At 40.5% G+C, this 144,179-nt stretch overlaps 6 protein-coding genes across 14 annotated transcripts in view; all 6 read left to right on the top strand.

The window, feature by feature from the left end:
- The window catches only part of rut (adenylate cyclase rutabaga), a 186,456-nt gene extending 167,922 nt beyond the window's left edge, over positions 1-18,534 (top strand). For 6 of the 9 annotated variants that reach the window (XM_089264722.1, XM_089264721.1, XM_089264720.1 and 3 more), the window contains exons 3-17: positions 3,016-3,280; positions 4,984-5,718; positions 6,224-6,351; positions 6,464-6,767; positions 6,905-7,156; positions 8,602-8,796; positions 9,510-9,983; positions 10,041-10,231; positions 10,299-10,409; positions 10,501-10,741; positions 10,842-11,208; positions 11,279-12,504; positions 13,669-14,828; positions 15,390-16,090; positions 16,169-18,534. In XM_089264722.1, the coding sequence (XP_089120848.1) occupies positions 3,080-3,280; positions 4,984-5,718; positions 6,224-6,351; positions 6,464-6,767; positions 6,905-7,156; positions 8,602-8,796; positions 9,510-9,983; positions 10,041-10,231; positions 10,299-10,409; positions 10,501-10,741; positions 10,842-11,208; positions 11,279-12,504; positions 13,669-14,828; positions 15,390-16,090; positions 16,169-16,596 (6,714 nt within the window). In that variant the 5' untranslated portion in view covers positions 3,016-3,079 and the 3' untranslated portion in view covers positions 16,597-18,534. The remainder of the gene's footprint in view (positions 1-3,015; positions 3,281-4,983; positions 5,719-6,223; positions 6,352-6,463; positions 6,768-6,904; positions 7,157-8,601; positions 8,797-9,509; positions 9,984-10,040; positions 10,232-10,298; positions 10,410-10,500; positions 10,742-10,841; positions 11,209-11,278; positions 12,505-13,668; positions 14,829-15,389; positions 16,091-16,168) is intronic. The other 3 variants (XM_089264724.1, XM_089264725.1, XM_089264723.1) reach the window with 3 other exon arrangements.
- Positions 18,535-19,677: 1,143 nt separating this feature from the next.
- LOC108655873 (venom allergen-1) lies at positions 19,678-20,645 on the top strand. Its single transcript, XM_018107698.3, has 3 exons — positions 19,678-19,832; positions 19,894-20,303; positions 20,385-20,645. Exons 1-3 carry the CDS (start codon positions 19,707-19,709, stop codon positions 20,617-20,619), a joined length of 771 nt encoding a protein of 256 aa, XP_017963187.3. The 5' UTR covers positions 19,678-19,706; the 3' UTR covers positions 20,620-20,645.
- Positions 20,646-20,833: 188 nt separating this feature from the next.
- Positions 20,834-21,697, top strand: LOC108656553 (antigen 5 like allergen Cul n 1). The gene is made up of 2 exons (XM_030389422.2): positions 20,834-20,959; positions 21,023-21,697. The coding sequence occupies exons 1-2, from the start codon at positions 20,846-20,848 to the stop codon at positions 21,680-21,682; spliced, it is 774 nt and encodes a 257-aa protein (XP_030245282.1). The 5' UTR covers positions 20,834-20,845; the 3' UTR covers positions 21,683-21,697.
- Positions 21,698-22,568: 871 nt separating this feature from the next.
- LOC108656545 (venom allergen-1) lies at positions 22,569-23,488 on the top strand. Its single transcript, XM_018108677.3, has 2 exons — positions 22,569-22,729; positions 22,789-23,488. The coding sequence occupies exons 1-2, from the start codon at positions 22,613-22,615 to the stop codon at positions 23,440-23,442; spliced, it is 771 nt and encodes a 256-aa protein (XP_017964166.1). The 5' UTR covers positions 22,569-22,612; the 3' UTR covers positions 23,443-23,488.
- A 12,693-nt stretch (positions 23,489-36,181) lies between these two features.
- Positions 36,182-48,054, top strand: LOC115564789 (putative peptidoglycan muropeptide transporter SLC46). The gene is made up of 5 exons (XM_030389488.2): positions 36,182-36,634; positions 45,634-45,982; positions 46,051-46,452; positions 46,527-47,267; positions 47,333-48,054. Exons 2-5 carry the CDS (start codon positions 45,642-45,644, stop codon positions 47,634-47,636), a joined length of 1,788 nt encoding a protein of 595 aa, XP_030245348.1. The 5' UTR covers positions 36,182-36,634; positions 45,634-45,641; the 3' UTR covers positions 47,637-48,054.
- Positions 48,055-59,360: 11,306 nt separating this feature from the next.
- On the top strand, positions 59,361-138,615 carry NetB (Netrin-B). Its single transcript, XM_089264726.1, has 7 exons — positions 59,361-61,810; positions 132,352-132,540; positions 132,661-132,810; positions 132,911-133,018; positions 133,994-134,059; positions 134,124-134,355; positions 134,453-138,615. The coding sequence occupies exons 1-7, from the start codon at positions 60,316-60,318 to the stop codon at positions 134,592-134,594; spliced, it is 2,382 nt and encodes a 793-aa protein (XP_089120852.1). The 5' UTR covers positions 59,361-60,315; the 3' UTR covers positions 134,595-138,615.
- The last annotated feature ends 5,564 nt before the right edge of the window (positions 138,616-144,179 follow it).

Raw genomic sequence — 144,179 nt, 5'->3', positions numbered from 1 at the left:
TTTTTTATTTTTTATTTCTATTTTCTTTCGAGCTTCGCTTTTCACATTTGACTTCTAAATTGCTTCTATGGCTGCCTTCACCTTGAACCATGGTTCTCGCTTGAGTTTTGGTTTTCTCTTTAGTTGATTTCTTGAATACTGACCTGCTTCTCGCTTTGCCTTTCCACCATGCCTCTCTCTGCAGCTTTTTGTGCGCTTCTCTGGCCAAGTGCGTTTGCTTTGGTTCTCTGCTGTCTGCACTAATTAATCAATATTTGAGCTTGTCTGCAGCTCAATTCAGTTCAACAATTCGTTGAACTTCGCCAGAGAATTCGCTAGGTATTATCTATATATCAGCATGGCTCATATGTTATTTTATATATCGCCCTATCGCAACATTTGCGAGCAGCGACTATTTGAACAGTTGCCTCGATCTTGGGTTGGCGCAGGGGCTTGAGCTGTGCGACTGTGGCGCTGTGGGGTTGTGGGGTGTGCAATGTACTACTACTCGTACTGTAACGTCTGACTCTGACTATTTGCCAGTTGCGTTCGTGTTTGTTTGTTTGTTGTCTATCTTTTCCGCTCGCTCGACGATTTCTTACCTATTTGGCAGCTTTAATAATTTCGATGTGCGCGCATTTTGCAATTTCTCGGCATTTATGATTATGATTTTAGGACGTGAATATTTTTAATTTATATTCACTTATATATTTGTTTGTTTTTTTTTTTTTTTTTTTTTTTTTTTTTTGTGGCCCCGCCTTTCCCTGCACCAACCAGCCAAGCGCCTCTAAAGCAAGTCCAAAACTTTTCCACCCATTCTATAATGCTTGTGAATGTAGCTGTGTGTGTGCGTGTGTGTGGCTGTGCGTGTGGGCTTGTCCAATAATTCTATTTGCGGCACGGCAAGTGCCCGACTTGTTTCAAAATTTATTTTATTTATTTGTATTTGTATTTGTATTTTTTTGAGTTATGCAATTGTAAATATTTCACACCGCATTTTATAAATTTGCGTCAAATGAAATTCGTGTGGTTTTGTGAAATATTTTCTTTGTTTATTATTAATATTAACCTGCATATTTATGTGTCTAATAAATTGCCGAGGTGCTTCAGTCCATTTAATTGCTGTCGTCAATGAACTCATTTCAATTGTACAATTCGATTCTCTTAATTGCCAGCGAAGCGCCTCAAAGAGATTATGAAGTATTAAAAGACTAAATGCGAATTTCGGCATTGGCAAAGTAATCGGTGTGGGTATTATGCCAGTAATATATACATAGATGTCTATACACTCTATAATGCATAATAATTATCATCGCATTGCTTCTTGCTGGAATTTGAGCCCTGATCTCTCAGTCGTTTGAATTACTTTGCGCATCTCTTGAAATCTCTTTGCATGCCCCAGGCTCGTTGAGAATGTGTGAGAAGTGTGTAATTATCTTGTGCGATTGTGTGCAACAGGCAGAAGTAGGCGTGACCGTAAATAGTATATACCGTGTATACTAGAACTGTCTGTTTGCCTATCTGTCGATTCATCTGTTTGCTACGGGTATACGAGTACATAGTAAAGCTATAGAATAATCATTTTAATATGTGTTTTTTAGTTGTACCCATATTCCAGTTGATTACTTAACTATCTATACATATAGATAAATATTGAGATTTCAGCTGGTATTTGAACCAGAACTTGAAAATCCCAAAGGTCTTGGAGCACATTGAGTTGGGATTTTTAATTAGATTGTAAAAATTGTTGATTTTTCCCCGTTTTACATTTATATAGTTAGGTCAGGGTATCTTCATACTTATATATGCTTTTCCAATCTCAGCTCAGTTGGCTCTAATATTTACCAACTGGCTTCAGCTAGTTCCGTAATGGCTAGCTGATCCTTAAAGTATCGTATCTTTCATAAAATATCTGTACAGTTAGTTCATATCATTTCTAGAAGTTCCGTAATAGGTATCTCTTACGAGATGTTCTCTTTCATAAAATACAATATGTCCAGTCAGTTCAGCTTCAATTAGTTCTGCAATGGGTATCTTGTAGTCAAGCACTTCCTCTTAGCTCACTCTTACAAGATCTTCTCCTACATATGCAAGCTCTAATACGATATATTTGCCTAGTAAGCTTAGCTTCAATAATTGCCAATATATCACTTCCAGTTAGTTCTGCAATGGGTATCTTGTAGTCAAGCACTCCCTCTCTTTTACAAGATCTTCTCCTACATATGCAAGCTCTACTACAGTATATTTGCTTCAATATTTGCTGAAATATCACTTGCAGTTAGCTCTGCAATGGGTATCTTCTAGTCGGGCTTGCTGCTCCCGTGCACATCTCTGGTATTCCATGCTGTTTACGCTGGCCTGTCGGATACTTTATGTGCGAGTACTTTTGAGCATTCGCTAAATGAATTTGTGCATAATATTTTAATGAATTTAACGGATTGCCGCATACAAATCATCATTTATCTTCTGTCGCCGCAGCAGTGGGCATAAGTATGTGGCCCGCCAGGGCTCTTGTGTCATGGGCGTGGGCGTGGCACGCAAATATCCATAGACATATATGTATGTATGCATGTGTATAAAAGAATATGTAGACGAAACGAAAACGAGAAATGAGAAAAGCTGACCGAACGGACATGAACATTGATTGATTTCACGCCAGAAAGCAGCCACAGAGCTGCTGAGCTGCTTATTTTTAGCGGTTATTTTCAGCTGGCGTGAAGTTAGCGGGGGGGCCACTGGCGAAGGGTTTTTCAAATGAAAATGTTATTTTAAGTGGTGCGACAGCGGGAGGGCGGGCGGTCGGTCGGGCGGTGTGTGCCGGCTAGCAGGCGGCACATTTTCCTACCCAGTGATTGCGTGCCACGGAAAATGCCAAAACATTTCACACAGCGAACGAACGTGCAACATTTCAAGGTCGAAGCGCGCAGCAATTAAAAGAATGAGAGCGAGAGGGAGAGAGAGTGAGGGGGCCTTAAAACCAATGCAAATAAACGAATTCACGCAACTAATTTTCACCTGCTTTCTGCCCACTTGCAGCCCTTGAACTTGGCAGACCGTTGGAGAGCAGCCGCTCAACGGCGGCGGCGGCGACGGCAGCCGCATGGATCATGCCGTCAAGGCGACGCGCGGCCGCCCGCTCAACACGCTGCGCTTCGAGAACGATGAACTGGAATGCCTCTATCAGCGCTACACCCTCAAGCTGCAGCGCTTCTCCGTGCTGGGCGTCGTCGCCCTGGTCCTGGTCCTCTGCGGTGTGATGGCCGCCCTGTCCCTGGCCTTCAACAACGCGGCCACCTTTCATGTGAGTACTCTGCGTCCTGCTCATGCAAAACTTTTCGTTTGCATTAACTAGTTCCGGTTTGTTGAGCCGGCTATTTGAGGTCTTTGCATTTACCAACTATAAATAGGAGGAAGTCGAGTGCAAGTTCAATTGGCTTAACGTACTGAGAGGGATTTCCAGAGTAGTTGATATGAATTGAAATAGCTGTGAAGGATTATATATACTGATAATATATAATCTACTTACACTATTTATAGCTATATATTCATAGTAGTCGAAATGCTCTAGATATGTTGATCAGCTAATGCGAAATTACCACAAATATTCTGAGAGGGTATTGAAGACAAATTAGATAATATTATTCTATAAAATACATAGAATATTAAACATATAATCATCAAGCATTTCGATTAAATTTTGAGAATATATGTATGTAGGAGCTAAATAGACTAGAACTTTCTTCTCGGTTTTAGAACTCAGAATTATTACCAGCTCTTAACTAGTGTCTTTGAAACTTAAATCGAGATTCAATTTATACACATTGAATATATATATATAATGTAAAATTTAAAACCCCCATTTACTGGATTTAATAGTTACAATAGGATTTTCTAACTGCCTTAACTTTAAAGAGCTCGCAATTGTATTGAAAGACACGTTATAATTAATAAATAATATATGCAGCATATAGTAAACAATTTATTTCTCTCTCTCTCTTTAGCTCCTAAACTTAATTTCTTCACTTAAACATGACTTAGGCTTTAAATTCACATTTTTAGTTTAATGGGCTATTAACTAGCTCAAAAAGTGTGCTCGCTTCTTAGTGACTCTTACTTGTCCTGTGTAGGGCCCAAAGTACAGGGAGAGAGAGCATAGGGAGTACAGTGCACTATAGGAAAAAAGCCCGAAATTTTGGCATCAATTCTGAAAACAGAGCTAGGAGCTTGAAATTTTGCATACCCCTAAAGCAGACTAAGTTAGAATTTCTAGGTCAGCTGACTTTCAACCCTACCTTATATATGTAGTAGGGACAGTCCATACATACGCTCGTACAGAATATGAACTAATTTATATACTAAAAGCTATATTAATTTTAATACAGGATTCTTATGTGTGTATGTATTATGACAGAAAAGATGTTTAGGGGGTATTATTAGGCTCATTATGTGCAATGTGGAGTTGTCGAGATCCAGAGCCGATCCAGCAGGTCTTGAGTGTGGTGGCGTATGAGTATTATCTTAATACAAGTACGGGAGTTGAGTGAATTTAGTGCCTGGCCAAGCTATTTGGATGAGAATTCAATCTTTCAAGGGCCACCAACTGGATTTTGTCTCCCATTTTGGTAATGTGGAGGTCGCTTTCGATATACCTGGCTCTCATGTACCAAGAAGCCTCAGTGATCTTCCTTAGAGTTCATTCAAGGGCGATTTGGCCGCGATACCATATACTTGAATGGCGTAGAACAAGCCAGGAGCTTATAGGGTTTACGTGCAGCCAGCAGCCAAGACAGTTTAGTTAGTTTAGTCATGAACGAGTGCTGCAGCGATGTAACATGGCTTTTGAATGTAAGGCTTCTGTCCTTGTGACCCCATTCCTGAGCCCATTCCTGGAATGCATTGAGATATTGCTGTAGTGCATTCCTGGTCTCTCACTATATATAAAATAGTTGCTGATTTACGAATGAATTTACATTTAATTACATTTTCTAATCACTTTCGTTACAGAACATCTTCAACTCGATTTTGTGTGTGCTCTTCGCCGTTGTGCTGGTGCTGCTGCAATGCTCGGTCATCAAGGATCACCACTTGCCCACGCTGTGCTATGGCATCCTGCTGTTCACGGCCAGCATTTGCATAGTCTCGATGCCGACGGTGGGCCGCGCCTTTCCGGTGGACACCAGGGAGGTGATGGCCGAGGGCGTCTGGCAGATAGTGTTTGTCGTCTTTCTGGCGTATGCGATGATGCCGCTGCAGATCTGGGAGGCGGTCGCCTTTGGCATTTCGCTGCCGTCGGTGCACATCAGCATCACGGTCTATATGATCTTTACGGGCGCGCTGCGAGGCCTGGAGTACACGCAGCTGATTGCCAACATTGTCATCTTCATTGGCGTGAACGTCGCTGGCCTCGTGGTGAACATCATGATGGAGCGCGCCCAGCGACGGGCGTTCCTCGACACGCGCAACTGCATCGCGGCACGTCTGGAGATTCAGGACGAAAATGAGAAACTGGAGCGATTGCTGCTCTCGGTGCTGCCCCAGCACGTGGCCATGCAGATGAAGAACGACATTCTGTCGCCAGTGGCGGGCCAATTCCATCGCATCTACATACAGAAGCACGAGAACGTGAGCATCCTCTTTGCGGACATAGTCGGCTTCACCGTGCTCTCCTCTCAGTGCAGCGCCCAGGAGCTGGTGCGGCTGCTCAACGAGCTCTTCGGTCGCTTCGATCAGCTGGCGCATGTGAGTTGAAAAACACTTTGTTAAATATAGCATAGATTTCTTTTTCATTAAAAGGGAAGTTGAAGAAATAGAAAATTTGTTCTTGATTAAAAAAAATGGAACAAATTTTCTCTTTTTTGCTCTCCCTCTCTCTTTCTTATAGGATATAGGGCCTTATAAACAATTGTTGAGCGAAGCAAAGATTATTCAGGTTAAAAAATACAGAAAAAAATATAAAAAATACAGCTGAAGACTTTATTATAGGAGCATTGAAACAATATGTAAAAACAAAGATTTTTTAAATTAAAAAAAAAAAAGGGACAGACTTTTATCTCTCTAAATAAACAATCTATTAAAAGAAAACTTGATTAATTTCTTTTCTTACTTATGTGAAATAATTTCTTTAAATTTGTTGAATCTAAAATCTTTATATATTTTTTAATAAAAAAAGAAAAAAAAAAATAAATAAAATAAAATAAATAAATATAATATAATATACATATATCTTTATCTCCCTCTCTTATAGGATAATCACTGCTTGCGCATCAAAATATTGGGCGATTGCTATTACTGTGTCTCCGGCCTGCCGGAGCCCCGCAAGGATCACGCCAAATGCGCCGTGGAAATGGGACTCGATATGATCGATGCCATTGCGTGAGTATAGCTCAGTTTTCTTATGAATGCTGTGAGAGTGAATTGTTGATCTCGGATCATGATCTGCCTTGGAGTCCATTCTTTAATCAATTTTCGCTTTGACACTTCACAGCACCGTTGTGGAGGCTACCGATGTCATCCTGAACATGCGCGTGGGCATCCATACGGGCCGTGTGCTCTGCGGCGTCCTGGGGCTGCGCAAGTGGCAGTTCGATGTGTGGTCCAATGACGTCACGCTGGCCAATCACATGGAGTCCGGCGGCGAGCCGGGCCGAGTGCATGTGACGCGCGCCACCCTCGACTCGCTGTCGGGCGAGTACGAGGTGGAGGCGGGTCATGGCGACGAGCGCTCCTCGTATCTGCGGGATCACGGCGTGGATACGTTCTTCATTGTGCCGCCGCCGCATCGGCGCAAGGTGAGTCGATTGAGCTTAGCCAGCCCAGTTAGATGCAGTCGCTTTGTAGCGTTCGCTCTCATGCCCATCTCTCTCTCTCTCTCTCTCTTTGTCTCTTTCACGCACGCCGTGTTTGTGTATTGGTGTCCATGCTGCAGCCCCTAATGCTAAACACGCTTGGTGTACGCTCGGCGATCGGTAGTCGGCGCAAGCTATCATTTAGAAACGTTTCGAACGTGGTCATGCAGCTGCTGCACACCATCAAGTTCTCGGAGCCGGTGCCGTTCTCCAACATTGCCACCGGTTCGTTCCCATCGGCGGCTGCCGCCCTGGGCGGCGGCGCGGCACGTGGCAGCAGCACCGATGCGACCGCTGCCAGTGTCCAGGTGTCGGAGAAGGGTTCGCGCAAGGTAAGTGACCAATGCCCCCTATTAATAGTCTACCCCCATCATTATTATACAGTATATAGTATATATAGCCTATAGTCTATAGTTGAGAGGCCGTAGTCCAGTGTTTTTAGAGTTTACAGACTCGCTGTAGTAGCTCCGTAGTCGTAGCTCAGTTCTGTGCATGTCCGGATATACTTATTATATATATACAAATATACATATATGTATATACATATATATACTTATACTTAGATGTATATACAGTCTTTGGTTCTATGCGGCGCTTAATTGTGTGGGTCAGTTGCGTTCGCATTTTGTCGCTTTTGTCGTTTTCTCGATTCGTATCCCTTGGATACACTCGAATTTCCATAATCTCCGCCGTCGGCTTGATGTAAACTGCGACAATTCTTTATGATTTCTTTCGTTGATTCCTTTCTTTTCGTTTACTTTCAGGATGCGGTAAGTTCGCCTTACTTATAAGTATAGTATGAAATGTACCCATATTCCCAGCCCAAAAACTCGGTCCCTTCGATTATTGTTTCCCAATTTTGTTTTTCTTTTGTGGGCTCTATTGTTTCGTAGTCTTATTTATATTTTTTTCTTATGCGTAGATCAGTTGATTCAGCAGTAAACATTATCTTTTGATTCGTAATCTGTGATTTGTAATCCGTACCGTTGTATCTACTAACATCTGTATTCTACTGGCCAAAAACTATATATCTAAAAAAAAAAAAACCAATTGTATTAATTATCGTGTATAAATTAAAATGAAAACCTTCGTCTATTGTGTTTGTGTCGATGTTGTGCGTACTTTGTGTGTAAAGAGTAGCAGAAGTGAATTGAATTGTACCTATTGGACTTATTGGTAATACCCACTAACAGCAAATGATTAAATACACACACACTAACACGCCCACACATACAATCGGGCAATAAAGATCAGTTAAGTGCATTAAACCAAAAGCTTTAGGCACACTAAAACCGAAATGATTTGAATAATAATTGCAGCAAATTAAACGATATGGATATACTTATCAAAATTAGTATTCATAACAACACTTAAACGCTAAACTGACACTCTAAACCAATTTTTTGCTATCGGCTATCCAAGTTTCAGTTCAAGTTCCCGGTTTCCTATTTCCGGTTTCCAGTTTAGTTGCGCGTTCGTTAAGTTCGTTTTGTCCCGTTTAATTTGCCCTTTGTTTTAAGCTAATTATACCCCTTATCTCTCTTTCTCTAAGCCTTTTTCTATATTTATACTTAACTTAATCCTTAAACACGTTTAACTATCGTTATCGTTGCCGTTATTCGATTACTCTTTTATTTTTCCATCTTTTAAATACATAAGTAAATATACATACATACGTTTACATACTATCTATATTCATAGATATATATACATAAAGAAAAAAACATATATTTATATATATACAATATGAAATACTGTGTATACTTCTCTGATCTAGGTAATACGTCTACAGAAAATCTTGCATGCTACCCCGCCACCGCACGGCATCGGCTATGGCAGCGTCGTCGGCAGCGGCGGCAGCGGCGACGGCGGCGGCGGGGCGGGCAGTGTTCAAGTGACCGTAGGCACAAGTCCCAATTCAACAGCGAGTACGATTAGTCGCATACATAGGCACAATCACAAGAACAATAAAGTGAGCAGAGCAGCAAGCAAACAAATGTTGAATTTTCTTTCGTTCAGTTTTGTGTTTCGTTAAGTATTATTGTGCTGTCTGTGTCTTGTACTGTACACGTTCGTTCATGTTCAAGCGTTGCGTGCCGTTTTGCTAACTCATTAGTGTGCGATTCGTTAAGTTGCATTTTCGTTAAGTTTCGTTAAGTTTTCGTTTCTATTAACTTTAACTTTAATATTTAGTTTGTATGTTATAATAAGTGTTATTGCTTTCTAGTCTCTCTTGGGGCGGGCTTTCCACATATGTATGTATGTATGTAGTATGCGTTAAGCGTTCATAATAAGTTTCGTTAAGTCTCGCCAAGCATCGTTAAGTCGTTCACATCAATTCAAATCTGCGATCGGCCTCCATTTACACACATTTACCGCATGTCCAGTCGTGACGCACTCATGTTCCGTCATGTTTCGCGGTAGTTTCGTCAAATCTCACACAGCATGCCGCTACACAGCTCTGCTCTCGACTGCATGCCCTAGACCCATTTAGTGTGTACAACATTCTGTACTCGGTACGGTACCAGATCTCTTCGATCTAGCCAACTAGCCATCACTCCAGCCACCAGCCACCAGCCACCAGCTACCAGTTACCAGTTGCCAGTTACCAGCCCCGAGCCAACCGAGAACAACAATTAGCACTAACTGAACCCATTTTGTCTTACCTGCATTATTCCCCTACAGTCACAGTCGAAGGTCGCGGACAAGTTCAAGCGACCATTCCGCAAACGTCACTCGGTGGCCGCCCATCATCAGCCGACGAATCGGGTGAATCGCTTCCTCTCCCAGGCCATAAATGCCCGATCCGTGGACTGTGATAAGTCGGAGCATGTGGATCGATTGACGTTGCGCTTCCGGCAGAGCGACAAGGAGCGCGAATATCACAAGGACTTCGATCTGGGCTTCACCACGGCCATGGGCTGCTCCCTGCTGTTGCTAATACTGGGCGCCGCCTTGCAGGTGACCGCATTGCCGCGCACCCTAATCCTGCTGCTGTTGTTCCTCACGGCCTTCATTTGGGTCAGCGCCATACTGATGCTGCTGCTGGCCGTTCGGCTAAAGTGGATCATCTGGGACATATCCGAGAGCTTCTCGCTGCGCATGGCCATCACAATATTCACGATTATACTCATCTATTCCGTGGGCCAGGTGAATGTGGTAAGTGCAGATCGGGCCGAAACCCCAATGCTAGATATTCAAGCTGTTTATCTGCAGTTCACCTGCGTGTCGGATCATCCCTGCTGGGATAATGGCACCTATATGGACGTCCATCCCCTGGACTCGCAAGGACTTGACATGTCACCGCTGATCAGCAAACATAGCGATTCCCATCGCAAGTGCTCCTTGCCGCAATACGTCTCACTGTCGGCGGCTTTTGCTTTCCTCTCCGTGTCCGTGTTTCTCAGGTGAGTCCAGCTACCGTCTGGTACTGCCTCCGAGCTCTTCTTAACACTCTGGCCTTGCTCCTTGCAGATTGCCGATTATATTCAAGTCGCTGCTCGTGCTGGGCATGGGCACCATCTATGGCCTGTTCATTGAGCTGTCGCACCAGAACATCTTTGATTGCTACGACAGTCGTGTCAAGTAGGTGGTCAAGGGTCATTCGATTGACCCACAAATATATAAATACATACACCATCTAATCGACTCATATACATATACATATATATTTTAGAGCAACTATTCCGCTTCATTTGATCTCATTGGCGCGCATTGTCATCTTTATGATTGCGATACTGGTGCACGGACGGCTGGTGGAGGGCACCGCCCGGCTGGACTTTCTCTGGCAGCTGCAGGCCTCGCAGGAGAAGAAGGAAATGGATGTGCTGCAGGAGTCGAATAAGCGCATTTTGCACAATTTGCTGCCCGCTCATGTGGCTGCACATTTTCTCGATGCGCAATTTCGTAATAATATGGTAAGAGAATAGAGAACGCCTCCGCTCACCCTCCCCCTGCTCTACACAGACCCCGCTGACTGACCCGCTGACACACAAATCGTCGTTCGCTTTATTTTAGGAGCTCTATCATCAGAGCTACGCCAAGGTGGGCGTCATATTCGCCAGCGTGCCGAACTTCAATGAGTTCTATACTGAGATGGATGGCTCGGATCAGGGGCTGGAGTGCTTGCGCCTGCTCAACGAGATAATTGCGGACTTTGACGAGCTGCTCAAGGAGGATCGCTTTCGGGGCATCGACAAGATCAAGACCGTGGGCAGCACCTACATGGCCGTGGTCGGCCTCATACCCGAGTACAAGATTCAGCCCAACGATCCCAACTCGGTGCGGCGTCACATGACGGCGCTGGTCGAATACGTCAAGGCCATGCGGCTCTCCCTGCAGGAGATCAACAGTCACTCCTACAATAACTTTATGCTGCGCGTGGGTGAGTACTCCATCTCCAGTACCAACTCTACGGGAGCTCTCTCTCTAATCGTATGCCCATTCCCGCACAGGCATCAACATTGGTCCCGTTGTGGCGGGCGTGATTGGAGCCCGGAAGCCGCAGTACGATATCTGGGGCAACACGGTGAATGTGGCCAGTCGCATGGACTCGACCGGAGTGCCCGGCTACTCGCAGGTCACCCAGGAGGTGGTGGACAGCTTGGTTGGCTCGCACTTTGAGTTCCGCTGCCGCGGCACCATCAAGGTGAAGGGCAAGGGCGACATGGTCACCTATTTCCTCTGCGACAGCAGCAGCAATGCCCTAAATGGCGAAGTGCGCAACGCCATGATCAGCAACCGGACGTCGGCAGCGAACGATGCGCAGTCGCTGTCACATGCTGGCGGCGGCGGCGGCGGCGGCCTGCATCCTGCCGAATACTATCAGAAGGCCTCACAGTTCCAGGAGAATCGCCTCAACACGGACACCTACAGCAAGAAGGACAATGGCCATCTGTATAATGTGTGTGGCGGCGAGGAGCAGCAGCTGCTGCTGCAGCATCAGCACCAACAGCCGCTGCCCGCACCACCCACACAGCACCACCATCTGCACCAGCAGCAGCAGCAGCGCCTCAACAGCAAGCTGCAGAAGCAGCCCAATTTCATGACCAATGGGGGATTGCCCAATATTCGGGAGAATGGGCACAATGGCGAGATGCACTATATGACCACTAATTTGGCGCCAGCAACACTCACTGTTGCAGTGCAGCAGCAACAGCAGCAGCAACAGCAGCAGCAGCTACAGCAGCAGCAGCAGCAACAACAGCTCCAACTCCAGCACCAGCTCCAGATCCAGCACCAGCACCAGATCCAGCACCAGCACCAGCTCCAGAACCAGTCCATTCCTTCGGTAATGTTGCGCGAATTCAATATAATTGAGAATCCGAATACCGGTGGCAGGCATCAGCAGCTGCAGCAGCATCAGCAGCAGCAACAGCAGCTGGAGCAGTTGCCGCCAGCGCAGCGGCCACATCATGCCAATAGCCTTGATGGCGCTGCTGTGGTCGGTGTGCTCGGCGGCGATTGCTTTATGGTGCCGCGGCGCGAACAGCTGCGCAGCTATGCGCCGCCGCCGGCGCTGCCCTTTAACCAGCATGGCCAGCATCACCCACTGCATCATCTGTATCACCAGCATCAGCATATGAATCAGCTTCAGCCATCGTCCTCCAGCCTGGGCTATGGCCACTGCCGTGAGAGCGAGCCGCTATTGCATGCCAGCAGCGTCGCGCCGGTAGCCAAGGTGAGTGAAGACGTTGACCTCATGATCTGGAGCAAAGAGATACTGCTCTGAATGAGGCTCGCTCCCATCCCCAGCCGTTGTCTAATGTGCCAATCCGACAGCCAGCCAGCCGACCAAACCACCCATTTGTAACTAACACCAAAGCATGCATAGAGTGACGGTACAATTTGCCTGTTCAAGCGGCATGTGTCTGTGTGTGTGCGTGCGAGAGAGAGAGAAAGCGAGGCAGAAAGCGACAGTGAATGAGTAAAAAGTTTGCTAGAAAGTGTGCAATTTCGAAAGGTACAGAAAGTGTAGGAACAAATATATATACAAATATATATACAGGGCTTAAAAAAGTTAGAATATTTTGATATTGAATGTATTTTGTTAATAAGCACTTAAATTTAGTGGAATTTCTTTTGATGTTGATGTGAATCTTGAGATTGAATTTCCATTGAAAAGAGTTACCTTTTGTTTATCGTTAAAATATGTTAGAAAATCTATGTAAATATTTTGTAAGAAACTATGTAGTTCCAGCCTATAATCATTGGTATATATGGAAATTCAATTACCTTTAAAGCATTTACATTTTTTATTAGATGTCAAACCCTGGCAAGGGGTTAAGTCTATTTATATATATGTATATCAATTACTGGACTTACAGAGTTTAGTAAAATTCTAAACAGTTTTCTAGGAAACTATATAAGTATCCAGATATGTGAAATATTAAAGGGCCTATTTATAGCCATTCATGAAAGTGAAATGAGTATATCGGGCTTTTTAAATTGAACTAAATGTGAGCATTTAAATTTTCTCATAAGGCTACCATATAGCGAACCCAGTAAGGAGTCAGGAGAGTATATAATATGCTCTCTATGGCATTAAGTTCTCAGTATATCTATAAATACTTTTATATTCCATAATCAGACATAAGTTTTCTCTCAGAGCCGACACACACACGCACACACACACACACACACATGCGCAAAGAAAACCCATTCATTATAATGGAAACTCTATTGCCGCCTCTTGTGTATGCTGATCCATAATTGATAGCTTCAATGTCTGTTATATATACATGTATATCTATCTATATAAGTTTTTGAATATTTGTGTGTCTCTAACTCTGTTCCACTTTTTGCATGCTATCGCACCACGCCCACACTCACGACTAACACCTAGATCATGCCCATGCAGCATGCGCCAAAGTACGAGCCACCACGTTACACCTGTCCCAACTCCGTGTTGTCAATGCAGCAACAACAGCAACAACAGCAGCAACAGCAGCAACAGCAACTGCAGCAGCAACAACAACAACAACAGTCGGATCGCCAATATGCGCTCTATTCGCAGCAACCACCGCTGCCGCAGCTGCCACCGAAGCCGGCATTGAGAAGCTATTTGAAGCCGCTGCCCAAGCTGCCAAACGATATGGAGGAGAGTCGCGAGATGTCGTCGACCGATGATCTCAGCTCACGGCCGCACTCGCCCTCGATGAGCAGCTCGGACGAGAGCTACTCGAAGACCACCGAGGGCGAGGGCGACGAGGACTCGCCGCGCATCAATGGCGGCCATCTGCAGCGCAACGGCATCGGCATGGGCATCGGCTACAATGTGGGCCGCGTCAATCCGCTGCAATGGCTCTATCCCTGCGACATACAAGTGGATCCCACATCGCCCGTGGTGGACATGACGCAGCTGCGCGACTTTGAGCTCAGCTCGACGACCGAAAGCCAGGGCCAGCAGACCACCAGCAACACGACGAGCAACACACAGCCCAAGGGCGACAGCTGCAACAGCTTCGACTACCAGAAGAAGGCGGGCGTGGGCGGGACGGTCTCGCTGTCGCTGTCGGCAGCGGGTGCAGCGGGCAACGCTGCAGCGACAGCCACCAAGTCGCCCTTTGAGAGGGAACTGCAAAGACTGCTCAACGAATCGACGCGAGCGCGTTGCCTGGCCGCAGTCTCGGCCTCGACGGCGGCAACGATCAATACCGATCAAACCACCAGCAATTGCAGTGGTCGCCCCACTGGCGATCTGAGCTACTCGGCGAGCAACAGCAAGCTGAGCTCCATCAATGGGCATGCGACGGGGCAGGGCCAGGGAATGACCGAAGGCGGGTCGAGCAGCAATGGGAATCTCAGCGGTGGCAGCAACTCGAACAGCGGCAACAACAACTATCACAAGGAGCTGCAACAGGATCAGGAACTGATCGCCATGGCGATGCAGGCGAACGGCAAGCTGCCCATGAGCAGCAGCTTCATGATATCGAAGCATCCCGTCGGCCTTGAGGCCATCAAGGAAATAACGCGCCACAAGAACCCCTCCGAGTCCAGTCAAATGTGAGTAAAGCCATAGCAGCAATGCATCCCAGCCTAACCCAAAATCCATTGGCCCATGCAACTGCCAACTGCCAAACGTTTCTAATACCAAGCAGCAGCCACTCTCATCCCCATTGCCCATTGCCCATTGTCCATTGTCCATAGCCCATGCTCGCTCTCAAGCTCTAAATACACTATTTATATATACAATTTTGTCTATGAGGCGAAGTATCCATTGGTGGGTTTGTGGAATCGATCTAACTTCAGATACGCACACACACACACACACACATATGAGGCGCAAGACATACTTGACTTTGTTCCAGGATACACGAATGAATCCACAGCTCCCACATGCAGCAAGCGCATTGATTCCTTTCTATCTACTTCTAATCCTAAAAAGTACTTGTACTCGTTTGATCTTAGTTAAGAGCTCAAATCAGCTAGATGATAGTGCTTGGGATTATGATTATGAAATGGGTTTAATTTTGTAACCTTTTGCTTACAGCAAAGAAATTTGTAAGGAAATTAACTGGAGTTGACTGAATAAGCCAGAAATGAATAAGTTTTACCATTTTGCAGGCAAACCTCGGACACGGAATCCTGCGAGATATTGCACGAGACTCGCAGTCAGATGCAGGCGCTGGCCATGCTCGAGCTGCATGCGGCCAAGGAGCAGTTGCAGCAACAGCAACAGCAGCAGCAACAGCAACAACAGCAGCAGCAGCAGAGATCGTACCGACAGCGCCCGCGTTCCAAGGAACTACAGAACAGCTACGAGAGTCTCGACCGGCTGGATGGCTCGATGCAGCAGCCGCAGCAGCAACAATCGCAACGGCAGCGGCATCACCATCACCATCACCACCATCAGCAGCGACAGCAACAGCAGCGCTCCAATCATGTGGAGCAGGAGGAACGCGATGATACGGAGGACAACCTGGCTGATGAGGAGTTCGAGGATGATGAGGTTGGGCGTGATGTGCGACAGAAGCGCCTGTTGCAGAGCGAGCACAATAAGCTAAAGAACGACAAGCAGCAGCAGCAGCAGCAGCAGCAGGCGCACAACGACGAACTGGAGCAGCAGCAACAGGAAGAGCTGGAACAGGAACAGCTGAGGGGGGAGACAGCGCCGCTGACTAATGGCAGCCTGCGCTCGGAGCAGAATGTGATAAACGACGAGTTGAAGTATGGTGCGGCGCATCATAACCACCAGTCCATGGACTCCAATCCGCTTGAGAGCCAGTCGGAATGGTCGGACGATGATTGTCGCGAAGAGGCCACAGGTAACAAGTCGAACGAAGATCCTCGATAGCAGTGCTTAACTAATCCCCTCTCTCTCTCTCTCTCTCTCTGCATCTCAGGTGGCGCGGAGTCAACAGGCTATATAACCGATGAGCCTGGCCTGGAGAATATTTCGCTGTTGAACGAGGCAGGCCTGACCGATGCCGAGGGAGCTCTGTCCGATGTCAATTCGCTGTATAATGCGCCCGATGTGGATGACACCTCGGTGTCGAGTCGGGCCAGCTCGCGCCTGCTCAGCCTGGACTCGCTCAGCGGTCTTTACGATTGTGATTTGGACTCCAAGCATGAGCTGGCTATTGTCAATGCCTCGCACAAGATAACTAGCAAGTTTGGACCACCGCCATCGCCGGCACAACAACAGCAGCCATCAGCAGCTGCCGCTACAGCAACAGCAACGGCAGGAGGAGGAGCAGGAGCCGGAGCAGGAGCTGGAGCAGTAGCATCAGTGGCTGCAGTACAGTCGCCGGAGCAGCAGCAACAAAGTTAAGGGGATTTGTACTTAAGATGCAAAGAATGAATGAAATTAATGAGCACACAATGAGGAAACCAGAAAGCGAACACTCAAAACGTTGTTAATGCTAAATGCAAATGGTGTCTATTAATTTACAATACTATAACTACCATGTTAGTTACTAGGGATATACACTATTTAAAGATATATATATATACATGTATTGTATTGTACAGGATGGAAAACAGAAGCGAGATACTTTGCGTTCGTACAAGTTCTCATTGGTTGCTTTCCATTTCTTACTTATACTTGATGATAACTAACGGCACTCTCTTTATATATGTAAGATTGTATGTTTACTTTTTTTTAGCCCACGTGGTCTATGTTTAGGTATTATATACATAGTATAAACAAAAAACAGAAACAATACATATATATACAATAGTCATTGGTTATATTACGTGAATTGGCCCAGTTAAACGTTCCAGTTAAAGCCCACAAAAAGTAAAAAGTAAACGTCAAAGTAATTACGTTTCAAATTCTATAAACTTATCCATACGGATATTATATATGCTTCGCAGTATATAAGCAAAATCATCACAATTATTATTAAAAAAAAAAATACGATTTGTGGATATTTCATTTGTGCGCTTAGCCCATATAAGATATAATTTGCTCATTTGTTATGCTACACTATATAAGTACATTATACTACATCAATTGATATACATATGTTTAACTACCTGTATGCCTATATTATTTAATAATCGAATAGTTACAACTACAACAAATGCATGACAAGTTGTAAATAAAGCGAAATATATATTATATATGTAGATCTATATATTTTTGATCTTGAAAGGTACGACAACTTCCAAATAAATCCTGCACACTTCGAGGAAAGCAAAGATATTTTGCAAGGAGCAAGTCGATTGTGTGTTCCATTAGTTTAGCGATATTATTGAAAATCCGCAGACTCTGTATTAGTTTAGATATGTCTAACGCCAAGCGTCTTGTGCCATTTATCGCAGTCTGCTTTTAGCTGCTGCGCTAAAGCGTTGCCTATTTTGAGGCCTGGCTCGCACACACACTTTCTTGTACATACTCACACACACACACACACGCATGTATGCATACGATACGTACTTAAAATATAATTATTTGATATGTATAAGCAAAGTTTTTTCAAAAACAATTAAATATATTTATACAAATATATGTACATGTATTTAGTCGAAAAGGCTTAAAGTCAATTTTTTGTTGGCTGTTGCACAATTCTCGAATTTCGTTCATGCAAGGCTTTTCTCATTTGCTATAGAGCTATGAAATCTGTTTAATCTGTAGCTATGTATATAAGTGCATATTATCTCAGTATAGAGCATATATAACCGTATATAAAATGTTTTCAAATATAAACTTTGAATGAATGTATTGTAACTCAACTCACACCAACTATGGGAAACTCAAAGATATTGTTGATAGCTGTTCTGACAGACAACTAAGACAGATATTAAAAAAAAAAAATAAAAATAAAAACAAAAAACAAAAAAATTAAGAACAACAAGCAAACAAAGATTAGAATACAAATAAAGCCCATATTTTGTGTGTACAATTTATGACGACGCCAGTGAGCGCAAATATTATTATACATATTACGTAATTATGTAACAACAAATGAAAACTTAACCTAGAGAAGCAAATAGCTACGAAAACAAAAACACAGCCCACAGATCAACTTATGCAGACCACTAAATTATATAGAATCAAAGAGAAATTACGCAAAAATATATACACAATAAATACCTAATATATATATATATACAGAGAACCACAGAGATGCAATAAGCTAAGAGAGAATTAGAGACAGACAGAGAAAACAAGTAGAGACAAGAGATGCAACACTGGATGCATGATATTTATTTTTCTGTACCGATTAATGATATCCATGTAATCTACACAAATAAAAGAGGAAAATATATATGAAGAACAAATAAATTTTAAATATTATATACACGCATATACGAATCCTATGTGCGAAGAGAGACAAAAGTAAACTACTTATAGCTGAGTACGGCAACAATTAAAGACCCATAATAAAAACATACAAGTACATATAACTAAATGCCAGCATATCAAATATGTTACAAATCTCAAGTATTTTTATTGCCAAGCGGGAAGGTTTTTCTTTTTCCCAATTGTGAGCAGAGGGTACGTTCGCAGTTCCAATTTTTATTAGTCTATGCATAGTATATGCATTTCTTATGAAATATCAACTTGCTCTAATTGGACCTCACCTCTGTGATTGTTTAGATATTTTGCTGAATATTGGCTAAAATCTGTGGCCTATTAACTTCTACCGAAAGATCTTGAATTGCCATATGTATAATTTCAGTTTATAATTTCAGTTATTCAGGTTACATAAGATACTTCCGTATTATAAACACCTCCTCCGTATTATTATTATTTTTTATTTGCGCGAGGCAAACAAAAAGATATTGCGTACATAGCAACGAGAGACTTTTAATAATGTTAACAAGCACCTTGTGCAGGTCTATAAAATGAGCTATACGATAATCATCGATGAAATCTCTACACTTTCAGCTTAAGCACTGATTGCCTATATATTTATTTAGCTATCAGAAATCTCCGCAATCTATCTATCTATATGATAAAATATCCGTTATATCCAAATATTCCTAGTTATAGGATATCTAACTTAGCTTATCTGTGAGATTTATAGATATATTAGCTGGCAAATTTACATCATACCCATACGACTAAGGAGGACTATTCCCGTTCTTTATATATCTGGAGTGATGCAAGTGCATTTCGTACTTGTTTCTTGTAAAGTGTTTATTGTAGTCAAAACTGAATTGAATTGTTTTTGGGAGTGTGTGGAAAAATTGCTTTCCCATTGTGCTTGAAGTCATCCAGCTATGAAATCCAGATGTGTGGTAAACACAGTTGGAGGCATTTCTTACGCATGTTCCGGACAGACGTTTGGTTTGTTGACTTAACTTTTTAGTAACTATTTGCATAGCAAACAATATATGCTTTACCACATTTTTTTTTGGCAATAAATTGCTTCTTCAGCGATTTGTATATAAGCCCCGAGTCGCGATCCATTGACAGTTATCTGTTTTGCAATGTTGCGAATTGTTCTGGCCATTATTTTAGTGAGCGCTGGCGCGTCTGGAGTCCTCGGACAGACAGACTACTGCGCCGCCGGCCTGTGTGGAGGCAGCAGACACATTGCGTGCAACAACAATGGGGTAGGTCAATTCGAGTCCTGTCGGCATGCGATGGCAGATAATTAATAAGCGATTTTTCTAGGCCTGGGGTGCCAAGTGTCCGACCAGTCCGGCACCCGAGCTCATCGAACTGAACTTGGCACAGAGGCAACATGTGGTGCGTTTGCACAACGTAAGGCGCAACAATCTGGCCCTGGGCAAGCTGCCCAGGTACCAGCCAGCCAGAAGAATGGCCACCATGCGCTGGAGTCCCGAGCTGGCTAAGCTGGCCGCCTTCAATGTGCGCCAGTGCGAGATGAAGCACGACGCCTGCCACAACACGAACAAGTTTAAGGCCAGTGGCCAGAACTTGGCTGTGATTGGCTACACTGGCAGTGGATCGGCTCGCAGCACCCAGGAGCTGCTGACCTCCTCCATCAACTCGTGGTGGAATGAGCGCAAGGATGCCAACATGAATGTCATCAGACGCTATCCAAATAACTGGTCTGGACCGTAAGTGGCCAACAATCGATGCAATTTCCGCTTCCATTTCATATGCATACGGCATATATCACGAATTTTAACTCTTTGCAGTGCTATTGGTCACTTCACTGCCATGGCGCGGGATTACAACATTGCCGTTGGCTGTGCAGCTGCCAGGTACAAAAACGGCATATGGAACAACTTCCTCTTGGCCTGCAACTACGCCGCGACCAACTGGATCGGCGAAGCCGTCTATGCAAGCGGCCCAACCGCATCTGGCTGCACCACGGGCAGGAATGTCAACTATGCGGGTCTCTGCAAGGTGGCTGAAGTCTATAATGTGTAAGCTGCGTTTTTGGTAGTCCAAATAAAGTAAAATAAATCAATGCAAATCAAGAATTTAGTACTTTTCGTATGGTGTGTATGTCAGTCCGCTTTTCTTTGAGCTACCGTCACCTCTGGAACTAAATCTGTGATGAATCACGTCACGGACATTAGCCAATCCGTCACATTTGCCACTCCTAAAGCAAAGGTAGCGAGCGATCAGTCGGCAACTGGGCTGTGTCATTGAAATGCTAAAAATTCTACCTATTCTTGTTGGGCTTTGCCTGGGCGTCAACTGTGCAACGAACTACTGCCAGTACGGCTGCAACAGACTCCAGAACATTGGCTGCAATCACAGCGGGGTGAGTGCGAATCGCATGGCGCAATCACCTTTGGGTCCATGCATAATTCCATTTTGCTTACAGCACTGGGCAGCGTCATGCCCAAGGGACAGTGCTTTGGTCGCCTTTTCGCCGGCCGAGAAGCAAGCGATTTTGAACTATCATAATCAGGACCGGAACATCATTGCCAGCGGCAGTGACAATAGACTGCCACCGGCTTGTCGGATGGCCACCATGAAGTGGGACGACGAGCTAGCCTATCTGGCGTCCCTGAACGTCCGGAGCTGTAAAATGGCCCATGACAAATGCCACAACACGCCAGCCTTTCAGCACTCCGGCCAGAACTTGGCCTGGGTCAGCTATAACAGAGTGCTGAATGTAACGGACAGAGTTTCAGCGTGCTTAAAAATGTGGTACAAAGAACTGTCCAGGGTCAACAAGGGCATCATTACGTCCTTTCCCTCTAATTACAAAGGACCGGCCATTGGCCATGTCACTCTCATGGCCGCCGATCGCAATACGCACGTTGGCTGCGCCGCCGCCACCTATTCGTCCACAGGTAACCACCACTACAAGGTCTTCCTCATGGCTTGCAACTATGCCACCAACAATCTTCATAATGTCAAGGTATACGACGCCTGCCCTAAGCCGGCAAGCAAATGCACCACCGGAGTCAATCCCGAGTATAAATTCTTATGCAGCCCCAAAGAAGCCTACGAAGTAAACAATATTAAGTTTGGTTAATTGTATACAACTTCATTTCAAGCACTTAACGCATATTCAGATATATATCCCAGTAAACACGACCCCCCCCATGCGATTCTCAGTAGCTTATGAACGACATTGGCCGAAACAATACCATGGGATTTTCACTATAGTTGCAACAAATTTGTATTTTACTTCATTTATTTTTTATATTTATTTTTATATATGGTATTTTGTTTTATTTTACATGTTTTCTTACTGTTAAGATTCCTTTATATTTATTTTCAATATAACGCCTCTATGTGATTCTCTATTTAATAAAGAGCTTTGGCCTATAAGACCTTCAATATTATTATCAATCGGATAATCTCACATATTTTTTAAATAAGTTTATAGAAAATCATAATACTTTTTTTTTTTTTTTTATTATTTTTTAAATCAGATTTCTTCACCTTTGAGATTCTCAATAGTTCATTTATCTTTTTTTTTTTTTTAATTTTATTACATTTTTCTTAGTGTTACGGCTTTTTAGGCGTTCCGATATGGTCAACATTTGCGCTGGCCAAGCAAACGTGGCGGTGGCACGTGTCCGCCGTACTCTCTCCTCGCCGTCTCTTTGCAATCACGCCCTGCATCGCGGGCTAAAGCCAGCAGTTTCTGCACAAAGCGTCTGCTCCATTCTTCTGCGGGGGGGGAATTTGTTTAATTATCAGAGTACATTATCTGCGGCTGCTAATGACGTCTTTAATTGTATGTCCGCCGTACGTTCCATTTAGCAATTAGACTTTACACATCTTGGCGAGAACGGAGAGCTGAGTCAACGCTGTGATAAATATTTGATCAATTGTTACGCCAGCCATATATGAGTGTGTGTGTGTGTAGATGGAGATAAAGAGCTTGAGAGCGCGCAGTGGGCATAAAAGCAATGAGCCCTCCCAGTACCGCCAACAGTTGAGATTCACGCCAGACATGCGGAATATCCTGCCGATAACAGTTGTGGCCCTGCTGCTGGGCGTCGCCTGTGGCACGGACTATTGCAAGAAGAGTTGCGGCAACAGCAAGAACATTGGCTGCAACAACAGTGGGGTGAGTGTGGGAATGGGATTGGGAAGTTTGTGGCTCTATTTACAAGTATTTATCGCCAGGCCTGGGGCTCGGCCTGTCCCAGCGACAGAGCGTTGCTCACTCTCTCGGCTGCCGAGAGGAACGCGATCGTGGACAAGCACAATGAGTATCGCAATTTGATTGCCGGCGGCGGGGCCAGCCAGCTGAGTGCCGCCTGCCGCATGGCCACCATGCAGTGGAATGACGAGCTGGCCCATTTGGCCTCTCTCAATGTGAGAAGCTGTGAGATGCGCCACGACGCCTGCCGCAAGACCGACAGCTTCGACTGGGCTGGCCAGAATCTGGCTTGGATCGGCTACTTCGATCCGCTGAACACAACCGCCAGTGCCATCAGCGGTGTGGACATGTGGTACAACGAGGTCTCCAATGCGAAGCAGTCCCACATCGATGCCTTCCCAGCCAACTACAAAGGCCCCACCATTGGCCACTTCACCGTCTTGGTCGCCGATCGCAACACGCACGTTGGCTGCGCCGTCTCCACCTACTCGGTGAAGGGCCAGTCCTACAATGCCTTCCTCATGGCCTGCAACTATGCCACAACCAATATTATTGACGTCAAGATCTACAACTCCTGCTCCGCGCCGGCCAGCAAGTGCACCACCGGAGTAAATCCCCAACATAAATTCCTGTGCAGCACCAAGGAAGTCTATGACGTTAACAATTTGAAATACTGAGCAAAGCGAATGAATCACTGAAAGTCAATATAAATGGTATAACTTACGATCACTAGAGTTTAAAATGCTTGAAAGTTGATTAGATTTGCTAGAGTTTGTGTCGAAGTTAGATAGATATAATATAGTAGTTGCATAGAATAGCTATATACATATATATGATATTTATTGTTAAGATGAATAGCTATAGATATGATGTTGATTCCCAACTTGATATAGGTAGCTATAGATATGATATGTACTGTTAAGGGGAATAGCCATAGATAGCTTTAGATAGGTATAAGAAAATTGGGATGTCTGCATACAGAATGTATCTATGTTTGAAATTTACAGGCAGCAGTAGAGCTGCGATTCTAAACATATTTTGAAAATTGTTAGTTGATTGAGCACATTTGTACGTTGTACTAGGTAGAGCTACTTTATAGGCATATTTTTAAAAAGAAAGCTCTCGGAGCTTCTTTTCACTCGATTAACGACCTTGTATCTCAGATTAATTACTATGTAGTAAAATAAGTGCATTGAATATCAACTACATTATTTATCATTCATTCAATGATGTACTATTCTAAAAAATAAACCTATTCAGCTGCAAGATAGTTTCAAGTGAGACACTCCCCACTATTAAGCTGTGCTACTACCCTACACCTATCTAAATAGACAATTTGAGTTGTCTATATGTAACTATTATTATTATTATTAATATTTTCTCAATTTAAGATATAATTTTTGATCAAATTCGTGGAGTTGTAGTGGAAACAAGTGTTTCTGATGATTGTATATGAATGTTAGATAATGTTGAACAAGCTAACACACAAACATCAATAGAAAAATGAAACGCAAAAATAATAGATAAGAGCTGGACTGACAAGAGTTCGAGGACAGTCGAAATATGCTGAGAGTGCTGTAGCATACAGATTGTGAATTTTAGAGATAAAAACCTATATTTTCAGAAATAAAATATTAAATTTCTGTATATTTATTATTTATTAATTAGGCTAATATAATTAAAACTTGAGGTTATGCATTGTGTACTCGGGCTTTCGGCTTATTTTTATTAAAAAAAAAAAAATCGTAAAACTTGCATTGGCAGCACTTTACCATTTTTTATTTCGATCCGAAAATGTTCCATACTTTTAGGTGCTGGAATTTAATACAATATATGCATATGTGTGCATGTATAGATATTATATATACAATAAGAGTAGCTATACAATAGTAATATATATCAAAATACAATAAAATATATTCATAGGATAGTCACCTGATTATAATATATGAAAATGTATATATTTAACTTTATATTTTGTACTTTTTTACATGTTGAAGACGTACATGCAAGCATGCATGTCTGTAGGTATGCTTGCATGCGTGTTGCAGTCATGTAAAGACGTATGTGGCCATAGTCATGTATATATGTATATAAATACATAATATATATAAGCATGTATAGTGCATGCATGTGTATATGTTGCTCAGTATGCATGCATGTGTACATGTTGCTCAGTATGCATGCATGTACATGTATATTGGTAGTATAAATGCATGCATATGTACGAATATTTGGTCACATATGTCATACATACACACATACATGTAATTATCTATCTATGGATGTAAGAATATATGAATATTTGTTGATAAGAACTTATCTGTATGCACGCATGTCATCTTTTAGAATCGATGTAGCTTATATGTAATATATATGATATGATATGATATTGAAGCAAAATGCATACATGTAAGCATGTATTTGTATTATATTCCATTTCATTCCATGTATGTATGTAAGGTATATATCTGCCTGAATGTACATATGTATAAATGTAACTATGTATTTATTCAAGTACATATGCATGTACATATATATTTATTTATTTATGTATATTATGACAAATAACTACATAGCTATATATGTATGTGTGTATGTATGCATATTTGTATTTACGCCAGCCGCCAGCTTGTTGTCGCATTCCGTGCCCCATTGACTGCCTCTTTGATTTGGATTCCAGCATGCGTATGCGAATTGCTGCCGGCAACTGTTGTCAATTGTCAATTGCAATTGCCGTGATAAGCGCGTGGCAGCGCCATCTCAGTCCATAGCTCCAAGCCAAAAACCCAAATAGCGCACAGCCACCCACGGCCCTCCGCTCCCCCGCTCCACCATCTCCAGTCCACGTAGCGGCGTCAGTTGTGCTCTGTCATTGTTGTTACATGCCGAATTTGTCGTGGAATGTTTTGGTAATCAATTTATATGTTCCGTGGCTTCCCCAGCCCCAGCTCGAGCCCCAGCTACAGCAGCATCTCCAGCCTCAACATTATTTCGAAATGCGCGCCCCGACTCCTGCTGCCATTAGTTTTGTGGTCCAACAACGGCGCCAGCGACTGGCAGCTGTCTACAGCCAAGTTAGCTGGCGAAATTCACCTGTAAAAGTTCTCAGCTCGCCTAGCTAACTGATATTCCGCTCTGTTATTTTACGTTACAGTTGCCTGCAGGCCCCCTCAGCAGCAGCAGGAGCAGCAGCAGCAGCAGCAACAGCTCCAGATCCATCTTCCACAGTTGATGCGGCTTCTGCTTCAGCTTCAGCTTCAGCTTTTTGTACGTGAAAATGAAGCGTTTTCCATTTGATTATAAGAAAACATGTTTGGCATATTGATGAATGCCTCCAGAGAATTGTTGTCTCCAGTTGGCGCACGGTCGGTGCTGGTACGGCACATCCACAACTTGCAGCAAGGATTGGAATTAGGTGGTGACGGCCACCGCGCCCGATTTTAATGATGTGACTGACGGGCGAAAGCGCTTACCAAAAATGTACTCTGCCCTCCCTTTTGTTTTGATATTTTTTCATATTTCCTTGACAGCCAACCGCCAGCACCCGCAGCATCACCACCCACACCCCCCGCAGCTACCGCACACCCGATTGTCTGTTTATTTATGCGTGCGCCGGAGTTTGTTTGCTTTGTGAATACGTGATGCGCCCACGGGTAATGGCAGGCAGCATCGAAGATGATGTCGAGCTTGAGGACGATGGGGAGGATGAGGCTGTGCTTTACACATTTGCTTATGCCAGCAAAATATTTTTAGTTGCCAGCTTTCGAAATAATAATAATAATAATAATAATTTCTCACTTCATTTGTTGCGCAAATCGAAAATGAGCTTCGTCTGTGGATCTGGAAACTGGGGCAGGGGATGCCTGTGCGCCGCCTTGGCTTCTCGCCTGATGGCCGTTGATGGGTTTTCTCTGGGCTCCCCTTCAACTGTTTGAAGCGTTGAATTTCAATGAGCTGGCAACGCTGCGTATGCGCAATTTGTGCAGCCAACGGTAATCAGCAGGGATGCAGAATCTGAGTCCGAATCAGTGGACTGCGGCAAGCGTGCAGCCCGAGCATGTATATACCCTAGCCGCGGGTATTTTAGCATACAAGACAGCTCTATAAATATATGTCTTATAAGCCAACTATATGCATATACGATTATGGCAATGCCTGAAGTAGGTTAACTTCTTAATACCTGTACTTCCAAACAACTTTTTATAGCTATACTAAGTCGTATTCTATAAAATATATACATATATCTTTTATAAATATATATCTCTTCTTTCCATTAAAGATTAAATTTATTTATCAATATATATTGATATTCCACCATATATACATTTTTATTTTTTATTTCTGAATAAAGTTGAAAGCTGAAATTCGAGAAAATTTTTATGCTACAAATCGTTAAAATTCAATTACAGAAAATTACAGAACGCAACAGTCGAGGCAAGGGCGGCAGCGGCAGGAGGAGGCGACGGCGGCAGCAGCAGCAGCAGCAGGAGATGGCAGTAGAAGCAGCCACAATTTAAATTATCGAAAAGGTGTGCGCTGTGTGTCTGTGTGTGTGTGCGTGTGTGTGCGAGTATCTATTTAAGCGCTGCGCAGGAAGCCATAAAAATTGTTGCTAGCAGGAAGCAGAAGCGGCGCCAACTTTTGCACAAGATACGAGCACGAGCCAAGCGAGAGTTTTTGCCAGCCATCACTCTCTCCCTTTCCCTCTCTCTCTCTCTCTGTGTCTCTGTTTCTCTCTTGGCATTTCGTTCGGCTGCCGCTGTAACGCTGCATGCGCTAAAATCGTTTAAAGTCGGCGATGTATTAGCATTTCACTTGAGAAAAGTTTATCGAAAGGCAATCATAAGGCAATTTATAAACGGACATGCAAAACTTTTGTGGCTCAAGTTAACTCAGCAGGGAACAGCAGCAGCACCACCACCACCACCACCACCAGTCCGGAAAGCAGTTAACAAATTGGAAAGCCACTTAAACTCATCACTGATAGCGGCGTCGACCAGGTCGAAAGTGCAAGTTGAGCTAAAGTTTTTAAGCCGATGGATGCCAGCGACAAAGATTTTACCAAATTGAATTGAGCTGCTTCGGATCTGGGCTATAAAAACAACAGAGCGCCGCCGATAAGCTAGTCTGCAAATGAATGCAGCTGCCTGCGCCTGTGGCTAGCAGCAGTGGCATTTACTCATTTTACTGCTTCTTCCTCAGCTCCTTTGACTTCAGCTTGAACATCTTCTTCTGCTTGTTCGCTTTCCTCTGCTTTAATCATATTAGATTAGCTGCCAAGTTGTGAGCCAATTTCAATTTGTGTGCGCTGGCAACATTTTTATTTTATTTTTTATATTTTTCTGCTCCAGCAGCCTGAGACTGAGAGAGAGAGAGGGAGTTTATTTGTGCTGTACTTAAAGTGCTAACGGTGTCAATGGAATCCGCCAGATTCTCGACTTTGCCTTAACTAATACCCAGACACTTGAGGCTCTCTATGATTTCTAATTTATATTGTCGCTGGGCCAAAGAGAGGCGTTTGGTGTGCAGCGGCTTAGCTCACTTATTTTTTATGTTACCACCTCATGCTACTCATGGCTCAGCTCCTTCTGCGTGTCGTTGACATGTCGAGTGTGCCAGTGTGTGCATGTGTGTGTGCGTGTGTGTGTGCCCTGCATGCCGTAGCATACTTTTCAGCGTTGCCATTCATTAATCAAGTTCAGGGCACTTTAAAGTGGAGATGGCTCTGGCTCTGGCTCTGGCGCGACAATGTCAGCACCTCACACAGACGCAGACACACACACACACGCGCACACATGCCCACACATTTATAAGCATAATACATAAAGCATGTTATAATGATGCAATAACAAAGCCGCAGCAGTTGGCAGCGGCCTCATAGTTAGGCAAATCCTGTGGGAGGCCTTGTTGCCACGTCTACGCCAGCCACGCCCCCCCCCTGCCCAGCACTCATCGGTCGGGCCATAAACGTTGATAAAGTCATAAAAAAAAAAAGTAAAGAAACCAAACATACCCAAGAAAGAATATAATAATAACCCAGCAGCAGCAGCAGCATCTTGACTGCCCGAACAAACAAAGGCTTAGCCAGGGGCCAGGGGACGGGCCGAGCCATTCGGCATATGTTGCCTAACAGCAGCAGCAGATTCTATAGCTGTAGCAACTGTATCAGTAGCAGTAACAATAACACATTGCGGTTCTTATCAGGAATGGCCAAAAAAAAAAAAAAAAAAAACTAAGCAAGCCCCTCCCTGGCTTATCCCAGGGGCCTCGCTCATTGCCGTCCGGTCTGCGAGTTAAATTGAGTGAACGCATGCAACTTGGGGCCATATAAGATAATAAATATGTGGATAAAAATACAAGCACACACACACACACAGACAGTGGCACACATATTGTATATATATATATAAATGTATAGCCATATATAAGTATTTGGCTAAGTAGCATACATAAAACGCACGTCCCAAGGGCGCAGTTGACACGCCAAGTACTGAACGGAAGGTGCATGCAACATTGCTACGTTGCCACGTTCCCGAAATGAGCAGCAAAGTACTGGTGTGCGTGTGTGTGTGTGTAGCGTCTCATTACGGCGACAGTCAATCAATCAATTGGACAGATCGCCAGCCAAAATGCAAAGGAACAACTTAATTTATGAGCAAAAGTTTGCAAAGGGAATGATTAAACAGCGCTTTAGCAGCTCAATGGCCATACACATGTGTGTGTGTGTGCGTGTGTGTAAGTTTTCAAAGCTCCATTGCCATCTAAACTCTGCTCTGCGTGCACGTCTGTCCGCTATCATGCATGCAATCGTCCTTCGACCAGACCTGTTGCTGCGGTTTTCCAATCAACATCCAAAACTTCACAGCAGGCGACCAAAAAGCTAATCATTATCATCAGAGGAATACCGAGCAGCGCCAGTGTGGTTTTGCCATGAATAAACGGACAATAGCTGCGGCAGACACAGTTCAAATTCGACTGTGTAGTGTATGGGCAATAATGAGAATATACAATACAGACAAATTATTTTAATTTCGTTTTATTTGCAATCTTACTACTAAATCGTACGCCGAACAATAACAAAATAAAAAGCTCAGTCTATACAATTAAATATTTAAATTAATCACTAAATCTACTCTCCGATTGGCAAGTCCAGAGCGTGAAATCCAGTAGAAAATCTTTGGGGCATCTTTAATCATCCGAACTGAGAGCAATTTGCTAATTAACAATTAAACATCCAAGTACTTTTAAGCCTGATTAATTCAATACTTTTCAAATGGCTTTTACAATTTGCATCGGATTTTGAGTTTGTTCTTTATTAATAAATGAAAAAAAAAGAAGTAGCAAGTTTTTAATACAATATAAATAACAGCTTTTTATTTTCCGAATCAAATTTCAATCAAATGTTTTTCAGTGTATTTCAAGCAGTTGCCACTTTTGTTATATTATTTTCAAGAATATTTCAACGATAGTTTTTGAGACAGTTTAAATACCTAACCTATTAAATACTTCTCCCACTCAAGTCGACACCAACTAATATAGAGTCGTTTCGTATCAGAGCCGAATTTGACTTTTGCCTTCCATACTAGGACTAAATTGTTGATTTGGTTGAACCCTCAGCCTCCCACCAGAGGTCTATTTCCTTCAACCCGCCTACATCAATTGCTGCTTAGAAGCCTTCAAACTCTGGCCTTTCCGTTAGCTGGCTGCTTCCGACGTTCCGTCAACCATTGACTTTACAATGTCATCTCATGGAGAGCCCTCGAAGCAGGATAAGGAAATCTTATACTATTCTTGCTCTTATCCCAACGATTGCTTGAACACCTTCACCTCCCACAAGAGGACCGCTCTTCACTTTCCAATATTCGATTCGAGCCAATAGAGTATTGATTTGGTAAAAGAATTTATGTAAATTGTAATATAGAAAATTTAAATTTAATAAAGTCTTCGCAGCCCCAAACTAATATGGAGAAACAAGCAGCTAATACATAGAATGCTTGAACACCTTGACCTTCTACAAGAGGACCGCTCTTCACTACAAAGAAATGTGAATAGACTTTTCTTAAAAAGTATCGCTGGTGACTCAAATCGAACGCAATATCAGTGAAAGCTCAGCATACTGCAAGAGAGTCGATCAAGAGCGCAAAGCGATTAATATTAAACGAAACTGCCACATAGTAAAAAAAAAACAAAAAAAAACTTCGAAGCCACCGACTAAATTGTTGATTTGCTTGAACACCTTCACCTTCCACAAAAGGACCGCTCTTCACTTTTTCACTATACAAACAAATGTGAATAGACTTTTCTTAAAAAGTATCGCTGGTGCTATGTCTTTAGTGACACAAACCGCACGCAATAGCAATGACAGCTCAGCATACTGCAGGAGAGTCGATCAAGAGCGCAAAGCGATTAATATTAAACGAAACTGCCACATAGTTAAAAAAAACAAAAAAACTTCGAAGCCCCCGACTAAATTGTTGATTTGGTTGAGCCCTCAGCCTCCCACCAGAGGTCTATTTCCTTCAACCCGCCGACATCAATTGCTGCTTAGAAAGCCTTCAAACTTTGGCCTTTCCGTTAGCTGGCTGCTTCCGACGTTCCGTCAGACATTGACTCTACAATGTAATCTCATGGAGAGCCCTCGAAGCAGGAGAAGCAAATCTTATACTTCACTTTCAAATATTCGATTCGAGCCAATAGAGTATTGATTTGGTAAAAGAATTGATGTAAATTGTAATATAGAAAATTTAAAGTCTTCGCAACCCCAAACTAATATGGAGAAACAAGCAGCTAATACATAGAATGCTTGAACACCTTGACCTCCCACAAGAGGACCGCTCTTTACTACAAAGAAATTTGAATAGACTTTTCTTAAAAAGTACCGCTATGTCTTCAGCGAGTAAAATCGAACGCAGTAACAATGACAGCTCAGCATACTGCAAGAGATTCGACCAAGAATATTAAACGAAACTGCCACATAGGTAAATACTTCGAACCCCCAACTAAATTGTTTATTTGGTTGAAACCTTAGCCTCCCACAAGAGGACTGTTTCCTTCAACCCGCCAACATCAATTGCTGCTGGCTGCTTCCGACGTTCCGTCAGACATTGACTCTACAATGTAATCTCATGGAGAGCCATCGAAGCAGGATAAGAAAATCTTGGTTTTGTAAAATAATAAAAAATTTAAATTTAATAAAGTCTTCGCAGCCCCCAACTAATATTGAGAAACAAACAGCTAATACATAGAATGCTTGAACACCTTGACCTCCTACAAGAGGATCGCTCTTTACTACAAAGAAATTTGAATAGACTTTTCTTAAAAAGTACCGCTGGTGCTATGTCTTCAGCGAGTAAAATCGAACGCAGTAACAATGACAGCTCAGCATACTGCAAGAGATTCCACCAAGAATATTAAACGAAACTGCCACATAGGTAGGTAAATACTTCGAACCCCCAACTAAATTGTTTATTTGGTTGAAACCTTAGCTTCCCACAAGAGGACTGTTTCCTTCAATCCGCCAACATCAATTGCTGCTGGCCGCTTCCGACGTTCCGTCAGACATTGACTCTAAAATGTCGTGGAAGCGCGCTATCTCTCTCCCTGAACCAATCATTAGGAGGAGAATAGTCACACCAATTAACGCTCCAAAATAGCGCTAATCAAGAGAGTAGCGTCGCTACTCCCGGGTTGTTGGACAGCTTCCACTACAGTTGCACACACGTACACAAAAGCGTATTCTATTTTCCAATGGATAAATTTATACAAGTTTCAAAAACTGCAGTCTCTTGGAAATTTATGAATACCTTCAGGGTGGTGCAACGCCAAAAAAAGTTATCATTATTGTTATAATAATGAATAACAAAGAGTAGAGAAGCTGTCACAACAACCCAATAGGATGGTAAACCTGGCTAAATATTAACCATCTCATGGCTTGAAGCCATTCAAGGGGCGAGATCTCGACGACTCTTTGGTCGGAGATACTTTTAACAAAACACGCTTATTTCAAAATAAATAAGCAAATCGCCCGCCAAAAAAAAAAAAAAAACAAAAATATGGGACGGCCTCGACGCTATGGTCGGCAATTAAACATACTTGTTTATAATAAATAAACAAGCAAACCGCCAACACAGTCGCAAGACTGTATGTGGCGGACCTCGACTCGAAAGTCGACTATAATAGTATTTATATAATGAATGTAATTATATGTTAAGCCGCCCAAATAAGCAAGATTTTTTCCGCGTTACCATGCGCCGTGAACTAAAACCTTTTGGGAATTTTTAGTGCCGGCACTTGAAAATCCACAGTGCGCTGCGTGTTGCCTACTTTTGTGCGACGAATGTAGAAAAATCTAGATTTAGTTGCTCAGCTGTTTTTTTTTCTATTGTTGACATCAATGGAAAAGAAAAACAAAACATAGTAAAATAATAATAATAATCATTATATTATTATTTATTAATAATTAATTGATATTAATTTTATTAATAAGCATAAATATATAAATATTAAAAAAATATATTTTTTTGTTGCTGTAAAAGTGCTTCATAGACTGCTGCACATGCGCTGTACGAATGTCTCTACTTTGACTTCACTCACAGTTTTCGCCAGGTTTGTTTCTTCCAACCACCTTTTGCAGTTGAAGAAAGTGTGTTTCGTAGCATCCATTGCATTTTCGCAATAAATACAGTTCGATTTGGCCATTTTTACCCATCTTAATTGGGTACTTTCGAAAGTATCCATGATCGGAGAGCAGTAGAAAGAGGTGCCGCCGTGCTTTCTATTTATCCACTGCTTAAGTTCGGAGATTATTTTTGTTGTTTGCTCATGGTTATCTGTGCCGAGAATTCTCCACTTTGCCGCATATTCCACATCTTCTTACGCTCTTGGGCAATCAAGTGACGGTAACGGCAGCGCCAGAGACTGTGCGATACGCCGATGTTACCCTTAAGACTGCTCGCACCTCTATCATTAATATTAATTAATAATCTTAAGTTACTATTTTGAATTTGCACTCACACACACATACCTACGCATTGGCAGTAGTGCTGGGACGTGTATAAAATAGATGAGGTTTTTAATCCATAACGATACTCTCATAAGAACAGATAGATGGATAGACTGACAGGACTAATCCGACTCAGCTCGTTGCCCTGATCATGAATATATATTCACTTTACGGGGCCTACCACGCCCACCTCTACTTATTATATATCCATATATATATATATATATATATATATATCTATACGTGCTCGCCACTGTAGGCAAGATCTGTTATTGACCCGGGTCTGTTGGAGTAATTATGTGTGATTCGGCACTTCGAGCACAAACATTATTTATTATGTAATAATATTTGTTAATTCAATGTTTTGCCAATAAAAAAACAATAAAAATAGAAAATAAATATACTTAATTTCAATTATAATAAGCTCATCATTATTATACTATTATGTTTCTTGATACCAAGCTAACTGGTTGCAGCTGCAGCAGTAGCAACAGCTGGCTGGTGTTGGATCGAGGGCTGGAGGGGAGCCGCGTTACAGCTCAGCGCCTCTGCTTGGCTGCGGCATCAGTCAATGGACTCCGCTGAGCTGCGGTCTTTGCGGCGCGGTGGCTTTGTCAGTCAAGGTCAAGTGGGCGTGGCCCGTAGTCACCCGTGGCCAGGCATCGTCAAAACATCTACAGATCAAGTGTCATAATTAAGGCCCCGGGGGAGGGGTTGGCAGAAACACGTGAATTAATGCAGCAATTGATTGGGCTAAAAGCAGTCAGCCTGAAGGCTGAGGGAGCAATTGGTCAGCTAAAAGCTGTACACGAAACACCGAACGGCGTGCTAAACAAATACCTACACTGACACACACACACACACACACACACACTCACACACCTTGTCTTGGCATATTGGGATTCCCTCGATCGATTAGATCGAAAAAGTCAATTATCAAAGTTAATTAAAATGAATTTTTGTATTCGTTATTTATATCATTTCGATTTGATTTCTAGAGAATCGCATGTTAATCCAAGACCAGAGAAAATATTGCCATATGTTAGTTACTTAGCGACTAGCAGCAACACGTTTCGAGCCCCACTCGCGATAGCGAGGTAAATCAAACCGTCGGCCACTTGAAGCTGCTGTAGCCCCTGCCCGACCCCAACGCCCCTTGACGCGCCTCTGGCACCTCTTAGCCTCATTTGCGTTAGACCCCAAAATAGTAAACAAAAAGTGTTAACGATGTGAATGCCGCTCATATGCAAAAACTTACCAAAAGCGACCAAAAATAATTGGAAACTTCAATAGCAACAGACATTGACGTGCTGACAATTAATATAAAACGACAACAATTTGCACAATAGATATATATATATATAAATATTTGACATATATACATATACATATGTATGTGTATATACATCTACGGATGAACATTTATTTGTATAGACTCAGTCAAGCGGGTTTCTGCGTATGCATCTTAAAACTCGTGCCAATAGACTCGGCAAATTTGAGCACGGGTATGTGACTGATATGAAAAGAAAGCAGATAAAACTGCTGCCAAGGGGAAAAAAGATTGCCAATTGCGGATACGAAAAATCAAGGTTTACATAAGAAATGCTCAAAAATATATATTAAACTAATATTAATTTTTTTAAATATTCGCGTAGTTGAAATTTATATATATGTATATATAAAATATATATTTATAATATTTTTTTTGTTAAATTAATATATATTTTTGCAGCATTATTTATATAAAAGACAGTAAAATTGTATTTAGAGTAATTAAATATATGTAAATAATTTGCATTAGATTTAATGTAAATTTTTTGTATCGTTGCTTATATAAAATAAAGATGTAGCCGAGTCCCGTGAAAAAAAAAATCGTATTCGATAATTCTTTATAATTTGAATTTGTGTGTAAATAAAAAAAAAAAAATTAAAATAAATAAATAAATTAAAAAAAAAATAATAATAATAATCCATTTCGTATATATATGTATAAATATATAATATATATAATATATACGAATTTAACATATTTATATATATTTATTTTTAATGTTTACCATTTTATTTATGCCAAAGTACAAATTTAATTCACAAGCATTTTACCGGCTAATTGCTAGCTGAGCCCATGCCTTTGTCTGTGGGAATTATCTTTTCGCAATAGACCCAGAGAAATTAAGGTCTATATGAAGTTTATGGCTCGACTTATATAGATTTTATATAGGTGTTTACTCTTTATGCATATTTATATATTTATTTTTTGTTTTTGAGAGACAATTGCAGAAGCTACCGCTGCTGCTGCTGCTGCTGCTGCTGTTGCTGCCGCCGCCGCTGCTGGTATTGTTGTTGCTGCAGTCGCAGCTCTCTCGCTCGCTTTATCGCTCTCGCTGCCGTCGTTGTCGCTGGCAAGCTTGGATCTGAGTGATCGACGCTTCGCTTTCCGCGGCATGCCGCATACCGCATGCCGCCCCCGTAGCGTCGTTGCGTCGCTGTCGCTGCGACGTCGCGTCGCTGGCAGCGCTTACCGTGTGCCGCCTAGCCGACGGCACTCACTAAATTCAATACAAAATTCAGTCGCTGATTTCAGCTCAACACCGCTGGTCTACGTTTACAGTACAGCTCGTTAACAAAGCCCTGCAGAAAGAAAATAAACCCAACAATAGACAATAATACACTGTCACGTCTGTCATGCTGTAGTTGTTTGTTGCATGCAAAAATACAAAAAAAAAAACAAAACAAAAAAATTAATAAAGAAAATAAAAGAAAAACTCTGAGCAGAAATCAAAACAAAGACAAAAACGCATCCTAGCTGTGATCATTGATCGAGGAATTGAAATACTACTTATTCAAGAGATAGTTGACTAAAAGTGAGTTTACCATGAGTGTGTGTGTGTGTGTGAATCTCTATGTGTGTGTGTGTGTGTGTATGCCTTTTACTACTACTAATTTCATTAGAGACATATAAATTAAATCAAATTCGCGTTTGTCGTGAAATTTGTTTGCGCTCGTTTATACAACGCTGACGCTCAATGTGTGTGTGTGTGTGTGAGTGTGCGTGTGTGTTTGACAATACAAAATGTAGCATATTGTTATTGTTGTCATTCATAGTTGATGTGCTTGCGTGCCCGTGGCATGCAACAAAATTACTAACTACAAATTGTTCACATTCATAATATTTATGTTACGCGCAGTTATTTTTTTTTTTTTTTACCTCCGCCTCGATCTCTCTCTCTCTCTCTATCTATCTTCTTCTTTTTACTATTTATGTATATTTGTATTTTTTTTTGTTTTTTTTTTTTTTTTTGTGTTTTTGTTTTGTTTGCTTTTTTAGCCTGTCATTGCCTAGATTAATGATATATAAATTTATATATGTGAAGATCATAAGTTTGGCTTTTAGTTTTGTGTGTCATTAAGTTTTTGTTGATTTCCTTTTAGTTTTTATTTTGATTAGCTTAAATTCGGTGCTCATTTGGAATTCATTTTTCTCTTCTCCTCTTTTTTTTCTCTACTGGGTTGGGGATTTTTGTTTTCAGCTTTGATTGCCAAATTAGTGTTTAGATTTACAATGCCACGTCCAGCTCAAGCTCTCATTTCAGTGAGGCTTTTTTTGCCTTTATTTATTTATTTTTATTTCTTTTATTATTTTTTTCTGATTCTGCATTTTGTTATTGTTTACGTGGAGTCGCCGCACACGTCGCTTGTCGGAACTGCCGCAATTTTCGACTGTTTAAGCCCCATAAATAAAACATTGTCTATTCAAAACTCGCTCACACAAGTCTCTGGCCCGACCCCAACGCCCACTCTCCCTTTTCTCCCTTTGTGTGTGTGTGCAACTATATTTAGCTCTTTATTTTATCATTGAATTGCGCTTGACAAAGTAAAACGTTCTTTTCTTTTCTCTTTCCTTTTTTTTTTTTTTGTCAACTAATTGTGTTTATTTTCAATTCAGACTTAGACTAAAGCCCCGTTTAATTTCATATGGTCTCGTAGGCCGCCCCCAATCAATAACCTAACGGACTATTCCGAGCGTCGATGAGCGTGTCACTCTCCCACTCTCTCTTTCTCTTTCTCTGTGTGCATCTGTCCGTGCGTGTGTGTGTGTGTGTGGGGGTGTGTGAAAAGTTTTGTCAGCAGCCGGAAATGGGTAAAAATATGATTAGAGAGACAACAACCCGGCAAAAATTTCCAGCAAATTTCCCGCAAATTGAATTTGTTTCATTAACTGGCAAAGGGTTTTTTTTTTTTTTTATTATTATTATTATTATTTTCACAGCAGCCGCGTCGCATCGTGCTGGCAAATCTAAATAATTTAATTGCCATTTGTAATATTGTTAATTATAATAATGTCCGTTATTTTGTTAATATTGAAAGCATCGCATGAGCTAAGCAATTTGTTGGCACAAGACCATCATCAAATGCAGAAAACAATAAAACAGAGCTGGCGAGAAAGATATGGCAAAGAGATAAACGACAAAGATCCATGGGAATAATTATGGCTAAAGTTCCAAGCCAACAACAGAATCATGATCTATAGCCCCATTTAGTTCAAGCTGAGATCAAGAAAGTTCCACACATATATATATATTATATAAACTTATTTATAAACTTCAATCTGGTGTGCTGGTATTTTTTTTTCCAGATTTGCGATAAGCTGGCTGGCTCGCTCAGTCAAGCATAACAATATATATACGATTCTTGGCTCTAGCTCCAATCTCGGTGATTATGCATAAAGAATAAAGAAAAAATTCAAATAAACTAGAAATTTCGTCGAACTTGGCTAAATTAATATAGCTGGCTAGCTAGCTATTCATGCATGCCCATTAGCCAAGTGACAATTGTCTATCCGCTGGCTAGTTAATATGCTAGCTCACGACACTTCCTGGTAGTGTGACACTCAGTTAAGGTCATCACACACACACACACACACACATCCCCACCCCATCCCATTAAGAGACCCAAAAGAGCAGCGCATCGATCGACGTGCGCTGTAATAGCTTTGTACTCGTTTTTTATTTACTTTTCGTTTGGGGTTCAATGCACGTTTGCTTAGAGTCGGCTCATTGGCATTGATGGCACCACTGTTCGGCTGGCTGGCTGGCTGGCTGGCTGGCTGGATGGGTAAAAGTAACTGTAGAGTTAGCCCCTACTAGGCATGCCAGTATTATGCATATCAAATCTGGTAAAACATGCCAATTACTCAATGACTTTGGAGCCAAAGACAGCTCCACTCGTTGGGTAATTTAAATAAATACGAATTTTTACGTGAATTGGTATAAAAAAGAAGCGAATATTTCAGGGCTGCCAACCGGTTAGCATTAATTGCATTCGTTGAATGAATTGCATATACTTAATAATTGATTAATGGTTCGCAGCCTAAGGCTTTGTCTAATTCGAATCAATCGGATAAATTAATCATTCTTGGTTATTGCATTTTTGACATCAAGTAGATGACGATCGCAGAGAGTTCAACTTCGTTCAAAGCCCTTCTTTGCGATTCTCATTAAAATTACTTTGCATTGTAATTGTTGGTATTGAGTTGAGTTTTAGATGGCTCCACAAAATTCCTAATATATAAATTAATAAATATCAATTATAAATCAAATTGAAGGCTGTTCATATTTAATACTTGTTAAAAAAAAAACAAAAATATTTAAAATATAATTGACTGATAATTGATCTACATATATTTATTTTCCATATTTCCAACTGATTATAATAATACAAAAAGAGACATAAATAAATAAATAACAGTCATTAGAACAGTGTAATTAAATGGGTTGCTGGGATGCTAATTGTGGGCAAGTTTAGAAGTTGTGACAAAGTTGTAAGCCACTGGGCTTGGAGTATATATTTATTTAATGTGCAAATTTGAATAGAGAGAAATTACTCTCGGCACCAAATTGAGTTTCACTTTAACGCCCTTAATTTTTATTATAAATACCACTGAAGATCATATCTCTAACTACAGTTGCAGCAATTACTAGACTACTTAACGGAGCTCAGCCAATCAGTTGCGATCAACAGATTTGATTTAAATGCAAAATGAAAAAAATAAATAAAACAAAAATTCGGCTAGTCAACTAAAAGAAAAAAACTGTATATATACCTATATAAACAGCTTAGCTGCAATTAAGCCAATTTAAACGACGACACTTTTAGGAGCGGGACAATGCATGATAATGAACTTTGTCATCCATACACACACATTTTTTGTATACCCTGAATCCATTGAAAATGGAAAATTAGGGTATAATAATTTTGGGAAAAGCTGTGTAGCCGGCAGGAGGCGTGGCAGACACGATAAGGTACTGTGGACCTACTGTGTAACTATACCTTGGGACGAATAGGAATAAAAAATTTGTAATTTACAGATTTGCAATTTCGCTCAAAATTCGGACAAAAATACCTATCTTAAGTACTAGAATTTAGTTCTTTGGAATATATGCAAACAATTATTATTAAATTATGAAAGCTTAATGGGGACGAATAGGAATAAAATGTTTGTAATTTACAGATTTTGGATACAACGTGCCCTTCGCCCAAAATTCGAGAAAAAAACCTATCTTAAGTACTATACAAACATTATTAATTAATTATTATTATTAAATTTTATTCAACAAATAAGTTCCCATAGTTTTGCCCAAGCTCATTCGCTGCCAACTCAGCTCAGTCAGCTCTTTCTGCAGGGCTCAGGGGATCTTCTAGTCGAGCAGTCTCGGCTCTTACTTGTTATATACAAATGTATTTATATACGGCGAAAATGCTCACGCATAGGTATATGCATGCATGTGTGTATGTGTGTGTGTGCCCACATGCTAGTCCCACAAATAGTACGGCTATAATTAACCCAAGCTCGACTTTAGTTGTCTTTGGGCGGCAGTGGCGTCAGCTACGGAAGTTGAAGATTAAAACAGCCAGCGATGCACTTTGTGGGTCGCTAAAGCTCTCTCCCTCTCTGCGCGTGTGTATGCATGTGCGTGTGTGTATGTATGTGCGTGTGTGTTTGTGTGTGTGTGTGTGTGTACGACTGTCAAGGTCAATTAGCTTTGTTATTTTTATTTTTTTAATTTCTGTCACTTTTAATGGATGCTAATACAAAGAGTCGTGGCTAAGCAAAGGTTTTAAATACATACATATGTATAACAAATAGTATATGAAATAAATCGCATACATGGATCGTGGATCTCATACTCATATGCCACATATACCCCATGATACTTAGCAAAGCTTGGCTAAAAATCAGAAATTTCAATTTTGTTTGTTCATGAATTTTTGCGTTATGAATTAAAAAAAAAATGGAATTATAAAAATCCCCAATAAAAATCGCTGAAAAAATATATGAGTTATTTTTTCGGCAATAAAAATATTAAAATTAGTTGATATGATAAAAATAAAAAATTCTTTATTACTCATTAATCAAATAATAATTTCTATACAAATTTTATACAAATCACAGAAATTATTTTTTTGTTCTACAATAATTATACTCGTAACGGTTTCTGATTATAACGCTATAACGTGAATATCATATGAAACATCATAGATTATAATAAAACACACGTAAAGCAATAAAGTAAACAAAAACTTTCCATTTCCACATTATTTATGCCAACATAAGCCAACAAACAAAAAACAAGTAAGAAAGTTGCAGTTGGGCAACTGCATAATAATACTCTTTCACCGTTTTAAAATCGCTTAAAGTATTCATAAATCAAATTTACGGACTTCCCGCATATACATATGTACATACATATACATATCTATGTATATTTGCTCGGATCGGATGGATGTCTTTGGGCGACAAATCTTGCTGCAATTGCACATTCCTTTGCGTATTGCTTCAATTAGTACTATGAATCTAAAAAAAATAGTGTTTAGTATGGCAAAAGTTCTGTTTAAGCTGGGCTTGGAATATAATTGATGATAATTGCTGTCTCTTGGAGGGACTACGAAATAAATATGTGTATAAATAAAATGTATATATGAATATAAATACACAAGTATACATATATACATTTCCCAAAGCCAGTTTTAAAATGTTAAGCAAAAAATATTTCAAGATGAGCTAAAGAAATGTTGATTTTTTTTATTATGTCGAATAATTTGTGTAGACCCATTTTGAAGCGTTCCCAAATTAATCGCATTAGATTTAACTTTGTTACGTTCAAATAAATAAATAAATTAAGTTAATTGAGGTGCTCAGCCGATATAAATTGCGTCCGATTACAATTGAAACTTTTTGTGCAACTTGTAAATGTAAATAATAATATATGTGTGTGTGTGTACATATATAAAGTGCGATAAGGCAGATTATTATTAAATAAATATATTCATTTTATGGAGTCGCATTAAATTCTTGAAGTTTTTACCTATCATGTGATTGCCCGAATTTACTCCAAAATACCCGAACTAATTGAAGTAAAAATTGCGTTTGGCAGTGTGAACCGAGTGAAAGAGGGGCACGAAAATCGGGTGGAAAACCCCGCTTGTTTCCGCCAATGTCTTTAACTGCGAAATGAGATGGTAAACACGCGCCCAGATAACAATGCAGACAATCAAGTGACACAAATGTAATTAGGTTTCAATTACTTTGTCATTTGATGGGAATTCTCGGAGTGCACATCGCCGCGAGAAGAAAAGAAGGGAGAGCACTTTATCGACTGCCGGAGCAGGTGCACAGCGGTACAGACAGTAATTGACAATGATAATTGTTACTGATAAAGCCGAGTGCACAGCAGCCAGTCGGCCGCCTGCCAACGACAACAACCAGTCGAGGAAGAAGAAGTGCGTGGTACAGCCTCCAGCTGAACATGGTATTCAATGCTGAAGTCGACGCCGACGCCGACGCTGATGCTGATGCTGACGTCGACATTGACATAGACGTTAGCTTTGACGTTGATGTCAGCGTGCCGCTTGATTGACACTCGGCGTACTACCAGGAAGAGCGGAAAACAAAGGCCGTACAACATGCAACGGGGCAAAGCCGTAAGATGAAAGCCGCGAGCCCAAAATCAAAATCAAAATCAAAATAGAAATAAATCAAATACAAACGAAAAAAAAAAATACTTTCGCTAACGATCTCTCACAGGCAAATAATCCAATCAGAACAAGTGGGAGATGCGCACAAAAATAGAATGACAGCAAAATGTGACAGCGGCAGCGGCGGCGGCGGCGACAAGTGAAGCTTGAGTGCCCCCGCTGGGCACCATTAATACTTATGTAGTTAAGTGGAAATTAGAGAACAGCCTCAACTAGCGATCACAACAGACGGCTTGCTGAATGATCGATTACAGTATGCCCTGATGCGATTGTGGATTCTGTGGAATGTGTGCGTGAGCCGTATTCAGCGGCAGATCTTAAAGAGAAACAGCCTAAGAGAGAGAGAGAGCTGCATATCAAATATCAGCAATGTGCATATATCGTGCATATATTGGCGAATTCGAGCCTGATTTCCATTTGAATATTGAAAGCAAGTTATAAGACTTATAAGAACTTTGCATTTTTAACTCGTTCACGATGTGAAACAGGTCTATAAAATTTAAGCAATATTTGCATTACGTGCCGTCCGACTGTCTCACTCTCTTGGGGATTGACATTTAGCATATTTACTCGTCTGTAAAGTGTCTAGATTTTTTCTTGCTTTTTTTTTTTTGATAGGGCTCTCTGGGGGCGTAACAAGTCGGGAATTACTTTTTGTCATGCAAGCTTAGGCCCCATTATTTGGGGTGCTATTAAATCTAAAAATTCACCTTTAAATATATAGCAAGCTTTTTATGCATTCTAATGACTTTTTAAGTTGTTTTAATTTATGATTTATGAACAAAAAGTAACCAAATTAAATAAAAATCATATTAACCGAATAAATTAGGCTTACAACAATTTTTGTTTTTAAATTGAAACATGGAAGTAAATAAAGTTTAATGATTTAATTTCAATAGATTAAAATGCTAACAAAAAAATGTGTATATAATTTTGAATCTAAAAAATAAATAAATAGAATAGGTTATTTATAAAATGCAACAAAATAACTTTTTTTAAAGCCCAAAGATTTAATTAAATCAAAGTTAATGATTTAATTTCATAAAACAAAATTGTTGGCACATTTGTTGGCCACAAAAAAAAAATAAATAATAATTAAATACAGAAAAATTAACTAAATAGATTAGGGTACTTACCAAAATCAAAACAACTATTAAATATCATTAAATAAAATAATTGGCAAAAAAAAAAAATTATAAAAAAAATAATAATAAAATATATGAAATAATAAATATAACAAAAAAGTGAGTAAAAACTATAATTTAAATGTTGTATGAAATCCTTTAGAGGCTAATAAGCGGCCTGGCATAATGTTCATTTACCTCTTCCCGAAATATCTGCCCCTCTACAGTGAGAGCTTTCCTTAAGGCGATTATTTTACTATTATAGGAAGAATTTCATAGGTACACTGCAGTAGAACCTAATGATTTAGCAAGAGAATTACTGTCGACCATTTTAACTATACTGACTTCAAATTACCCATTCCTGGCTTTGTAGCGTCGGCACATCTATGCATGATCAGCTATAAAGCTATTGCAGCATAACATATAAATTAAAGTAAATTAGTTGTTAAATTACATACATACACCAAGAGACAAAAAGTATTAATTAAATTAAAGTGCACAATGAGCATTTTGAGACATGTTTCTACGTGATTCGTTCGACTATTTCTGTGTCGATCGGTTTATATGGTTATCTGTGTTATTTCTTTCAATTTTATGGCCTTTGCTACAATCGCTTCTTTTTGCAGCTGGCAGCAAAACAGTTTCAATAGCTTTTTCAGAACAAAGACAAGTAAGAATGTTGCAGTCGAACGTGATCGTTAGCCACATGCTTGCTCATGATCTCAAAATCAAAATTCATATATGCAGATTTCCCATACCCCCATTTTTGGAGCAGGTAATCTTCCAGAAATTTGTCAAATTTAGGTTAAGGACTCTGTTTTATTTATTTATTTATTTTTTTAATTTTTTTAATTTTTTTATTTGACGGGATTGTACTTTGCTCCTACTCACTTTAACTTCAAGAACTACAGAGTCAAACGGAGCAAAAGGCCAGCAAGCCAATATGCTCCCTTCACTTGGTGAATGTGTATAAAGAAATAAACAATTTATATTTATAAATGTCACGATCACTTGTCTTATGTACACTTAATTAGCTATAAAGGCACAATTCAGTTGCTTTGTACACAATAATACAATAATGCATATGTCTATATATAAGAATGTATATACACATATATTATATTCACATAATATATATACTTTCATATAATGTCTTGATTAAATGCCCCAGACAATCTGTTTCAATGGAAAAAGCAAGAAAATAGCAGAAGCAAATGCAAAACTGTTTTCTGTTTTATTGTTGATATAAGGTTGATAATTGATTCGATTTACGATATTGAATGGCTTATTAATCAGTAAGCAGATTTTGATGAACTGCGATATGGTTAGTTTTAATTTACCGTTTATACACAATAAGCTGTTGTCTCTACTAAAAACAAAGCCCTGCTCTAGCTGCTCGCATCAAATGTTATTAATAGATTCGAATTACCATAGCAAATGACTATCTATATATTTTATATGATATTTATTTAGTTTATTTTAATTAGATATTTTTTTATTTCACATTATCTGCCTTCCACATTCAAATAAAGCTCTTCTATGTGCTTCTCATATTTAAATTATTACACAAATTCATCTTAAATTTCCAGTTTCTCTTGTAGAATATTTATTGCATTTTTCTCTTAAAAATTGCCCTTCTATGCAATTCTCAAGCATACCAATTCTTAATTACTTTATTTACATTCTCAATTTCGCCCCTTTAGACTTGAAGATGTCACCCAAGGACGGCGGCGCCATTGACCCGCCGAAGCACACCAATAAATATACGATTAGCCATCCCGCAATGAGTACGGCCACGCAGTTGGGCCAGGAGAAGGCTGCCGATGGGAAGACAGAAACGCCCAAAGCTGAGCGCACCTGGCGCGAAAAGCTGCGCCTGGTGGCCAACAATATCACCGTGGAGCCCATACTAGCCGCATACATAATGCCCAGCGTGCTCTCGAATCTGGCCACACAGAATCTGAACTTGGAGAAGGCGTGCCGCGTGAACATGGCCTACGGGGATGAGATCTGCGATGCGCTAACTCGCCGTCAGACGGCCAACTATACGCTGTGAGTGCAACTGATGCGAGTATTGGATAATTTCAATTGATAACTCTCTCTCTCTCTCTAATTGACAGCGAGGAGGAGACAGTGCAACAGATGGTCGCCCGTATGGCTGCATGGAAGACGGTGATTCAGTCGCTCTTCCCCTGCCTGCTGATCCTGTTCTGGGGCTCCTGGAGCGATCGCCATCGCCGTCGCAAGCCCTGCATCCTCATACCGGTGGTGGGGGAATTTCTCGGCGTTGTCGGCCTCATGCTCTGTGTCTACTTCGAGAACGCACCCATGGAGGCAGCCGCACTCACCGAGGCCATCTTTCCCTCGCTCAGCGGCGGCTGGTTCACCATGCTGATGGGCGTCTTCAGCTACATTGCGGACATAACCACCGAGGAGGAGCGCACTCTGCGCATTGGCATCCTCAACGTCTGCTTCTCGGTGGGCGTGCCCATTGGCATGGCCTTCAGTGGTGTGCTGCTCAAGTAAGTGCTCGACCCGAGCAGAGCCACTCCCCAGCATTGACTAATTATGCTCTCAATGATCATTCGATCTCCAGGCAAATTGGCTTCTATGGCGTGTTTTCCATTTCGGCGGCCTTCTATGTGCTGGCCTTTGTCTATGGCATGTTCTTCCTGGAGGAGCCGGTGGCGCGGCCGGAGAAGTCGGCGCAACAGAAGAGTCTGCTGGCGGACTTCTTTGACAAGGAGCACGTGGTGCAGACGTTCCGCGTGGCCTTCAAGAAGGGCGAAAACCAGCGGCGCCAGCGCGTCATCCTCCTGATGATCGTGGTGATGGTGATCATTGGCCCACTGCATGGCGAGATGGCGGTCACATATCTGTTCACCCGCTTTCGTTTCAACTGGTCGGAGGTGGAGTTCAGCTTCTTCTCGACCTATGCCATGTTCACGGGCCTCATCGGCGTCATCTTCTGTGTGGGCGTGCTGTCACACAAGCTGGAGATCGATGATGCTCTGGTCGGCGTGCTCTCTAGCACCTCCAAGATTCTGTCGTCGTTCGTCTACGCCTTCGCCACCCTGCCCTGGCACATGTATCTGGGCGGCCTGGTGGAGATCTTCAATGGAACGGCCTTCATAGCCATGCGCTCGATAGCCACCAAGCTGGTGTCCAAGGATGAGCTGGGCAAGGTCAATTCGCTGTTTGGCGTCGCCGAGGCCCTCATGCCCATGGTATTTGCGCCCATGTATACGACGCTGTACGCCGCCACGCTCCGGGTGCTGCCGGGCGCCTTCTTTCTGCTCGGCGGCGGTCTAACCATGTTCTCCGTGGGCATCTTTCTGTGAGTATTCCCCTCGCTTTCCCACTGCTCTTCATCTCTAATTTTGTCTATCTCTTCTCGCTCAGCTGGATGTATCGCTTCCAGGTGCGGCAACGTCGCAAGGGCAATGCCACGGACACGGAGCACGGCTCCGTGAAGGAAGCCAATGGCAACATAAATGCGATCGAGGCGCTGGCGCTGGCCAGCGAGGCCAAGGGCCAGTTGAATGGCATCATTGCCAATGTGATACACGAGTCCCTGGAGCACGCAGACTCTGCTCCCGCGGCAGCGACGGCGGCAGCGGCGATCCCGGCAGCGACGCGGCAGAATGGCATCGAGAATCACGCCTTTGTCCAGGATGCCCTGGATGCCAAGGCCAAGGATGCTTAGAGCGGCACTGCGGCATCGGGCCATCCAATTCTCCCGTCTGTTATATACATGCATACGTGTATATATGTATTTGTTGTATAATTATTCTGTACCTATATTTATTATGCTGGCCTGTAAGTTGAACTGTGAACGCCCCATGGAGATTATCTCCACGCGGCTTCAGATAGGTGAAGCAGGTCGCGTATTATCTGTACCTACGTATCGTACGATCTGTAAATGTTTTAGCTCTAAGTACCCAAAAAAAAACTTTTTTTTATTATTATCAATTGAATTTTCTATGCTATGGTTTTTTTTTTGTGCAATTTTTTTTTTTTTTTTTTTGTTAGATTTAAGTATTGTAAAAGTATTGAATAAATTTAATAACGTCCAATCGGAGGCTGACCTTTGATGGCGGAAGTGGCCGCAGGACATGTCCGAATACGGCCCGCCTATTTGACTATTGAACACTGTAATCAGTTTTTGTGGCTCCTGCACCACGGCAATTACACACACAAATAACATCGCCCAAAACCACCGAGTCCACCTGCACTGACACGGCTCTCCGAAATGTCCGGGCTGGGCTGGGCTGGCTGGCTGGGTGAGTGGGTGGGTGGGTGGGTGGTTAGACTGGATGACTGGATGACTGGATGACTGCATGGCCTATCGCACACTTCCTGCACGCAGAACAGCGAGCAACGGCCGCACAATTGGTTTGCTCATGTCGCTGATAATTGTCGTTTGTGTTGCATAAAACGGATGCGTGATATTTACATTGTCTGGGCATAGTCGCTATAGAGAGAGGTTTGTATCGAACAGGTAGTTGCAGCAGGTCTAAATCTAAAATAGCTGTAATTATTACCCTTAAACATCGATAGCCAGACTTTGTTTGTTTGTCTCATGTTTCAATATTTGTGTGCCACAGAAAGTGAGTAATTTCCTAGAAAAATAGTAAAGTATTTGAATATAGACAAAAATATATTATTTAGTTAGATATATTTTAAGTTTTGTTACTCATGATACTAGATTTTTGAGACATTTAACTATTTTCGCTCAAGTTGGTTATTGTTAATATTTTTGAAAATTTTACTTTGTTTTTTTTTTTTTATTTATTTATTTTTTTATAATTCAATAATATGAGAATATAATATAAATAATATTTTTTTGTCATTGATTTGTTTCCAAAATTTCGATTGTCAACGCTGTTTTTTTTTTCTAAATAGACCCTTTGCCATATCTCGGTTTATCTTTGGAGATACTTTTTGTTTTAAGTATTGGGATAAGTATTTACAGTTGAACTATATGTAATAATACTTGAAAAAAAAAAAAAATAAATAAATAAAAGAAAATAACAAAAACTTAGTTTTAATATTAAGCAAGGAATGGATTGCTGTTTCTCTTATATAGATTTCATCTAGATTAAATTTCCAGAGGCTAAGGTTAAGTTTATTGAATAATTTTTTTTTTCTGAAAACAATTTAAAGCTTGTGTATAAGAACTATAAACTGCTCTCGAATATGCAGTAAGAGCATTAAGTATTCGCATATCTGCTTGCTTGCTGTGATGTTGCTATCGCAATTGCCATTTGGCGACCGCATGCGACACACACTGCACTTGACAGTCTCGTGGGCTGCAGGATGAGGGCGACTGATAGGCGTGGCGGGCGCCCAATGTTGCCCCAACGGCGCTCGCTGCCTTTAATTACTTTTTCGATATCGACGACTATGGCCGTTGGATGCGTACGCCCACCTGGGCACGCCCACATGCAGCTGGCGCCACCTCGATCAGATCGGCGCAATGGGCAAAGGCAACGACAGCAACAACGGCAAAGGCGAAGGTAAAGGCAGGCGAGAAACTCACCAAACAGCATCCACAAACATGTTGCCCGCAACAATGCTGACAGCAGCATGTTGCTAGGGCATCGATGTTGCGAGGCGCTGAAATTTGATAGCTGCGTCGGTTGCTTTTCTGACCCATAAATAATTGGAGTAAACAATGCGCAAAGCGACAGGGAAAACGAATTGGAATTGGAATTGGAATCGGTGTTCGGGCAACCAGAATCGGAGATGGAGATGGCGATGGAGCCGTAATCGTAGCCAGAGCCGTAGCCAGAGCTTCACTAACTGGGCCATAAATCTATGGCGAGCTGCATTTAATCTGGCTTAAACACGCATTTTCTTGACAATTTCACAGTAAAACTCTCCCAGTCCAAACATGGCCCGAAATGAATTGAGCCTGCAGCGAACTGACAGGCCGACAACGAGCCGAGCATAATTAATATGCGATTTTCGTCTGGCCAACGACGACTAGGCCAACTATAAATTCACAAATGATAACAGTAAATCAAATTCAAATGCAAACGCTGGGCAAACAAGGCCCTCGCTCCTCGCTCCACGCTCCTGCCAGCTGGCCTTATAAATGAAGTGCCCGGCTCAGGGCGATTCAATGCGTGGCATCAAACGAGTTAATGAAGCGTAAGTTGGGGAGCTCACAAAAAATATTTATATAAAAAAAATTTGAAAAATAAAATGAAAAAAAAAAGAAAATTGTAGCCGACAACCACAAAGCAAAAGCCCGAGCCTGGGGCTTGGGGCTTCTTGAGCTGCTCAATCTTCTAGGGAATGGCATGTCGAACGTGGCGGAAAAGTCAAGCGATTTGACCGTTAAATTCCGTTATGCTACAAAGGGTGGCTGCAGGTTGGATGGAGAGATGCTCGACAGAGTTGAGAGCTGAAAGCTGTGGGCTCTGCGGGCTGTGAGCTGTGAGCTCTGAGCTGCCCCTTGGCAGCAGGAAGCAACTCAACTGGCTGGCTAAGTAGTGGGCGGGGGCTCTACGCACACACCCCCCCACACATACACCCACTCACAAACACACACACACACATATGCTGCCACCGGCGGAAGCTTATTTTGTCTCTTGACCTCATTCCTGGCTTTCTGTTCTGCCACTTCCTCTTCCTCTTCCTCTTCCACTTCCGCTTTCGCCCGCTGCCAAATGGCAAATGCCAAATGCTAAGTAGTTTCGCTTTTAGTGCCAAATACTCTATTTGCCATTGTTGTTGCTGTTGTTGTTGGTGTCCTCTTACATATTTGCTTGACTTTGATATTTGCTGGAAGGCCACTTGGACCACTCATTTTGTGTTTGTATTTTGAAAGGAGAAAAAAAGTGAAGACAAGAAAGCAAATTTGCCATACTTCTGTGTGAAGTTTTCGTCAAACTCTGCCACACGATAATAGAGAAGTTTATTATAGCTATTTATTATTTTGATGCTTGTTTAATTTTTATTTTTGTTTTTTATAAATATAATATATAAGTATATATTATGTATATAATATGTTATATTTGTTTTTTCTTTTGGACAATAATTTTATTTTTTATAGGCAAATCTAGTCGAAATTACTTGTTTTAAATGTATTTTAAATTATTAAAATTAATTTACTAGATAAAAATAATAATCCACTATTAATCATCAATTGATTATTGATTATTTGATGGTTTTTATATGAATATAAATAAATTTGAATAATTCAATAATGCTTACATTTAGATTTTTTATTAATATCCTATATTTTTTACGGTATATTATAATATTATTATATGTATATGTGATATATAAATATTTTCTTAAATGCCTTAGAATTAAAAGAAAAATAAATTAAAAGAAAAATAAAATCAAATAAAAAAATAAAATAAAATAAAATAAAATAAAATACACAAAAGAAAAGAAAATAATATATAATAAAATAAAATATAACAAAATAAAATAAAATAAAATAAAATAAAATACACCAAAAAACTTAAAACAATTTTCATTTCAATAAAAAATTTTAAAGCCTCAAAGACACGCCTCTGTGGAAGAAAGTGAAATAGAAAGTAATTAAGATATTAGATCTAGTTAATGCAGTATTCAAATAGTCAGACATAGCTAGATCTCTTTATTGCGCTTGCCACGCCTACCTCATGTCTGTTACAAACACTTTCCCAAAGGAAAAGAAAAATACAAACCAAAAACAAAAAAAAACAAGAAATCCGAAATGAAATTGAGCTGTAAATGCTGAGCGCTTAAAAAAGAGGAATATTGATTTCCCCATCTGAAAGCGTCTGGTCAAGGTGCACAGTCATCGCCGGATTTTAGCCAAGTTCTTGTGTATTGAATACGAATTTGTACTAAAATCATATTTCAGTCCGAGTTGTCTGGCAAAAAGTAACCGAAATCATATTTCAGCTGAGCTTGCAAAATTGCAAACTTAAATTAACAAATTAGTCAATTAGTTTGGCCACAACTAAACAGGCCCCGTGGGCCCAGGGAATCCGATGCGAATTTATATATATTATATTTATATATATATGTGTGTGTGTGTCTGCGTGTCTATGAATTTATGTGCATTTCCCAGTTTATTATGGCTCAGCATTTCTGTGTGTGCTTGGTCTGCCTTTTGGGCTTATTTATTTGCCGTGTTTGCATTTTTAGTTTCAATTAATTTTGCGAAAAATTGTTTTCTCTCGCCTTGGCCAACAGCATTTTTTGGTCGAAAATATTATTTTTTGGTTTAATGCAGCTTGCAGCAGCCGTCTCCTGCTGCCGTTGCTGCTCCTGCTGCTGCTGCTGCTGCTGCTGCTGTGAATGTTTGGTTGTGTTATGTATTTCTAATGAGCCCTGTGGCTGCCACAAAGCCCCTACACACACATACACATAAATACACATGTATTGTAGTGTGTGCGTGTGTGTAATTTATTTCATTTAAATGATTTATTTATTTTGTTCATTGCCTTTTGCAACTGCTCTCGCTGGCCGTGGCTGCCTTGGCCCCGGCTCACGCCCACGCCCACGCCCACGCCCCAAGCCCCCTTTGCATACACGATGCTGACGCTGGCATCCTTGGCCAGGACTCGTCTCCGTTTTGGGCGCATTGTTGTGGTTGTTGCTGCTGCTGCTGCTGCTGCTGTTGTTGTTGTTAAATTGCTTCTGGCATTTGATTTGTACATCATTTTTAACGAAGCATAAAGTTTTATATGGCAACAGCAACAGGATAGCAGTGGCAGCCACATCCTTGTTGTTGTAGCTCTTGACTTTGGCCTCTGCGGTTAAGCTATGCGTATGCATGTGTGTGTGTGTGTGTGTGTGTGTGTGTATGGGCGTCTCTTAATGAACAAAAAAGTGGCATGCAGATATTTTCTCGTTTATTTCATTTGCCAGAACAAAAAGAGCGAGAGGGCGGGCGGGGCGAGTTTTGGGGCCCCCCAAGAACTGTTGAGCTGCCATTCTGCTCCTGACAGGATATCAAATAGGCATTTTCATTTGCAGGAAATATGAAATCAACAAATTACAAAATTACTAAACGACACAGACCCCACACAACTCCTTGGCTGCTCGACTCGTTGACTCCTCGTTGCAAACAGTCAACAACAAAACATGCCAACTTTTCTATGAATAGAAAAGGTTATAATAGTTTTTCAGCTCGCTAATTTAAATGCCTTTGGCTGGCAGAATGCTCTCATATCCGCATGAAGAGAAACATTTTCAATTATTGTTGGGCATGCTCAAGAGCTGTTTATATCCGGAATCCACTGAGAGTGGGTGCGCGGGGTATGCAGCATAATGGGCGACAGGAAGCGGGATCCTGAGAATACACTATTTATATAAGGTATTAAAGTAAAATAAAGGATTACATTTAACCTAAGTCATATCATTTATACACATAAGTTCATAACTAAATATAAAACCAACATCTAGAGTCTGTTGAATATTTTACTTATATATTAAATCAGAGTGGAGACATTTACAGAGATCACTTTGCTTTGTTAAGAGAAGTGTCCTAATATTTTACAAAATGCTGTGCATTCAGAACCGATACGACACCAATATCTTATTAAAGTCTAATGAGAAAGGCAGGCTCCTATCATATTGATGATATTATTCTGTTAAATTTTCTCCCTATAGATATGGGCAATACAATATCTGCTTTACTTTAATGTTCTATGAGAATAAAACTTATTGTTGTTAACCTATCTTTTAGCTCCGAGGCTGTTGTTGCACTCTCGATTCATATGCCCGTCTTTATTAATAGAGTTCATTATAGAACTTCTGTTATTATTACAGATTTTTCACAGTTCTTAAAATTAAAATGTAATGCTCTCTGGAATTTGATGCATATGCCACATGCCGGATCTTTAGCTTTATTATGCAGCTCTTAAGTTGAAATGTGTTATTCTCTTTAAGCTGCTCAGCTCATAAACAAATGATGTGATTTGGGAAGACATGGATGGCATTTGATTAATTCAGATGAATTTAACAGAAAATCTGCTCACATATATCTAAAACTCTGCCCAGCTAATGCAGAAGGCTATGGATAACCGAAGTACAACTTTTTGCTGTCAATTATGTTCATAGTAGAATTTAACTACAACTTTAGCCTCTAGTTATGCTATATATGTGGAAGTAATTACTCAGCTAAACCCCTTTACTTACTTAATTAAACTCTATCATATTATATTATATATCATATCATATACTATATCATATCGTATCGTGCCACGGCATATCATATCATATAATATCATATAATAAATTGTAATATAATAATAATATCATATATATCATATCACATCAAATCACTAGCTTAGTTTTTCTATAATCAACGCACTTTTTTTTCAGTGTAGCTTTAGTCCAACTGCGTAATTAGTTTTCTGGCTTTTACTACTACCTTTGAGCTGCAATCGGTTCCTGTGATGCTGCTGCTGCTGCTGCTGCTTCTGTCTGATACCTATCCCAACAACAACAACAACAACAACATGAAACTCCGCGGGGTGCATTGCAACAAAAATCAAACGAAAATCGACAGGCGACCAAAACTGAAGCCACAAACCTGAGTCCCTGTGTTTGTGTATGCCTGCCGAAAGTCAAAGTCAATGTCGACTACTGTTTACAGTCGAGTTGCAGTTGCAGCAGCAGCAGCAGCAGCAGTTGCAGTTGCAGTCGCTGCGGCAATTAAGTCAAACAATTGCAGCAGGAAGTTGTCGCCCCATTGCCTTTGGCTCTCGCTTTCGCTTGCAGCTCCCACTCCTATTTCTCAGATGCTCAATCCTGCTCCTCGTCGCTTGTCAAGTCAATTGGTTTGCCACCACAGCATTAATACAGCTTACTCTTGCCACCGCCTCACCCTTAGAGCCGCGCCCCAGCCCTCGCCTCGCCATATTTGCCTTCACGCAGCGTTGCCCGCTTTGGTCTTAAGTAAATATTTGGCCTACGTGCCCATTACGTGATTTTCCGATAGTCTCGTCGATGATGTTGATGATGCTGATGCACTTGAGATGCAGCGTCAATGATGAGCATGATGATGCTGCCGCTACCTCACCCACTTGACATGGCCGGCAAGCGGAACGAGGGAGAGACCGGTGCTGGATGGGCTACACATATGTATGTGTAGATCTACTCGAGTTCTCTCTCTCTCTCTCTCTCTCTCTCTCTCTCTCTCTCTCTCTCCCTCTCTCTCTCCCTGAGTGCATCCAAATGCAGCGCCTACAATTACATTCGACTTTCTCGCTCGCTTCTCACAGTAGTCGCCCGGAAATTTAAACTGTCATAAATTAGTATCGTCTTTATCAATTCACAAAATGTCTAGAACTCAGTTCTTTCTTTTATTTTTTTTTTAAGTTGAAGAAGAAGTTGAATAACCCTTTTACTTTGGAGATGGATTTCTATTCGTTTATGGAATTCCATTTTGTGTTCTTGGTATGAACTGAAACTTAAACGCACTCTGTTGTGTGTGGTCTATGGTAAAAATATATTTAAAAAAAAATATATATATATAAGATATAAAATTTTCAATACAAATATAAACAACAGAGAGAAGGAGGAGTGGCAGAACCCATAAAGAACATGTATATTTGCAAAAAAGAAAGTTATTATATATATTATAGAATTCTATTTTTCTACTGTATGCATAAGAGGAGCGTTGAGTGCTTGAAGAAGGATGTTCAGGGGATAACTCTTACTTCTTCTGCAATTCTTTGCTCTTGGCTCATATGAATGCCTCATTTCTAATTCTTCTTTTTGTTCTAGAAGACTCTACTCTGCTTTTTATACTAAAATCTTGGCTCAAATTAAAATGCATAGATGTGAGAGTCCAACATGAATCAGAACAGCTAATTGGGGCAATCCTAAATTAGTAAGAAATTGTTGAAGCAACATTTCAATGACGGTCTTATTTCCATTAAATTATTCTTTTTCTTTATTAATTAATTTGAAAATTTTAAAATAAATTAGCTTGTCTTATTTTCATATTATTTCAATTATTTTTGTGTACATTAATTTTATATATTTATGTACATTTATTTAAAAAATTATAAATAAATTGACGTTTCTTATTTCAATTTTATTTTAATTATTTTGTGTGTATATTTATTGTATGTTTTTGTACATTTATTTAAAAAAAAAGTATAGCATATATTTTTTTATTTTTATTATTTTCAGTTTACATTTATTTTATATATTTTGTACATATATTTAAATAATTAAAAATAAATGGACTGGTTTTATTCTAATTTTTTTTACATTTATTTATTTAAATAATTGAAAATAAATATATTTGTCTTTTTTTTTTAATTTATTATAATATTTTTTTGTGGCCAATTATTAAAATTTTTATTTTAAATATTTATTTAAGGAAATTTGAGTGCTCTTAACTCAAAACCTTTTCATGTTTGGCCACACTCAAATTTTCTATGGCTTACTTAAGCGCAAAATTGTTTCTGGCCCATGAGAATCGCATGGAGAGGCGTTCGTCGTATTACTTTTAATGGGGCTGGCGTACCCAGTGTACAGTTAGCTGCACTCTTTTGCTACATTTTTATTTTGTAGATTTCAAATGGCTCAAAATGCCGACCACGCCCCCAAGCGAGAAATAGTGAATTTCACTTAAGTTGCAGCTGGTGCGGTGGTTGCGTTGGCTTTGACCGCGAATATCAACAAGCCCCAATCATCAGTCCGTCAAGTGGCAGAGCCACGCCCACCGCCACAATGCCCCACAGCTGGGGTGGCAGCAAATTGCAGCGGCCGCATCGAGGCTGCCTGGCTGGCGTCATAATTAGACGTTTTGGCAACGACTCGCTCCCGTTGCAAGTGGCAAGTGGCAAGTGGCATGTGGCACGTTAGAGTGGAAGCCAAAGGCAAGCCATTTCGGCCAGCTGATAAAGTGAAGTTAAGGCGAGTGAAACTGAAACTGAAAGCTTCAGCTATAGCCCAACCAGATATGAACTGGATTCCGCTGAAATTCCATGGCGAACCCAGCCCAAGCAGTCGGTGGGCCAGGTCGAATGGGCATCATATTTGGGCCGGAGGACGCTGATGTGCCCTGACAGCTGTAGCTGGTCGCTTCACCGAGTTTACCGCTAACTGCTTTTTCCAGCTTACACACACGCAGTTAGGGCCATGGCCATGGCCAGGGCGTATAAATATTTATAAACAAAAAGCCAAGACAAAGCGAAACGCAGGCAGCTACAAATCCGTTATAAATAAAACATAACGAGTCGAATTGTTGGGAACCACTTGAAACGCAACTGAAACCGAGAAATAAGCACACAAAATGTCAAAAACAATAAATCAAAAGGCAGCCAAAAAAAAAAGAGTGGGAGAGAGAGAGAATGGGAGAGGAAGGGAGGGAGCGTGGGTGAGGGGTGGCAGCGGCTGGTGCGTTTGCCAGCCGCTCAGCGAAACGGAAGCATCTCGACGGCCGACGCAGCTTGGGCACGTTCCCAGCTTTTGGGTCTGCGCCCCAAAGGTAACAAGCGATAAATAAATGCGTACGAGGCGGTGCGTCAACTGTGGGCGAGGAGGAGGGTCAGGGCAGGGCAGGGCAGGGCAGGTAGGGACTTCGTAATGCGGCCTTACAAATTGCAGATGACACTACAGAGACAAAGAGCAACAAAGAAAATAAAAAAGGGCAGCCCGTGTGCATGTGTGTGCGTGTGTGTGTGTGTGGGTCAGGGAGCTGGCAGGCGAGTTCCAAGTGGAGCATGCCTTTTGGCTTGCTGGCGGCATTAACGAAGGCAATACAGAAATTGTTGCTGCTGCTGCGCAGGCGTCGCGGCGTCGCGGCGTCTGCGTCTGACGCGGCATATTTGTCGGCGTTTTGCATTGTGAACGAAATTGAATTGAATTGAATTGAATTCGTGACAGCGGAAGTTTTGAAAGCGCTGCGTGAATTGGGGTTAAGGCAAAGACGAGCGCATAAATCGACTAGCCCTATACACAGGCAACTAAACACACACACACACACACACACACACACACAGAGAGAGACATACACCTATGTAATTGCATTCACTTATGAGCCAAAGATTTCACAAAGATTTCCTGTGTCACACTCACACTCAACAAATTCAAATTGCTTGGAGCTCAAATTTAGGCAAGCTGCCAACGAAAACCAAAGCAACAGCAAATGTTGCTGGCAGCATGTTGCTGGCAAATGTTGCTAAGCAGCAGCAGCAGCAGCATCCACAAAAACCTACATCCACATGGCGCACAGTGGTTGAAAATACGGAAACAACAGAGCAAATTGTTACATGATAATGATCTTCTAACGATGTGCAGTGAAAAATTAATATTAAAATATTATATATATGACGTAACGACTTGTTTTTTTTTTTTTTATGTATAGTAACGCAAGTACAGAAAAGAATTGATATGGGTATTTCTCCAGAACTGCCAAGTTTTTGTTTATTTTTAATCTAGCTCCCAATCTAGTGCTTAATATATTCCAAAAGAATGTTTTATTTTTGAATAATTACAATTTGAATACCTTTTGACTAACATTGAAATAGGTGCGCTTCAAGCTAATTACAAAGAACCAAAGCCTTCGCAGCTACCAAAATAAAAGAGCTGAATAAATAATAAAATAACTTTCTGAAGAAATCGCCATATATCCATTTATCAATGGCCGCAATCATTATATCAAGAATGCAATATTTAAATTTACATATCTGTAACAAAATAATTTTTGTAATAATTTTCCATGCATCTATGTATACACAGATATTTATATTGATATTCATATAATAAAAAAATTAGTAGGAATTTGGATATAAATATAAAATTCTTGAGAGCTGAGTTTTACTACATATATAGAAATTATTGATGTTAAGCTTTGGGTAAATGTTGTTTATAATAATATTGAGAATATACATGTATATACGAATAATATTGAGAATATACATGTATATACGAATATATGTATGTGTAAACAAATTATTATTTTAAGAGTGAAACATTGTAAAATGCATATTTTGCATGTTTCATATTGACATTTATATTGATATTAATAGAACTTGAAAAACATGTATGCATAAATATTTGTAATGTTTATATTTATTTGTTTTAATATTGTCATATAATAATGACGCATATTTTTTTTTGTAAGCCATTTTGTCTTGTCTTAATATCAGTGTTCATTCATAAATAAAAATATTTTTTATAACATGCATTAAATCATTTCAATTAAAGAAACGAAAGTTCTAATAAGATTCACTGTGCACGCATGAAAGCAACGCCAACATTAAACTAAGCCGGAGAGAGAGTGAGTGCGAGCGAGAGGGTGACAAAGAGAGCGCGCGTGTTGCGGCCCACAACGAGCGAGCAGCAACATCAGCAGCAGCAGCAGCAGCAGCAGCAACAGCAACAGCAACAGCAGCCGGCAAGCGAACGGCCCGAGATGCTGCGAACGTTCAGTAACGGACAAACGTTTGCCAGGTGAACAACGAAGCCGACGCAAGGCGAACGAAGAGCGAACGAACTCGAGTCGTGTTTATTGTCTGTGTATTTGTCGTCGTGTTGTTGTTTTGGCAGTGGCAGTGGCAGTGCTCGTGCCTTGGCGCTCAGCCCACGCGCGTATGTGTGTCGTATAAATTTTGTTGGTATTTTTTTTTTGTTTTGGTTTCGCTATTGGTGTAGCAACATTTTGCGGCCAGCAGCAGCAGCAGCAGCCGCAACAGCCTCCGCAACATGCAGTGGTGAAATTGGCCGAGACCAAATAACGAAACGAAACGAAGCGAAGCTGAAGCTGAAGCAGAAGCTGAAGCAGCAGACGAAACTCAACACGAGCAACAAATCATTTGGCTTGTTGTCGTCTGTTTGTCGCCTCGCCTGCAGGATACGCGACGAGGACGTGAACAAAACAGAACAACGCTGGCCGTTGACCGAGTTGCATCGCAATCGCATCGGTCTCTTCCCTCAGCAGAGGAACGCTGCTGAAAGCCATAGCTGAACAAGTGCCAGAAAGAGATACAGATACAGTGAGAGAGCAAGAGAGAGAGAGAGGGAGTGTGTTTGTGTATGTGAGTGGGAATCAAGCAGCAGACAGTGGCAACTGAAACCGAAATTGAAATCGTAAATCGGAGCGGCAGCTGTTGCATGCGGCCGCCGTGCCAGACTCAGTGACGCCGCCGCTCAGCGTCCGCGTGCCGCGTGCTGCGTGTCTTTGCGTGTTTTTGTTGTTTTTTTGTTTTGTGCTTACCACGTTCGCCCATTGATCCTCGCGAGTGACAGAGACACATACACTGCAAGAAGATTACAACAACAAAGAGTGTGCAACAGCCAAAGAAGAGTGAACCAGTGAGTAAGAGAGTTAAAGAGAAATATATATAAAGTGAGCAAAAGAGAGAGAGGGAGCATTGGAATCTGCAATTGGTTTAGCTAAAGACCTCAAGATGTTGTTGTTGCTGCAATTGGCCGCGCTGCTCGCCTGCCTGGCCCATGCCGCCGCCGGCGTCAGCATCAACGCCAACGATCCATGCTACTTCGAGGGCAAGCCGCGCAAGTGCCTGCCGAGCTTTGTGAACGCCGCCTACGGCAATCCGGTGCAGGCGTCCAGCGTCTGCGGCGCCCAGCAGCCGGAGCGCTTCTGTGAGCTGCAGCGCGACGGCAGCGCGGGCGAGTGCCGCGTCTGCGACAAGTCCGAGCATCGCTATGGTCCTGCCGCCCTGACAGACCTCAACAATCCGAGCAACGTGACCTGCTGGCGTTCGGGCAGCGTCAATGTGCCCCACGATCCGGACACGGCGCCGCCGGACAATGTCACCCTGACCCTGTCGCTGGGCAAGAAATACGAGCTCACCTACATTTCGCTGTCGTTCTGCCCCAAATCGCCGCGCCCCGACTCCTTGGCCATCTACAAGAGCTCCGACTTTGGCCAGACCTGGCAGCCCTTCCAGTTCTACAGCTCGCAGTGCCAGAAGTTTTACGGACGTGCGGATCGCGCTAAGATCAGCAAGTTCAATGAGCAGGAGGCGCGCTGCATGAACTCGCAGCACGATGCAGCCAGCGGTGGGGCCGCACAGCGTTTCGCCTTCAACACCCTGGAGGGTCGTCCGTCGGCCAACGACTTGGACTCGTCGCTGGTGCTGCAGGATTGGGTAACGGCTACCGATATACGTGTGGTCTTCCATCGCCTGGAGCTCCCGCCGCAGCTGCTGCTAAGCCGCGAACGGGCCAAGGGCAATGCGAACAGCTTCAGTGACGAGATGACCGCCAGCCAGGAGGACGAGCTGGATGGCCATGAGCTGGATGAGCAGGACGAGTACGATTACAATCTGCATGACAACGACAGTGCCGGCTACGATCAGGAGGAGTACGAAGAGCCCAAGAAGCATCTCGAGCTCGACGACGAACTGCATCTGGACTATGCCAACGATGGCGAGAGCAAGCGCCAGTCCAAGCACAAGAGCAGCCTCTACGAGAAGCACTTCCAGGGCAAATTGTCGGTCAGCACTCCGATGCCAGCATCGGCCAAGACCACGCCCCCAACCAAGTCGTCAACATCCACAACATCGGCCTCTGGAGTCGCTGGTGCCGCTGCCATGCAACAGATGCTGTCTGTGTCGCAGCATTACGCCGTCTCCGATTTCGCTGTGGGCGGTCGCTGCAAGTGCAATGGCCACGCCTCCGAGTGCATTGCCACCAGCAGTGGGTCGAGCAGCGCCCTGCATGCCGACGCTGACGATGGCCAGGACGACGACAATATTCCCACGTCCCTGCACAGCCACTTCGGACGCACTCCGTCCGGCCTGCAGCTGAGCGCCAAGCTGGCCATGACCTGCGCCTGCAAGCACAACACCGCCGGACCCGAGTGCGAGCGCTGCAAGCCCTTCTACTTCGATCGGCCCTGGGGACGGGCCACCGACAACGATGCCAACGAATGCAAAAGTGAGTCAAGCAATCTATCTAAACGACATACATACCTATATATACATATACATATACATACATATATCTATCTAGTGATAAATATAAAAGATTCCCCAACAGTTCCATAAAAAAAAAATGCTTTTGCAACGTTATACTACTTGCCATAAAAGCAAATACATCCTCACTCTGCCATATGCTGCGTGACATATATACATCCATCCATATGCCAGTATATATGCACATTACGTATTCCCCAATGCTGCATAAAAAATATGCTGCTGCTAATATCAATAAAAGCATACCCCAAGGTGTATATATGCAATGCGACCATATAATCTATATATACATGTATCTGTATACTATGCTATAAAGCTCAGATATTCTCATATATAGAGTTTTTGTATTATTCTATATAATATATCATAATGATATGATATCCATGTGAAATTTAAGGCTGTCTCTCTTTCTCGTTTTATTGAAAACCTAGGCTTTCTTTGAATCATTTTAATCAGTGCATTTTAGTCTGATGAAATGTCAATGAAATGAAAAAAAAATAAAAATAAAAAATAAAAATAAAAATAAAATAAAATAAATAATAATAATATTAATAATAATAATAATAATAATAATAATAATAATAATAATAATAATAATAATAATAATAATAATAATAATAATAATAATAATAATAATAATATTAATAATAATAATAATAATAATAATAATAATAATAATGATAATAAAAATAATAATAATAAATAAATAATAAGAAAAATAATAAAGTAAAATTTTTGTATCACTATTTGATAAAAAAAAAAAATCAAGGATGAGGCTTCTGAAAAAAAACAAAAAAAAAATTGTAATTGTTTATAAAAAGTTGAAAATGAACTAGTTATAGTGCTCTCGTCAAGACTGCTCAAACACGAGATCCCCAGAAATTTTTCGAGGAGCTAATACATCAATCATTCTTCATCTTCAGCAATCTCACCCTCAGTCAAAAATGTTTATATTTTCATAATTAGAATTCAAAACCTAATTAAGAGATATATTATTCTTCTTTGTAAATAATTGGAATTTATGTTTGGTAAATTTAAACCCAACTAGGCTAGGAAAATACCAAAACTCAAAGAGCTGCATTTGATGAAATATTTCATTTGTTATGGTTAAAAATATTGTGAATATGAAATGTGCATAAGCTGCTAAGTGGGTCAATATGATTCTACGATATTTGTGTATTTATTTGCGCGAATGATGCGTAAAATGCGTAAAAATGTGTAAAATATTTCTCCATGTGAACATGTATCAAAATTCAATTAAATGCAATTAGTTGCTATTTATGCATTTTTTTACAAATATTTTGTGGATGGCAGCACTCGAAAACAAATTAAGAGAAATATAAATATTGATAACAAACATTGCACGAAATTCGAGAGAAACAAAAAAAAAACATTTACGTATGCCAAATGTAATTAAAATCGAATGCGAATTAATGAAATACATTTGCTCAAAATATTTAATAGCAAAAAAAAAATCAATTGGGTTTGTTTAAGCAATGTCAAAGTTTCAAGTTCGAGAATATCTATATATACATATATTTCTTTTTGCTCTAAGTAGATTGACACACACACGCACATGCACACACGTTAAAGCTGAAAATTCTTTATAGCTGGCATTCACTGTCGCCTGTCGGTGGGACAGTCGTGTGCTCTGTTGTTGGCCCGAGTCGAGTGGCGTTTTCAATTGCGTCCATTGTGCGGCCGGGTCCACTCCTGAAGCGCAATGAACTCAATTCAATGCATTGCCATGGAGCGCATTCGATTGCCCAATGGCCTCCGATAGCCTCCGATTGCCAATGCCAGTCGCCAGGGCTCGACGACGTCATCGGCATTCTTCTCTTTGCATTTTTGGTGCTTAATTCAACACTTGGACGGCGCATTTGAATGCCTCGACGTGCCACTCCAGCTGCTCCAACTTCACCAACTTCACCAGCTCCTCCAGCTCCTCCAGCATTCAGTTCGTTTACCAATCGAATCGATTCCAATCGAATCGTAGCAATGTGCAACGATCTCCCTCAGCTACGTTGGCATATTTGTTGTCAAAGTCAGCGGGTCATTTATGCCATCGTCGTTCTCGTCGTCGTCATCATCATCATCATCATTATTATCATCATTATCATTATCATTATCTTGATTTCGAGCAGCCGGCGAGCTGTGTCCACATTGGTTCAAACCAATTATTTGTGTTCTCTTGCTTTTGGCTCAGCATTGTCCGCACCTTGCGCAGAGTGGAAGACGTTTTGAGAGGGGGAGTGGCAGAGGCAGAGACAGAGGAAGACTGACAGCGAACGACACCCCCAATGCACACCCTATACACCTTCTCCGTGGCTATTTGGCTGTCTGCCGCTCGCCTCCACAGAGAGTCATAAATTACTAACGATTAACTTTTTGTGGGCCGTCGACGTCGTCGTCGTCGTCGTCGTCGTCATCGTCTCCATCCAGAATTAATCAAGGAAACAAATGCTCAGCGTGCGACGTCAAGTTAGGGCGACGCTCGCTGACATTACATTGCGGGTCAACCCCATAACGGCTAGCGCAGTCAAAGGTCAGCATCGTCGTCTCTGCTAATTTATGGTCCTATATACCAAAATCTCCTGGGCAATTGACATTGGCCGTGAGCCACACAGATTTGACCAGCTGAATATATTTAGTGCAAAATATAAGCAATCGATAGACATAAATCAAATTAATATATAGTATATCTAACGGGCAAGGGCAGCTATGGGTGGCTCCATGAGTCCAAATTCCATATTCCAGATTTAGACGAACTTGCGATGTTTTATATGTAATATAAAAGTCTCTATTCGACACCCTGAAGAGCGAAAGACGTATTCCAAGGATTTCTTAAGCATTATCGATCCATTTTCATAAAATCGATTAATATCGATATATAAATTTGTTCTTTATATCACCTTTCATGAACTTGAGTTACGGAATCCGATAGAATTTTACAAAGTACTTTTTTTAAAGTTTAAAGAGTTAAAATATTAATGTCTTAAGCCATATAAACCTTCTTAGATATCTTCCAGTCGTGCATACCCAATCGTTTGTATACTCAATCATTTTCATTTACTTGCCTTTCCAACAGACCAACAAAACTTTCCTCGACCCAAACTTTTTGCCATGCATAAAACAAATCTTGAAAATTGCTAAACATCTTCCACTTGAAGATTATGAGACAATTAAAAATTATCTCTGATTAGAAATCATTAATTAGCAAAGCAATTAATATAATCGAATGTGTGTGCCATCCGAGAATTTAGTATATATTTGCAGCTTTTATGGGCAGGATTCGGTGACTTGGCCAAACAATTATCCATGCAAATTTATTGCAGTTGATGTTTTTCGTTAACGTTCCATTTAACTGACGCTCGGTAGCCGTTTGATTAGCATAGAAATCTAGCGGCTCTCACTGCTAAAAGGAGAACATAAAATTAATTTAACGCGCAAGTCGCTGCGATTTGATTGCGAGATTAAAGGCTTTAATATGAATTTGCTTTCTTTTTTCTTCTTCTTCTTTCATAGCCACTGCGCCTAGAGGGCAGCTTAGCTTGCTTAGGAAAGTCGCACTCGCATTCGCATTCCCATCCGCATTCTCATTCCTTTCCCATTCGTTTGCCGACAAGAAACAAAAAATGACAACAAAAAAACAAAAAAAAAAAAAATGAAATAACGGAAACAAACAAACTCGAAGCGCCGGCAAAGGCAAGTGATAAAAATATTTATGTCGAGCGAAGTTAACAGCGACGTCTGTTTTGGTCCGGGCCATCCATTATTTGAAGTACCAGGACCCAGACCCTGTCATCCAGCTCCTCCTGCCCTGCCATTCTCTACTCCTCCTCCTCCTCCTCAGCTGACCAGCTGCCCATGAAAGCTTCGGCAAGATTTACGCGAAGCAGAGCTGAGCAAATATTGAAAGAGGAATCGCTCTACGATTGCTACCTGCAATCGTGCGGCTTATCTCGAGGCCTACCCCAAAACGAAATAAAGAAAAACACAAAAAACCCAACCTGAACCGAAACTTATAGCCAGAGCCAGAGCCAAAGCCAAACCAAAGTCTCGGCCAGCGAGTGCCATGCGATGCGACCCGCTTCCGACTCATTGAGTCGCACATTAATATTTAGATTTGCTTTATTCGCCAGCAATTTGTTTCGATTTCGTTATGAAAGCGGTGCACTGCCCGCGCACAGTGGCACAAAATAGCTGAAAATGTATGGCATACACACTGATTGAGATTATTTATAGATACAAAAATTATTTATATATAGATAGATAGATATGTGAAATAATTTATAAAATACTTATAAGTTGTGTGGCTTGTATAAACATGTATTTAACGATCGAAATAGTATTTTTATTAAATTCTTATGAGATTTAAATAATATACAGAATACCTAAGATTTGTTTTAATATATTTTTATATATTTTTTATATATATTTATATATATACATATTTATATATATATATATATTTTTCTTGTTTATAATTGGCAATCTATAAGTTTGATGAGATCTCAGACATCATTGAGTCCCATTAGATATCCCAGTAGAAAAATATACAAGTATGGTAATTCTTGTTCTACGAGCATATAAGAGAGCTAGAATCATATAAGCTCGACTAAAATATACCTGCACCAATAAATAAATATATAGAGAAACTCCTATTTAGTATTTAATTTCGTATTATATATTTCTTTAATTGTTATTCATTCTAGATAACAATTTAATTTCAAATATATATATATATATATATATATATATATATATATATATATATATATATATATATATATATATATATATATATATATTTTCCCTTGACTAGCTGAATCTATTACCTAGAGTAAATCTACAAAATATGAAAATGTCAAAATTGATTGCGCTTTGAAATTAATTTTTCGTAATGCGCCCAGTCTATACAAATAAAAGAATTAATTTGGAATATATTTTTAGACAAATTGATATCAACATTTGGTCGTTTACAAATATAATTAAAAGCAAATAGTTTCTTAAAATATGTTTGATATCGCCTTTTGTACAGTTTATTTGCTGCTGCTCCTGCTGCTCCTGCTGCTGTATTTACCTGTATATTTGGGCAGGGCTAAATCAAATTGTGGTCCACTGCTACAATCGGGTTGTTTGGGCTGCTGGACTGGTGGACTGGTGGGCGTGGGCATGTCGCGCGATACTACTTTTGGTCTCTGGGGCCGAGTGAAGCGCATCTAATGCGCGCCATCTGTTAAATTTTCAGTTTTTCAAAGTTTTTGGCAGCGGCTGCTGCAATCGAAGTGGGAAATGCCAAATGGGAAATGGGAAACAGTGAGCGCAGGCCAAACATAGGCCAAGGGGCATTGTTTGTCGCCCCCATAGAGAATTTTATTTCTTTATTACATTTATTTGTGTGTAAGTACATAAGTGTGCCTGTGTGTGTGCCTGTGTGTGTGTGTGTGCCGTTTACGGGGGTGGTTGAGGCGAGGCTAGAGGGGTGCGGCTTGAACTAATTCGCGGCATTTACATTGCAATCTCATGCCACGCTCTCATCCCGGTTAATCCCGACAGCTGTGCGCATTTTGCATGCCCACAAATGGACAATGGGCAACGGGCAACGGGCGACGGGCGACGGGATGGCGGGACAATGGAATGAGCCAAGCGTTTATAGCTGAAAACGTTTTTAGTTTGGCCAATTTCTGTTTATTTTCTTTTTCCCTTTTTATTCTTATGATTTCCTTTGGCTCTCCTGACTCGCAACAAATCGAGCGATTGCTCAGAGCCATCGAAGCTGGCAGAGCTGGCAGAGCGAGCAGAGCGAGCAGCTGGCAGTTAAGTTGTTGCACATATGCAACAAGAATCATTGCGGCTCATATGTCTGGGGCAGGATGCGCGAGCAGGAGACGGCGAACGAGTTGGCTGGAGCTGCGCGAATGAATCGCTTGGCATATAAAAACAAAATGCAACACTTTATTTTGCGACCGCAACAATGTGGCTCTGTTGTGGGCGGGGCTGGGGGGGTGGCAATGCAAAAAAAAACAAAAATGCTGGCAGCTTTGCTGTGGTTACATTTTGTTGCTGTTTGTTGGCGTCGCGCCTGAAAGTATGCTGAAAAAGCGTTATATAAAAAATAGCATAGCGCAAAAAACTAGACAGAAGCACAGAGCGATAAGCGACACAGAGATAGAGAAAGACACAGAGAAAGAGAGTGGGAGGGGGGGGGGGGGGGAGAGGCAGGGCGAGTGTGAGAGTTAGTGGGTAGTTGATGATATCCTTGCATTCAGTTTGGGCATGCATAATGAGTGTCCTTTGTGCGCGACTCGACTTAATTCAACTACAATCGACTCCAACCCCAAAGTGCAGACTGTACTTTATTTGTGTTGTGCTAGGGAATGTGTGTGTGTGTCTCTCTCTCTCTCTCTCTCTCTCTCTCTCTCCCTATCTCTCCCTCTCTGTGTTAAGGGACACTATTATGAACGTGATTTGTTGTTTTTGTGTAAAGCATGAAAGGAATTCCAGCTCAAAGGCTACAAAAAAATGCCACAGCTAAACTATAAAAGGAATTTTAATTAGTCCAACGCCGTTGCATATATTAAATAATGCACAACTCTACAAATATTTGAATGGAATTCTATTTTAAAATGTTGATAGCACATGTAAATAAAGTATTTACAATCATGTACTTTGTCTCAGTTGATACATTTGTTTATTTTGAATATAGAAAAGTTGGTGGGGAGTGCTCTTATTTGGACTGAAATATACTTAATAAATAGCTGGAGTGTGTGGCCAATGCCATAGAGAAAGTCAGGGCAATTGCTAACCAAATTTCTCCATCCATCTGGTATAACTGAAGAGCTGGACATTTCATATAATATTTATGTATATATTATATTATATTATATTATAGCTTGTATATATAGAGAGGTATAGAGATAGTGAGTGAGAGAGAGAGAGAGAGAGAGAGGGAGCTAGAATTGGCTCAAGTTTTGTTCAGATTCTGCTAAAGTACCTACCCCAAAATTTTAGTATTTTCTACACACAACTGGAGTACTCTTAAGACCAGTAAGAGTATTCCAGTTGTTTATTCCAGTTTTTATTAATTAATATTAATTAGAATAAGCGCAGAACTAGTTGGTTATGTTTAGGTTATCTGAATAGTTTGTATTTATTTATTTATTTATTTTCTTTGTATATCGTCTCATTGTGGATTATAAATTTGATTTTCTAATAAAAACAACGAACTCAGTTTCCGGCTTTAGCATGTCATATGTGATACCTTACTCCTAGGTGGACTGACTTTAGAGTCAGTATACCAGAGCTGATGCCTTCTACTAAGTAGTTCTATTTAATCTTCTTAAATCTCTCCAAGAGATAAATTCATATACCAAGTATCTCCTAGTCAAGCATAGCCTAACCTTGTCAATCTATATACAACTTATCTTATACTGCTTTGAATATTTCTTCAGCTCTATCAAAGTTCTACATTATTTATATTCTACACAACTTTATGCAATCTTTCCACAAAGAAGTAGACTCCTGCAAATAAAAAACAAGTAAGAAAGCTCTAGTCGAGACTGCTCGACTACGAGATCCCCTGAACCCTACAAGGAACTGATATTTCAATAATAATTAGCACACACACACTTACACACACACACACACACACACACACACATACAAAAAAATACACGCCCACACATACACATACAAACAAACACACGCACACACACACGCATATACAGGCATTGCGCTTGGGTTGCGCTGCTGTGTGGCAATATTATGAGAACTTACGTGTTGAATAATTTGATTTCTAGACGTACGATCGTAATGAAACTTTCAAAACATAATTATAATGTTTAAATGTATGTGTATGCCGAAGGACAAGTCTCTAGTATTTGATATACGACTTTTACAAATATGAGGGTGAGGGGATGGATTTAGGAGTGGGGGGTAAATTTTAACAAAAACCGAAATTGTCTAAAATGTATCTTAATATACATTTTAAATTTGGAGACTCTAGCTTGAAAGATGTAGGAGATATAATTTTTTAACTGATCTTCGATAAGGTTTTTTATCGATAAAAAAGTATCGGAATGAGTTATCGTTTTTTAGTGATAAACTCGATCTGCGCGTGATATATACGGACATTTTAAAAAAAAGTTGAAGTCTCTAGCTCTTATATCTTCTGAAATCGACGCGTTCATACATACGGACGGACGGACGGACGGACGGACGGACGGACGGACGGACGGACGGACGGACGGACGGACAGACAGACGGACAGGGCTAAATCAACTCAGCTCGTCGCCCTGATCAAGAATATATATACTTTGTGGGGTCTGCCACGCCTCCTTCTGCCTGTTACATACTTTTAACAAAACCATTATACCCTGATTTCCCATTTTCAATGGGTTCAGGGTATAATAAAAATGCAAATAATGCCCTCTTTTCTAGTCAAATTTTTCCTGATCAAAGGCCTCCTGCTGACAATCTCCACCGGCTTCTCCGGCACAGAGACTCTTTTAAACTAAATCAAATGAGGAATCTAATCGTGCTGGAAGTACTTCCTAGTTGAACATATCCTTGGCTCCTTGTCACCTGCTCCCTGCTTCTTTTTGTGAACTCTGGCCAACAAATGCTGTTGGTTTACTTTGCCCAAGCGTGCTTGAGACTCACATTTGTTCACTTGACTCTTATATATGTATGTATATCGTTTAGGTGTGCGCTCTTTCAATATATGTATTTACAGTATATCCATTTGAGTGGATTTCTGATCTGGCGGCTGCTGCGGGCTGGGCACTCATGTTCCCACGTTGCTTTTAGCCAACGTCACTGGATGCAGCGCCGTGGCATCAAAACCACGCAATTTGCAACACTTTTAACACTTGCACGGCTCAATGAAGTGCAACGGCAACCGAACACCCAGCCGACAGTAACCAGCGCCCAAATCCGCAGCTTCCTGCCACTGCCGCAAGCCCACCTCTTTGTACATGCCACAGCAAAGCCCAAGTCAAAGCAAAGCGTAAAAACCCCAGAGCGTAGAAAAAAAAAAACTAAATAAAACGAAAACGAAAAGGAATTAAACGTAAAAAGTAAAATACAAAAAAATAAAAGTAGAAACGGAAACGGAATCTGAAAATGCTTTGGAAGCTAGAGCTGCTGCTGCTGCTGCTGCTGCTGCTACTGTTGCTACTGTTGCTGTTGCAGCTGCAGCTACTGTTGCATATTGTTGTTGCATTCAAGCTAACGTAGCCGCATGATTTTGCGGTCTATGCTCCAACACCTACCGGCAGCGCCCAGCCGCCCAACCGCACGCCCCGCTCCATTATACCTGCTCCAGCTACTGCTGCTCTCTCTCTCTCTTTGTCTATATATGCTCTCTGCGTAATCGAATCTCTGCTTTGGCCCTTTTTGCTGGTTGGCTTTATTTGCCTGGCTTTTCATTCATTCGCAGTCAGTGCAACGCTTTCGCGCGCCCATTGCCACTGGCTACGTGCCGCAGTTTTTAACTGCCTTTTAGCAACGGCAATCTAGCGTCGGGTCGGACTTGGCCGGGTCGGGCTGGGTCTGGCCTGGCTTACTGACCCTGCTGACCACACGTAATTCAAATGGCTTCAAATTGCTGAGCGCTCATTGCAATCGGTGCCCTCTACAGCGCCATGCAGCGCAGCTCAGCAGAGAACCGCCCCGCCCCGCCCCGCCTCCTGCCTAATGGCCTAACGCCTTAATCCTCGAGCATAAAGTGGTTTTGTTAAGAGAGGCCATCAATTTGTCGCCCATTAAAAATGGGCATAGCAAATTATAAACTAACCAAAATTCCAATTGGAAGTAATTAACGCCTTGTGCACATGTGTGTGTTGGGGTCGAGCAGTTCAGACAGGGGACAAATCGCTGCAACTTATTTACAAACAACAATCAACAAAGGCGAGACTTCAATGTGACGAAGAATGAATACTCTAACATAAATAAAAAAAAAATAAATAAATAAATAAAAATATTATCTATTTAAAGATATATATAAAGATAGTGCAAAATGGTCAGGGAATTACATTGATCTTTGATTTATATAAAAAAATAAAAAATAAAAAATCAAATTAAAAAAATTTAAATTAAATAACAAAATATATTAATAAAGTTGAAATTTTTTCTAATTTGGAAAAAAAAAAATAAAATAAAATAAATAATATATTAATAAATTTGGAATTAGTTTTCAATTCGGAAAATATATAAAAAAAAAATAAAATTAAAAAAAAAAATAAAATAAAATAAATAAATATATCAATAAAGTTGAAATTTTTTTCTAATATGGAAAAAAATAAAATAATATATCAATAAATTTGGAATTTGTTTCCATTTGGAGAATATTAAAAAAAATAATAATAAATAAATATTAAAAAAAAAAAACATAAATCAATGGATTTGCAATTTTTTTTCTAATATGGAAAAAAGTTAAAAATAAAATAAAATAAAAGATAAAAGTAAATAAGAAATTAAACAATAATTTACGTAATAATAATTTGGAATTAAACGAGGTTTTCTGTATTTAAATATGTAATCTCTATATAATTTTAAATATTTAAATATATTGCATGCTTCTTATTTATATGAATATACTCTTCTCTCTGATAAAAAAAAAATATTGCAGACTATTTTAGAGGCATTTTAACTGCTCTTTTTAACTGGCAACAAATTTGGATTTCGTAAATTTAATTTCAATATCGAAAAAAATATTACGAAATATAATTAATGCGTTTTTAAGCATTAATAAGTTGTTGCAAGGAATTAGCAGATTATATATTTTTACTAAAAAAAAATTACTGCATTACTATATTTTTTATGAATATTAAAATTTAAAAATCGAACGCGACTCGGCTGCATATGTATAGATATTTTGATATATGTGTTTAATTAAAACAAACAAAAGCAACTAAAATCTAGCCATAGAGATACATATGTGTTGCAAATGACTTGATAGATCTGATATACCCCTCAGCAAGTGCATGCCGAAAGACTACCAAGTGCTGACAGCGCGGCCCCAAATGAATTTGTTGTTGGAACCCTGCTGCTTAGAACTGTGCGCTGAAGTGTGTGGCGATTGGAGTGTGGGGGCATGGGGTAGAAGTAGCGCTATACAGTAGCAAACAAACATATAAACACACGCACACATAGTTAGATAGACAGGCGCACATACCAGAGAGATGAAAAGACATAAAATGTTAAGCACATTTCGGCTGCTATTTTACAGTCTGTGGCAGCGAGCGCCGTCTCGCACACCTCAGCCACCAGTGCTCATCTATTTTTCTTCATTAACTAACTCACACACACACACACACACACAGAGATACTCACACAAACATGCACGACAAATGCTTTAATAGTTTTTCCGTGCCTTAAATTTATGTGAATTTAAAAACATTTTGTGGCCAAATGCAACGAAGTGTTAGCTGCTGATAGCTCAGAGCGTTAAAGTGCTAGCACTAGATGGGGCTGGGGGTGCTGCTGGTGGGTGGGTGAGGGGGTCCCCGGTGGGTGGGGGAGGGGGGCCCCGGTGGGTGGTGCTGGCGGAGTTAGCTGTAGGGGCAGTTCTATATGCTAAACAACGACATAGAGCTGCGCCTCGCCCTCGTTCGATTACTATGAAAATTACTTTTAAATGAAGTTTTTTCCCGGCCCCAAACAGCATAGCTCTGCCAGAGCAGAGATAATGGAGCATATTGGCTTGTAATGAGATAAATTGTGGAGTTAGTAAAGTTATATTTGACTCAAGCTTAAATTCATTGCTTTACGGAGAAGTTTTCAATATTTAACTGAATTTTCCATGAATTTCTGGCTTCTTTTGGCAGCATATTTTTCAGTTTTAGCTTTTTTTTAAGAGGTTCTAGAGCTGCTTGCTGAAATAAAACCATTGTACGATAAATTATTATATGGTCAAAAGTCTTTAAAAATATATATTTTCTCTATTTCTCCTATATAAATGCTTACTGTAAAAATTTTGTTGTTTTCTATTTCTTCTATAAGCCTTATAAAAACGAAATTGTTTTTATATATTTTCTATTTATCCTACATCTATTTATCCTATATGAATTTATAACTCTTTAAGCAGTATATTTTTAAGTGTTAGCCTTTTTTCTTAGAGGTTTTTGATATGCTTGTCGAAATAAAACCCAATAATTTTATACAGTCTATACAACAAATATTGCTGTTATTTTTTTCTCAATTTTTCTCGTATTTCTCTGTTCTTTTTTTTTATATCAATGAGTGCACTAAAAAAATATTTTAAAAATATTTACTCTATGAATTTTTAGCTTTTTTGCGGCTTACACTTCCAATATTTTCTTATATTTTCCCCATTTCTCCCACATCATTGCCTTTTGAAGGAGGCCTGTTAGCTGATATATAAATCTCACGCATCTCTATATATCTTTTGCTAATGTCTTGAACTTTACTTGCTTTCTATACAAAGAAAACTCATGAAGTGCTTACCGTTTCTTTGTTATATAGTTCCCTATTGGTCCTACATAAATAATTGCTTGAGGTATCTTGGTCATCATAGGGTTGCCACGCCTACTTGTGGGGTGCACAAAATGGCATAGAGTCAAAACTGAGAGATTTGCAGCAATTTTTAAGCTGCTTTGGTTATGGCCTTAATCGCATACATACATATGTATGCAGTTGTTGTAGTTGTTGTTGTTGTTGTTGTGGCAGTGCCTTGTTGTTGTAATTGTTGTTGTTGGGCTTACAGTTAGTGGCACAAAGTAACACAGTAACATTGTCAATGGGAAGCACGGTCTATCTCCATCACAAATGAGCGTCGTGCACAGGAGAGGGAGGATACGGGGGCTGGGGGTCGAGTCCAAAGGGTAGCAGCAGCTTGAGGGCTGCTTGTCTGGACCACATTACTGAAAAATTGATAAATCTCGCATTTGGCTGTGGCCAACTGGCCAGTGAGTTGGTCAACTGCATTTGGCTATAGCCACAGCTCCAGCCAGACGCCAGTCCAAATGTGTGCCCCACGCATACCGAGGCGACGGCGTCGAAAAGCAACAACAACAACAACAAGAAGAGCAAGAGCAAGAGCAAGAGCAGAGAGTGCAGCAATTACAACAAGAGATCAACGACGAGAGGCACCCAAAAGGAAGGAAGAAAGCGAATGGCATGACGCAAAGGGAGGCGTGGGTAGTGCAGAGGGAGGGGTGGGGGGGTAAGGGAAGAGAAACTGGTGCACGATATGACTTCAACATAAGTCAACACTAATTGCAATTTGCTGCTAAGCACACACTCACACACACACACACTCACACACAGAGAGAGAGAGATATGTAAGCACACACACACGCACACACACTTATGCACAATTGTGGTTGTATGGAAGAGGGCAAAACGCAAGTAAGTAAAAGGCTGGCGCACAATAAAACAAAAGCAACACAAAAACAAATGCAATCTGTGTGCGCCGCATATGGATGTATGTTTGTGTGTGTGTGCATAGTTAGTTGTTCTTGTTAACGTTGTTGTTGTTGTTGTTGTTGGTTCTTAGTTGTTGCTGCGGCGGCATCGGCGCTCGCGCTTGCATAGATTTGAGATGCCATGAATGAAACGAGTGAATGCAACAAACAGTGTATGTGCATGTGTGTATGTATGTGTGTGTGTGTGTGTGTGTGTGCATAAGTAAGACACATTTGCAATTTAATTTGCATAGCTCAATGCAAACAGCGCAGAAAATGACTGCAAAGTGCAAATACCCTAACAAATCTGTCATCAAATTAAAATGAATCCTTGGCGAAAGACTTATTATTAAAAGCAGGGAATATACGTCGTATTATCATCCAAAACTAGGATCTCTCTATGAGAGAGTTTAAGATTTATAAAATTATTCGTGGCCTGAAGTAGCATATTAATTTGCAGTTGATTCATCCATAAGTCAGCTGCATATGGGGCGGTTCTCCCTCAGTGAGCCATGACTCTATCAGTCAATCAGTATCAATCAGAACTCAATCTATTAATCATCGATGAGTCAGTTAGTCAAGCAGTCATCAATTAATCCCTTATTCCCTCAATGATTCAGGTAGTGCAATCAATCAATCATCAGTTAGTCAATGACTTAGTCGGTCAATCTTCAGTTTGTCAATCACCCATCCAACAATCATTTATGAGTCAATCACTCTATCAATCATCAATCATTCAATCTACCTAGTATGCCAATATCTTGTCATTACATCAGTCTATCAATATTCTGATCAGTCAGTCAGTCAATTGATCACTCGCTCAGGCAAATCTGACTTTTCACAGACTTTTCTCATAGAGCATTCAGGAGTCGATCTCTTGCCACATCACCTGTACTTGCAACGGGCCAAGCGCTCCTTTGGGCCATTCTGGCAAAGACACAAAACAAAAGCAGTGAAAATAAGAAACCAGCAAAATAAATGCAAGAAATAAATAAAAACAGGGAAAAGCATGTAAAACAAAACGTCGAGAATGATGCGAAACAAAGCAAACAAAATGTTTGGCCAGCAACAGAGAGAGGGGGAAAGAGTGAGAGACAGACAGAGAGAGAGAGAGAGAGAGAGAGAGAGAGAGAGAGAGAGAGAGAGAAATATATTAAAGCGAAAGACTTGGAAGATAAACAAAAACCAAGAAAATAAAATTCAAGTTGAGTGTAGAGCCGAAAGGAAATAAGTAAATAAATAACATTTAAATACGTAAACTGACAACGACGACTGAATACGCTATTAATCATAGCAAGTATAAGTAGAAGAACGAGTATAAGAGTGAGTATAAGCTGGAGTTTATGTAGAGGTATGAGTATGATGCGAGCATAAGTGAAAGTATAAGAATGAATATGAATGAATATGAGTATGAGTAGAAGCTAAAGTATAAGTGTAATATGAGTATAAGTAGAAGTTTGAGTATAAGTATAGTATGAGCAAGAGTAGATGTTAAAGTATGCGTATGGACATGAGTATCAGTATGAGTATAAGTATGAGTAGGAGTATAAGTAAGTAAGTATAAGTATGCGTATGAGTTTAAGTATAAGTATGGGTATGGGTATGAGTAGGAATAGTAGTATGAGTGTGAATATAAGTATAAGTATGAGTATAAGTATATGTATAAGTATGAGTATAAGTATGGATATGAGTGTGAGTATAAGTATATGTATAAGTATGAGTATAAGTATGGGTATGAGTGTGAGTATAAGTATAAGTATAAGTAGGAGTATAAGTATGAGTATAAGTATGAGTAAGAGTATAAGTATGAATATGGGTAAGAGTGTGGATATAAGTATAAGTAAAAGTATAAGTATAAGTATGAATAATAGTTTAAATATCAGTATGGGTATGAGTATAAGTTTAAGTATAAGAATGACTTTGAATATGAACATAATATAATATATATAAGTGCATAATTATAAACGTGCGTATAAGTAAAAGTATATGTATAAGTATGAGTTTTAATATAAGTGTGCCCAGAAGTGTAAGTGGAATTATAAGTATGACTCTGAGTGTGAGTTGAGGCATAATAAGTAAACGTAGAAATATACCATAAATATAAAATATGAGTATGAATTCAAATATGAATATGAATATTACTAGCATTATAAAAGTACAAGTGTATGGATTAGTATAAGTATAAACATAAATACAAGTATAAGAAACAAGCCTAGCATATGTATATGAGTATAGTTTGTATTCAAAGCTAATATACCCTACCGATTGCCCGAGTGGCTCTGAGATATTCCAAACTATTTATGCAGAAGCAAAACAAAGCAAAATGGGGCGTGTCATCTGCCAGATTATGGAGCATGAGTGTATGCAAATTCGTATATGTAAATTGATGTGTGTTAAATCTAATTTGGCCACCAAAGCGAGACTAATAAATTATACGAATAAAGCCAAGTTATATTGTTGTTGTTGTTGTTGCTTTGACCAAAAGCATAAAATTACAATTTGAATTTAATAAGAAAACATTTGGCAACTAATTGGAGCAGCCTCGAAAAAAAAACACAACCCAGCCCAAAACCAAAAGAAAAAAAAACGGAAAACAGAAAAGTGTCCAAAAAAGGCGAAATTGCTTTGAAGTCTGCTGTCTGTGCCCATAAGCTGCGAACTAGTCCAGGGGCATGCTATATAGAGGGTGTACCACAAGGAGGTGGGGCAGCACGGAATTTGGGGGCGACGGAGGCGGAGGAGGTGCAGAAGGGGAGAGAAGTGTTTCGCCGTCTTTCTTGTGCCGCAGCTGTTGTCGGACAAATTATAAAACCAAAAGAGCCATAAAACATGACTAAAGTAGATGACTACGGCGGCGACTTACCCCACACACCAACACAAACACACACACACCAACACACACACTAACACACACACATGCACATACAGCATAAACGGAATCGGAGACCAAAGCAACGCGTGAATGTCCAGCCACAAATTCGCGCGTGCGAGGGGGCGGGAATGCGGCGAGACGAGGCGCCCACCTTCAGACAGATTTCTCATATTGTTGTTGTTGTTGTTGTTGCTTGTTGCCTTTGCTGTTAAGCGGCTTGCGGTCAACAACGTAGACAAGATCGAAACTGCCAAAAAGAAACCGAAAACGCGCAAAAAGTAACAAATTGGAAGGCTTAAATGCCAAGTAATTGACATGCTAATACCCTGTAATCTCTTAGAGATGTGCCAAATAGGCAAAGCAGAAATGCGAAATACTATAAAACAATAAAAATTTGATGTTATATTAAATATATATATATATATATATATAGAGAGCAAATTACATACATATACATACATACATATTTATATGAACTGGCATACCCACTTTGCTGGGCTAACATTTGAATAGGGTATAAAAACAACAACTGCAAAAAGAACGCACAAAACAAAAGTCAAGAGCGGCAAACATGAAGTAGTCGACGAAGAAGAAGAAGCAAAACATGACCAACTCTACGTCTGAGCCCTCAGCGTAAGAGGAGTAGCTGCCGAAAGGGGCGTGCCCAGTGCCAGTGCCAAACGATGCTGTCGTGATGCGCCGCAGTTGGCGCAAAATGCTTGCGCAAATTAAATAGTAATTGCTTGAGAAAGTCAGCAACAGCAGCAGCACCAAGTGTGCGTGTGTGTGTGTGTGCGTGTGTATGGGTGTGGGGTATCCAGTATTGTAAGCTTGTTAGCTGTAAGTCAAAAAGTCATCAGTGTGTTAAACAAGTGCTGGGGAGCAGTTCAAATGGTAAATACATAGTGAAAATGTCAAGCTTAAAGCTGGGAAAATTGAAAATGAAAGAATAAAAAAATGAAAAAAATTAATGAAATTATGTATCAGCGCGTCAGACAATGACTAACTAATTGACGAGTTCATTAACTTCCAAATGAATATGTTAACACACACACACACACACACAGAACAAAAGGCGGGCAATTTAATTTTAAACTGTCGCTAATAACTTTTACCAGGCGCTTGGCCGATAAACTAATGAAGGCTTAAATGATGTATGGTTCGGCCGTTTATTGAGTGCTTGACAACTAATGAGTGCCATTGCCGTGAACGGTGCTGGTAGTGCGGGAGCAGCAGCGGGCGGTGCAGCTGCCTGCTGCCTGGCAATAAAATGCAGCTAATTAAAATATGTGTAAAAAAAAAATACACACAAAAAACAACAACTCACACACACACACACGCACACATGCACGCCTGCACTCTGGGCAAGTGTTAAATATTTAACACAATATGTAAATGCAATTTTCCAACGTTTCGGTATTGGCTCTCTGGCCTCTGGTTCATAATCATTTTTCCAACATAATTTATGATTACAAAAGGCAGCAGCCAAAGAAAAGAAGTGAAAAAAAAAAAAACAAAAAATACAGCCATACAAAAAAAAAAAAAAAACAATATAATTTATAAATAGTTAAGCGGATCTTGTGGCTAGACGACGCGCTGTATACTCTTTCATTTTCATTTATATATATATATTTATTTTTTTTTTTGGCGAACTTAGTTTACCAGCTAAAAGTCAGCTTTGTGCTTTATATAAGATTTAAAATTCATATGTAAAATTCTAGACTTTCTAGGGTATATAGAAATATTTAAATATATAAGGATATAGTTAAAGAAGATTTATTGAATTATCGGTATAGCTACAAGGAAACAATTGACTTGGATAAATCATATGTTACAAAAATATTTTATATTTTCTATATTTATATTTTTTTTTTAATATTTTTTACCATAAATTAAAATTGCATATAATTATTGCATTGAGGCACATACATACATATACATATCAATAGATATATACTCAAAAGAATTGAAGCTATATAGTAAGAATATTCCCTTGCAGCGCCATGTACACAACTCTGCTAATTTTTTGGGATTGATACTATATAAGACACAAAAATAATCACAAAATCAAAAATTAAATATTATTTGATTTAAAAATTTAGTTTTTAAATTCTCGTATAGCTTTCAAAGTTTCAATTCTAGCCAAATCTTATGCAGCAAATACATAAACATTAATACAAATTGATATGTAATGAATATATTTTTATATTCAATTTATAAACACATATAAATTTGTTAGTGCATTGAAAAGTAAACAAAAAAAAAAAAAAAATAAATAAATAAACTAATTTTTCAGCAGATTGTTTTTTAATACAAAAAAAATTAATAGATAAAAAAATTATTTTTATATTTGTTTGCTCAATGCATATTTTTAAATATTAAAAAAAAAAAATCTGCAAAATAAATTTTTAAATAATAAATATTTATTTTTAATGTATATATATTATAATTCAATATATACATATATAGTTATCTAGCTATATGTCGAGCTTTTCGTATTAACTCAATAGTTAGCACATTGAATGTCGGTATATCTGTATGTACATATATACACCCTATACAGTTAGCGCACACCGCTGGCCGCTGGGTATGCTAATGAGCAAGAGCCATAAACAATAAAATGCACTAATAAAATCTCTCACGCATTTTGGACTTCATTGAAAATGCTTAACAGCTGATTTGCTGCTGTTTTTGTTGTTATAGCTGCAACAAATTATGCAATATTTAAAACTCATGCGCGCACACAAACACACACACACACAGCAAACACAGACGGATTTACCACAGGCAAAAAAAAAAAAAAACAACAAAAATGTTGAAAAACATTTATTTGAAATACTTAATGAAATGCAAATGTTGCGTGCTGCTTTTAATTGTACATTTATTGAGCCTGCCCCAATCTCCGCTTTAATTTATTTATTATTTTTAACACAGATACTCGCGCACAGAGCGTGCAAGAGCATATTGGTTTTTGTTTACTTACATATATACTGTGATATTGACTTGGAACTTAATATAGAAGGGCGTAGAGTCTGGGCTTAAATTTATTAAGTAAGCCCACATGGAGGCGTGGCAGAACGGGTAAAACAAAAACGGTTGAGATAAAAACTCTCTAATATATATTTAATATATATACTCCTGTGTTAATAAATCAAGTTTATAGAGATTAAACTAGAGTCTAGCTAGAAACCCGCTAAGAATTTGTAGGCTGGTTCAGTTAGCTGTTTTTTTACTGTATGAAAAATTTGAAATATGTATGATCTTTATGACATTCTCCCATTATTAAATATATTAAATATTTTTCTATTCCTTAAACGAGCATTGAGCAGTCGCTGAAACTCGTCTGCACTTGTATTTAATTGAGCTTTTATTTTTCTCTCTCTCTCTTTGGTTTTTTCTGCCAATTTTATTTATTTTTTTTTTCGCAACCATTTCGCATGCATTGTGCACATTTGTTGGCCAATAATTATTGGCTAGCCTCTAATTGTCAACTTTTTGTTTTCGAATTTTCCATCAGCTTCGAAATTGACGGCGCCGCGAAATGTTGACAGAGGAGCCTAAAACGTGATACGATTTCCATTTTAGTATGCCAATGGCCACAGACATCAGATCTAAAAATAGATGCGTACATCATGCGCACAACTGACTAAAACTAATGCAAATATAGTACTAATACTTATGCTAAATTTGCTACTATTGACATATTTATTCGTATGCAAAATTTAGCTTGAGTTTGGCTTGGTTTGATGAGAGTTGATTAAGGCAATATATGTATATATATATATTTAATGTACTATAGTTCTTTTTGAGGTATCTTCTAGTCGAGCACATGCTCCCCTAGCACTTTAACATATATCAAAAAAATTTCTTTATACATGTGACGCCTTTGCTTTGAAGTCTCTTGAAATTAAGTCCAACACGATAAAATTCTCACATTTGCGCATATAATAATTCCAATTAAACTTAATTTCTGAAATGATGATTAGCATGGCATGCACGACTACTTAAAAGCGAATAGCTACTAACTACTTAAATAACAGTGGCCTTCAGCCAAGCTAATATGGGCATGTGAATCCCTAACTAATTTTATATAATGGGTAATAATATAATGTAATTAAATATATATAATTAAGAGTAGATGTGTGAATAAGTTTTGGCATTCTCTTAACTTTACAACACTGTTGAGCAGTATAGAAAATATAAGTATATATATATAAAGAGAGAGAGAGAGAGAGATAGATATAATAGCCTAGCCTATGTCATTGACTGCCATAATGGAATCTTTTACGCTTACAGCTCATCAATTTCTCTTGTTGTCGCATATTCGAGTGTTTTGCAACACTTAACCAATCAGATATTAACATTCATTCATTTCATATTTAGAGCCAATAACTAAATTCTTGGCCATTCAAGTGAATTGAGCCGAAAGCCAAACAAAAAGCTAATTTCAATTCAATAATTTTAAATTACTATTATGCAGTGTTGTGTAATGCATTCCCATGTTTAGCAAACACTTCATTGCAATTGCAACAACAACCATCACAATGTGAATGTGCTTACTGCAGTGCAATAACTTCGATTCGATCCTTGGCCGTTGGTCCTTGAAACGAATCTATCAATTGACGCACTGATGCCATTAAAATTAATGCGCTTAACATTCGCTTTGATGAGCATTACATTTCAGTTTCCTCTTTACCGTATATAAACCATAATACAACAGTTGCTGCTGCTGCTGCTGCTGCTCCTGCTGATTGGCAGCTCTGGCGCGTGGCTCGTGGCTCTTGGCTCCTGGACTGCAATTTATGTTCGATAATTAAATCGAATGCAGTTTTAAGCTCTGCACGAAATATGTGTGTGCAATCAATTTAAGCGTCAACTTAATTATCTACATTTTTTATACCATTTCTCTCTCTCTCTCTCACTCTCTCTTTCACTCTTTACTTGTTTTTCAATGCGGCGTATACGTATTATTTGTTTTAACTGCAAGCAACAAAACCGAAAACAAATGCGGGCACACATTGCAATGCATTGTTGATATATCAAGAAACGATATATGTATACAAAAGAAATATATACATACATGCTCACACTCACATTCTCCACCCACTTTGCAGTCGCATCTCAACTCCCTCTTCAACTTTCCTCCAACTCCATCTCCTACAAATCTCTGTTTTGAGGCGGTTCCCTAACAAAGCTATAAAACGTCTAATTATAAATGATTAAAATATTCAAATGGTTGGCTCAAAACACTTTAGCTGCTGCGACCTTCATTTAATAGCTCGGCTAATGAGTGCGGGCGGCGACTTTTAAGTGGATATAAAACTTTCATTACAATTGACTTGGCTTAAAGGCCCAAAGCATTTGGCTGTCAAGTATTATATACATAGATTATGGGAATATATATGAGGCTGGGTTAGTTTGAATAAGAGGCTGTTCAAAATAAATTTTTAGATAATCGATAAGTTTACATGCTAAATAAAAATCGATATTAAACTGCTCTTGAAAATATAAAGGCCCAAAGCATTTCGCTGCCAAGTATTACATATATATGAGGCTGGCTTAGTTTAAACAAGAGACTGATCAAAATAACTTTTTAAATAATCGATAAATGTTCATACTAAATAGAAATCGATATTAAACAACTCTTGAAATTTAAATATTGTTTGCTTTATATTAAAGTGACATAAACTCTGTGACTATATAACAGACTAGAAAATATTTCTATAACAACTTTTAACAAGAAATCGATATACATATTTACAATCGGTTTTGAATTAAAGGACTCAACAGAACTCGGGCTACAAAGGAGACTAGATATGCATTCGTAGGGCTCATATATATATCTACAGATCAAATTTGCTTAAGGCAATCGATAATTGTATGCACTAACAGAAAAAAAATCGATAACAGTGGATAATCAGCTTATGCTAATTCAGAAATCAAGTTTAGTTATAAATAATCTATAGATATTCCTATTATAATCTCTTTTATATACCATATTTGAGAGTAAAAATATAAAGTTTAGATTTTAGATAATTCTGGCCGGTTCTAAATATGTCAGAGATCTGTAAACCTTGACCTTACCCATTCAAACTCTATGCAAATTCTCTTTAAACACACCTTTGCCTCTCTGTTCGATGGTGCCGTCAAAGTCGATTCGAAAAGTTGCTTACTTTCTCCAATAAGTTGGCGCAGTGAGAGTATTTGTCAATATAATACTATTGTAATAACTATTAAGGACTGTCGCTTGGCATTCCGTAATGCCACAATCTCCACCCGCAATCTCCGCCAGCTTTATTCACCGAGCTGACAATTGAAATTCATATTGTCAATGGGAATGCGTCCGATGAATTGATGCAGAAATTCATTTACATTTGAGCTGGCAGTCGACAGCCGGCAGCAGAGTCGCAGCAGCGGTAGCAGCAGAGGCAGAGGCAGCGGCAGCGGCAGCGGCAGCAGATGACATCAATAGCCGCGCTTTGATTACAGTTCAGTTTCAATTTCCACCCGCTGGCCAAAACAAAGCAAATCAACTTTGCGGTGGGGCATAATGTAAAAAGCAGAAAAATAAAAAATAAAAAAATAAAAATGAATTTCAAGAAGAGCGCAAAAAAAGAGAGAGAAAAAAAAAAAACAAAAAGGAAATCATCAACACAGGGCGACGCGTGACGGCGTTGTCCGCGAGTCCGCCGGAAATGAATAAATTATTTTTCAAAATTAAATATTTGAAATGGCAAAGTTAACATAAAAAGCGAATTATGCGAGCGAACGGACAGACGCAGGGGACGGGGGGACGAACGGCGCCCAGCGGCGGAAGTGCCGACCGTTAAAACACTCGCAATGAACTGTCGGAAACATGAAGCAGATGATGAGTCCAGGGGCAGGAGCAGGAGCAGGAGCAGGGGACGCTGAATTGGTAGGCTGAAGTGAAGCCATTGGCTTGATATTAATTTTATGCAAAGTTCTGCGCGAAGGCAAAGACGTTCAGCGAGCTGAACATAATGCAAAGCCGCGCTCCGGTCAAGCTTAAGAGATAGATAAAAAGAGAGAGAGATGGGCAGAGAGGGAGAGAGATGAGCAGAGAGAGAGAGAGAGAGAGAGAGAGAGAGATAGAGATAGAGAGTGAGATGTAGTGACAAGCAGCAGCTGTAGCTCTGGCCTAGACATGAGCATAAGCTGCAGGCGCAACGCGAGGCAATGTTAACAAGCAGCTTGCAACAGAGACGGCAACAACAACAATAACAACAACAACTACTTGAGGCCGTGTGACAAGTACGTGCAAATGATACTAGAGCGCACAATGTACTTGACTTTGTTGCTGCTGGCGGTGCCCATGTTGCAGCAGCAACAGCAGCAACAGCAGCAGCAGACATCAAGGATGAGCTCATTGGGGTTGAGCTTAAAGCTGTTTAGCAAAGCCAAAGGCTAAGCCAAGCAGCAACAACCGACAGCGGACAACCGAAACAACGCAACAACTAAGCAACCGGGGCAACCCAGGCAACCCAGGCGGGCAACCTTCGCTGTGGCCAAAGTTCTCGGGCACGCGCGTTTTGTATTTTGTCTCTGCGCATTTCCGGCTGTGGTTGCAGAGGCTGAGACAGCTGTAACTGAAGCTGAAGCTGAAGTTGCAGCTGAAGAGCCAGCAGTCAGTCGTCTGTATCGGCATGCAGAGACATCAGCAACAACAACAACAACAACAACAGCAACAATAACAATGGCAACTCGCACAGATTGTGTTTTTTTTATGTTGATGCGCTTTAATGAAAATCCTCTTATGCCTGCCTGGCGGCCTGCCTTCTGCCCTCTACCCTCTGCCCGCTGCCCTCTGCCTGCTGCCTCGCAATACAACAAATAGTGAATTAAGCTGGGCAAATGTGACTGAATGCGAATTTGTCACGTAGACAGCACAGGAAACTGTGACTTAGCCGCCGCGCATTGCCAACTTTCTAACACTGCCTACGTGTTGCACATGTCGCGCACGAGCTTTATGCAACACTGGCCAAAGCCTGAGCTCTACAAGTTCTATAGCTCAAAATGAAGAAATACTCAAGGCGGGCGACGATCCGTCTCAAAGCTGGAACTAGAGACAAATCTGTAAAGACAGCTACGGATAAATGTTGCCCAAAATTTGACTATAAATATATTGATATATGAAATATATAAGTATATATGCATATTATTTGCGTCTGCTTTACTGAATTTATATTTAAAGAATTTAATTAATCCATGCTCAAAGGAGCAACATAAAAAATATTTTAAGAGCATTTAAGAGATATGCATTGAAAGCGAGTGTTGTAAAATATATATAATAAATGAATAAAATAATATAACATAAAATAAAACGAGTATATTTTTATGAAAATTAAAAAATAAGTAAAAAAAAAACAAAAAAAAATTAAATTATATAAAATGAGTTTAAAAAAAAAAAAAAAAAACTAAATACAATAAAAAATAATAAATAGAAAATCAAAAATTGGATAAATATTTACAATATATAACATAAAATTAAATAGATAAAAAAGAGTTAAATAAACAAATTAAATAATAAAAATATACAAAAAAATATATTAAAACAAAGTAAATAAACAAATTAAATAATTAAAATATATGAAAATACAATATATCAAAACAAAAAAAAACAAAAAAAACTAAGTACAATAAAACATGATAAATAGCAACAGATAAATAAAATAGATAGATGTAAAAATGATGTACAATAAAAAAAAAAAATAATAATAAAAAATACGAAAAATAATAATATAAATAAACTTAATAAAATCAATAAAATATAATAAAATGAAATTAAAATAATAATAGAAATTAAAATTAATTAAAATAAAAACAGAAAAATAAAGTAAAATAATATAGAAAAATTAAAATAAATTGAAATAAATAAGATTATATTTAGTAACAATATTTATAAAACAAAAAGATTAAAATGAAAAGAAAAAATATAATAATTTAAATAATAAGTTTATTTATATTTTATTTATAAAAAACAATTAAATTAAACGGAAAGTAAAATTAAATTATAACAATGGAATTTAAAAAATTAAAAAATTAAAATAAATGGGTTAATATAAAAAATAATAATTCACATAAAAAATCGAGAAGACAAAGAAACAAAATATTACACTTGTTAAAAATTCGTCCCACTTTATGCTAAGAATAAAAATAAAAAAAATACAAATAAAAAATATTTCAAATAACAAATGGAAATAACTACATACAGCGTATACATAAATGTATTTGTTTTTTTATATTTTGTCTAGGTCTTTTTTGCATAGTCTTTTGGTTAGTTACATCTTCACTTGTACAACGTGCTAACTGTGACCGTGTTCACATGTCGTGAACCTGTCACAGTTTAGCACGGGCCATGCTCAGCTCTGTTGGCCATAGAGACGGCAGCAGCTTTGTGCCAAGTTTTGTTTAAAGTTTACTTTGGTTTGCATGTGGCAAACGGGGCAAACGTCAAGCATCAAAGCATCAACGGCATCAGACAGCAGTAGCAGTAGCAACAACAACAACAACAACAGCAACAACTGCAACAGCAAATACAACAATAGATGAGACAACTGAAGAGTTGTCGACGCTTGACGACGTCGTTGCGGCTGAGATGCTGTGACGCGACGTCGACAGCGACAGCGGCAGCGAAGTCGATGTCAGCAGAGATGTTGTCTATTTACCTTTGAGTTAGTTAAGCCCAACGCCGACCGTCTGCGCTGTGGCTGCGTGTATATTTTACTAATTTAGATTAACCTGCAGCTAAAAAAAATGTACATAGACATGCACACACACACACACACACACACACGCACACAGAAAGTGAAAAAGAAGAAGCGAAAAAATTCTATCGCATTGCACACATGAGCACGTACGTCGGCACCCGTTCCTCAGCTCTGGCTGGCGATGGGAAGAGGCAGAGGCAATGCCAACCAGTTGGCTGGCAATTTAAGATTATGAACCACACACAGACAACGATAGAGAGAGAGAGAGAGAGAGAGAGGCAATGAGAGGGGGGGCTCGCGCATAGGTCTGGGAGGTCTCGCCTAGAGTCCAGATTCAAGTCTAGGCCTGGCCATATGCTCAGCTGGCAGCTGCCAACTGGCGATTGCTGACAGTTGTTGGGTTTTTGGTTACCTTCTGGCCTGGCAGTTGGCCAGCGCATTCGCTCCGCCGGTAACCGAAGCCAGTCTGGACGACGGCTGCCGTTGCTGCCGTTGCTGCTGCTGCTGCTGCAGTTGCAGGTGCTTTTTGCCAGTTTTGCGATTTTGTGCCTGGGAGGTCTGTGGACGCGTCTCGGGTATCTCGCTCTTGATTGCTTGCCAGCAAATTTGTAATTGTGGGAATTAGCAGTCCGGGCAGTCGCCTGGTCGGCATGCCGTTCCGTTCCATTCCATTCCGTTTGGTTCCGCTGCGGACCGCCCTTGCCAACGCCCCCTTGAAAGACTTGTCGCTGAGCGACTTCATTGCATATTGTAATTGAAAAGTTTAATCAAATTATAAGCTAAAGTTTCATGTAATTGCAATTGAGTTTGCCAGCCAGCAGAAGAGAGAGAGAGAGAGAGAGGGCGAGACGAGGGGTGAGTCGCAACTGGCAACACCCACCAGACGTGCCTGGGTCGCAGCAGTGGCAGCGATGGGCGTGGCCACGTCGCCTCAATGTGTGTGGTCAATAAATATGCATGAAGCAGTTGGAAGCAACGCTGCGACCATTCGCACTGGGCGCGCCTTGGCTGCGCCACTCATTAGCTATGTGCTTCGATATGTTATCGATAGTTAAATGGGGGGGCACTCTGTGCTGCCACATACTTTGATGCATAGCCAAGTTGACATTGATGGGATTCGAGGAATTTTAATGAGCTACTTATAGATGTATACAGTAGAGTTGACTTCATGTGAATTTCGATATGTTATCGGTAGTTGAATGTGTGCGGTTAGCTTAATGCATAACGCATAGTTGAGGGAAATGAATAGCAATAGCTTATATATTATTTATATACCTATATTTATATATATCGATAAGCTATTCTATGTAGGTGTAAAGATATGTTATCGATAGTTGTGCAGGTTTATTGAGTTAAGCTCTATATTTTTCAATTAACATGCGAAAGTGCATTAACAATGTTTTCGATATATTCACAAAGTATTTCCTAACAGTCTATCGATATTTATCGATATGTGGATAATCCATATGCGCATGTCATGGCGTACAACTTCATGTTAACATTAAAGAACACTTGTTGCATAAGCTATATCTTTACTACTTATCGATATTAGTCGATTTATTATTGATTGTTTATCGATCGTAATAGCAATCGAACACATATATATGAAAACATTAATTATGCATGAATTCTTCAATTCTATGATATGTTATCGATTGTCTACTGATTAATATAGATTAGAGCTTAGCTAGGTGCTCTGATATGTTATCGATAAGCCTATGTACATTTGCTGCAATTAATCAATATCAAAGCTCGATATGTTCTCGCTCTTGGCTCATTAGTACAGAAACAAGTTGCAGCCCACGACGACAATGTTGCCACACACACACACACACGCACACACACACAGTTGCCCCCATCTCTGCTCAGAGCTGAATGCTTTGACAATTTATGCGCTCCACATATGCAGCTCCTGACTATTCCGTCCATCTGTCCGTTCGTCCGTCTGTGGCTGACAAACTGAAAGTGAGATTGCAGTTGTACACCTGCCCAGTTGCCCTCCCTGCCCACGTCTCCTGCTCCTGCTGCTGCTGCTGCAAGTTGACTTTGTGCGCCTCGTCATGTTCTGTGTGTGTTCTCTGATCTGTTCTGTTCTGTTTTGTTGCGAGCTCTCAGCTGAGTTCGCTCAGTGTTCAGTTATGAAACATTAAACACTTTGCATGCCTGCACCAAAGGGGGGCGTGGCTGGCGAGGGCAGAATGCCGGCACAAATCATTAGCAGACATTAATTTTGCTGCGCGCATGTGGCTGATAGAGGGAGAGGGAATGGTGGAGTGTGTGCAGGGGGAGAGGGGCGGGGGTGGGGTGTGCCAAGAGTTGCCCGTCTCGTAGTTTTTGCCTCTAGGGCGTATTGTTATCGCTGGCACACATCAGACTCGACTGCCGCTGTTGCTGTTGTTGCTGTTGTTGCTGCTGCTGTTGTTGCTGCTGCTGTTGTTGCTGTTGCTGTAGCTGCTGCTGTTGCGGCAGCAACGTCAACACGCACACAAAATGTTTGCCGACATCTAAGATTGCCAAAACGTAGCCAACGGGCTACAGAGTCGCTTCGAGTCGCAGCTGTGGGCGGCAAGTGGGTGGGCGTGGGGGCGGCACTGGGAAAATGCTGTTAATTGTTATCTATGTAACTGCCGTTGTTGTCCTTCGCCTGTGTGTTTGTGTGCGCGCATTGTTTCAACGCCCACACAACACCAACAGCAGCGGCAGCAACAATTCTGGCACAGTGGTAGCAAAACAATATGATTGAGTCAAAACATACATACATACATATGGATGTATATGGGCATATGTAGGTAGTTATTACATAGTAGTTGGGTGTGTCTTTTGCCCTATTGAACCAGCCAATGCTATCGATAACTTTACTTAGCACTAGCTTGGCTATTAATATGCATCGGTAATGCTTATCGATATACATATCGATTGTTATTTTGCACTTCACTTCTATGTAATTATATTTTGGCAATATCCAAAGCAAGGACGCAGGTTTCTTGCCTTAACTGAGCTGGATTAGAATTCTTTTATAGGCGAGCACTTATCGATAACTTGTAGTCTACTCGATAAAGATACAAATAGATCAAATTAAATGAATAATTTATTCTATGTTATTTCATTTTTATACATTTTCAACTAAGATTTGTCAAATTGTTTACCTTTTATACCTACAGGCTAAGAGCTTCAATACCCTATCAACTTTAATATCAACCACCTGAGGGGTACTATATACATATATTAAGTATTTCTTTGATGGCTGTGGAAACTTTTCGATTGTATATGAAAAATATAATATGTATTATACAAAAATTAGAATTAATTTTTTTTTTTATGAATATATGTATAAATATATGATTTATGTATCTCAAATCATATTTTGTATATTCGATAATTATTTAAGCTCTAGACATTATGCGAGCACAGGCCCTCATACCAAATATATACCAGATATATACATCTTTTGTCAAAGTCCTTTCCAGTAAACAGGATATTAACAAGAGTTGGCCCTTTTATATGTTTGCCTTTTATTCTTAAGTGAGGCATGCTGAAGCCTTAGCCAATGTCAGCTCGGCAGGGTATTCGCTAGTCGGTCACTCTTACAACATAACGCTCAACTTCCTTCAAAAATTTCCACCAGCTCACGCTGCGTATACGTTATGCGACGTTTGCCCCTGCTCAGAGCCAAGCACTGCTTCCATTTTTCTACAGGGTATACGCTAGTCGTTCACTTGTCAGCACACTCTCCTAATAACTGTAATGTTCATTTTTCTAACGCTACAGGACGACAGCCAAATCACAGTTCAGCCGCCAACGTTGCGTATACGTAACGATGTGTGCGTGTGTGTGTGTGTGTGTGTGTGTGTGTGTGTGTGTGTGTGTGTGTGTGTGTGTGTGTGTGTGTGTGTGTGTGTGCGTGTGTGTGTGTGTGTGTGTGTGCCTCTCAGCTTGTGGCAACAGCGCGCGAATCACCCCGCATCTATCCATGGTCATGTCTGGCGCTCTGCCAGTCAACGTCTGCCCCGCTCCTCCCCCCCCCCCCCCCCCCCCCACCTCCTCCCCCTGCTTCTCCAACTCTGCGCTGTCCCGCTCTGTGCGCCTTTTGAGTTAATTGCGTTTTGCTCAATTTAATATTGAATTTAATTAGGGGCGCATTTTTGCTACGTAAGCAGGCAGCGCGCTAGGTAGAGCCAGAGAGCCAAAGAGCACATGCTCCAGACAACGCTACCCGCACCCGCTCCCCAACACCCTCTCCCTATGCCCTATGGGGTGTGTGTGTCTGGGGGCGTGGCAATGGCCACCCAAGACACAGTAAAAGCTTTTAGGGCAAATGAGCAAATTAAATTTGATATGCGATGCGCCCAACTCCGTTGTCATCCGGCAGTACCGTTAGCATCTCACCTGAAGCCGCCTCTAACGCATAATCGCATAAAATTAATGCGTTTAATTGAAAGTGTTAAGCATTTTAGCCATTGGCAACAGCAAGAGCAACAGCAGCGCCAGCATTTGTCTAATTGCAGATTCATTGAGAACTTTGGCGAGATCAAGTCGCTGAACAATTGACAAACTAATTGACAAAGTGACAAAGTGACAAATTGACAAATTGGGGAAGCTGTAAAGTAGGCAAAGCGCGATAAGGCCAAAAAGGCAGCAGCAGCAATCAATTGTTCATTAAAATGCGGTGGATAAAGAGAGAGAGAGAGAGAGTGTGAGAGAGATAGAAAGATAGGGAGAGACATAGAAAGAGAGAGAGGGAGAGCTAAAAACCAAGAGAGAGTGAGAGAAAGAGAAGAGGGACACTCCTCTGCAGCCGAGTCTGCCCCTCTCTCTCTCTCTCTCTCCCTCTCGCTCACTCTGGGCTGTTGCTAGCCTCGCTGCAGCTAGCTGGCAGGACTCGTACGCCATGTTGCATGCCACAAAATCATCAACACGTTAATTGAATTGTTGACTGACACACACACACACACACACACACACACATGCAGACATACGCACGGCCAACGTGCGAATGCGGTGCACCGCCTCGCTTGGGAAGCGCAACACGGGTGGGGCAGGCACTTTGCTTAGTTGATGGCTATGCGTTTGCTTTCATGCTTCGCTTGGCTGCCGGCATGCAATGGCCAACAGCAGCAGCAGCAGCAGCAGCAGCAGGAGTGGGAGCAGCAGCAGCAGCAGCAGCACGAGCAGGAGCAGGAGGAGCCGGTTGGCTGTAGTCATGTCAGCGCCAGTTTCAAAGCCTCTATTGCAAAATGGCTGAAAGTGGCAGCAGCAATGACTGACCAAGTGTGTCTGTCTCAGTGTATGTGTGTGTGTGTGTGTGTGTGTGTGTCTGGTAATTAATGAAATTGCAACGCATTTGAATTTTAATTAAAACAAAGCGCGCAAATTACGCACACAAAGCGTTAAAAGAGATAAAGAAGGAGAAGGGCAGATAGAGCAAAGCAGAGAGGGTAAGAGAGAGATGGCTAGTAAATAGTGTGTGCCTGCAATTGAAAGAGCTTAACATAATTTATACATTCATCCATAAAATAGAGAAGTCAGTGCAAGTGGAGAAGCTCCTTTGGGCCAGGAGTCGGATGGTGCAGCAGGATGCGCGCAGTGAGCGCTTATTCCCCTAACAATGAGCAATTATCGAAAGTCCCATTTATCGATTAGTTTAGCGCAGACAGTTATGCATACCAATGCATATCCATATCTAGCACACACTTCGATAGTCAAGCTAAATACATATTATTGATAGTCCTTTATCAATTATTAGCTATTATGTTATCGACAATTATCGATTTCTGTAATGATAGACTTCTCTTAATTCTTTGAGTTTGCTTTGCAATATATCCTTGATAAATATTTAAAGTAACTTCTGCAAATTCCTTTTCTAAGGTAATACGCCGCACAATATTCATAATTATGGAATGTTATCGATAACTCTATATGTCAATCAACCTATCAATTTCGCTAGACTATCATAGATGTAATAGCGTTAAAGCAAATTTCGTGGACATCGACAAATAGCTAAATGGTAATCCCTGTTATCGATAATTCCATTTATCGAGCAACGCTTTTGAGTTCAATATTCAAACTCCTGTCAAATCTGATCGATAGACACATCTATCGGGCCCTAATTGATTTACCTTTGCAAGGGCTCATCATCCGGAATCGCCTTTGTGGGCCGTTCGCCGTTCGCCGTTGTTGCCCATGGATTTTCAATCGCTGTCTGCTGGCCAGCTGATTGCCCACTGGGAGCTCATTGGCGAGTCTTTTTAGCAACTAAATTGCTCGCTTCCGTTAAGTTGCCCAGCGGGCGACCCCAGCTCCAACTGGGGGAAAACTTTTGCTACCTGTAAACAGTTGAGAGACAAAGCTTCGTTCGGACCAAGTGGCTGCCTATTATTAGTTAGTCTCTGCTGCAAAACCTCTGTCAGTGTGTGTGTGTGTGTGTGTGTATTGAATATGCCACAATGACCATGCCCCATGGGGGCAACTGGAGTCGTCTGCTGGATGTTTGGCATGCAGTCTGGGCCCGGCTGTTGCTCCTGTGACCGCTCCTGGCCTGACTCAATGGGCAATTGCTTTTGTTGTGCTAGAACAAAAAACACACATCTACCGTTTCGTGGCTGACCAGTCAGTGTGCTCACTCTGCCCTGCGTTGCTTGGCTACCCCTCTGTCTATCCCTCTCGCTCTCTCACTCACTCTCCCTTGGGCTGGCAGCCCATGTAATTGCGTTTGTGATATTAGCCTGAAGAACACTTGCAGATTTTTTTTTCTCTCTCCCGCTCCCACTCCCTTTGGCTCTCTCACTCACACACTCACACACACACTTTGTGTGTGATTTTTTTGTTCGCTTTTGTTTTCATTTTTGTTTTGTATATTGGGCCCATTGAAGTTCTTGGGCATGTTGCAGTATTCAAGCACCTGCAGCTGGGCATCCGCCCTCCCCACCCCCTTTGGCTGGCGCTGACCAAGTTTAATTTGAATTGTTTTCATTTACAGTTGCCATTTATTCATTCATTGACTGAACGAGCAGCAGCAGTTGATTGGCAAAAAGGCGAACGTCGAACGTTCGTTGCGATTGCCAATGCTGATGGAAATTCAGATAGATGTGCGTGTGTGCCTTGGGTATTGCGCATGTGAAAATGCTTTTTAATATGGTTTTTAGACTGCTTTTTGATATAGTACATAAATTGATTGTGTGTGTGCGTGTGTGTGTGCGTGAGATAAAGGATAAATTGACATGTCGCAATTGGGTATTGTCGCATTGACCAGCAATAATCGAGTCGATTGAGTCAATGGTCTTAAACGCTTTGATAATCACATTAGATACGCGTGGGACGTGAACGCAATGTCTGCTCCCATTAAATTAAATTCTCTTCTCCTTTTCTTTGAGTCTTATACTCTCCAAGCATACGCATGCATATGTACATATGTATGTATGTATGCAGAGTCAAGGTTATTTAAAGAGCAGTTTGACTTTTTTGCATCGCGCTCCCTTTTACTCTCTTTATTGCTGTCATAAATTTGCTTATGCTTTAAACATGCTCGCTGTACGTTTGTCTCGCTTTCGCATATGATCGAGTGTCAGAAGAGAGCAGGCATAATTGAGAGTGATTGCGTTTTCATTGGTGTGACATATTTTGTCTAATACAACCTTAAGGAGCTGCGCTTGCAATATAAGAGCGGGAGGGCATATTCAAACATTAATGCAAACGTACATATGTGTGTGTGAGGTATGTCGGTATAAACATAAATACGAATGTATGCATATGTGTGCATTGCTTGACTAGCATACGAAGAGAGAGTTAGAGCACGCTTAAACACATATGCATACATACATATACAAACATGCATGATAGATTATGCTTATTAATGTGTATGTATGCATGTTATATGCATTAGTGTGATGCCGTATAACAGCAGATAGACCTCGCATAATTCATTCCATTATCTACATAGTTAAGTATACTAAGAATGCCTGATAAAGCGACAAATGCATTGGGAACTTACCTGTGCTGGCAGTTAGAAATATTTATCATCATTTAAGTTAATCAGGCGCATTCATGCGCGTGAGTCACGCGTGTCACGGCGCCCAGGGGCGCTCTAAAGCTTTTGTTTGCGAAACGATTTAAAACAGTTTGTCGTCGACGCAGCTGTGCGGCGCCCACATCAACGACAGTGACAAAATGTCAGCTACACAGCAACAACAACAACAACGACAACTTTAAGAACAACCAGCTGCAGCATAAATCATAATTTGTCAGCCCAAAAAATTTGCTTGACGTGCGCTGCGGCTGCTTTATTGTTGCCTTTGCTTGTTATACGTATACGAATTATGAAAGAAAGAGCCTAAAATTTGCTTCTGCTCCACCTCTCTCATTCCGCTCTTTTGTTACGCCTCACATTTGCTTACATTTGAGCTGCGTTTTCATTAAAGTGTTTTTTGTTTTCTTATACCCTATCCAAAGGTATAAGAGTGGCGGCATATAGTGTGTATCAAAAGGGAGAGAGGGAGACAGAGAGAGTTCAATGCATATGCAGCACAGTGCTGTCAGCTCTGCAGGGCCCAAGCCAGATCGGCTTGCTAAGAAAGCTAGAAAAAGCTAAATTACAATTTTAAGCTGTTTTGCAATTAATTCTTTGCTACTTTTCTGTGTACATATAAACAGGGCATACAAATCGAACTAATAAATAGCCAAATTGGCAGCTCTGATGCTTAAGCATAGCAGTAAGCGAGTATAAGAGTATAATAATTTATATAAGAGTAAAATGGCTACATTTCAATAAGAGTATTCTATGTGCGACTTGCAAAACTGAGTATTTGTTTTCAGTCTTATGTTTGTGTTTGTTTTGTTTCTGTTTCTGTTTTTGTTGTTTTCAATTTAACTGCGCTTCTTCGCAGCTCTGCCGCACCCGCCGCTTCGCCTTCAGCATTTGTTTTATTGGCCCGCATGGCGTGGCGCATTTTTCTTCATTTAATTTGCATTCTTCGCACACTTCTTTCACTTAGCTAAGGCTATCTGTCTGTCAGTCTGTTCTTCTTTCCGCCGTTGTTTTATTCTCACTTGCTGTTGCTGTTGCTGTTGCTTTTGCGATGCTGTCGCTCTTTTTTTAATTAGCCGAAAATGCGCTTAACAACAAACGACAACAGCAACAAAGAGAAATTATAATTTATATGCTGGCCCCCACGAAGTGGGTCAACGTGTCGTATGCGCTATGTGCAAGCATGCTATTGCCCCGCAGTCTCACCGCCCCACAGCCCCGCCCATCACTCGTCTCATTATGTGGACCATAATTAGCTGCCAAATGCGCTTGACTTGCACGGCAAACACGCCACTCACGCGTAACACGCAGCCACATTCACGCGTGACTGCCGACGCGTGACTCACGACTGTGACAGAGAGAGAGAGAGAGCATCATCTGAGAACTTCTCAGTGAGAAGAGCTGTGCAAAACGAAGACTGAATACTCTTATATTGGCAGAGGCAGAAGCAGTTAGTTTTTCACTCTAGGAATACAATGGAATGGACTAGAACGGAATTAAATGAAATGAAATGAAATGTTTGCCTAATGCATTTGCCCGTTAAGCAACAAATCTGCCCGCTGGCGTTTTGGGTAAAACGGTAAAAGGCTTGACGCTTCAATTATTTGCCATCTTACAGAGAGTGAGGGGCGGAGAGAGAGGTGGGAGAAGAGCACACACACGCACAGTTAGATGGAGACATTGCCTTCGGCGATCGTTAAACTGAACAAGCAATGCCAAATGTTGCACACACAGACAAGGCACAGTGGGATTGTTGCACGTTTTGCATGGCAAAATCAAAAGTTTTGAACCAAGCAAGATATTGTTAAAATTTAAATGCAGAAATTCTTCAGACTTTCATATAGACTCATATAGCTTACTTCGGGTTTTTGTTTGCTCAACCTTGAATGCTTAAATTTACTCTGTAATCCCATCTATCTGTCGAAATTTCGATAATTTCCACTGTGCGACGCCGGGGCACACACAGAAAACCCAATTGCAGTTGCTGCCTCATCAGCTGTACAGAGACTACTGGTGGTTGGGGATTGGTGTGTCGGGGGTTTCGGGCTGGTCATTCAGTTGTCCTGGCTGTCCGGCCGTCCGACGGTTGACAACTGTGCGCTTTCATGGCCTATGGCTGGAGCAGCCAGCGCAGCTGAATAGTATCTTCCATTGAAGCCAGCTGCTTGCCCAACAACTGCATGTCATTCGAAATCAGTAGACAACGCCAGCCTCCAGGCAGTGACTGAAGCTCGAGATGGAGCTGGAGAGGTGGGGACAAGAGGAAAGCTTCTCATGCGATTTGCATTTGCTTCTGTCTGCGAATGTCGAGACTTGCCCCTGAACCATTTTTCATGCCCATCAGCAGGCGTAGCCGAAGCAGCAGGAGCAACTGCTACGGCCTCCTGTTGACACTCTGCCTCCCCCTTCCGTCCCTCAGTTCCCACCACTCCCTCCTACGGCAGTAGCCTTGACCACCTCCGACTACATTTCACTCACTTAACTCGAAATTCAAACACACTTTTGGTTCCACTGCTGATTGTGAAATCCTGTTTGTTTGTCATTGCTGCTGCACCGAGCCACGCCCACACACTCATGCGTCCACTCGACCATTGCCCAGCTTCGTGGAGCAACATCCCAGCATCCCAGCCCATCCAGCCCATCCGAGCTTCATTCGCATTCAGCTCTCGCACACACAAGTTTATTAGAAGATTTGTCCGGGACACAAATTGCTTTATGGGCGAAACTCAATCAATTTTTTCTCAGTTCTTTTTCATTTTTCTATTTTCTTTTTTTTTTTTGGCGTGACAGCTTCCGTTGCACGTCGCTAGGTGGCGCACGCGATGCGATGCGATGGGATCGATCGCGTGTCGATCTCAACGCCTTCAGACGCGGCTAACCCAAATGACGGCTTGCAGCTTACCTGAGTTCGAGCTTCGAGCAGCGAGCGGCGAGCATCGAGCTTGGGCGCGTCAAAACTAATTAAATAACCCGTTCGTTCGCTTATGCAGCTGATCTGGCCTAGAGTGGCACGGGTGGAGGGGGAAGCTGTGGGCTCTCTATCTCTGGGTCGGTTGCCAGTGTGGGATTCGGGGCAGGGGCAGGGGCAGGGGCAGACGACAGCGGTTGCTATCAGCCGTCCGCTCATGTTCGGCTGTCCAAGGCAATTAATTTTCAATTATCTCAACCCAACAAGAGAGAGAGAGAGAGAGAGAGGGGCAGAGATAGAGCGAAACCCACTCAAATCGTAATCAAAAGCGTTTGATGCCAGAGGATGGGCTCATAACTTAATGCGTGGTGTCAAAGTAAACAAAACAAGTTGAGAAAAAATCACATCAAATTGGCCAATTAAAGGGCCAAAATGAGAGAAAGAGAGAGAGGCAGGGTGGCGGAGAGGGCAGCGCCGCACCACATCAAAGCCAACATTTGGCCCAATGCGTAATTATACCATTTTCTTTCCATACGGAAAAGTCTATTCACTTGACGTATTTCGTATGCGGGTCGGAAGCGATGTCAAGAGGCAGACCACAAAATAAATATTTGGAAAATTAGTTGTGACGAATTACAAATACTCTCTCATATAGGCATAGATAAAGCTTATGCTATTAAATAGTACATATTTCTTTTTGATTTCCATTATTTAACTATCAATAAAAAAATCTGCCTAAATTTATTATTTCGATGCTCACTTACATCAAATAGTCAATGTACTCATTATAAAAGAAAGCGCAACTGCACGAAATTCTGCGCCATACAAAAATCCAGAGGAAGCAGAAACGGAATATGAGAAACAAAAAAAAAAAAAACGAACAACAACAACAAGAATTACTTCACTTTCTTCAACTGCTGCTGCCCAGACGACTGCCGACAATGTTAGCTGCGTCGACCGACGCCTTCAAACAATGCTATTCAATTAAATTCAAATGCAAATGCAATATCAATTGAAACGACGTCGACTGCGACTGCGGCGAGATTTCAACAGGTCTCGCATTTGACCGCAGCGGCAGCTTTGGCAAAGGTCGACAAAAGCAACAGCCTGGCGTCTAGCTGTACATATTTATATGTATGCATACAATACATACATATAACTCCATCTCGCTCTAACTATTTGCTGCTGTTTAGTGTTTAGCTTTAATTCCTTTTTGCCTGCTGCTGCTGCTCTGGATGTTGCCGTTTCGCTTGCTCCTTCCTGCGTTTATATGCGCCGTTTTGTCTGCCTGGTTGTCATTTAAAAATAGTTTTGCGTATGCAACTCGCGATGGAGAGTGAATAACGCAAAAAGACAGAGAGTGAGTGAAAGAGTGAGAGTGTGAGCGAGGCAGCGGCTGAGGCGATGGTAGGTTCAGAAGCTAAAAATATGACAGGCAAAGGCAAAGGCAAAGGCAGCACAGTTAACCGGTTCACAATTGCACTCAAGTGTTGACCGCTGTCAGAGCAAAGCGAATTCCCCCCGCGACCCCGCGACCAATCGACCGTTGTCGTTGTTGTTGCTGCATTGGTAAAGCGATTAACTTATTTGACTAGCAGGCAGCAGGCATCAGGCAGCAGGCAGGAACAGCTACAAAAGCAACAGTAGCTGAGCAAGCAAGTGCGGGCTGGCGGGCAAGAAGTGGCCCACAGTGGGGCGCATCTTTTGCTGCTGTTTGCGTTGAGTCTTTTGCGTAAAGTGTAAATATTATTTCAAGATACTTAACCAATGTTGTCGTTGGCTCTTCGAGCTGCTGAAATTCAGTTGGGGATTAGCTTGTGCCTGCTCCGCCTGACTGACTGCCAGCCCCCCACTCGTGGCGTGTGCGCTCCATTGTTGCTGGGCGACAGGCGACAACCGACAGGCGACCGGCGACAGGCAGCCTTGTCCTTGTCCTTGTCATCTTGTTTGACTTGTCAGCGCGTGAATGACTCACTGATAGATTGACTGACTGTTTGACTGTTTGCCTGTTTGCTTGTTTACGTTGTCAATGCAAACAGCAGCAGCAGCAGCAGCAGCAGCAACAACAACAACGGATATAAAAGTCTTCGCTGGCCAATTAATGAGCCCGCTAATGACGCTGAATGATGGCAGTTGCAGCCTGCTGCAGCCTGCTGCAGTTTGCAACTCATTTCACTGATATTTAAAGGCCTCGTAAATGGCAAAAGGCATCATCAACTACCTTCATCAGCGCTGCGCGTCGGCGTTTCTTTCGCTGCTCTATCGCTTTGACTATTAAGCGAAGTCATCAACAGCAACAGCAGCAGCAGCAGCAACACTAACAACAACAACAGCAACAACAACAACAACTGCTGTCAGAGACGGAAACTCATTAGCGAAAACTGTGTCTTGGCAGCCGCCGATCTCTAGCAGACGCCGCATGCGATATGCGTCCTTGCTCCACGCAGACCATAACCTCATCTCCCCATCTCCTCCTCTTTCCCCTGCGCCATTTCCTTCATTCCCTTTTGCGTTCCTTGTGTCACCTGGCTGCATCGTTATGAGGCGTTTAAAATATATATGCTGATATCGATACCCTAACCGATATAAGGCAATGCACGAGACTTTGTATTCTTTGAGTATATTGTAAATTTTGTAGTAACTGTATATTTATAATGTACCTATAGTCTCTTATATTTCGTATAGTGCTGCATACATATACACTCTTATACTCCATACAGTGCTGCATACATATACACTCTTATACTTCAAATACTGTTTTACCACATATTCTCTCTTACTGTGCTACCTATGGTACACACACTCTCTTATACTGCATATAGTGTCTTATACTTCACATGTTTACTAGTTTTTTATACAATTTCTTATGCTATAGCTATACTCGCATACTCTCTTCTACTACGTTCACTTTCTTATACTACATTATATCTTATACTTATATTTGAATTCTCATACATATACCATATTACTTATACCATTCATACTAACTTAATACTCATGCTTTCTATACTACTTCTTAATAGAAGTACTACTATTATTACTACTATTACTACTATTATGTATCCTCATACCACATACAGTCTCTTATACTTCATCTACTAAATTACACTAAATACAATTTCACATACCTGATATACTAGCCAACTCTCTCTTATAAATTATGGAATACACATACCACATAGACACTAAATATACTCTATATATATATATATTTAACGTATAGTCTTCTACATGTCGCTCTTATACTCTCTCATATAGGGTATTTCATATTCGCTCTGTTTACCCTTCCACATTTCACTTTGCGTTTGCTGCTATGCAACGCCCTCAACGTTAGCCGCGACGCATTGTTGCCGTCCCTCTCCCGCTGCCACTGGCCCAGCTGTCAACTGCCTGCGACTTTTTCTCCTTCTCCTTCATCTCCTTCTGCCTTGTGCCCTCCTTCGCGAGTTCTTTTCCTGCAGCGCAAGTTCTCTCGCTGCTGGGCTTTGGGTTGAAGCTTTGTTGCTGTTGTTTGTTTTTGTTTTTTTTTTTTTTACCTTCTCTTTTTGTTATGTATAAAAAATTTTTATGACGACAGGTTGGCTGCCTGGCTGGCTGGCTGCCTGGCTGGCTGCTCTGCAGGGGCTGGCAAAGCGATTTCACGCTTGACGTCGTTGCCATGCAGGCGCTGTGGCGCCACCTAGCGGCTCATCCTGCTGCACTTGTGGGCGCCTCTGCTGCCGCCTCTGCCTCGGCTGCTGCTGCTGATGACGTAGCCGTCAACGTGCTCGACGCAACCAAATAAATGAATGGCTGGCAAACGAGCAGCCACCTCCAGAGCAGAGCCAACCAGGAGCTGGCGACGGCGACGGCGACGGCGACGGCGAAGCTGTTGGCCGAGATGAGTGGTTGACATGTAGCCGCCATTAGCGGTAAGATGACAAGCGTTGAAAGCGCGCCCCGGGAATTAAAACGCAGGAAAAAAATGGAAAACGAGAGAAAAAAAAAGCGTGCAAAGAATGGAAGGCAATAGTTTTTCTCGCTCGCTCGCTGGGGTCTGCCTTCTCCCCTTTAACTCCCCCCTCCCCACCACACACATTTCATTCACGTTTTTTATGATGACAGCAATAGAGCTGAAAAAAAAAACAACCGCAGCATAGAGAAAAAGAGGTGCAAAAATCATTGGCATTTGTAGCCTCTCCTCTCACCCCGCTCCCTGTCCCCCACTCTGCTCCTCACTGGGTCCTTGCCACAATGCGGCAGCAGCGTACGTCCGCCTGTCACATTAAAGTATCATTTGCAGTCACTCAGCGCGCGCTCGGCTTTTCAATGCGGGCCGAGCTTTTGTGTGCGGCACGCCCACTCACCTGCGACTGCGATTAAAGTCAATGGCCGCCCACAGCCGCACCCCTTTGCCCGTTCGCCCGTCCGTCTGCCCGCCCGTTCGCCAGCTCAGCCGTATTGATTTCACAAATCGTGGCAAACATAATTTATGGAGTCGCGCCTCTTTATGTAGTAGCTCAACTTTGTGGCAGCTTAAAGCGCGTCTCTGCCACTGATTAGCATTAATTTATGTGCAACGCTTTTTCACAGCCCCCTCTCTCTCTCTCTCTCTCTCTCTCACTCGGACTGGCCATCCATCCACATCCACTTGGTGCGCGGGTGGCTGGATTGGGGCGTTTTTTGGGCTCCATTTTTTTTTTTGGCTGCCTCGCTGTGGCACGCGAATGAATCGTAATGAAGACATTAACATTAATAATTGCCCAAGTGGCGGCGGCTAAGCGGGTAAAGTTACAGAAGAGAGACAGAGAGAGAGAGAGAGACAGAGAGAGAGAGAGAGAGAGAGAGAGAGTGAGAGAGGGCGAGTCGTGGCCCATCAAAGTTGTATGCAACAAATTTATGCAGCACATTCGATGCGATGAGTGGGTGGCTGTGAGGCTGAAAGGATGTGCCGGAAAAGACAGTGAAAAGTTTGGGCAAATATAGTTGAGTGAATATGGTTCTATGCTGTTATTGATATGATAAGTTATCGAAAAGGAGTATTCACTGTGGGTCACTAAAGAAGTTTATCTATGGTGCTGAAAAGCCCATAGAATAAAATGGTTTAATTGTGTAAAGCCATTATTGATAAGTTATCGATAAATGATAACAATTATCGTTTATATTGGTTGCCTAAAGTATAGTGAGTTGCTTACCAAGAGTAGAGCTACATCGAGTAGAGTAGAGTAGAGCAGAAGAACGTGGAGGAGCAGACGGACGGATACATGAAAGTAAGTGCGATTATACTGAAGAACAGACAGTCATATGATATGTCAGACAGTCAGTAAAGATCGAAGGGCGATTATAAAGATGAGTGGATCATATAGAAGTACAGTCATACGAAAGAGGGTTTTAACGAAAGATTGACCAAACGGACTAGAACAGACTCTCGGAACGAAGGACATATGAATAGACGAAAGATTATATTTGGGACAGATGACCATACGAAAAGACCGAAAGTCAAGCAGAATGACGGAAATCTTATAGATGGACGGACTACTTAACAGAAGGACGTACATATAAAAAGACGAAAGGTCAAACAAAGTGACGGAAATCTTATAGATGAATGGACCACTGTACAGAATGACGGACAGTCATATAGTCGGATGTACGGTCATAAAGAAAGGCGGAAGGTCAAACGAAACGAAGAGAATCAGACAGTTCGAAGGACTACCAAAGAGAAGGACGGACGGTCATATGGACAGACGAACGGTCAGAGGGACAGTCGGACGGTCAGTGGGACAATCGGACACCCATTGGGACAGACGGACGGTCATACGAAAGTACGGACGGACGGTCGACCGGGTGAATCGACAGCCCATTACAATGGGTTCATTGTGCAGAGCTAGCCGAACTTATCGAACAGAATCAGCATCAGAATGGGAGTGTGTGGAAACGGGGCGTGTCAGCCGGCTGGGAGTCCGCAATCGCCAAGGGCTTAAGGTTGTCCAGAGCGAAGGAGCAGAGCTCGTCGCACTCGTCGATTAGAATTTAAAGGAGTTTGGCAAGGATTTGGACAGCATTAAGTGTGGCGTACGAGAAGGGTTGGAGCAGATGGAAGGAAGCTCAGCATCGTGGAGTGCAGCAACAATTGTTGTTGTTGTTGTTGTTGTTGTTGTTGTTGTTGCTGCTGCAGCTGAGAGATGTGATTGCCTGCATAGCTAGCTAGCTGCCTCGGCTGGATCCACTAAACAAATGCAGGTCAATTTCGTTGAGTGTCAACGCCAGCGGACAGACAATGGGAAAAATCAGCGAAAAATTCCAAAAGCTTTACGACCAGCAAACTGTCCAAAGTCATTGCCATGAAAATTGACAGTGAACGCAGCGCCTTGGAGTGGGTGGAAATTCCAGCACACACACACACACACACACACATACACATCTTCTCTTTTATCTCTCATTTTTTTTGTATACATATATATATTTTTTATATTTTATTTTTATTGAGCTACATCGATTGAGCAATGCTTGGCGCCCCTTACACGGCGGCAGCTAAATAAACTCGACTGTTTGCGTATAAAAGGATTCGCACTTTAGCCAGCGCGCTGGCAACTCTGTCAATGGCAATAAAAACGAAGTGGAAGAGGTGGAGGTGGAGCAGGAGGTGGCAGTGGGGGCAAAGGAAATGTTGTCATTACGGAGAGACCCAACAACAGCTGGGAGCATGAGTTCGAGTTGAAGTCGTCAAGGAATTTACAGTATTTTCACACTTGATACCAGAAGCTGATGTAATAAAAAAAAAAAACAGAAGAAAAGAAAAGAAAAGAACAGAAAAGGCAGCAGATAGAAGGAGAGGGGGAGAGTGGGTCGGCTGGCATTCCTCGCGCTTACGCAATATGCAAATGTGTTAAGAATCTTACAAATTTGTTAAGCAAATCGAAGACGACGATGCGAGCCCAGCGAGCCACGAATAAGAAAAACCCCATGAACCCATTTATCATCAGCCCGTGGAGCGTGGAGCTACGAAAGCGTTTGGGGGCGCACGCTGTGTCCCGGCAGCGACTGCGACTGCGGGTGGGTGGCTCTGTGTGTGTGCGTGTGGGAAGGCTTTGATTTATTCATGTACCAGGTAACACGTTGAGGTTAATAGGCGGCTCAATGAGTTTTTGGGGTTGGGCCGGTGCTGGTGCTTGAGGTTTATGAGCTGCCAAACGCGCCCAATAAAAGATTTGTTTCTCTCCTTTTATTCTCATGTTGTTGTTGTTGTTGTTGGAAATGTGTGAAACACAGCCGCAGTTAGCTGACATTCAAATAAACGGCTCATAAATCAGCAGGTGGCGCCATCTACCGGGCGGTGACACAACTAATTGCTGACAGCAAAGCCTTCAAATCGTCTAACAGAGCTTGAAGAAGGCTTAATGCAGATCCTGACAGTACATACAGTATAAATATACATAAATAGTATTATTAAATGAACTGAAAGTCAAGTTAAGTTTATTTATACAAAAATTGAAAGGAATATTAATATTAGAAGAGACCTATATTTTAAATAGTAAAAATACAAAAAAAAAAATATAATAAGCAATTTTGATATTACTTTGACTTCATATATTACGTGGCTTTTAAAAATATAATACTATATATATATATATTTTTACTAAATGAATTTATTTGTTGTTAGGGCATTGTCAACATTTGCCAAGTAAGAAAAATCAAAGAAAATAACGTATTAGCTAATAAAATAATTATAATATTATAATTATTATAATACTAATTGTAATAATTTAATATATGTATGTATTTCACTTCATTTATTTTTATATACATATAAATATATTTTTCAATTTGATCTCTCCTTCCTCTCTAACACTTGTAAAACTGTGCTCAGCCACGAGCTTTCGCTCTGCTCTCTTTCCTTCTGTGCTTTGCCTGCATTTCTAATTGCCGCTCTTCGTCAACTGCCAATCATAACGAAGCAATCTGAGTGATCACAAAACAGCGCTCTCGCTCACTCAGCAATGCACGAAACTATGCTTAGCTGTGCCTCTCACTCACTCTCACTGATTTAAAGGCGAAGAGTGCAGCTAAGGCGCAAACTCATTCGGATAACTGTTTTGCAATGACTGTCTTTAGTGCAAAAGCTCTCAGCTCACACTAATACTACAGCAATAGTGAGAGCATATTTCAATAGGGATATAATGAGAGCTTGTACATGTATGTATGTATTTATATAAAAGGGTGTCTCCATATTACGCAATTGATAATTTTGATACAGCGCAAAATTAAACAGCATATGTATGTAATTAATTTTTTTTTCTTTCTATATTTTAATTTCATTGATTATGTTAGGATATTTCTTTGGTTTCATTACACAAGGAACTTGAAAGTCTTAGAGTAGAGTGAAGCTCGCAGCTCTAGGAAATGTTAAACGTCTCTGACTCACTTTCCGGCCAGGTTTTGGCCCAAGACTTGGCAAGACTTTGAGCTGCTTTCAGCCGTTTAGCCTGAAATCGAAGATTCATTTGATGCCAATAAACCGATTTGATCTGAATGTGGGCCATAAATCTTGTAGCTGGCGCCATCTAGCGAGCGTCGATTGCACAAGTGTTCTTTATGTTCCTCCTGCTGCTCTTCTTGTTGTTGTAGTTGTTGTTGTTGTTTTTGCTTAGACGCACGAATAAATACAAATAATTTGGCCCGAAGCCCAGAGACGCATGTGAAATGCGAACCAGCCGCACTTCAAACAGTTTTCTGTGCATTTTTTCGGCTTGCCACCTGAGCGCGGTGGTTGAGTCGAGTCGGTGGTGCGAGCTGCTGCTGTTGCTGCTGCTGCTGCTGCTGGTGGTGGTGGTGGTGGTGTCTGGATGACTAGCTGCTTGCTTGGCTGCGTTTGTTGATTTCTTCTTGGGGGCGCTCGTCCATGAAATGCGGCAAGCAGCGGATTTAAAATTGATTTCGCTGCTGCCGCCGCTGCCACAGAGTAAACAAAAGTTGTGCCTGCATGTAAATTCAATTTGAATGCTCTTCAATGAGCTTTTGAAGAATGCCCAAGTGAGAATAGGGGCATGGCCACACGACTGGTTATCAATGGGCTGACTGCCTCCTGCCTCCTGCCTGCTGCCTGCTGCCTCCTGTTTGCCTGGCTGCTTCCTGCCTGTGTTATGCGCGCGAGTGCACTAAGCAGCGATTATCCTGGCACGAGTCCTGCCCACCTCAGCCCCCAACTCCCAGCTGCCAACTCCCAACTCCAACCGCACAACTGGAACTTGCGCCAAGTTTTCGGTAGCCGGCACACATAAATAACGGCCAGCGGCATAATATATTCATATGCGCGCATAAGCTGTTGAAAATTTATGCTAATGCTGCGCCGGCAACGCGCCGACAACGCGCATCAGCAGCGGCAGGAGACGGCGCCACCGGCCGGGGCAGATAATCAAACGGCAAGGCAACTGCAACTAAATGTCGTCTGTTGCTGCACTGCACAGCGACGCAGGTGATAAATGTCAGCGCATCCTGTTGCCACATAATTCTTGCTTTCTTTTCGCATTCATTCATTTCGTTGCGCGCCGCCTGCCAGCGACAGCTTGCAGCAACAGCAGCAGCAGCAACAACAACAACAAGCATAGATGCCACTAGATGCCTAGACTGAGTGGGTGGCTGGGTGGTTCGGGTGGTTGTTTGCCTGTCTGTGGCTGAGTGGGTTGGCTGGCCAGCGCGTTGCTACGTGTGGCACGTGTGTTGCCATTCCGCCGCGCTGACTGCACTTATTTAGTGCGTTCGCCCGCCAACGGACGACGCAAATTTATTGCCATCATTATTGGCGCTTTTCGACCAAAAAAGCACTTGGCAATCGCTTCGAATCGCATCAGTTGATTTCGGGCCACCCTAACGGGGCCACCCTTTGATGGGTTAACTACCTGCTTGATGGCCAAATGTACGGAGTATTTATATGCATATATGTGTGTATACTTGCAGAGAATTTATATATACATTATATATTTTTGTATGTTTTTTTTTGTGTTTATTTTATTTTTTTAATTTTATTTCTCTTTGCCCTGAATTCAATTAATAATCACAGTCTTAGATTATTTATTTAAATGTATTTATTTACATTTATTTATTTATGTGCTATGTAAACAATTTCATAGTGAATATTCTTGCTTTTTTGAGACTTAAACATGAATAATTTCAGTTTCACTACAACAAGAAACTTTAAAACTTCTTAGAGATTAATTCTGACAGTGATATTTATATTATCATAATAAAAGTAAATATTCAAACGATTTTTGTGAGGAGCTTTGGGTAATGTGAATTATAGTGGGGCATGAGGATGTCAAAATTATTTTAATAATAATTGTATAAAAATAAATAAAATAAAATAAAATAAAATAATAATAAAAAAATTAATAATAATAAAAAATAAAAATAAAATAATAATAAATAATAATGAAATAAAAATAATAATGATGATGTAAAAATAAAAATTAAAAAATATTGATAAAAATATAATAGTTATTATAATAATAAAAAAAAAACTAAATATAAAAATGAAAAAAAAAATAAAAATTATAATAAAAAATAAAAGTAAAATAATAATAATAATGAAATAAAAATAATAATGATGATGTGAAAATAAAAATTAAAAAATATTAATAAAAATATAATAGTTATTATAATAATAAAAATAAAAAACTAAATATAAAAATGAAAAGAGAAATAATGATAATAATAAAAATAATCATAAAAATTAAATAATAATAAAAAAATATAACAAAACTAGTAATAGAGAAATAATGATAATAAAAATAATAATAAAAATAAAATAATAATCAAAAAATATAACAATATTAATAATAGAGAAACAATGATAATAATAAAAATAATATTAATAATAAAATAATAATCAAAAAATATAACAATATTGGTAACAGAGTTTTTTTTATAAATTATAATGATAATAGTAATAGAAAAAAAGTTAATTTATTTTTTATATTTTTATTGTTACAAAGAATTAAATCTAAATAACAATTTTTAAGCCAGAGCAACTAAGGCCTTCAGGCAGACTTTTTTTCTCCATATGTTTATATTATATGTGTTCTTTATAGTATTTACGCTATATACACTATAGAAAACATTGGAAAACAGTTCAATTTATTGCTTTACAAGCAAATGTAAAGCAAAAGGAAAGGATTTGCTTTAGCTTTAATAACAGATAAGAGCAAAGGCTGTCTATCTCTCTCTCTCTCTCAGTGCCTCTTCCCCCTACTCTCTCTCTCTCTCTCTTCCACCCATGATCATGTCGTACGTAGGAAAATGCGCAATGGGAGCATCATTTGTAATGCCATTCGCCGCCGGGGCAACCAATTTGATTAGCAGGCTGGCAAATCATTAGCAAACATAAGTAAGCTGAAGCAGGAGCCGGAGCAGGAGCTGGAGACAGAAGGCGCATGTAAGCAGGAAGAAGGAACAGCAGTGCTGTTAAAGGGAGCAGGCAGGGGCGGGCCAACATGGAGCTGCTTTGGGGAGCATGTTAAACATATGCAAACAAGTGTGTGTGGATGTGTGAGAGCTGTGAGAGCTGTTGCTGCTGCTGCTGCTGCTGCTGCTGCTGCTGTAGCAAATAAGCAACAAATTAAATAAGTAACAAAGTCGAAATCAGAGACGGACCAAACAGACAGACAGACAGACAGACAGACGGACAGAGGGAAGCCGTGCCAAGGCAGACAGATAAACATGCAAACAGATGCGTCAGGGCAAACAGATAAGACAGCTTAGCAGATAACATGAGACAGTCATTTGTGTTGACGAGGATGCCAGCCACCAGCTGATGATGATGACGATGATGACGATGACGATGATGATGAAACTAGCTGGCAAATCCCTGTGGCATCAGCTGGTTCTGGCTCAGCGTCGTCCGCCTTCCGCCTGCTGACATGTTAGCTAAATTTTTGGCCATCCTAAAATTATGCGCATAAGCAATGCCTGGCGAGGAGGAGGAGGAGCAGGAGGTGAAGGAGGCGTGCCCTGCTGTGGATGGAGAGTGCGCTATTTTGGCTTTTTAATAAATGATGCCAGCCCCCGGCGCTCGTGCAACGCGTCGTATGCGTGTCGTGTAATTAATGCCAGCCAAATGAATAAGCAAAGCGAGCCAAAACCAAGGCAAACAAAGAACCAAATAGACAAATGATTTTGCGCGACTTAAGGGTCTGCGAGTGGGAGTGGGAGTGGGAGTGGCAGTGGCAGTGGGACTAGGAAAGGGAGAGGCAGTGGCAGTGGGAGCTGTGGCATATGTGTCTCTGTGTGGCAAGTAGGCGCCACAGTTTATGGGAATCAAATTAAGCAAAGAGAGAACATGTATGAAAGCAACAGTGGGGTGTTAACGACTAAGTAATACTCATGGAGGGCACGAAAACAATCGAAGCGGTTTGCTGCCCGTACTGCATCCATAGAAGCCATAGTCTAGGCGAGAGTCAGGCGAGTATTACAGGGTATTTTAGGATAAGACAGACGGACGAACAGGTGAGCATTGCACAAGTCACTGGCAAGAATGAGCATATTAAGAGGGAAGGCAGATATTATATGCGAAGCCAATATGCCCATTTCACAGCAATGAATGAGTATATATAAGTGGAAGATGAGTACAATGCTCAAAACCAATATGCCCATTGCCCGTTAATGAATGAGTATATAATAACGGAAGACAGTTGCATTGCTCAAAGCCAATACACTCATTTCACTTACATGAAGGTGTATATCGAACCGAATCACAGTTACAATGCACAAAGCCAATATGCCCATTTCACAGCAATGAATGAGTATATCTAAACGGAAGAGTCACATTGTACAAAGCCAATATGCCTATTGCACAGCAGTGAATGGGTATATAAGAGTGAAAGACATATACAATGCTCAAAACCAATATGCCCATTTCATTTGCATGAAGGTGTATATCGAACTGAAACGCAGTTACATAGCACAAAGCCAATATGCCCACTTCACAGCAATGAATGAGTATATATAAGCAGAAGTCAAATAAAAGGCACAAAGCCAATATGCTCATTGCCCATTAATGACTGAGTATATTATAACGAAACACAGATGAGTTTTGCACAAAACCAATATGCCCATTTCACTTGCATGGATGAGTATATCAAAACGGAGGACAGACACCAGCAACAGCTACAACCAGCAACAACCAGCAACAGGAACAGCAACAGCAACAGCTAGAGCTACAGCAAAGCCTGGCATTAGACGGCTTCAGTGATGTCCGCCCACAGTTGGGTGGCGCCTTACGTCTTTCAGCTTTCGTCTTTCGCCTTTCGCCTTTTGTGGAGCCATGCAAAAATTGTTGTGCGCGTGCTACGCAAGCGGCGATAAATTTTAATACCCCAGCGGCAGCGACGGCGACGGCGACGTCAGCGACGCTGCTAAGTCTGGGCGCATTTTAAAATTTATTGTTATTATGTGAATTTTATAAACGATGTTGCTTTCGTTGTTGTTGTTGTTGTTGTTGCACTTAATTAAATTTTATGTGCGAGCGCGCCTCGAAGTTAGCTGCAGCAGAGCAAACAGCACCAGCAGAGAGAGAGAGAGGGAGAGAGGGAGAGAGAGGGAGGGAGTGAGTGAGAAGTGCGAAGCGGCCAAAGTAGAAGCAAAGCAAAGCAAAAGGAAAAAAAAAAACGTGTGCAAGAAAAGTGGCAAAAGGATTTCCATCTACAAACCTGACCCAGAACCCCCCACCCCCTACCCCTACCCCTACCCCTTCTCTCTCTCTCTCTGTCTCTGTCTCTGCTCTGGTCATAAGTCAGCGAGGTCCGCCTGGCCTCAAGACTTCCCCAGCTAAGCCCAAATGAGCTGCGAACAGCAGCAAATTTAAGCAGCCCAATGAGAGTCACAATTTTACAGCACACAACAATTTTCCAACAATTTTCCACAGTTTTCCTTAACAGCTAGCACGCAACCTGTTTACCATGCCTTCGTTACACTTTTTTCTCTCTCGCCTCTTTCGTCTGCTCTTCTTATTTGTTTTCTTTTTGCAGTTTTTCTTTTCATTTACTGCTTACGCAGCGTTCGGGGAGTTGACTTCATTTTCGGCCCATCGGACTTGCTTTAAATTTGTTCATCTTATTATGCTTGTTTTTTTCTTTTTTCTTTTGCCATTAGATTACAGATCTAACGGTAAATAAGCAGATGAGGCAACAGCAGCAGCAGCGAGCCAGGGCAAAGGCGAAATTTGTAAATTAACTTTAATTAGAAGAAAATTTAGTTTATTAGCACAAAAAAAAATGCGAGAAATTTGTCAGCACTTCGACTTGAGGTTGGCAAGTGAAAAGTGCCAGAGTGACGGTATTATCTAGGCGATATGATCAGGTTCTTCCTCTACTTCTTCTTGCTCCAAAAAGTTTTGATTTAGCTAAGCCAATGCTGTCGCTGTGAGTGTAAGAGAGAATGTGTAAAGGAGAGAGTGAGAGTGTGAAAGAGAGAGAGAGAGAGAGAGTGAGAGTGAGAGAGAGAGAGAGAGAGAGAGAGAGATAGAGTGAGAGAGAGATAGAGTGGAAGGGAGAGCGAGAGAGATAAAGAATAAACAAGAAATGAAATTAGTGAGACAGAACGATGACAGAAAAAGAAAGAGATAGAAAGAGAGGCAGAGAAAGAGAGATAATGTATAGAGAAAGAAACTAAGAGACAGGTTGAAAGAAAAGGACAAAAGGCAGAGAGAGAAAGACGAAGAACAGCTCTGAAATGATACTAAAGAAAGAGACTTAAAGACATATTGAAGATAAGAGAGAGAGAGATATATATATAGAGAGAGAGAGAAGGACAGATTGAAAGAAAGAGAGATACAGAGACAGAGAAAGTACGAGAGACAGATTAAAAGAAGAGAGTGGGAGAGAGTTCATACATAGAGTGAGAGATATAGTGAGAGCGAAAGAGAGAGAAAGAGAAAATCAGTTTGAGAAAGAAAGAGAGAGATATTATATAGAGAGATTTAATAAATGCATAAAAAACTAATTAAATTGATTAAAAGTTTTACAAATGGGTGAAAAATAGTTTAAAAAAAAAAGCTTCAATGAATTGAAAAAACAAAAGTTCACAAATAGAAATGATTATCGACCTCTAAGTGCCACTTAAAAAATAATAATTAATATATTTTTAAAAATTAAAATATTGTTCTTTGCGAATGAAGTAGTATAAATAATTCTTCACCTCTCAGTGCCACTTAAAAAAATAATTAATACTTTTTTTAAATAAAAAAAAAAAAATATGTATATATTGTTCTTTGCTAATGAAGTAATATATGTATATTAAAATTTATTTGATCCAGCCTCCTTAAATAGTCTTAGCCATCTTCGTACATCAATATCTGTACAACTGCCTGAATTCGATGCGAATTCAGTTCAAGCTAAGCCGAAATAAATTCAATTTGTCTTTGGCTTCTTAAAGCGCCTCAAAGAGCATAGCCAAGGGGCTTTGCCAGGGGGCGCCCGAATAAATTGAAGTTAAAAGTTAAAAGTTGCCTGTGAATTTCGTGAGCAACTTGATTTAAGGTGCTCAGACGGCAGCCAGGCGTAGCTGCAAGACGCCAGAGAGAGACAGTGAGTGAGAGGGAGAGAGAGAGAGAGAGAGAGAGATGTCGTCTCGATTGATACTTGCAAATGTGCCCACAGATTGTCTGCAGTTTCAGGCTCCATTGGCTGTCTGCAGCGCTGCAGCTGAAACTTGTCGCAGGACGAGCTGCGAGTCCTGCGCCACTGAAGGCTGGCTCTCATTGCCTTGGCGCATTTTTCGATTAAAATTTATTTGCGCAACTTATGAAAACTTAAATGCCCATAACGAACAGCGGACTCCGGCCGTTCAGTGCAGCTCGAGTCCCAGAGTCTGGTCTCGAATTTCAAATATTTCATAATTTGCAACATATTTTATGGGCCCACATTGCAGTTGGCCGGCGCACAGGCTGTTACGCTTGGCCATAAAAGAAGCTGGCCAACGAGGCACGAAGAAGAAGAGCCGAAAAGAAAACTTTTGCGCTGATTTACGATCAAGTTTGTGCTTTGGCCAACTGGCTGTGCTGGCAGCTGATTGCGAGCCAAATTCTATTACACATATCCACATATCACTTACGTATGACATGCGAGACATTACTCATACGTCGCATTGACAGGCTGACTGCACTAAATAATTCAAATGACTTCCGACATTCGACATTCGACAGTCGGCATTCGGCATTCGACTTTGACTTTGACTTTGATGCGCGGCCGCTGCTCAGATGAAGCGACGCCTCCAGCTACAACAGCGCCCCCTGCTGCTGCTGCTGCTGCTGCTCCTGCTCGCACCTACAGCTGCCTTTTTTGCTGCCGGTACGCGACGCACTTAAAAAGTAATTTTATTACGCAGCTACTTACGGCGGCTGTCAGCGGCGCGAAGTGAGAAAGAGCAGCAGGCGGGCAGGTGCCGCGGCCAGGTCAGCAGAGGAGTAGAGGGGGCGGACAGCGGGCTGTGCGACGACACAGTTTCTGAAGAGGAAACGGAAAAGCAAAGCGCAAAATTGTTGCTTGTTGTCTTTGCAGACGCCACGCCCAGCGCGCTAACGCCCACTGTCACACAACTATTGAAAAGTTTTCATAGCACTACCTCTCTCGCTCTCTCTCTCTCTCCCTCTCTCTCTTCATCTCTTTCTGTGTGTGTGTGTGTGTTCTTATGCCGTCTTTGGCTTTGTTGTTTATTGTTTTCTGGTCTTGCATCGCCCTCGTTTTCAACTTTTCTTGCCGGTTCGTAAAATTTTTCTCATTACAGTTTTTTTTCCCTCTCCCTCCCTCTCTCACTCTCTCTGCTGTAGCCCTGCGTCTGCCGGCAGGCAAACTTTCGACTTTTCGCCTACCTTTCTGCCCTTTTCCATTTCCCATTTGCCATTTGCCATTTGCCTAGTGCCCACTGTAGCTGCCCTGCCCGGGGGTAATTAAATGACTCGACTTGAGTCGACACGACTCGACTTTCGACACGAAAAAAAAGAACAGACCTGACTCAAGGTAATTACATAGATAGAATATCGGCTGTGTGTGCTGGCTGATTGATATGGAATATGAATGGATATGTGTGCGAGCGAGAGAGATGGCTGTGAGAGAGATTGAGAGAGCTGGAAGTTTTGTTAGCCGATTAAGCATGGATGAAATATTTGAGAGTCTACATCAATCTAGAAGCTGGTAGAATATAACAACATATTGTTATGTATATATGTATACATATGTAATAAATACTATTCAACTCACTTTGTAGCATATAAGTAAATATTTTTATAAATATTTTTAAAAGATGACGAAAACTCGATTAGCATAAATTAAACAAGTGTGAATATCTCACTCAATTTTCTAGCCTTTACCAAACTTTTTGCTTGAATTTTTCCTACAAATTAATTTTCTATAAGAAATTTGTTAAATTATTAAGCAAATTAAATAGTTAGAGGTTAGCGCTACATGTATGGACGATCCTCAGAGAGAAGAGGCTTTAAATGCGAATTCAGATATTCCAAGAAAGGAGTCGATGCTAGAACAACTGGCGCGATTAGAGAAGGCGATAAAGAGAGAGAGAGAGATAGAGAGAGACAGAGAGAGAGAGAGAGGGAGAAGGAGAGAGACAGTGAAAGCAAAGAGAAGAGAAAATTTACAAAGTATAGCTCTAAAATATTATTTTGTTAATATTTTCTGTCTCTTTCTTTCTCTCTCACTCTCTCTCTCTCTCACTCTCCGTCTTCCTCTCTCTCTCTCCCATTGCATTGATGTTATTGACAGTTCCTTTTCTTCTTTACTATATGTATATAGAGTATTTCTTATAAGTATGCATCTTTCAGCGTTGCCAGACTGTCATATTTTATATATGAAATATGAAATATATAATATATGCAATAAAGTAAGAGCTCCATGAGAATTTATAATAGCATTAATTATAACAAATGTCTCTCGTAGTTCTTCCTCTCTCGTTCACACACACTTTCGCTCTCTCTCTCTCTCTCTCTCTCTCTCTCTCTCTCTCACACACACACACACGCCCTGTGCGAGTCATTATATATAGAGTATTTCATGTGCACTGTATTGCTCTGGCAGCATTTCCATTTTCCAGCCTCTTTTCCTCCTCATCTCGCTGCTGCTGCATTTTCCTCCATCTTTTTTCTCTTCACTTGCTTTTTTCTTGCAGTTTTCTTTGCCAAAGTTGGCATCACTTTGCACTACTTATTATTAAATTTGCCAACGTCAACGCCATTTTGTTTTCCTATTTTACTTTTTCATTCAGACATCTTTTGTTGTTGTTGTTGTTGTTGCTGTTTTGTGTCGCCTTTTTTTTAGTCGCTTGCGCCGCGAGTTCGTGACAAATTGTTGTTGTTTGTTGTAGTTGTTGTTGTTGTTGCTGCTGCTGTTGCTGTTACTTTTACAGCTGCCGCCGTTGTCGCTGGCATTTTTTGTTTAATTACTTTTGACATCAGGTAAATACAACTACCGTTGCCCGACTGCGCTGCCCTTTTCCCTGTCTTGAGCGTATTAGCTGCTGCTGCTGCTGCGTGGGCGGGTAGGTGTAGGCGTGGTTGATTTTTAGCTGCCAGCCAAAAAGTGTGCCAAATATTTGTTTAGGCCCATAGCCAATATTTGTCAATGGCCATTGGCGCTTGCACACAGATACACACATACATACACACACACACACACACACACACACACACACACACACACACATATAGCAACATTCGCATATTTTCTCATCATATTTGCATTTGACTTCGTTTCGTTTTCGTTTTTTTTTTTTTTTTTTCTGTTTTTTGTTGGCTCGCATTTATTTTGATGTATTTCCGTTGGGCAAACAAATAACTTTGAAACCCTTTGAGTGCGATGTGCCGGAGGCGGGTAGCTTGGGCGCTTTTTGGTGGCTCTCGTTGGCTGTGGGTGGTTGAGCTCTTTCGAGTGGTTTGCTGCTGTTTGTGTATGCTGCATATGTTTTGCTGTCATATGTGTGTGTGTGTGTGTGTGTGTGTGTGCGTGTGTGTGTCTGTGTCTGTTGAGTGTGTTTACATGTCTTGTTTTTCATTAGCAGATAGTTGTAGCCCAGCTCCGGTTGCTGCTGCTGCTCCCACTCCTGCTGCTGGTTGTTCTTCTTGCTTCTATTGCTGCTGCTGCTCCCACTCCTGCTGCTGGTTGTTCTTCTTCCTGCTGCTGCTGCTGCTGCTCCTTCAGCTCATCATTCATCCCTTTTACAGTTCGTTTGATCCTTTTGCGGCCCAGCCGTCGCCCAGCCCTCATTAGTTGGCTGCCTAATCATATGTAGAGCTGCTCTAACCTCATAGATTGAGAGCTGAGAGTTGTTGTTGCTGTTTCATTTCTGTTTGTTGCTCAAACTTTGCTGTTGTTGTTGTTGTTGCTCTTCAGTTCCATTAGCCCAAAGCAGCAGCAGCAGCAGCAGCAGCTCTCAAATCAAACAAATGAAAATGTTCAAAACATCTGCAAACAACTCGCAGAACAAAAAAAAAAGAAAAACTTTTACACAACAGCAACAACAACAACAGCAGCAACAACAGAGATTGAGGCTCTTGTATTTGTTATACTTTTAATCACATAATCTACATATGTGCATATTAAGTAGCCATGCCCAGTCACGCCCCCTTTCGGCCACTGCCCTCGCATTTATTTTTTTTCCCAGGCTCCGTGTGAACGAAAGTTTAGCTTTTACTTGCTTTTTTTTTCTGCTTTCCGTTTGTTTTGTTTTTGTCTCTCTCTCTCTCCCTCGCTTTCTGTCTCTCTGTGTTTATTCACTGCTCTCTGCTTTTGCTGTTTGTTTGCTGTTTTCTTGTGTTACTTTTAAAAGCTTTTTTAAGTAACTCCCCAACTAAATTAAGTTAAATACACTGCGTGTGTGTGTGTGTGTGTGTGTGTGTGTTTGTGTGTGTGTTCACGTGGCGTATGCGCAACATTCTAATTGGTTGGCCTGGCAAACGGAGCTCAGCCTGGATCTGGTGCGCGACATTTCTCTGCGTCAGCTTATGGCTTATGTATGACATTATGCATTATGCCACAACAATCCACCCACGCCCCCACCCCGCCCATAAATTGCAATATTTATGTTTCTGGGTTAAAGAGTGCAGGCGTGACAATCGCAAGCAGCTGCTGCTCTGCTCCTGCTGCTGCTGCTGCTGCTGCTGCTCTGCTGCTGCTCCTGCTGCTGCTGCTCTGCTGCTGCTCTGCTGCTGCTGCTGCTGCTCTGCTGCTGCTGCTGCTGCTGCTGCTGCTGCTCTGCTGCTGCTCTGCTGCTGCTGCTGCTGCTGCTGCTCTGCTGCTGCTGCTGCTCTGCTGCTGCTGCTGCTGCTGCTGCTGCTCCTGCTGCTGCTGCTGCTGCTGCTCTGCTTCTGCTGCTGCTCGACAAATCTAAATCCAGTCAAAGGATGCCGCTGCTGCTCGAACACCTCTATGGGCGAGATATGCATGCATACATATAGAGATAAGTACTTGGCCCGTGCTGCATGCCACACTGCCACATGCCACATGCCGCACTGCTCCACTGCTCCACTGTTGCCTTTGTCAGCTGTGCAGCAAATGGCAAGTGCTAAAAGTGTCTCTGTGTGCGTTTGTGCTCTCTACGTTGTTTCCCAAAGGGATTTTCTATGTTTTCCAACAGCTTTTGTTTGCCGCTTAACACACACACACAGACAGACAGAGAGAGAGAGAGTAGTGAGTGAGAGGGAGAGAGAGAGAGCTAGAGCTTTTAGTTTTGCATTCGCTAGCACTTGGCTTTGCATTTTTCGCAACACGCAAAATCGTTCGACAAAATATACAAATCTCTTCGTTATTTACTCTTATGTGCGTGTGTGTGTGTGTGTGTGTGTGCCATTACTTTTGTCTATAACTGTATATGTGTGCGCCGCACAAAGACAATGCGCATTCTTGTTTGCATAGAAAACAGCATAAAGTACAACTTTTTACGCTTACTTTAGTCTAGTTTATAGAATTCTCCATGTTTTCCTGCATTGTTTCAATTGATTTTCAGTTCACAGAAGCTCAAAGATTTCCATTTTTGCTTGAAATTCCAACTTGGCTGCTTATCCGTATTGTTTTTCATTTGAAATATTTGCTTAAATGTTGAGCTCATGTTATGTATTCATTTAATATTGCAATGTTACTGCTACTCCTGCCACTCCTGCCACTCCTGCTACTTATATGTCATAATACTCAGCCTCGGTTTGTCAGACTTAAACAAATGTAAATATGTTATTTGATATCCTTTATTGTGTATTGGCAAATGGCCTGTTGACATATTTCAAATATATTTGTTTTTAAATTTTTATGGGCTCAGGGCCCATTGAAAATGGGAAATCAGGGTACAATGGGTTTGTTAAAACGTGTGTAACTGGCAAAAGGAGGCGTGGCAGAGCCCACAAAGTATATATATTCTTGATCAGGGTGAGGAGCTGAGTCGTTATAGCCCTGTCCGTCTGTCTGTCCGTACGTCCTGCCTGTAAGTTTGAACGCGTCGATCTCAGAAGATATAAGAGCTAGAGACTTGAATTTTTTTTAGAATGTCCGTGTATTCAGCACGGATATCGAGTTTATCTCTAAAAATCGATAGCTCATCCCGCTATTTTGTTATCGATAAAAAAAAACTATTCGAAAATCAGTTAAATATTTATATCTCCCACGTTTTTAAAGCTAGTGCCTACAAATTTGAAATACATTTTATACAATTTAGGCTTGTGTTGAAATTAACCCCGCACTCCTATATCCATCGTCACCGTTGTAAAACCGTATTTCTCTCTCACGTTTCGTTTACTCTCTCCATGCTTCTCTTCTGATCTCTTTCCCTATCTATCCATCTATATCTCAATTTACCTCTATTCATATCACTTTATCACATCTATCTTTCTCTCTCTATCTCTTTCTCTCTGTCGCTGTCTCTTTTCTATTTCTCTCTTTTTTCCAACTCTCTATTTATTTTTCTCTCCCAGCTTATGTCTCACTTGCTGATCCTATACTTCTCTCTTTATCCCCCTTTCTATATGTCTTTCATTCAATGTCTTTATATATCTCTCTTTATGTCTATCTATATCATTTCCGCTCTACATGTTATTCTACTTCTTTCTGTTTCTATCTCCACTCTTACTATCCATTATTAGCCGCATTATCTCACATAGTCCATTTATATAGTTTATATATAATTAATAAAGTCATAATATTCTGATGTCTATTTCTATAGCAAATTAGACTCCATAGACCACACACTCTACACTAAACTTTTATAGGATATAATGTTGCCCCATTGCTCAGCACTAAGCAAAAACGTATTTGAAGGGGGAAAAGTTCTTCAACTGCTTTCACGCAGCTTCAGCAAAAAGTTGAAAATAATTTCCATTAAGCTCGAGTAATGTGGGAATAATCTTGTTTTCCATTAACAGTTAACAGTTAACTTGAGTGTGATTAAATAGATTAGCTCGGTGCCCCTGCTCTGGGCCTGGCTGTTCACCTATCTCAAGAGGTTCGATTCGACGACACCTTTTTTATTTTTGGTTTTTATATCCAATTTTATTTGGAATGAAATGTGATTTCTTAATGAGATTTTCTCCACAAATCGAAATTGAAATGGATGCGAACTGAGGTGAGCCAATCCATAGGAAATGGCCGGCCGGGCCCACGTCTGATCAGAGATCTTTGAGTACCTTGGCCCGTTGTTGTTGGCTAGATTTTCACTTTTCGCGCTGGCTGGCCAGCGCAGGGCATCTGCTTTTAATTGCATTGCCCATTGGCCATTAATCGAAAACTGGTTGAGGTGCTTGCGGCCTGCCCCTTGCCCCTTGCAGTTGCAGTTGCTGCGGCTCATAAATCGTTCAATCATCAGTGACAACGCCATTGGCCGTTTGACATAGACATTGCAATTTATTCTCTATTCAGCTGAGCGCTAGAGCTCTTCTACTGCTGCTTCGTCTTTGACTTTTTTTCTCACTCTCTCATTTTTTTTTGGGGCCAACTTGGACGTAAAATTAATGCAATTTGCGTACAAAATGTTCCATTAAAAGCGCATAACCAGGCGCACGCCCTCTCGCTCACTCACTCTGAGTTTCACTCCTTTTTCTCTCTCTCCTTCTCTCTCTCTCTTTCTCAGCACAAGGCGCAATATGAGCTCTTGTCGCGTCGCCTTGTCTGGGGCCGCTTCCAAAACGCTGTCTCGCCTTCATGTGCGAGTGTAATTTAATGCCAATGCAGTTTTATTTTGTTTTTTTCTCGCTCTCTCTCTCTCTCTCTCTCTCTCTCTCTCTCTCTCTCTGTCTCTCTCCTTGCACCCGCTGTGTGGCTGGCATGCCACAAATTACCCAGGCAAAGTCCGTAGAGCGCATTTAGCTAAATCGCAGAATTTATGTCTTATGAAAATGCGCTGTAAGTCGCCGTCGTCGTCGTCGTCGTCGCTGTTGCAGTTGCAGGCAAAGTGACATTGCCACGCGAGGCAATGCTAATGTATGAGGCTATAATAAAACGAGGCATGTTCAAAACTAAACGACACGACGCCTTAAATGCCCTTACACTGAAAACAATCGGCTGGCCGTGCTCAGTGCGCATACTTGCGGCAGCCACTGTATTGCACTCCTGCTCGGCCAGTGTATCTGCAATGCATACTTGAGCAACTTGAGCAACTTGAGAACTTAAGGCTGATTTATCTCTTTTATTATTATGGTTTGCTTAGCATTCTGGCTTAAACAGTTTTGTTTTTCTTTTTTTTTTCTTTTTTCTGTGCGCTGTGCAGCCTTTTGGCCATTAATTTGCTTGCGCTTTTCCAATTTCCAGTTTCCATTTACCAGTTTCGCCCCCTGCCTCTCTCGCCCTCTCACGCTCTGTGTCTGTCTGTTGCACAATCCGCAAATTATGCCGCCTTAACTGTATACAGTTTATTTTTTTTCTCTCTCCCCTTCTGCTGCTGCTTCTTCTTCTTGCTGCCCCATCAATTGGCATGCCAAAAGTGCGGCGAAAAACTTTTCAATTCAATTATCAACGCCCAAATACATGAACGACTATCTATGCAGCTGACGCTGTGCCATATACATACATGCATAGCTGTACGCAATACCAGCTCCAACAACAACAACAACAACAGCAACAACAACAACTGCAACTACGGCCTCAACTTGGTTTAGTTCCGATTTGGCATCGATTTGCCAGCAATTTGGCTCGATGCATTTTGGGTAATTTGTTTGCCAAATTCGCGTGTTGGCGTCAAAAGTCGTCAACACATTTTGTGGGGGTGTCAATTGCGATTGCCAACAACAGCAACAGCAACAACAACAACAACACTTAAATTATATATGAACTGCAAACACAAACACAACTTCTCCAACTACGCCCACTCGAGCTTGCATATCATGGCCTGAGAGACATGGGACGAGCATCTCGCAATGGGGAAGAGTTCATTGAATGAAATTAATGTTGCCAAATCACAGTTGTCAAAAATGCAGTAAGGCCTGGCTAAAAGCGACCTAGCCGTGGCCGAAATGCAATAAAAGTTGTGAAGCAATGGCAAGAGGAACTGTAAAAATAAAGTGTATATAGCAATGGAGTGAAAAGCAATAAGGGCTCTATATGCTAAAGAGAGGGAGAAATTTCACCTAATTTTAAATATTAAAAAAAAAGAAATAAATAAATAAAAAAACAAAAATGAAACATTAAAATTAGAATAAAAATATTTTATTAATTTATCTATTATTTATTTATAACATTATTTATTTAACTTCAAATTAAATAAAATTCAAATGAAAATGTAAAACTAAATGATAATCCATTGAAATATGAAAATATTTAATAGTAAATTTTAAAAAATAATAATAATAATAACATAATAATGATAATAATAATAATAATAATAATAATAATAATAATAATAATAATAAAATAATGTAATAATAATAATAATAAAATAGAAATAAATATAATTATAAAATAATAAGAATCATAAATTAAAAATAAATATAATAATAAAATAATAATAATAATAAAATAAATATAATTATAAAATAATAAGAATCATAAATAAAAAATAAATATAATAATAAAATAATAATAATAATAAAATAATAATAATAATAATAAAATAAATATAATTATAAAATAATAAGAATAATAAATTAAAAATTAATATAATAATAAAATAATAAAAACATTAAAATAAAAATAAATATATTTATAAAATAATAAGAATAATAAAATATAAATAAATTTAATAATAAAAAAAAATAAATGTATATTTATATATGTATAAATCATTTATCTATTTTTATTGTATTATTTTTTTGTTGTTGTGGATTTTGAATTTTCATATTGTTTTTATAAATTAAAATTTTTTTTGCCAAATATGAGAATTGATCTAGAAAATGTAATGAAAAGGCTGCTCATATTTCAATTGAGCATACAATGTATTTTAAATGGAGTGCTTACTGTAGTTTATCTATGGCGACAGTTGCACTCGAAGCTAAATATATATGTATATGTATATTTAAAAAAAAAGGGGAAGGAAATTTGGATGCCAGTCGAGCGACAAATATTTTGGCAAGCCAAAAATTGAAGCGGCCAGCGCAAAAATGCAGGCAGAGGCAGGGGCGGAGGCAGAGGCAGAGGCACGCAGCGCGACTTCGACAGCAAATTGTCAGCACATGGTATTGCGAGAGTGTGTGTGCGTGTGTGTGTGTGTCTATAGCTGTGACAGAGATAGAGGCAGAGACAGAGGCGGGGACAGGAGCAATGTGCTATCATAACAGACTTAGCTCATAAGCAAGCTAAGTGCTTAAGGACACAGACGGCAGAGGTAGAGGCAGTAGGCAGAGGTAGAGGCGGGGAGGGGGCGTGGGCGAGGTGGCAGCCAAATTGAAAAATAAATAAAATTATGCGTGGCAACACATTCGAAATCATTGGCCAAAAGACATATCGATGTTGGGTCTGTATGCCACGCCCCTGGCAACAACGTTGTCATCGTCATCTACTATTCATTTGTTGTTGTTGTTGGTTTTTTTTTTCATTTTCATTTCAATTTTTTTTTGGGTCCGGAATGACGACGCGCTTTACGCATCAGTTGATTCTTTTCCCATTTTTGGCTTACGGAATTCCCTTGATTTGGCTTCTCGCAATCTCTCAATCGCCCCGAACTTGGGGCATCATTGAAAATTCAAATCACATCAAATTGTAAAATACACAAACCACGCAAATAAAAATGCGAGTACATAAAAATAATAATAATAAAAGACAGCAAGACGGACGGACGGACGGACGGGCAGCCAGGCAGAGAGCGTCTTAGATGAAGGGCCCAAAGGCAACGCCGATGACAGCCGCAGCAGGAGTTGGGCAGGGGCCATGAGCAGGAAGCTGGACGAGCTGGCGAAAAATGTCTAAGCACAAATCTGTAGCTGGAATGGGTGCTGAATGCCAGGATGCGTCCGGGTCCAACACACACACACACACACCCACACACACACAGACACACCATCACATTTTATGCCAAGCAAAGCGAATTTGCTGTTTTGTGATAGCGAAAATCGAAGTTGGCGCTGGCAAAAGCTGTTTGAAACCGTTCGAAAGGGAGAGCCAAATTTATTGTGTGCATGTGCATGTGTTAGTGTGTGTGTGTGTGTGTGCGTAGGTGTTGCTGCAAATTATGGCGTAAGTGTAAAATGAAAAGAGTGAAAATTATGTTGCTGGCGCGCCCATTCGATAAAACGCCCTCGCTAAATACATATATACACATATATGTATATACATAGTGTGAGAGAGTAATGTACGACTTCTGAATGCCCTTGAACTTAGCAGAAGAGTTTCTCTTTGATGAGTTTTCTTTATTAAAGACCGATTATTCTAAATGTATTCCACTTTATAGTGGGATTTAATAAAAATATATATATATATGCATATATTTATATATTTATACATATATATAATTCAGAAATATATATACCTTATAAGGTCTGCCTCCGTCAATGAAATAAATAAAAAATAAAATAAAATCAATCTTGAAATATGTATTTATTTATTTTATTTTATTTTATTTTATTGCATTAACGATTTATTTATTCATTTGTATTTTTTTTTTTTTTTTTTTGTAATTTTATATTTAATTATTTATTAAATTAATTTTTTAAGCTTTATGTGAATCTCAGAAGTATACATATACCTGCCTACGTCAATGAATCTAAATTAAATTCATAGATAATAACATAAAATCAATAAAAAAATATATTAATTTTTTTAATTAATTGATCATTTATTTATTAGTATTTTTATTTTTCTTTGTATTTATTTTTATTATTTTTTTTATTAATATTATTTTTTTTTTATTTATTTATTTATTTTTATTTTTTTTTTGGAAAGCTAAGTCCCCGAGTATTTGCATGAATTGCTTTATGTGAATCTCAGGCAGTTATCAATGCACACATAAATTGTATATCTGATCATCCTAGGCGGGCACTGCATAGCTTAGGGTATCTGCTAGTCGTTCCCTCCAGACTAGTTCACATGGGTTTGTTAAGTTAACGTTGTCAGATGGGCATCATGATGATGTGCTAATGTATGACACAGGCAGAAAAGGGCAGAGCCATAACGTATATAAACATGCATACATACACATACATATATCATATGAATAACTTCTAATCGAATGCTTTCGACTAGCTTAGAAGAGCTCAGAAATATGTTTAATATATATACAGTGACGAGCTAAATTATTGGCAGAACAAGCTTGTTAGCTTTTATAGAAATTTTTCAAGTATTTTACAACTTTTTTTAATAAAACAAAATATTAAATAGAATAGGATATTTATTAAATAAAAGAAAAACAAAATTTGTTGAATACTTAAACGAAACATTTTTTGTTAATTAAACAGACAAAAATAAATTAAAAGTAAATAAATAAAATTATTAACACCCCAAAAAAAAAAAAAAAAAAAAAATAAAAAATAAAAAATAAAAAATAAATATATATTAAAAAAAAAATAAAATTAAAATGATGTCACAAAATGGGTTATACCAATAATTAATATTGGGTATGTAAGCCTTTAGCTGTGCTGTGCCAATAATTTAGTATAAATCTGTATAAATATATTAACCATATTATTATTGATATCACTGTATATTATTTATGCGCCTTTCCCCGTCATTGGACCACACTCTGAGGCTTTTCCAATTCAGTGTTTATTAAATTATCACACGCATGCTGTCTATTATCTATGCCATCTTCGAGACCCCGGCCATAAAGCTCTTAGGATATTTCTTCACTTCAACTGGAGCTGGGGAAATCTTTGTTTTGACATCTGCTTCGCGCTGATTGTGCATAAATTGAGTTGCTGGCCGCGTCTATTTAAGGCCGTGGCGCTTGCTTGCAGTTGCATATGCCTATGCGTCTATATGGAGTGTGTGCTCCGCCTCCCCCTTTGCAACGGGGCATCTCTATTGATATTTCGAGTCTGTGCTGCTGCTGCGGCTGCTGCTGCTGCTGCCTGCTGAAAACTAACGAAAATGTGAAAATGAAATAAAAATGTAGACATTTTGTAGCCAAGTTTATAGAGAGAGCGAGAGAGATAGAGCGATGGAGATGGCCAGCCGCTTTGGGCCGAGGCCTGTTTGGGCCATAATTTGTTGTTTTTGCAAACGGTCGCATAACTCGCAAGAGCCAGGTCCCGTTTCCTGTGCCTGCTCCTCCCTCTGCTGCTGGCCCTGCTACGCCCCCTGCCCGGCTGGCCCGGGCTTATCGTACGCTGGCCGTCAATGTAGTCCCACGGTCTCTGCTCGGTCTATGGCAACGCTCTCGCACTCGCACTCGCATTCGCACTCATTCGCGTGGTGCCAAATGATTTTCACATGTTTTCTTCCGACTCCTCCGCGTCAATGCGCTGCCCTCTGCTTCTTCTGCTTCCTCGATGTGTGTCCATTCGCACTTTTCTTTTTGCATGTGCTTGGCACTCGCTCGCTCGCTCGCTCGCTGCTTTGGCATTTAATTAAAAAGCCAGCTAAATTATGAACTTTTCTTTCTCGACCGCCTGCAAATTTGTTTGTTTTCGCCACGAAAGTCGTATATCAAAAAATTGCCTGCCAGATGCGAAATGTGAGTTTTGTTTTTTGTTTTTTTTTTTTCGGCTATGGGCGGAGCAGTTGGGGGCTTGTCTGGCTAGCGGAAGGGGGCGGCAAATGCCACAAAATGCAAAATGTAAAATCTTTCGCCAATGATCTGTCGAACTTTTCGCTCAACCTCGGCAATAACTTTTCTTCTTTCTTCAGCTGGCTTGTGTGTTTTTTCCTTTTCAACTCTTTTTTTTTTTTGAGGGGTTTTTGGATGCCATTCAATTGAATGCATCGATGAGTGGTTGCTTGACTGTATGGATGAATAATGGGGCAATGTGTGCTCCGCTCAGCTCCGCTCCACTCAGTTCTGCCCTGCTCTGCTGTAGTGCTTCGAAAACTTTGGCTACGAGTCGGCGCGTTGAAAATCAAATGAGCTGTAAAGAAAATTTCGCGTTAAAATGCGTTTTATTGTTTCCAATTAGGCTGATTGAGTGCCTCGATTTATATATATATGTCTACATAAAGAGGGAGAGAGAGAGAGAGAGTGGGAGAGCGGAAGAGGGGCACGAGATGTGTGCCATATTAAAAGCCACAGCGTGTTTTAATGTAGTCTATAGTGCTCGACATGCTTCGCTTAATCCCAACCCAACCCAGAAAAAACCACACACACACACACACACACACACACAATTTATACGCTACTTTAGCTAATCATCGAGAGCGTCACATAATTTCATTTCATTTCGCTTTTTCGACTATTTGGCTTTTAGTTTCCAATTGTCTTTTCATTGGAATTTCTGAGTGTTTGCGCGCGCGTGTGTGTGTGCGTGTATGCATCATCAACTAAACATTCAGCTGCTTAGCTCATCAGTCCAGCCCCTCCGCCTCCTGCCCGCTGATTGTTTTGGTATTTATGTGGCAGCAGCTCAACTTGGCTTACGGCTGCCGCTCGCAAAATCAGCTCATTTACAATGCGTGTCTCAATGCCAATAACTGTGCCCCAAATATGCTGCACACACACACGCGCACACACACACACATACATATCTCGCAGAGTCTCATCGGTGCTCGAATGTCTTGCAAAGCAGCTAAAAAAGAAAACTTTATTTATTATTTTCATACAAAAAAAAAACGCGCTTTCTAAGTATTTCATTAGTTTTTAATTCGTGTGGTTTTTTATTTAAAATTTATTTTTTTATTGTATCCAGACATTTAAATTCAAAAATATAAATAAGCTAAAAAACAAAGATAATTAAATAAAATACAAACTTAAAAACATAAATATATGTAAAAGAATGCATATTTACCTAAACTGTCAAGAATTGCTAATAATCCATTTTATTTTTATTTTATAAATAATTCTTTAATTTCGTACAGAAATAAAGTTTTCTGTTTTATTTTCTTTAATGATATTTTTTTTTATTTCTTTAATGATGGTTTATAAACAAATTATATTTTGTATACTTTTTTTATTTTTTATTTGTATTTATGTATTTATTTTTACTTAATTAAATAAAGACTTAAAGCACTTGCTACTACTTATTTATTCATTTATTTTTTATTTTTATTTATTTTTTACTGTTGTTTATATGCTTTAAGGTTGTTAATGAGCTTTAAAATTCTTGAAATAATAAAAAATATTTCAAAATATTTTATTTTTCAATTTTTAAATTTAAATAATAACACCAAATCAAAAGGAATGTACAAAAAATAAATTTTTGCTTACCATGAATTATGAATTATTAAATAAAATCTATATTATTTAGAGATAGGGAAAATTTCAAATATGTATACTAATATGTAAAAAAACTATATAAAATAATATTAGATTTTTTTTTTAAATTTTCTACTTATGCAAAAATATTTTAAATTTAAAATAATATAAATTTTCAACAAAAAATTCTTCTCTTCTTGAGTTCTTTACACTTTGCTGTAATTTCTCCAGCATCTTGTTGCAACTTTCACATTTTCTTTTGAAATGATATAACTTGGGTAAGGTCTCGATGCGGTTAACTCGTTTGCCGGTCTTCTCCGATAGCTGATATAACAGCTTGGCCGAGTGTCAGGTCGAAAATAAAAATTCATTTTAATTTGTGAAACGATGATGAGGGGGGCATCAGACAGAGAGAGGGAGGTAGGGCAGCATCATTGACGAATGACTGCCATACAAGAAAGACCGAGAGAGGGAGAGAGAGAGAGTGGAGGAGGTAGGCGAGAGAGAGAGAGGGAGTATGAGAGGCAGATCTCGATATATGTTATGCAAGGATAAAGTCAACGCTGAGGCATTGCCTGCCGCATTGTCCATTGTTGTTATTTGCCAAATAAGTGAGCCGACCGCCCGCGCTCTGCCACGCCCTACCCGCCCACCGCTACCCCTACACTGCCGGACTGCGGCCTGCGTCTCCATTGTTGTCAGCTTCGTCGATGATGCAGACATAAGATATGAAAAATATGAAGCAACAGCCATCACAATAGTCGCAGCAGCCGTAAGCCCGAGTCACAGACAGAGCCGTAGCCGGAGAGCTGGGGAGCTAAAGCTGTGGCTGTGCTTGTAGCTGGAGTCGCAGTGCCGGGGCCAGAGACATATTTTGTGTTGTTCTCCTGGTAGCTGGCTGAGCAGCTCCAGCTGCTACGGCTCCTCCTCGTCCCCATCGCCCCGTCGCCCCATCACAAAGCAGGCGCTCATGCGTGTGCAAGTCAAAGTCGAACTGCGTGGGCAACAGACCCATACGTAACCATGCTAGAGATAAAGCTCTGTCGATGCTCGTATATAAATACATATATAAACATATATAAATACATACATACATATATATGAGTTGGGTCTGGTATAAATCACGCTTAATGCCTCGGCTGCTGGGAGCTGTGTAGCACGCTGTGGCACATAAATTGCAGTCAAGTGCTGCCAATTAGTTGGCTAAAATTATTTTATGATATTGGCCAACTAATTAAACCGGCATTACGCTGACTGACGCTGACGCTTAAGGTTTAGTCCAGCCAGACACACACACACTAACTCGGACTGGGGGCAGCTCAGCAATGAAATCGATAAAAAGTTCCAGCAGCACCGTCAAGGTACAGGTGCCCCCTCTCCTCCCCCGCACTCCACCTCCTCCGCTCACCCTTCGCATTGTCGTTTGCTTGCAGTTTCATCAATCAACCACACACAGCCAAACCAACAATCAATCATATCCAAACGGCAGAGGGGCGACAGCAACTGGGGGCGTGGCTGTAGCTCAGTAGCACGGCTAAGTAAAGCACGTAAAAAATATCTTTGATTATTAATTATTTATGAAATGTGCGAGGCGAGAAGCGACTGCCATTAAATGATTAGGTTTGAGTTGAGTTGAGTCGGGGCTGGGACTGGAGCTGGAACTGGAACTGAGGCGGGGGCGGGGGCTGGGGCTGGTGCTGGTAGGGACTCAGACATACTAAAGAGCTTAAGCGAACGATACTATCTTAAAGATGAATAAATGAATAAACATTCATAAGCGTTTCAAACAGAAAAACACTCAACTTTAAGATGAAGCAAGGCCTTTGTGAAAGCAATATTTATGGAACTTGGGAGTCTTACCACTTTGATTTCTACTTGTGAAACTTGAGTAAAAGATACTCCTTTTCCTTGACTTTTCTTCCTAATTATATAAAAATTATAAATTATAATATATATATATATATATATATATATATATATATATATATATATATATATATTTATAATATTATATAAATTATTTTATAATATAAATTAATAAATTCAAATTATATTCAATAAAATATAAATATATATTTTACACTAATTATTTCATAGCATTATAATTATTGTATTATATATGAACTAGATTTTTCAGCCAAGCTTATTAGCCTTGGTCATAATAGATATTACGACTCGCCTGCAGCGAGGCTTACATCTGTTGTATCTTCTTCATTCTGAATATTATAAGATTTTCAAGATTACAATGTCGGGCTGTTCGTTTCTCCTGTCAGTTCACCTTCAGGCTGTCTGTTCGTTCGTCTGTTCTTCTGTCTATCCGCCCGTGCGCTGTCCGTCCGTATACGCATTTGCCCACCTGTCTGTTTTTCCTTTCATTCATACGTCCTCCCATCTATTCGTCCGTTCAAATGTCCTCCCATCCCATCCTCCGTCTGTCCATCTATCTGTCCATCTGTATGCCCGTATTTTCGCTTATCTGTCCGTCTGCTCTAGGACATTTGGGATTAGAGACTAGAATTGAAATTTTGACCAGAATGTCCCACAGTATTTCGCGTGAAATTAGAGCTTTTTTAATCGTATTTTTAGCATAAATCAAGAATAAAAGATATCAGGCAAAGTATTACATTCCTTCTTAACTCCTCACGTATAAGAAAATACAAAAGTGCGCCTGGGCGATTCGGGTCTTTAAGAGTCGAGCGCTTTCGACTAGAGCACCCTTACTTATTTGATAGAACAAATGATAGTGTATAAGTAATTTTGCTATGCTTTATGTCTTCCCCTACTTTACCCCAACTGACCGTCTGATCTCGTTGTGCTTTCAGTGTGCCAGTGCAATGGACATGCTCGCCGCTGTCGCTTCAACCTGGAGCTGTACAAGTTGTCCGGCCGCGTGTCTGGCGGCGTTTGCTATAATTGTCAGCATGATACGACCGGAAGGTATTGTCACTATTGTCGCGAGGGCTACTACCGGGATGCCACCAAGCCACCCAATCATCGCAAAGTGTGCAAACGTAAGTAGCAGCTGTTTTGGCCATCAATCAGCGGCCTAGTTAACTGTCACACAGCGCAGATGTCTCTCTCTAATGATGACTCTCTCTCTCTCTCTCTCTCTTTTACTCTGTCTCTTTTAGGCTGCGACTGTCACCCCGTGGGCTCCACCGGCAAGACGTGCAATCATCTGAGTGGTCAGTGTCCCTGCAAGGAGGGCGTCACTGGCCTCACTTGCAATCGCTGCGCACGCGGCTACCAGCAGACGCGCTCTCATGTGGCGCCCTGCATAAGTAAGTATCTAGTTCTCACTATCCCCCTCCCCCTTTTCTCCCTTACTCCACTCCCTGTGCGTGGCCTTGTTATTAATGCCTTTCTGCTGCGTATCAACAGAGGTGCCCACAAATGCGAATATGATTCAAGCGGAAAGCGCTGGCGGCGCCAGTGGAACAGGCGACTACAAGGATGGCGGAGGCTCTCAGGCTGAGGAAATGAAAAAGTGTAAGTGCTGAAGTGAAACGAGTGGAGAGTAACTGGTTGAGATATGTGAACAGATGAGTGTAGTGTAAGAGTAGGCAAGGGACGTCTTGAAGACTTTTGAGTAAAGAGTGAAGAAAAATCTGCAATAATCACCTATAATATCTCGTGGAGAATTATGAATGTTTGGAGAGTGTAAAAGATGGTTGCTTAGAACAAAGAGAGAGAGAGAGAGAGAGAGAGAGAGAGAGAGAGAGAGTTAGTTGTGGAGAGTTTTGAGTGTATAGTAGAGAGCTCAAAGTACTATGTAGATACACTACGAATGGAGTTACTCAATTGAAGTATAGCTGATTGGGAATCCAACTGAAAAAAGTAATAGACTTCTGCTGAAATACTTGTGGAGAGTTCTGAGCACACAGTGGAGAGTTGAAATTATAAAGTTATTTGAGTCATTGAGCTGTGACATGCACAATTGGCGAATAGAGAATCGAATGATGAGGAATTGGAGACATGTTACGATTTACTTGTGGAGAGTTATAGCTTAAGGAGTTGTTGCACACACACATACATAAGAGCAGAGTTTCTTATAGCTTCATATCGGTGTAACAAGACACCGACTCGTGGAGAGTTATCAGTTTATAGTGGAGAGTAACAAATAGAGCTTAGTTAATGAGTTACTAATAAATGATTAAATAGAAATTCTGGAGAATTTTTCGTGGAAGGTTATAAAAAAAGTTATGTAGTGGAGAGTAACAAGTAGAGCTCGACTATTGGGTTACTAATTGACGATAGAGATTGTGGAGAATTACTCGTGAAAAATTATAAGAGAAAGGTTCGTTGCAGATGATTTGGAGACTTTTTAAGTTAAATGGATTGTAGAGGTTTTAGCTACATAGATATCTGGCTGGGGTATAACAACTCATTAGATTATATGTATATACAAAAAAATGAATAAATACTCATATAATATACTCTCCACTCCCTCAACCACATATATAGATTGCGGCAAGTGCAAGGCCAGCCCCAAGAAGCTGAATCTGAACAAGTTTTGCATGGAGGACTATGGTACGTATACGCAATGCGCACTCTATTGGCCAGAGGCCAGCTCACACACTCAACTCGATTGCAGCTCTGTTGGCCAAGGTAATTGGACATGATCGCGCCTCCCAGGACATCAGCACCGAGAAGTTCTCCATTGAGCGACAGAACGAGATTTACAAGTACGAGATAAACATACAGACGATCTTCAAGCGTAACCCCATGTCGGGCACAACCAGTTCGCTGCTGGGACGTGGCAATATGATGCTGCTGGTGCCGCGCAAGAGTATCGAGTGTCAGTGCCCCAAGATCAAGTTGAACAAGTGAGTAGCTCTCAAATCCGAACTAATTATAATTTACGTGCATTGCTAGTTATTTCATGATTTCAATGAATCTATTTTCGTCTGGAACTCTTTGCAGATCGTATCTAATACTTGGACGTGACTCGGAGGCAGCGCCGGGCTATCTGGCAATTGGACCCAGTTCTGTGGTGCTGGAGTGGAAGGACGAGTGGTCGTTGCGCATGAAGCGCTTCCAGCGGCGCGCCCGCAAATGCAGTTGAATCGAACCGGAAACGGAATATGTCAGAGCGGATTTCAATTTCATACACTTGGCTAGGTATCGGTTTTTGTATAAATTGTACAGTTTACTCAAGTTTCTGACCTTTTTCGGCATCATGTTTTAATTAAACCTCCCCACTCTTCACATACACCCACACAGACACACACATTAACACAAAATACACCATCCACATGATACTTATTATAGACAAAAAGCGGAGTCTTCCCATCATAAATATATCTATCAGAAAAAAAAAACCTAAAAAAGAAAAACAACAAAAAAAAAAAAAAACATCTGAAATCCTCTAGTTAAGCTACTCAGCGGCATTCTAGTCTATTAGACACTCGAACACTGCGAAACACTAGGCAAAAACAAACAATATTAACAACACCTACACCAACAACAACAGACATGCCAAATGCTAATTACAACCTAAAGTGCGCGTGTGTGTGCGTGTGTCAAGCACATTTATGAGGGCCATAAAATAACAGTTATAAATTTGTAATAAGTGCGAAAAGCGTAGCATATCGCGTGCACAGTGCGGCGCGAGTAAGGAGTGGGGAGCATGCAAGCCCATTGGCTGGGCAGAGCGAGAGAGTGAGAGCGTGAGAGCGAACTGAGAGCCGGGGCAGGCAAACAGGCAGGCAGAGTCATAGGCTCTCGCATGCATTAGGGGTGCTCAAGAGAAATGTGCATACGAATTTTCTGGTCTCCTCTGCTGCCTGTCTGTCATTTGCACTGTCTATGATTTTTTTCTGTCGCCCATACGCTGAGTATCCCTCAGGTCAGCTGCAGGGCTGCTTTTTGTTTTGTTTTCTTTACACTGTTCTGCATATCGCATTCAACGCAGTTTTTTCGTTTGCCTCGATTTATATTTTCGATATATTTGCCGTTTGATATTCTTTTTTTTTGTTTTGAGTATTTTGGTTTTTATCTCCGACAGTTTTTCGGTTTTACTGTTTGCATTTAACGGCAGTTTTATTGTTATTATTTTTCGTATTTTTTCATTCATTCAATCCGTTCGATCTGTATTTTTAAAATGTATGCAAACAGTTTTGCTGTTAATTATGCAGATCCATTCGCATCCATTTGTTAGTTGATTTTCACGCGCTTTTGCATAACAATTTGTTCAAGTGAAGAAAAAAAGCCATAATAATAATAATACAAATAATAATAATAAACAAACAGGCAACAGCAGCAGCAGTAAAATTAATTTAAAATGCATTTATTTGAATTTAATTTTCAATTTGAATTATGCATGTAAATCAGTTAGCGCGGAGAAAAAACTTTGAGTGCTTGTCAAAGCTGGCAGGGGCGTGGCGAAGGGCGTTCAGTTCAAGTTGCAACCGGCTTTTAGTTTTTGTTTTTTTGGAAACATTTTCTTTAAGGCCTTCTTTTTTCAGACAATCTCCAATCAAGTTAAAACTTGTGCATGCCAGACAGTGCCCACTGTAGCCAACTCGCGCTTATTCCAACAAACTTGACAGACAGACAGACAGACAGGCAGACAAACGGACAAACAACAACACGAAACACGTTACACAAATTAAAAAACAAAAAAAAACAAAAAAAGAATGCAACTTCGTAGGCTGAACAGTGATATGTTGCCCCTGTGTCTATCACACTCGCTCCTCATGTCCCTGGCCCAGCCACAGCCACTGGCTCTGTCCCTTTCCCTCCGCCAGGCTTTGTCTCTGGCTCTGCCGCTCTCCCTTTCCCACTCGCTGTGCCCCTCTGCTTGCATTTACACAGTTACATTTATTGTGTTTTTGTTGTCGTATTTTTTTTTTTGGTATTCTCTTTCATTTGAGTGGGGCCGCGGATTAAACATGTTACAGCTCAAAATGTAACATGATATATGACAGCAAGTGTCGAACTTGATAAATGCTTTAATGAATTTATTTTCGTGTTCTGCACAAGAGACCTGTGTATCAGGCCCTCTCGCTCTCGCGCTCGCTCTCGCTCATTGTGCTCCACACTCTTTGTGTTCGGCCTGCGTGTTTCGCTGTGGGCATTTGTCATTGGCCCATTGCCACAGTCGGCGACCGTGACCATGATATATTATGAGTCCAAGCGGAGCAAGCGACCAACCGGACATGTTGATCAGCTGAGTTGGACAGCTGCATAGTAGTTAACATGGCGCGGCTCTTAAGCTGAGATTTGTGTGTGCCGCCCGGGCCGCATAATTAGCCAAGCGACATAGCTCGGAAAACAATGCACAAGCACACGCACACATACGCACATACAGAGAGAACGCTCGTTCTCTCTCACTCACACAATGTGAAGTGTCCTGCAGCAAGTTGAATGCAAAACAACAACGAAACAAATTTAAAAAAAAATAAATAAATAAAAAAATAGAAGAGAGCGAGAGAGAGAAATTAAATTGCGGCTTGGACGCGACTGTGGCTTGGGCTTCATGCATATTTAAATGAGATTTTTGCGTTAACTGAATTTTGTCAACATGACGTGCGCTGAATGAAGTGCGGACGGGGCGGCAGGAGGCGTGGCCAGCCAATGTGGGAGCACGCTGCAGCCACGAGAAGCCATATTAATTTATATATGTATGTATATATGTATGTACATGCACACACACACAAAGCATGTATGTGTGTGTGTGTGTGTGTATGTGTGTGCATTTATATATATTTAAATAAATTGGATTTTTCTGCGCGATTATTTTTTTTTCGCGTTTTTTTCTTACTTCATTTAACAGGCTGTTGGCTGGGGCGTTGCGGGGGCGTGGCATATGTATTTTAAATAACTTGCCTGGCGCCATTAGCATATAAATTGATGTGCGCCAGGCCCATTCACACATACACACACACACACACACACGCACATGGCAAGCATTTGGCAAAACACACACACACACACACTCACACATATCTAAGATTTCTGTGCCCTAAAAGCTGACAAATTGACTTCCGTTTCCGCGTTAAAAAATCAACAACAAAAGCACACAAAAGAGCTAAACAAAAAAAAAAAAAAAAGAAAAACGTAATGAAAAGAAAATTACAAAAAAAAAAAAAAAATCTCTTAAAAAAGTACTTAAAAAAACTGAGACACAAAACATAACCAAATTAGTCATTAGTTGATACGTCGAACCGTTTATTTATTTCCTTAACAATTTAAAAATATATATATATACATAAAATATATATATATCAACTTTTTTTTTTACTTAACATAAACTTAAATTATGAATTAAAAAAAAGAGAGAAAAAAGCCAAGCGAAAACTTTAAATTTTGTTGGCATTTCACTGTATTTCGAAATATTATTATTATTATTATTATTAATATATATACATATACATATATGTATATTAATAATAAACATAAATAAATAAAAGTACTTATACAAACACATACATATATAGACATACTATATATATATATATAAATGCTTGATGTATTTTGTGTATATTGAGCATAAAGAAATTGCAGAGCAAAACGAAAAGGAAAAGGAAAAAGAAGAAGAAAAAGATGTAGAAGATGTGACATGCTTTTTTTGTAGGTTGAGTGCAACAACAACAACAACAACAGAAACAATACTAACTTTACATATCCTACACACACACACACAGGCACACACACACACATACACCATTGTCAAGTTATATAGAATTAATATATAAATATAAACGGATTTTTTTTTTCTTTTTTTTAAGCAACCATTTTATCACTAAAAATATATAAATATAAATTATCTTTGTGTGTGTCGCAAGTTAATAAACAAGAATATTAAATAATAGATAAAACGAAAAAAAATGCAAGCAATTTTATATATAATAATAATAATAATAAACACTATTTAAATGCATATATACGAGTTCAGAACATATACAAAAATATATATACACTATATATATACATATGTATATGTATATGCTATATATGAAAATGATGAAAGAAAAAAAAAAACGGCGACAATTTTTTTTTTCTTAGATCTTTGTAAATACTCAAAAAACAAACAAAAAAGCCATGAAAGAACAAAAACAAAAAAAAAAAGCATATAAAATAAACAGCGAACCGTAATCAACAATATTTATTGCTAAATTATTATGTTGTAATGAAATACATATGATACAAAATAAAACACAAGAAAAAACACAAAACAAAAATCAATTATATGGAAATAAATTGAATATGATTGAAAGATAATCAAACTGACAGCAAAACAAAAACCAATATACTCTCTTTTCCTTTGGGAACAGAGTATATTGAGCATTGTCGGATATTAAAGTATTGTAGTTGATATTTACTTAAGCACAACCACACACACACACACACACACATACATATACACACCTACAATCACACACACGCGCACACGCACACAAGGAAACAAAGGAAAAGCTAAAGAAAAAAGAAAAATAATTGGACAAAAGACAAGCCAACACCTATACACACAGCAACATGGCCGTGTGTGTGTGCATGTGTGTGTGTGTGCTTGCAGGTACAATGTATCATTCAACTTTTATGTGTGTACTTTAAAAGAATTCAATATATTAAAAAACCAAGCAAAATAAACAGAGAAACACAGAAAGCAAAAGGCAAACACACAACAACAAGAAAAGAAACATCAAGACACAAAAATTTAATCGATTTAAGTGGACAAATTGCTAATATATATTACGAAATTCAATGGGTGAGAAATGTGATTTTTATTTCGGGCTCTGGCTCTTTGTCATTTTTCAGGTGTATACAGGTAAGGTAAGTGCGTATACAGGGCTCAGTGGAAGTTACCATTTTCATATTATCTCGATTAAAGCATATGTAAGATAAAGTAAAACAAGTAAGAAAACTCTAGTCGAGAGTGCTCGACTAGATACTGCCCTAAGCCAAACTTACATACATTTTAACAAAACCATTATACCCTGATTTCCCATTTTCAATGGGCTCAGGGTATAATAAAAGTTATTCTAAAATAAGGAACGTGGTTTACATGTAGGTAATATCAGCGGCACTTGACCTTGACTGCGAGATTGATCGAGAGTATTGCATTACTTCTCTCCTGTTCCCTCTGTCTCTTTCTCTCTCTTTCTTTCTTACTGAGCTCTGTAAAGGTATTGCTGAACTGAAGTCAAAAGCGAGCGACTGTTCTTCTTCTATTGAAAAATTCTCGAATGCAGAGGCCGACAGATATAGTATATATGTATATGTATTATTATAATAAAATGAGAGCATGTGCTTGTAATACATTCGTGTCTCGATAATTTGTACGCCACTAAATCGAAAATCGCTATAAATAAAAAAAAAACCCTCGAGAAAAAAAAAATCGTTCCCAATAATTCTCGATATTTTTAATTTCTGTGTAAATAAAAAAAAAACTGACCCCTTCGACATTTCGAATTATCAGGATTCAACTGTATTGCTTTGCTGTACATCAGTCATTAAACTATTTATCTTATCTTAAAACAGTTCTTTGACAAGCTTATATCAGCGTCTAACTATTATAGTATAATAAATAGTATTTAAAAATCCTTGAAATTTGATCATGCATTCAACTTGAACTATGAAGATATGAAACTATTCTTTCACGTGGCTTTACCATCGACAAAATTTGTTACATTGATGTTAAGAGTAAGTATGAATATAATACCCAGGAGGATATCCAGATTCTGAGCCGAATGTTCTGGCCAAACGACTAGCAACGGCAGCTCAAAGCTCTGCTAGTCCGCGCAACGTTACTAGGAGAAGAATTAGCCATCACCTGATAGCCCTGATGAAACGAAAATGTATTACGAATCCCATTAGCTTCACCTTAATTTACTGTATTCTTCGAATTTCCCCCACTAAGATATGTATGCGAAGTATTACAGAAATTATATATTATTTTATTTTATTTACAAACTGTTAAATTTATTAAAGATTTTATTAAAAATAAATTGATAAAAGAGAAGGAAACGAAAAGGACGATTGTTACATATATTTCCACATATTCTTCATATATTTATCTTCATTCGTGTTCATAACAGCAACAAAATGAATGCAGCTTCAACATTCTAATTATTCATAATTTTTCTAATTTTTTCTTTAGTGCTTGGAGCTGTTATAACAAGAAATCATTGTATATTTAAAAAATTTGCTATGCCAAACAAAATAAAATAAAAAATATAAAAATAAAAAACATTTAAGATCTCAATCCACCATAAATTCATTGCATCCATCGACTGCTCAGCCAGCAGATCTGCCGTGAATCTACCCAGAACTACTCCCAGACATCAACAGAAATCTGTAAAGATAGCCGAACGGTAAATCAGTAATTGGCATTGAGCATATGCTTTCTCCGCTGCCTTTAGTTCTGATTCACTTCTAGCCATCCCCAGCTGATTCGCCCCCCCCCCAAGAAAAACGTTGCATACTTTCGAGCAGCGTGCAGTGAATTGTGAATCGTTGCGCACACAGCAAATACGATATAAAAGCCAAATTAATTTAGAGCGCAATTTAAGTAACATGCGCGAACACCGCACCACCCGGCACTGAGCCCACCGGGACGTCGCTTAACGTTTGATATTGCCGCTGGCTTTCGTTCTGGCCAAAGGTTCCGTGCCCATCCCGGCAACTGAAACTAATACGCATATTTATCAAATTTCAGCGCCTCAAGGGTTGCTGCCGCTGCACTCGGAACGAGCCGGCAACCCCCGCTCGCTGACACGCGCCCAAATGTAGATTCATTGTAGTTGCCCAAAATGCCTTGCAGCGCCAGCAAAGTTCCAGCAGACGTAGACGGCGACGGCGACGCCGACACAGCCGCCAGACCGCAATGCAAAGTTTTGGCCCTCGGCAAAAACTTAACAAAAAGCGGCAAGCACTTGGCTTGGGTGGTTGGCTGCTCAATAGGCTGACTCCACGGACTTCCCCGACTCCCCGGTTTTCTGCGGACTTTCCGTTGCCGTGGCAATGCTGCATAAACAAGGACAAAGCTATTTTGCTGCTGGCAGCTCCATTTGCACGCTTCATAAGCGCGACGAATGAATTTTAATTTGATTAAAGTGAAAAATTGAAAAATTGAAAAACGGAAAAATGGAAAAACGGAAAAAGGTAAATCCCCGTCACGCCCACGCTCACTGCCACGGTCCCGCTTTCCGCTAAGCTTTTAGCTGTATTAAATGCTGCAGTAAAGCTGCGTCAAAGAGTGGCGAATTTTGGATACGCCACCAAAATGGGCCAAGCGAGTCCGAGTGACGCTATGCACGGCATACGGCGGATTAGCTGGCCAATCAGGCGGCGAGCATGCGGCCTGGATTTGCGGCACACATGAAAATCCAGCTTTGGTCGACTCAACTCACACTCCGCTGCGATGGCCCCGCCGTGGGTTGCCATGGCTAGAAATGCCAGTGGAAATATTTCCGGACGGATTGGCGTATCCGTTGCCATAGCAGCTTAGGCCGCATTAAAACCTTTTTGCTTCAATAATGTTGTTTTTGTTATGCTTAGATGGCGACCGCAGTCGCAGCCGCCGTCGCAGCCGCAGCATCCGCCTGTCCAAACCACTTTGGTCGACCCCATCTTTGGTTGCTCGACTCAAAGGATATTTTTTGCTGCTGCTGCTGCTGCTGCTTCTTCTTCTTCTTCCTTTTCCATTTGGCATTGCTGCGCTTGTGCGCCCCCAGGAGATGCTTAGCCTCGCATAGCAGCATCCTCGTCATCATCAACTCGGATCGTCATAGCCAACGTCTGTTACAGTGCGGCAATTACGACGTTTGGATTTCAAGTGCTGACTGCCACAAGTTGCCGTTGCCGTTGCCGTTGGTGTTACAGTTACCGTTACCATTGCTGCTGTCGTTGCCGTTGCTGTTGCAGCAACTGCTACAATGTGAATGCTGGAAGCATCGCCACCCAGACCCAAGTCCAAGGCTCGGGCCATAGTTGTTGCCAGCGGCAGTCGAATATAACAGAATTTTGCACTGAACCCTAAACGGGGAGTGTGCAGCACACACACACACACACACACACACACGCACACACACATCGAGAGAAGAAGAGAGTGCAAAAAGGCGCATTTTACAAGATTTTTATTTTATATATACACACAAACATATATATCCATATATATGTATATATAAATGGGAAAAGTATTAAAAAAGTAAACTTTTTTATAGACTTTTCATTTGGCCTTCGCTCTCGCGCCCCAGCCGCAGCTCCATGGCTATGGCAGCTGTGTAAGCTTTTCGTCTGGGCGTTATGATGCGTGTTAAGGGAATACGTATACGAATACAAATACCCATACACTCGCACACACTCACACAGACTCGCACACATGGTGGTCTGGCAGGCCAGGCCAGGGGATCAGCTCCCATTGGCCCCGGCGGCGCAAGCAATGCGGAAGTGCTCCTTACAACGCATGAAAGCCAAAAGGAAAAGTTCCGATGCTCTACGCCGCAATCAAGTCGATTAGCTAAGCATGCGATTCGCACATATTCTGGCTCACAGATTGCCAAGCATTTGATCAGCCCCAAAAAGTATGCAACGCGCCTCGCTCTGCTCGATTAGTTGCGCTCGACGACGGCCTAATGCCACAATAAGTTCTGTGGCATACTTTTCGAGAAGCTAGCCACGGCAACCGTCTGCAGATACATTTGAGTCCATGAAGTGAAAATAGTCTGTGGGTCATTTAAGCTGGCGTATATTAGTTAGTCTAGGCGTTAGTTAGTTTAGCCGTAGACTCAAACTATCTCAATGGAGTTCAGATCATCTATGGGAATTTTACCTCTAGAGTGAAGCTACAGAGATACACTTGAAGCATTGAAGATACAAATGTATCTGAGATGTGAATATACATATGTATATGTATATGAGATACAAAAGTTGCTATGATGGGCGTCTTTATCATCTATGATAATTTTAGATGTTGAACCTCAAAAGATACAAATGTATCTCAGATAATTATGTATGTGAAATATATGAGGTATAAATGTATCTATAATGGGAGTAGTAGATATCAGCTGTGAAAATTTCAGCTCAAGTATTGCAGACTGAAGCTATAGAGATACACTTGAAATTCAGAAGATACAAATGTATCTATGATGAGTCTTTCTGAAGCCCATAAGATAAAAATGTATTTCAGATGTGAATGGTAAAATTTATGAAATACTTATGTATCTGTAAAATTCAGCTTTCGTACTCAAAAGATACAATTGTATCTGCGAGCTCATAAGATAGAAATGTATCCGCAAGTTCATAAGATACAGATGTATCTCAAAGTGGTAGTTGAGGCCATGAAACACATAAGTATCTATGTAAATACAAATGTATCTGTGTTGTAAATGCTTAAAGCGCATAAGATACAAATGTATCTCAGAGTGATAAGTTGAGATCATGAGATGTAAAAATATCTCAGATGCGATCACTTGAAGATTTTGAGATACATTTATATCTACGAATCTTAAAGCCTCATCGGATACAAATGTATCTGTGAGCTACATGATCGAACTTCATAAGATGCAAATGTATCTCAGAGTGACTCTTTGAAGCCCATAAGATACAAAAGTATCTGTAAAGGGAGTATATACAGACCACATGTCAAAATTATACGCAAAGTAAATATTACGCACTCTAAAATACAAAAGTATCTCAAGCTCTT

This window comes from Drosophila navojoa, chromosome X (assembly GCF_054131105.1).
Source record: "Drosophila navojoa isolate 15081-1374.11 chromosome X, UAZ_NAV_1.0, whole genome shotgun sequence".
Lineage (NCBI taxonomy): Eukaryota > Metazoa > Arthropoda > Insecta > Diptera > Drosophilidae > Drosophila > Drosophila navojoa.
This window is presented reverse-complemented; position numbering and strand designations above follow the sequence as displayed.

What these genes read in the sequence shown, in the direction of transcription:
- LOC108655873 (XM_018107698.3), top strand. Translation starts at nt 19,707, where the DNA reads ATGTTGCGAATTGTTCTGGCCATTATTTTAGTGAGCGCTGGCGCGTCT. An exon ending in TTGCGTGCAACAACAATGGG is followed by an intron (nt 19,833 to 19,893) that starts GTAGGTCAATTC and finishes CGATTTTTCTAG; the next exon opens with GCCTGGGGTGCCAAGTGTCC. An exon ending in CCAAATAACTGGTCTGGACC is followed by an intron (nt 20,304 to 20,384) that starts GTAAGTGGCCAA and finishes AACTCTTTGCAG; the next exon opens with TGCTATTGGTCACTTCACTG.
- LOC108656553 (XM_030389422.2), top strand. Translation starts at nt 20,846, where the DNA reads ATGCTAAAAATTCTACCTATTCTTGTTGGGCTTTGCCTGGGCGTCAAC. An exon ending in TTGGCTGCAATCACAGCGGG is followed by an intron (nt 20,960 to 21,022) that starts GTGAGTGCGAAT and finishes TTTTGCTTACAG; the next exon opens with CACTGGGCAGCGTCATGCCC.
- LOC108656545 (XM_018108677.3), top strand. Translation starts at nt 22,613, where the DNA reads ATGCGGAATATCCTGCCGATAACAGTTGTGGCCCTGCTGCTGGGCGTC. An exon ending in TTGGCTGCAACAACAGTGGG is followed by an intron (nt 22,730 to 22,788) that starts GTGAGTGTGGGA and finishes ATTTATCGCCAG; the next exon opens with GCCTGGGGCTCGGCCTGTCC.
- LOC115564789 (XM_030389488.2), top strand. Translation starts at nt 45,642, where the DNA reads ATGTCACCCAAGGACGGCGGCGCCATTGACCCGCCGAAGCACACCAAT. An exon ending in CAGACGGCCAACTATACGCT is followed by an intron (nt 45,983 to 46,050) that starts GTGAGTGCAACT and finishes TCTAATTGACAG; the next exon opens with CGAGGAGGAGACAGTGCAAC. An exon ending in TTCAGTGGTGTGCTGCTCAA is followed by an intron (nt 46,453 to 46,526) that starts GTAAGTGCTCGA and finishes TTCGATCTCCAG; the next exon opens with GCAAATTGGCTTCTATGGCG.
- NetB (XM_089264726.1), top strand. Translation starts at nt 60,316, where the DNA reads ATGTTGTTGTTGCTGCAATTGGCCGCGCTGCTCGCCTGCCTGGCCCAT. An exon ending in CGATGCCAACGAATGCAAAA is followed by an intron (nt 61,811 to 132,351) that starts GTGAGTCAAGCA and finishes TTGTGCTTTCAG; the next exon opens with TGTGCCAGTGCAATGGACAT. An exon ending in GTTTTGCATGGAGGACTATG is followed by an intron (nt 134,060 to 134,123) that starts GTACGTATACGC and finishes ACTCGATTGCAG; the next exon opens with CTCTGTTGGCCAAGGTAATT.